Source organism: Drosophila miranda, chromosome XR (assembly GCF_003369915.1).
Source record: "Drosophila miranda strain MSH22 chromosome XR, D.miranda_PacBio2.1, whole genome shotgun sequence".
In the NCBI taxonomy this organism is placed as follows: domain Eukaryota; kingdom Metazoa; phylum Arthropoda; class Insecta; order Diptera; family Drosophilidae; genus Drosophila; species Drosophila miranda.
In genome coordinates, this window is record NC_046674.1 from 44,860,465 (window position 1) to 45,004,643 (window position 144,179).

General features: G+C 41.3%; 2 protein-coding genes across 7 annotated transcripts; one reads left to right on the top strand and one right to left on the bottom strand.

Moving 5' to 3' along the window:
• Positions 1-24,269: 24,269 nt before the first annotated feature.
• On the bottom strand, positions 24,270-24,878 carry LOC117186743. Its single transcript, XM_033387912.1, has 2 exons — positions 24,630-24,878; positions 24,270-24,563 (listed from the first exon to the last, which is right to left on the bottom strand). The coding sequence occupies exons 1-2, from the start codon at positions 24,860-24,862 to the stop codon at positions 24,488-24,490; spliced, it is 309 nt and encodes a 102-aa protein (XP_033243803.1). The 5' UTR covers positions 24,863-24,878; the 3' UTR covers positions 24,270-24,487.
• Positions 24,879-30,380: 5,502 nt separating this feature from the next.
• LOC117186475 (leucine-rich repeat flightless-interacting protein 2) lies at positions 30,381-112,938 on the top strand. 6 transcript variants are annotated; one of them, XM_033387348.1, is made up of 7 exons: positions 30,384-30,612; positions 35,709-35,879; positions 84,979-85,266; positions 85,324-85,687; positions 85,756-85,914; positions 85,971-86,155; positions 112,146-112,199. In XM_033387348.1, the coding sequence occupies exons 2-7, from the start codon at positions 35,793-35,795 to the stop codon at positions 112,182-112,184; spliced, it is 1,122 nt and encodes a 373-aa protein (XP_033243239.1). In that variant the 5' UTR covers positions 30,384-30,612; positions 35,709-35,792; the 3' UTR covers positions 112,185-112,199. The 6 variants fall into 6 exon arrangements, with proteins under 6 accessions (XP_033243241.1, XP_033243239.1, XP_033243238.1 ...); XM_033387347.1 differs by lacking the exon at positions 112,146-112,199 and adding an exon at positions 90,808-90,882; XM_033387346.1 differs by lacking the exon at positions 112,146-112,199 and adding an exon at positions 112,617-112,938 and having other exon boundaries at positions 30,385-30,612; positions 85,756-85,887.
• The last annotated feature ends 31,241 nt before the right edge of the window (positions 112,939-144,179 follow it).

Sequence of the window (144,179 nt, forward strand, 5' to 3'; positions counted from 1 at the left end):
TTCTTATCGCATGCGATATTATTCGTGTGGATCACATTATGGCTTCAGAATATCCACTTACTTTCGCTGCAACTACCAGCGCCACTACATCCATTAACCAATAGATTAAAGCGTTGAATTTTAAAATGATCAAAATTGAAGGGGTTCAATACCCGATTTCAAAAATATGATTTGTTTTTTACCATGCAAAAATAAACAGATTCGGCAGCTGTCCAATAACTGCATTGTCAATTGATAATGTATTATTTCCTGGGTATATTGTAAATGATTTTACTTGAACTTTGCTGTATGGATAAATGGCATTTCTAGTTTGTAAAACATGATGATGAGCCAATTAATGCTCGGATTAATAGTTATGTGGTTCATGACCGTTCGTTCTCTTTCGTAGTGACCAGACGTGTTTTTGTTCTGCACTCCGCTTCTTTTACATTAATTTTGCAAGTGCAGCCGGTGTTTTTCAAAATAAACCTTGATAAAAATCCCCACTTAACCTACAATACAAAATCTGTTCTTTAACGCGAGTGCATGCCTGCATGCCTATTGTTTTCATAAAAACTTAATTATTCCCGATACTCAAAATGAGTATTGGGGTATATTAGATTTGTTGTAAAAGTGGATGTGTGTGTGAAGGAATCGTTTCCGACCCCATAAAGTATATATATTCTTGATCAGCATCAATAGCCGAGTCGATTGAGCCATGTCTGGCTGTCCGTCCCTATGAGCGCCTAGTGCTCAGAGACTATAAGAGCTAGAGCAACAACATTTTGTATCCAGACTTCTGTGACATGTCACTGTTACAGGTATATTTTAAAACTTCGCCCCGCCCACTTCCGCCCCCAAAAAGGTCGATAATCTGTGGCATCCACAATTTTAAGGACACGAGAAAACCAAAAACGCAGAATCGTAGAGAATGACCATATCTTTTAGACTGCAGAATCTGAATTGGATCGTATTATTATTATAGCCAGCATCAAGAAAACAATTTAATTTTTTCTCGCCCTGTCTCCTTCTAACACACACGTAGCATAGCCGGCTTTGCTTAGAGTAAAACATTAGCGCCTAGATCTCAGAGACTATAAAAGCTAGAGCAACCAAATTTGGTTTCCACACTCCTAATACATCGGACCGAGACGAGTTTGTTTCGAAATTTCGCCACAACCCCTTCCGCCCCCGCAAAGGATGCAAATCTGGGGATATTCACAAATCTCAGAGACTGTAAACGATAGAGTAACCAAATTTGGTATCCGCACTTCTGTTAGATCTCACTATAAAACATTTATCTCCAAATCTGCCATATCGCCCCCTCCCCTTCCGCCCCCACTAAGGACGAAAATCTGTTGCATCCACAATATTGCAGATTCGAGAAAACTAAAAACGCAGAATCATAGATAACGACCATATCTATCAGATTGCTAAATCTGGATTAGATCAAATCATTTTTATAGCCAAAAGGAAAAAATCAATTTGCAGTGGCTAAGCAGCGCCCGACGTCACGCTCAGACTGATTTTCTGTCTCTCTCGCACGCACTCTTTATCGTGTCGTTTAATATTAGCGGCGTCTGCCGGAGGAGAGCCATACTGACTAAGTATCGGGTATAAATGTAGAGTTGCGGTCTCCGCAGCAACTCACAACGTTCCCCCTCGTTTTTTAAGTATGACAAACACTTGGAGAACCAAGGAAGCTTGGACGATACAGGTATCAGTGATATCTGGAACAAATGTATTAAGGGCGGAGTAAATAGAACTATAAAACGAGTTAACAGTTGCATCTATGTTCGGTAATGAATAAAGAAACGACCAATCAACCCGCGAAAGATGTAGATCTAAATCGATAAAGTTTGTTTTGCGAAAACACTTTATGTGGCAAGGAGCCATGGATCTGTCAGCACAACCAGATCGGGTAAACTTAAGGGATATCGACAAAGTTGGATGGTAAGGATCTTCAGGGAATGATATTGGGCTTTCTCTGGATACCGTAGCAAGAGAAGCATCGTTAACAAACATGAGGTCAAGAAGTCTGTCCCTAATGTTTTTAACGGCATTAATTTGGACAAGGGAAAGTCCCCCATGAGAAATCAGATTTGACTGCAATCAAAAGCCCACCTGCAAAAGATGGGTAGTCCATTCTATAAATAGTGTAATTGTCAATGAAAATTTCATGATCATTGATAGAAGAGTTAGGCCAGGTTTCGGTAAAAGCGATGGCATCGAAATCAAAAGACGCACTATTTGGATGAATTTGACGCAATTTGCCCAACAAACTGCGAACGTTCTGATAGTGCATAGAAAAATGGTACATCAGTTTTTTGGAGCAGCAGGTTCGGTAATTCTGGGACTCGAGTTCGAATCTTTGTGAAGGAACTCATGCATAATTGTATGCTCAGGCCATATTGACGATTCCAGAGAATTGGATAGTAAAGAATCAAGGAGAAGAATTTTAAAGGATGATATGTTGCGCTTATGTTTAAATGTAAATTTAGTCACAACTATATCATCAGGCGAAGCGTTAAGTTTAGAAGAAAGATGTTGTAGCCTCAGGAATAAGACGGGAAACAAATATTGCTTTCCGAGGGACCACTGCTCTATGTTGAAGTCCCGAGCGAGATCGAGATGGTGGAGCCACTTCTAAAAGAGATCTCGGTCCTGGGGCAGAAGAATTGGCAGCAACGGCTGGAGCAGGAATTGGCAAGACATCACCAGCAACCAACACACCCGCACTAGGAGCACTCACCACGTCAGAAGTGACGTTTTTGATATAAATTCTGTGCGTTTGTTAATCGTTTGTTGGTGTGTTGCTTTCTGTAAGTACGCTCACGCTGAGCTTAGCCTGCTCTTATCCCGTAGCCTTTGCTGTAGCTATCACTCTCTCCCTATTATCAAAACTCAAACAACTGTTCTTTCTCTCTCGCTCTTTAAATTTTCTGAGCAATAGCGCTCTCTGTTTAGTAGCTTTCGCTATAACCCATGTCCACCCTGCTCTCTTTTTTACTAATTCCGTTTTGAGCGTTGTCTGGCACATTGGTCTGATACCAATTTGTTGTTGCAAATTTTTAAATAAAAAAACAATATAAATGGCAAACGCTGTGGTCTGGGCCAAAAACACTTTTAAGAAGCAGATCAAACACGATCAGCCGAATGTCCCCTGCTGGCTCTGCGACAGCGTACTGCACGCAAAATGCGCTGGATTTTCTGGCCTCATGAGTGATGCTATAGCCAAACGTAATGGGTTGCATTACAGTTGCGAGGCATGCCGTGCGGTGGAGAATGATATGGTGGCTTTTATGAGGCAGACACGGAAGGGCTTTAAGGAGCTGACCGTTGGCTTTAAAAAGCAATAAGATCGGCTCCTAGCCATGGAATCCTAATTAGGCAGTCTGCAACTGCTGAATGAGTCTCCGTGGCGTAAAAGGGTCACTCCGCGGAATCTGCAAGTACCAGCCGTCACTCAGCCGTTTGCGGCCGAAAACTGACTCCGACCACTCCAAGTGTGCAGCAGTTGATCTCGTTTGCCACTCCAAGGGCAACGACAGCTGCTGGCGATGCAGATTCGGAAGCCGTCTCGGAGAACGAGCAGCCAAGTACGTATGCAGCGTCCGTGTCCGTGGTGTCCGCAAGTTCGCTAGCTGTCCCGTCTATTCCGATCCCACCACTGATCAGATGTTCCGGACCTCCGGATATTGCCACCACAGGTAGAGACTGTGGAGACTAAACCACTGGTGGGAGTCCTGCCAAAACGACAAGTTTTTGTTTGACGGCTGCCCCTGACCACACATCTAATGATGTAATTGCTTTTATTCAAAGCAAAAGAAAAGCCGTGGGCTTAAAGGCCCCCCCCCATAACTCTTACAAATCATTCCAGTGTGCCACCCTTAACCTCAACTTCCTCTTCCTCATCTTCCCGTCCTCCTTCCACCCTTCCAAAAAACTATTTTCTCTTTTAGTAGCTTATCAGAATGCTAGAGGCTTACGTAGTAAGCTCAGCATTCTTTTCCGGGATAGTGTTGCATTTTCTTCCCACGTTATTGTGTTTACTGAAACCTGGTTAAAGCCGGACAGTCTTACTTCCGAGGTTTTGGCAGGTCGGTACACAACTTTTAGAAAGGACCGTTCGTCTCGACGTGCAGGAGGGGTTCTGAATGTAGTGGACTCTAATTTCAAGTCGGAACACTTCACAGTCCAAGTTTAACAAGAACTGGAATTCCTGTGTGTAAAACTGATTCTTCCCGCTTTCGCTATATTCATTACTTGCTCGTATATTCCACCTTCTTCGGATATCTCCATTTATGAGCAGCACTTGTCCACTTTAACCGATGTTTCTTCCTCGCTATCAGATAAAGATCATATGATAGTTCTTGGTGACTTCAACTTGCCAAGAACTGTTTGGTCTTCGGTAAACGAGTCTAGTAACCTAGTGCCCATCCCTGTCTCAAGTCAACCATGTGAAAAGTTCCTTGGGTTGATTGCTTGGTCTGTGCTTTGTATCGGATCCGACCATAGTGTTCGACCATAGGACCACCTGAATTGGATCGGTCGAGCAGGCTATCTGAAGGTTTCCGCTGTTTTCGTAAAGCCGAGTTTGCGAAGCTTATTAACCTCATTAGGGATTTTGATTGGTCCGCTTTGTACTTGTGCACTGATGTCATAAAAGGCACAAACATTTTTTACAATGCTCTTGGCACATTTTTTGATTCTTGTGTCCCGCTTTCTTGTCCGATTAGATCTGGGAAACCCGCTTGGCTTACCAAAGAGTTATCCAGCCTTAAAAACTTAAAATCAAGACTTTATACAAAATTTCAAGAAGTTGCTTCTCCTACTTCTCACTCTTGCTATGTAATAGATAGCTCGGTCAAACTTTTCAGTTCTTAATGCACAATGCTATAAGAACTACCTATCTCGATGCAGGATACTTTTTTCTCAGGATCCTAAACAGTTTTAGTGCTTCGTAAGCAGTAAGCGTAGAAACGTAGTAACGTCGGCAAATAATGATCAGGCAATTGCCGATCTTTTTGCCCAATTTTTTCAAACCACCTTTTCTGAGGAAAGCTACTCTGGTCATCCCTACCCATACGGCTTACCGAGGTCGAACGGCATTTTCAGTCCCTTGTTAAATGAATGTTCTTTACTTCATGATCTTCGACTTGTTAAGCCGGTGTTTTCGCCGGGTCCAGACGGGGTTCCAGGTTGTGTACTCAGGAACTGCGCAGAGGCTCTGTGTGGACCCTTGCTTAAACACTTGCTTGTGGTCTACTTCTGCGCGGTGTGTTGTCCTCGTGGACGAGCACCAGACAGCCAGACAGACAGTCTGGCCCTTGGTGGCCCACTGGTGACGCTTCTGCAGGCTAACCAGGTAGTCCTTGGATCAGCTGACAGGTTTCCCATGATCTGTCCCTGTAGAACTGGCTTAAATCGAAAACAGTGCACAATTTCTTAGGATCCTTGTGCATGCTTCTCGAGCATTAATTAGCCAGATCTGCTGCCTTAGTAACGAAACCATGACTTTGTCGCCTGCATGATAGTGAGTCCGATGCAAATTGTGAAGATAGAGCGTCACGAACTGCGACTTTTGCGACAGCAGCAGAGAAAATTTGGCGTCATTCGGAATTTCTGCGTTGAGCAACCTGCCTCCCACTCGAATCAGTCGAAGCGTTACTCCATCGAATTCGCTCGTATGTATGAACGGGTTGAGACGCTGGAGATGCGGTGACAGGATTTCCGACCTCGCTAGCTTGCGGAATTCTGGTTCCAACTCGTGTCTTTGGACTACTTCTACCAGCCTTAGAAATTAGACCTTAAGTTCTTTAGCTGACAGAACGACCTCTCGACTTCCTTGTAGGAACCGATTTACATATGCCATAATCCGAAGCAATTTCTCAAAAGAAGAGCATCTTTCAATCAACTCGATGAACTCATTGGCCTGACACTTTGCCACTGAATGTGTTGCCAAACACATCTTGTTCCACTTATGGGGACAACTCAACCTGACGTATATATGGCCACTCCTCAGAATTCCTGAGCAGAAATTGTGGAACATCAGTCCACAATGAGCACGTTACAGCGTCAACGTCTGTTCCACGTGACACCAAATCGGCTGGGTTTTGCTCAGTAGGAACGAGACGCCAAATCCCACCACTTGAAGATTCCTGGATTTCAGTAACTCTATTGGCCACAAACGTTGATAGCGTGGCTGGATCCCTTTCCAGCCAGTACAACGTGACTTGGGAGTCCGACGAAGTTTACACCTTCGATCATGAATTTGTCCAGGGGCGGTTTTACTTGAGCCCATAAAATGGATAACAGGAGTGCTGCGCACAATTCGAGTTTTCGAATCGATTTCGTTTTGAGAGGAGATACTCGAGACTTTGCGGTAAGAAGCTTAGACACGACATTTTTACCATCACTGCTACGTATGTAAATGCAGCATCCGTTCGCTTCACCTGATGCGTCTGCGAATCCGTGAATCTGAACGCTTTTATGCGTGGGAAGGCCAATGTAGCGAGGTATGGTTATCTTGTCTAATTCAAACAAATTTAGCTTGAAGTGGTTCCAACTCGTGTGCAAACTCATGGGAACCGACTCGTCCCAATCCAACTTTTGCCGCCACAATTGCTGCAGAAATTTGTGCCCTAGTTATTAAGGTACATATAACCCTAATGTGTCGAACAATCGGGACGGAACTGACCAGATGTTTCGCTTTGTAGGGGTCAATGAATCAAATGAGTCATCTAAATGATAATGGAACAAATCATTTTGCGGATTCCATCTAATTCCGAGCGTTTTTTCTCCTGGCCACTATCGGACAGCAGCTGGGGATGATTTGATGCCCACTTGGCCAACTTAAAACCCCCGGTTTCTAAGACCTCACACACTTCCAGCCGAATACGTTCTAAATGTTCCAAACTGTTTGCTCCTGTAAGCATGTCATCAACGTAAAAGTCGCTTTTTATAACTTGTAATGCAATAGGATGGGACTCAGCATAAACGTCTGCCAATTCGACGAGACAGCGGATAGCCAGAAATGGAGAAATGGAACATCTACATTTGCCTTATCCCTCCACAGAATCAATTGGAAATTTCAGTCTTCTTCGGCGACCTGAACTTGCCTCATTTAATGAGATTAAATCGATGTTTTGCTCGATACATCGAAAACGCCGCGTAGCTTAGTGATTTTACTATCAGGTCTCAGGACACATTGATGTGGAATGTAGTAATGGCGTCCTGGAGGAGTGCCTGGAAGCAATGACATGTGGCCAAGGATAAGATACTCTTTCATAAACTCCATATACAGGTCATGCAAATACTGATCTCGTGCAAGTCTGCGTTCCAGGAATAGAAAGCGGCGTTTTGCCGTCTCGAACGAGAAACCGAACACTGGGATTTATTTTAAATGGCAGCCTCACTTCTAAACGACCCGACTCGAGCCGGTGTGAGGTCTGATTGAAGTTTTGTTCACAAGCCAATTGTTCAGCTGTATATACAGCCTTCTACTTCTCTGGGACCTGTTCCAATTCCCAAAAGCGCTCCACTAGAGAGTCGAGAGAACAATGATCGCTACCAACATTGCATACAGCATCCTGCGCTGATGCCTTATATTTTCCTGATACAATCCATCCCAGCAATGTCTTCTGGATTTCTACCCCTATCAATAAGTCACCCTTAGCTGGCTTGTAAAAATGCGGGTCTGCCAGCTGAAGGTTTGCTGGTACCTTCCATTGGGCGAAATTGACAACATGATCGGGTTGGTATGTGGAAATTTACCTTAATACCAAAAGGAATCAAAGTTGTGAGCGTTGATACGAGATTGGAAAGAAGTATGTATCTTGTGCTTTATGGCGGAAGAAGTATTTCCAACAGTTGTGATATAAGGCACAAATCATCACGGCGCAGTCGTAAGCGCTGGGCTAGATCCTCGGATATCAAATTAATTTGGGAGCCGGAATCTAGAAGTGCCCGTGCATACTGAAATTGTCCGGACCGATCTGGCACCTTTACAACAGCGGTAGCAAAAATAACCTGGTCAGCACCAGCAACGTGACTAGAATATGATGACTGAGGCTCAGACGATTACTAATGTTCTACTGGCACAGAACTAGGCCCATTTTGCTGTGGCTCAACCCCGTATCGATAAAGCAGAGTGTTATGGGGCTTAGAGCACACTCGACATTTTGCTTGGTGTTATTGAACCGTTGAAGAACAGGAAGAGCACTAAACGATTGACAATTGCTTATGGTATGATTGACAATAGCTACATTTCAAATCAGCTCGCCTATCCGTCTTTGCACATGAAAATGAAGATTTAGTGCGTCCTTTACTCGTCTCTTTTTTAGTTTTTTCCTTATTCCGTATTGACTCTTCGGCAGCCGATGCTGATAGCTCCGATTCAACTGGGCTGCGCACTCGGACCAAAACGGTAGTTTATCGTAATCCAGTTGCTCTTCGAACCGAGACTTCGTTGTGGGATCTAGTTTAGACAGCGCTATGTGAATTAGCATCGTGCTATTTATGTCTTTTTCACTTCCTAACGACGGCAGAGAGGAATAGATGACTGAAACCGTGTCAATGTTTGACCTAAGGCATGAAGCAGAAGGTTTTGTTGTGCTGGGAATGTCAAACAACTGCGAAACAGTATCAGAAAAGATCAAATTTTTTTTTTCGTAAGCCTCCTTCAAACTATCAAGAGCCTTCTCAAAATTTTCTGCAGAGATTTTAAACGCCTTTACTGTTCCCAATCCATCGTCAACGAGACACGACAATAAGTGTGTTCAGGCCAGCAGCAAATAATTACCAAGCACTGTGCCAACTCCGTGCGTTCCGGTCCTATATCGCTCTCGCGCGCTCGGAGGGGCACTCGGGATATTTTACGATCCACGATCCACTCGGCACTCAAGCCATCATAGAGCATAGATCATCAGGCTTAAGTTAGTTACGATTTCACCCCCGATTCAAACGGCCGATCTACAGAGCGACCCCCGAACCAAATATACAGCGAAATATATCTACCACGAAACACAACGATCCTTTACATTTCTTGCGATGGCTACTAGGAGGTTGACTGGATCATCAACTTCGCCGTTGGAGAATTGAGCAGCGATCCGCCCACTACAAACCAAGTGGTTACATTTTTCCACATTTGTTAATATTGGGTCGTTATGCACCAAAACCTCGAAAAGGCTTATAAAGTTTTTAAATTCATCATGTTTTCCACTAAACTTGGGGAGATTCATTTTAGGCAGATGTGATGAATTATGCTGGTTATTTGGAATGGAATTTTGACCCCCTCCTTCTTTCGAACCTCCTTCCCTGGTAACAATTTCCCTTTTTTTGTCACTCATTTTGGCGCTTTCTCTTAATTCAAGAGGGTCGAAAAGTAATGCACTGGGTTTAGACAATGGTTAACCGAAATACTGTAGGGTATGCATTGACTGTGCCGTCACAAAGCGTTCAACGTAATTGATTTACAAAAAGAGTGAAAGAACGCGAAATTTCCACAACAAATCTGTATCGGCTTCAATAGATAAATGATCAACGGCAACAACGGAAACAACAATCATGCCCATGTACACATCAAATGGTTTTCCAAAAACTGTATATCGGCAGCATACAGTTAACGCAGCAAAACAAACACAAATTATGCTGCCAATGCACACAACCAAACGTCGGCAAATTATGCGCAATTTGGAGCAACGATAGCGTTACCGAAGTAAAGGCAGCACCAATAAGCGGTACTTCGCAAAAGAGAATTTTAAACAGCGGCAATGACCGGTGCGTCTGATTAGCGAGTACTGTAAACCGTCATCAATTTGCACTTTTCTTCATTTCACCAATATTCCATATATAATAAATATTTTATATTTCTGGCTGTTCACTTTGGTTTATTTTATTGCTTTGTGTTTTATTTAATTGGTATTCCAATTCAACATGGTGCCAAAAACTGAGACCAGTGGCCAGATAGAGAAACACAGCGCACAACCTGTGAATTCGGCATAGATTTTCCGAAAACTTTCCTTTTTATGTTTAAAGATGAATCTAATTTGTCACACGAAACCAGCCAGTTAGAGCTCTATTCGCAACAGAACAAAAACCAATGACTTGTGCAGAAACAACAAAGATGCACGGTAGGTCACTGGTTTTCGTGCGAATTTCCACGAAAACGAAAATGAAATGAAAAATTCGGAAGACTTCTTCCAAGTTAAGTTATTTGTTGACTCCGGTCCAGCGGGCTCTGGCAGCAATTTTTTTGACTTCAAATTTTAATAGCAGAACAATAAAACAAGTGATCGACTTCAAAGTATTCATTCGACTGAACGCAGCTAGAGATAGCAATAACTCCCCAACGCAAACGCAGAGCCGATTTTGCATGCTCAGAGAGCAGTACAAGCGCCTGCGAGAACAAAAGCTCAGCTCACAACATCGCACACGCCAAGATGCTTATTAGTAGTGTAATTAAATTCTTCTGCTGCAACAATTACAGTAAACAACGTGTGTGAATCCGCTTTTGCGGGGATTCTTTTAAACAAACACTCAAAAGAATCCATTTTAAACAACTAGTTACTACAAGTGTTTAATACTAAATGAAATTCTAAACATATGAGTCACCATTGCAGTAGACAGAGTAGTTAGAATTTTCCAAAATAACAAATAGCTTAAATAAATTATTTAGAGCACATCTAAGAGGAATTTTTTTGTGGATTCTACAGCTTGTGAAAAAATTTGGATAAAATGTGAGACTTTTCATATATCGATATCAACAATATTATTTGTTAAATACTTAGATAACAACTTTTTTTAATTTCACCACAAACAATGACGGTACTAAATCTATTTAGTGGTGAAAGTATTTCACCTAAACTTAAATATTATATTTCACCATCTGACCATTCCAATCCATTTATGGTTCGACGATTAATTTTTTGTTGTTTAATCATTTCATTATCCAATTCATTCAGATGATATGGTAGTTTGAAAAAAAGAAGTTTGGTGTTACTCTTCCGGTTGGCATAAACGCCAATTCCTTAATAAAAAGTTGTTTATTATTTCCAAAGATATATTGAAAATAAACTATAACGCTTCAATTCCTGTCGATTGTGGTCATGTTGGTTTGAAATTTTGTAAGAAACTGAATAATCGGCGATGTCTATCTCCTTTATATACAGCCCAATTCAGTAAGAGTTCTTAGTTTAACAAAAGCATTCAACCCTAATGGACACGCTTCAATCAATAAGAATTAGGTCCACTAGAATGAAGCAGGATCACGAAGTCATTTTCGGTCTCGAATATTATGTAATACAAAATATAAAGCTCAAGAAGCTTCGGGATGGCGGAAAGCTTTGCGATACCACGATAGTTTTCAATATTTGATCTTGAACCTTTTTTGTGAAGCGGAATGATGTAGGACTCATTCCAAATTACTGGGAGACAAGACTGTTCCAAAGAGAGGTAGAAGAGAAAGGTCAAGGGTTTGCAAAGGGACTCGGTACCTTATCTGGACCCGCAGAAAACGATATGTCCATAGATGACAAACATTCCAGAACAACGCTTTCCTCGAAAATGGGCAGAAAAATGCTGTTAGCTTGAGGTAGCTTGTAAATATGAGACGAGTGCGTTGTTTGGAAAAAGGTAGCGAATAAATTTGCAATACCAACAGCAGAAGCTTCTGTTTTGTTCTGGTAATGAAGGGACGGAGGAAAAGCGTTTGACTTACGCTTAGAGTTAACGAAGAAATATAATCTTTTAGGATAACTACGAAAGTTTCTACTACATTGTGAAAGGTAATGATTATAACACTGACTATTAACGGCAAGGAACAGAGAGCGAGCGGAGGAGTATAGAGCTACGGCCGACGTGGAGCCTGACTTCTGTACTTTTATAGAGCCTGGATTTATTATTATACCCGATACACAATATGAGTATTGGGGTATATTAGATTTGTGGTGAAATGGATGTGTGTAACGTCCAGAAGGAATCGTTTCCGACCCCATAAAGTATATATATTCTTGATCAGCATCAATAGCCGAGCCGATTGAGCCCTGTCTGTCAGTCCGTCTGTCCGTCCGTCCGTCTGTCCATCTGTCCGTCTGTCGCCCCGCCCACTTCCCCCCCCACAAAGGACGAAAATCTGTGGCATCCACAATTTTAAAGGTACGAGAAAACCAAAAACGCAGAATCGTAGAGAATGACCATATCTTTTAGACTGCAGAATCTGAATTTATCGTATCATTATTATAGCCAGCATCAAGTTAACAATTTCATTTTTTCTCGCCCTGTCTCTCTCTAACACACACGTAGCATAGCCGGCTTTGCTTAGAGTAAAACATTAGCGCCTAGATCCCAGAGACTATAAAAGCTAGAGCCACCAAATTTGGTGTCCGCACTCCTGTTAGATCTCACTATAAAACGTATATCTCAAAATTTCGCCCCACCTCCTTCCGCCCCCACAAAGAACGAAAATCTGTTGCATCCACAAAATTAAGGATACGAGAAAACTAAAAAACAGAATCATAGATAATGACCATATCTATCAGATTGCTTAATCTGAATCAGATCAAATCATTTTTATAGCCAAAAGGAACAAATCAATTTGCAGTGGCTAAGCAGCGCCCGACGTCACGCTCAGACTGATTTTTGTCTCTCTCGCACGCACTCTTTGTCGTGTCGTTTAATATTAGCGGCGTCTGCCGGAGGAGAGCCATACTGACTAAGTATCGGGTATAAATGTTTTTTTTTTTTTTATTTTTTTTTTTTTTTTTAATTTTATTAGAAATCAGCTTTACTTAAACTATGATCTAATATTAGTGATATTTACATTGGCTTACTACATATTATAAGAGTTTAATGATTAGGTTTATATATACATTTTAATGATGTGTTATTCAGCAAATTTTTCTATTTTTTATGTTCAATGGGTGGAGACGTTTGAGTCTGCGTGGGATTTGGGGGTGCAGTAATCCTCTAGCTGTTTCATTTGGATGGTTAATGAGCCTATCGTTGTATCGACTGCTATGATGGTTTATTTGATCTCCAATTTTTGGGATGAGGAGATCTCTTTCCAGCATTGTGGTCCGAACAAACCACGGGGCACCTGTCATCGCCCTTAGAGCCTTCGCTTGCATGACTCTGATTTTATTCAGATGCGTCTTCGCTGCACATCCCCAGACTTGAATGGCATATGTCCATATAGGGATTATAGTTGCCTTGTACAATATGACTTTATTGCGTAGGGGAAGCTTACTTTTTGAGTTCATGAGCCAGTGCAACTTTTTGAGTTTGTTTTGACATTTGATGACTGTAGCTCTGATATGCGGTCCCCAAGTTAGGCTTTTATCGAAGTGGACACCGAGGTAGCAGTGACTGCTCTTGCGCGGAATTATATTTCCGTTGAAGGTTAGGTCTGGTGGGTGCTTGCTTCTTAGAGTAAAATTTACGTTAACTGACTTTGTTTCGTTAATTGTGATGTTCCATTTTTTTGCCCATTTTTCCACGGATTCGAGGTAGATTTGAAGTTGTTCAGCAACGGCTCTGTAGCAGGTGGATGACGAAAGAATAGCAGTATCGTCAGCGTAAGTGGCGACCAGGAAGTTGCTTGGGTTGACGTGCGGTAGCGGCATGTCGCGTGTAAACAATGTGTACAGGATTGGCCCAAGGACGCTGCCTTGTGGAACTCCAGCTCTGATAATTTGTATGTCTGAAATAGCGTCCTTGATTGTGACAATAAACGTTCTTTCTCCCAAAAATGACTTTATGACTGAATACTGGGGGGCGGGTAGTAGAATCTTTAATTTATATAAAAGTCCCTTGTGCCAGACTTTGTCGAAAGCTTGTTTCACGTCGAGAAACACCCCTGAGCAGTATTGCTTAATTTCATAAGCGTTGAGGATGTGTTGAGCCACTCTGTGTACTTGTTCCGGAGTCCCGTGCTGTCTTCTGAAACCGAATTGGTGCTGTGGAATAGCTTCCTTGACGCAGCTTTCAGCCACCATTCTGCTCAAGAATATTCTTTCGAATATCTTGGAGAAAACTGGCAGTAGGCTTATTGGTCTGTATGACTCTAGGGCTGACGTTGGTTTACCTGGCTTTAGTATCATCACAATCATTGCACACTTCCATTGGGTGGGGAAGTGGCCGATGCGAAGGATGGCGTTGTAGAGTGCAACTAGAAACATAACTCCCTTGCGTGGAAGCAGTTTTGCGATGCGGGCATCTATTAAATCGTGCCCAGGAGCTTTGTTGTTCACAAGAGCTTTTATTTCCGCTTGGACTTCAGAAGGTGAAACTGGCTTGGTTGGTATCGACATCTGTAGGGGCGCTTCTAAGTACCAGGAGAGTGCTCGCGTGTGATCTTGAGGTGCTACATCGGCTGGAGTGAATCTGGTCTCTAAATTTCTAGCGAACGCTTCTGCTTTTTCCAAGTCAGACTTCACCCAGGTACCGTTGTCGTTTCTTAATGGAAAGCTGCACAGTGGCTGCCTCTTGATGCCACGGGTGAGTTTCCAGAGATTGACCTGGCTACTTTCGGTTGTATCGGCTCTTTTTAGCATTTCGTCGAAGTGTTTGCTGCTTTTCTCAGCGAGGGCCTTTTTTAAGTTTCTGCCCGCTCTGTGCATCTGAGCTTTAGTGTCTGGGTCGTGAGTTCTTATGAAAGCTTTCCTTAGTCTTCTCTTGATACGCACAAGGTTTTCGATGTGAGGGTCAGGTGATGCAGCAGGTCGGGTCGAGCGCTCCTCGGACGTGGGTGGTTCTGCGGAGAGAGCTGCTTCCTGGATGAGGCTATTAAGCGAGCGTACAGCCGCGTCAATGTCTTCTGGAGACTCGAATCTCTCGTTAAGTCGGATGTGATCTTCCAAATGGGTTTGAAAAATCTCAATGTTTGCTCGACTGTGCAGGAGCTTCTGTTTAGTGGGGTAGTTGACAGGGGATAAGTGCATTTCTATGAGAAGCGGTAGGTGATCGGAGGGAAGGTCGAAGTTCGCTTGTATGTGCAGGAATCTATGGGGAACGCCTTTGTAGATAGCGAAATCCAAGGCACTAGGCGATCTGTTGGAGTCGTATGGGTAGTGGGTTGCAGAGCCAGTGGCAAGAATGTTGGCTCCACTTGAGACTATATAGTCGTGGATTTCGCGACCTCTAGGGCAGGAGCGAGGGTTTCCCCACCATTGGTGCTTCGCATTCCAGTCCCCAGCTGCAATGTATTTTGGCCCAAAACTAGATAATAAAGAGCGGAACTGAGAACTTGTCCATAAGGTAGCAGGAGGACAGTAGATAGCCGAGATAGTTGTTTCTCCTAGAGAGGTGCTTAGCACCATGTTAGCGGCTTGAATTTGGCCATCTGTAATGGGGTTGATTGGGAAGTGCTTGAGGCTGCTGCGGATGAGGATAGCAGATCCTCCTCTGAAACTATCGGAGGGATGATTTGCAGTGTAGAGTTCGTATCCTATTAGTTTGAATGTTGTTCTGCTGCAGAAGTGCGTTTCCGAGAGAAGCATTATGTCGATTTGATTCGATGCAATGAAGTTTTTGAGTTCTAGGCTTTTGTTGGCTATGCCCGACGCATTCCAAATACCTATACGGTAAGGCATTTTGAGAGGCTAGTGGCTGAGAGAATGTTGAGGATCTGCTCTTGCATTTTCATAAGCCTGTTTTGCATTAGCATGAATTGGTCTAGCTTATCTGCAAGATTCATTAGCTTGTTCTCAAGAGGCTTGTTGTGAGGTGATTCTGGTTGGGTACGAGTACGGGATGGGTTCCGGTTTCCTGGTTCTCTTGCTATACTCCTTGATCGGTGCTGGGCTCCTCTAGCGACTTCAGCATAGGATATATGTTTTTCCTGACTTTTTGGCTGGGAAATGGACATATCGTTGCGTGGCATGTCCCTCTGTCTGCTGCTTCTCGAGAGCGAGCGAGAGTTTTTCTGGGTGCGCCCGGAAGTATTCTTTCCCCTAGGTTGCGCCTGATGAGTGTTTTCCCAATTTACCTGTGGTGGTTGTGGGTACAATTTCAATAGAAGCTGTTGGTAGACCCTACAACCTCTATAATTGGCAGTGTGGGAGCCAAGACAGTTGGCACACTTGGGCTCGACGTCTTGTGGCTTTGAGCATTCTATGGTGGCATGCGGACCCCCGCATTTAACACAAACAAATTTTTTGTTGCAATATCTTTTGGTGTGTTCGTATTCTTGACAACGGTGACACTGTGATATCTCCTGTTTGCGTTGTGGCTGCTCAACAGTTATCTTTTGTCTGCACAGGTCTGATACTTTGAAAATCTCTTTATTATTTTCATTTGGCTCTAAGTCCACGAAAAATAAGCTGAGCTGCTTCTTGGTCGCTCTGTTAAGAGGATTGTGGATGAATCGGGCTAGATGCCCCTTGGCCATGAGATCTTGCTTAATATAATCAGTTGGGGTGGAGTGGTGAAGATTTTTGATTACTACTCTATATGACCGTTCTTCTTTCAACTGGTAGCTATGACAGAGAACGCCTTTAGCCATCAACGCGGAGGCGATTTTGCGGTAAGTGGTTGAGTCGTTGCATAGGAGTCTAATTTGTCCTCCAGTGCTTGTTTTTATACGGTAATTTTCGGGGCTTGCCAACGTATCCAGCATTGACCAGAACATTGCGATGTCGTTTACCCCGGGTATGATGATTGGAGGAGGCAAAGGGTTGCGTTTGGTTATAGGGGATTCATTACACTCCTTGTGAGGGCTGAGGTCCATATCTTCGGTACCGTCGGCAGTTGAGTCGTCAGTGTCCGCGAGTGGCGCATAGTAGTTTGCGAAAGAAGGGTTTCGACTACTTGGGAGACTGCGTTCAGTTGAGTGAAGTTTCCTTTTTGGAGGAGGGAGAGCTCCTCTGTCCTGCCAAGAAACATGAGGGTCGTCAGTTGGCTGTGGGGCATGGTAGTGGGGAATGTTATTGGGACCATCCGTAGCACGTTGGTCGTTAACTTGCTTTTGCGTAGAATTAAGTATTGTCAGTTCTGAAGTGAGCTGGGCTTTAAGAGCTGAGGCAGTAGCAGAACTCATTGGATCAGCAGTTGACGGTTTGTTAATGCTACGAGAGACTTTAGTAAGGGACTTAGATGAACGTAGTTCCATTTTTAAGTCAGGTAGATTTGGGCGTTTAACCCAGACGAAGTTGAGGTCTAGTCTGTAGGCGCGTGCACTGACCGTAGGTCGCGCCCGCTTTAGGGGCCCGCGAGCGACGGGGCCAAACACGAGTACCGCGCGCTAAGGAACCCGAGCGGCGCTTAGTCCCACTGGTACCGCGCGCTTAGATTCACGAGCGGCACTTAGTTTCACGAGTACCGCGCGCTTAAACGTTTTCGCACAAGTAAGTTGTTTGTTGTTGCCACTGTAGTGGGCTTGTCCGTTTTTATTGCTTTTGCAAAGTCTTTCACAGCGATGTTGGAACGCGTCCGTATTCAACGAGAGCATGATCGAGACTATCGGGTATAAATGTAGAGTTGCGGTCTCCGCAGCAACTCACAACGTTCCCCCTCGTTTTTTAAGTATGACAAACACTTGGAGAACCAAGGAAGCTTGGACGATACAGGTACAGTGATATCTGGAACAAATGTATTAAGGGCGGAGTAAATAGAGCTATAAAACGAGTTAACAGTTGCATTCGGAAATGAATAAAGAAACGACCAATCAACCCGCGAAAGATGTAGATCTAAATCGATAAAGTTTGTTTTGCGAAAACACTTTATGTGGCAAGGAGCCATGGTTCTGTCAGCACAACCAGATCGGGTACACTTAAGGGATATCGACAAAGTTGGATGGTAAGGATCTTCAGGGAATGATATTAGGCTTTCTCTGGATACCGTAGCAAGCGAAGCTTCGTGTACAAACATGAGGTCAAGAAGTCTGTCCCTAATGTTTTTAACGGCATTAATTTGGACAAGGGAAAGTCACCCATGAGAAATCAGATTTGACTGCAATCAAAAGCCCACCTGCAAAAGATGGGTAGTCCATTCTATAAATAGTGTAATTGTCAATGAAAATTGCATGATCATTGATAGAAGAGTTAAGCCAGGTTTCGGTAAAAGCGATGGCATCGAAATCAAAAGACGCACTATTTGGATGAATTTGACGCAATTTGCCCAACAAACTGCGAACGTGCTGATAGTGCATGGAAAAATGGTACATCAGTTTTTTGGAGCAGCAGGTTCGGTAATTCTGGGACTCGAGTTCGAATCTTTGTGAAGGAACTCATGCATAATTGTATGCTCAGGCCATATTGACGATTCTAGAGAATTGGATAGTAAAGAATCAAGGAGTAGAATTTTATGGGATGATATGTTGCGCTTATGTTTAAATGTAAATTTAGTCACAACTATATCATCAGGCGAAGCGTTAAGTTTAGAGGAAAGATGTTGTTTAACGTCCTCCGTTGTAGTCTCAGGAATAAGACGAGAAACAAATATTGCTTTCCGAGGGACCACTGCTCTAAGTTGAAGTCCCGAGCGAGATCGAGATGGTGGAGCCACTCCTAAAAGAAATCTCGGTCCTGGGGCAGAAGAATTGGCAGCAACGGCTGGAGCAGGAATTGGCAAGACGTCACCAGCAACCAACACACCCGCACTAGGAGCACTCACCACGTCAGAAGTGACGGCAGCAGAAACTGCAGGGATGGGATTGATGCTGTTGGGAACTTGGATGCTCGAAGGAAGCGCATTGCTCGGTGTAAAGAACATCGGAGCCACCGTTGGCGGATTTACAGATAACGGCGAGGCATGACCACACGGAGTAACAAATGCTTCCGATGGATGAAGGTGGGAGACAGGCGTACCAATCGGATTAGGTTGCAAGAGATTATGCGGAATTTTCCGTCTAGGCGATTCGCTCAAGAGTTTAAGCCCAAGAAACTGTGATTCAAGGGCAAGAAATTTCTCGTTGAGAGCCACGAATTGTTTCCGGACATCCAGAAACCCAGTTTGAGTCTGTCTCATGAATGTGCGCATTTCGGCCTCAATCTCCCGAAAAGCCAGACATGACCAAGACAGGCCCATACGTTTCGATATAAGATCGTTTAGCCGGCCATCGTTCCGCCACCAGCACATTTTATGTGGGCAAAATTGTCGCACAGCCAGCAGCTGAGGAATGAATCACCAATGATTACACCACCGAATTCACATTTCTTTGCACTGCAAACAATTGCCATTATGGACAGTAGTAGAATCACTGTGCACGAATAAAAAAAGTACAGAGTGAGAGCGCATGCAAAATGGGAGAGCAGACAGCAGAGCGAGCCCGACAATCAGCAGCAGCTGCAATAATTCAGAGATGATCCAACGAAGTGCAGAAAACGAGCAGTAAACTCATACAAGTTACATACAAGGAGTATATCCAATTGAATCTTGATCAGTATGATTTTTTGATGCCTGATACAATTATAGGCCATCCATTGTTGACCACTATTAAGTGTAATTTTATATTTCGAAAATCAGATAAGCAGTATGTTTTTTTATAATAAATCAGTTTGGAAATAATATTGATTCTTTAAATTGTTGCATGCGAAGATATCGATAGGTGATACCCCATAGAAGCGGTGAGGAGGAAAGAAGTTTGAACAGAGTGGCAAGGCCAAAATTGAAGGGGAAAAGGTTAGCGAAGAGTGGCGCCACCTGGTCCTGGAGAGTGAGAGTTCCGTGCGCTCTCCGGAGCCGTTATGAGAGAAGATTTCCGATCTCATCCCAGAACGGAGTCCCGAAGCCAACTCACCCATACTCCAGCAGCCCGAATCAGGCCATTCCCTTGAACCTAGTTCAAGGGCGATAGAAGAGAGAGCGATGGGGATGAGCGGCCCGGGAGCATTAAACAGAGCAGCTAAGCCAAGAGGGGGTTCAGAGAAAGAAATTCCCGCAACGGAGGATTTTTTTTGTTCTGAAAGAAAAAGTGAGTGGGATGAGGATGGAGTAGTGGCCATCACCCTGAAAAAAAAAAGATAAATAAATCTGTGATTCCAGGGGATCCAGATCAGTGAGAGACCAGGAACCAGGACTAGCGGGACGGGAAAGAGACCCAAGAAGCATACGAGTGAGTCCGTTCCAAAGGGGGGAGTAAAGAAACCCCAAATTTATTTTTTTTGTTGGCCAATCCGTAGGGAATAGGTCACAGCTCCGCCATCCTGGCTTGCTTTTTGCTGGGCTCGAAGACACAATCCTGGCCACGTAGAGCGGGTCCCTCGCCCATTTAGGGAGAGAAAAAAAAGCATCAATTAACTTATTTACTCCCATTATTTATTTTTGTTAGACGTCTCCATTTATATGTATATGCTAATCCCCTAATTTAAGTCCGCCCATATTATATCTATATGTAACTTATTTATATTTATTATATTAATTATTTCTATTTAGCTATTTATTTATTAACCGCCCGTAGTGATAAGATGAGGGGGGTATGAGAAGGCAGGCTTAGTGTAGCGATGATAGCGTGTAAAAGTAGGAAATGGAAGTGAAAGTGAAAATTATAACGAAAAAAATGAATTGCTAAGCGTTTCATATGGGGGGAAGAGGAGCCACAGCAAAGGGAGGGTAAGGCTGCTGCACATGGCAGGGAGATCCAGAACGTCGTGATTCGGATCTCAGGTAGGGTGGGTACGTCAGAGGTAAAACATCGACACCTCGACCTGGTCCTGTGTTGAAGGAAGTTACTGTAATATTGTTTGTCGAGTAGAGTCCGTTTGCATTTTTTTTGTCGGTTACTTTCGTTGTTTCAATTTGTTCGAGATGTCCAATTAGTTGGTATATTGTGCGACCTGAGGGCTTGGGAAGTACCCAGCCCTGGGATGACTGGCTAGCCGGCCTTGCCCCGAAGAAAACAAAAGGTTCGTAACAATAATGGCGCCCAATCTGAGACAGGGAAGTGGACTCGCAGTCCTGGCTCTACCATCAAAGAGGGAGAGTATATAAATATCCAGCAGAGAAGATAGATCTCGAGTGGTATTTTGCAATCTGGGGTCCATCGGTGTTCCGGTGGCCTGTGAGGGACTCGACGAGTTGGCTCAAAGAAGCACGGCGCTGAGGGATCTGAGGATGCAAAGAAAATCCACAAAGTAAAAAGTTTCTTTTTGGTGTTTGATGATTCGGCACTTATCTGACAACGGGAAGCAGGAAATCTCAAGAAGGGATTTGGTTTGGCACTGGCAGAGGAGAATCCACAAGCCAGTTAGCAACCGGCCCGGTGCCTGGTGTGCAAAATGAGAACCTGAAGAAGAAAAAAGAAATACCCGCAGTTAGGATATGGTCAGAAAGATTTCTGTTTTTCGCTTCCCCTGCTTACCGCTGGATGGAGTCGGGAGGGTAGATTCTCAATGAGATTTTTGTTCTGAGTGGCCCGTGGGGACAGAAGTCGGCCACGCGTTGCACTCGCAGCAGCTACAACATCCCGCAACGAACATTCAGTAGGGAAGTAGGCGGAAACAGCGACTGTAGGGAAGTGAGCGCCCTTGACTCTTAATATAAGATAAGATTAGTCAACAGCGCTCGCAAAGTTCTAGACGTTGGACAGGAAAAGACGTAGAACACCATGTGCGGAGTTGGCCCTAGTATTAGTTGTGGTTCCTTTCCCCCTTATTATTGTTTTGCCGTATTAAGTGTTTTTGTGCTGAAGATCAGTGAGTTAGCGTTATAGGTAGTGTTTATGCGATTGTTCTGAAAGAAGAATAGATAATTGTAGTGAATAAAAAGATAAATAGGATAGTTAGAGGTAGGGAAATATAGGGCGAAGTTGATGAGCGCGTACAACTTACGGTCTAAACAGAAAATGACCCGCAGGACTCCTCCACCAGGTAACCTCCAAGGACAGATGCAAGGCGGTGACACACAGGGCGCTGAGGGGCGTGGAGACGACAGCTGGAATTTGCCAGGCCAATCGAACGCACTGCCCTCCGAGATTCTCTCTGGAGTAAATGTCGCCATAGCGCAAGCACAGGAGACGTGGAGAGGCAGCATGGCAGATACCCTGAGTAAGACGCTGCAGGAGGAGATCCGTCGCGGCTTTATGGAGCTGATGGGGGCCATAACAGAGGTGATGGCGCCTCTGCGCCAGAACGTGGAATTGATCCAAGACCTGAGATTGGAAAGAGACCAGAATGAAATCAAGGATAATAATGGCGATGAGCAGCCTCTAGCTCACCTCAGGCAGAAGCCAAACACAGGGACCATTCCAAAAAGGTCCAAGGACGATGACGCATGGAATTCCCAGTCGCCTCCAAGGAAGCCGGCGAGGTTGAGCCAGAACTGGCACCGAGGAATAGGCGATGCGGACCTGGATTCAGGTGCTGGAAGGCAGAGACGGGAGACATCAGGAGACGGCGGAGGTCCAACAGATCTGCCACCATTTGAAAGGAGAGATGATTGGAGAGGAGCGATATGGGGGCGCGTCGACAAATGGGAAATCCACTTCGACGAAGATGGAGACCCAAATAAGATGACGGTGCAGGACTTCGTGTTCAGGGTCGAGTTCCTCCGTAGGCAGAACCGACGGTCGTGGGACGAGGTCCTTGACAACTTTCACCATCTCGTCAAAGGACAAGCGGCGGAGTGGCATTGGCAATTTGTCCGAGAACGGCCTCCGGAAGTATGGGAGGATTTGAAGGACGAGTTGGTGTCCCGGTTCAGAGCAGTGGGTGGCGAGTTCGAGCGGCTACGCACCTTGCATGAGCGACGACAACAATCTGGCGAATCTGTGGAAGAGTACTTTAGAGCGATGCGCAGGCTGGCAGCTAGACTCACCACACCTTTGGTTGAGTCCGAAATGGTGCGAGTCTTGAAAAAGGGACTCGATGACGAGATCGCCCGCTACGTTTACGCGATCCGAGTCCGAAACGTGGAGCAGCTGAGGGAAGAGTGCCTGGAAGTGGAGTACCACTTTCGCGGACGCGAGCAGAAGTCGACGTTCCGTCCTGCGCCGAAATTCCAATCAGCCGGGAAGCGAGTGGAGGAGCTAGAGCCGGAAACGGAGTTTCTGGATGAAGACGAAGCAAGGATAGTAGAAGAAACTCACCTGGCGAACAAACCCAGGCTGTGTTGCTGGAATTGCGGCCAGTTCGACCACGGGTTCCGAGACTGCGTGGCGAAGGAACGCAAAATATTCTGTTACCGCTGCGGAAAGCCAGAAATGTTTACTCCAACGTGTCCAAATTGCTCGATCGGGCATGATGAAAGCGGGAGATCAGCGCTCGGGACAGAAGCCCGCGAAGAAATGAACGATGGTCCACTAATCAATATAGAAATTAAGAATAATAGCCCGAATAAATTTAATAAAAATAGTTTGAAGTTCATACCGGCCGAAGAGAGGATGAGGAGATACATACAAATTCGAAACCAGATCTTTGATGACAGGCAGCTGGAGGGAATGCGCGGTGTCAGTCGTAGACTCCAAAAGGCCCGTTCCAGATTTAAGGAAAGGCGACAGACTCGCAAAGAGGTGGCCGAGGCAGTCAGACGAGAAGCAGGACGCGATCCCAGAGTGTTTGCCGAAGTGCAGATAAGAGGACATCGGATTGCTGGACTCCTAGATACTGGGGCATCCGTTAGTGTCTTAGGAAAGGGCAGCCGGGAACTCCTTGCCGACCTCGAGGTGGAAATGGACAATTATGTCTCGATCATCAAGACAGCCTCTGGAGAAGACAAGTCCATAATCGGCAAAACCAAACTCTGCGTAGGATATAACGGAATGAATAAAGAGATCTTGTTTTACGTATGACCGTACCTAGAGCAAGCCATGTACTTGGGTATTGATTTCTGGAGATCCTTCGCGCTGGCTCCCACAGTCCTCGGAGAAGAGCCCAGTAGATCCAGTGAGGCCCAAGTAGGCGAGATCCAAATGTCACAAATCAGCCAGTACGCCGAACATCGCCAGGAGGACGTGGATGTGGAAGCTTGGACCCTGGAAGACACGGAAACCGAAGAGCTGGAGAAGGTAAAGAAGGAGTTTCTGACCTATGAGGATGCCGGATTGGGAACAACGACGGTAGAGCAGCATCGGATCCAGTTGATCGAGGGCGCAGAACCATTTAAAGATCGGCATTACCCTCAATCCCAAGCGATGCAGGAGGTGATCTGGACCGAGGTGGATAAAATGCTGGAACTAGGAGTGAGGTGAGGAAGGTGAGTGAGGAACTATCGAGGTCAGCGATAGTCCATGAAGCAATCGGACGACGGTGGTGCGAAAGCCAAACAAAAATAGATTCTGTTTGGACGCGCGGAAACTGAATCAGCTCACCGTAAAAGATGCTTACCCTCTTCCTAGCATCGAGGGTATACTGTCCAGGATTGACCAGACATATTACATTTCCAGCGTCGACCTCAAATTCGCATTCTGGCAAATTAAATTGGACCCAGAAAGCCGGAAGTGCACCGCATTTACCGTTGCAGGCCGTCCGCTGTATCAATTCGTGATGATGCCCTTCGGTCTGTGTAACGCTGCCCAGAGATTATGCAGAGTGATGGATAAGGTGATCCCGACTCAGCTCAGATCAAACGTTTTCGTTTATTTGGACGATCTTTTGGTGATAGCTCCGGATTTCCAGACGCATCTGCGATATCTGCGATTGGTGGCCCAGTGCCTGAAAAGACCGAATTTGACGTTAGGTCTAAAAAAATCCAAATTCTGCTTTAAGTCGCTGAAATACCTGGGGTTTATCATCGGAGGCGGCACGCTGCAAATGGATCCCGATAGGGTTGTGGCTATACAAAAGATCCCGATCCCGAGTTCAGTGAAGGAGCTACGGAGCTTTATAGGAACCGCAGGGTGGTATAGGCGCTTCATCAAGGACTTCGCCACCATCGCGGTACCGTTAACAGATGCTCTGAAGAAGCATCCGAGCGGGAAGTTTTCCTTGCCAACGGAAGCGAGGGCGGCCATAGAATCCCTGAAAAAGGCGCTCACCACGGCTCCTGTATTAGTCCATGCCGACTTTAAACGCCATTTCTACATCCAGTGCGACGTCTCAAATTTTGGAGTGGGAGCAGTGCTTTTTCAGCTGGATGATGACAAAGCAGAGCGCCCAGTGGCATTCCAAGCTGAACAAACATCAAATAAATTATTCGGTAACGGAGAAAGAATGCTTAGCTGCGGTATCGGCGATTGAGAGATTCAGGCCATATGTGGAATTGATGCCGTTCACGGTAATCACTGACCACGCCAGCCTTAAATGGCTAATGCCACTCAAGGACCTGAATGGGCGTCTAGCGAGATGGTCATTGCGGCTGTAGAGGTTCGACTTTGAGATCGAAAACCGCAAGGGAGTCGAAAATATAGTGGCGGATACACTATCGCGCTGCATCGAGGAGGTGGTCCTAGACCCAACGGAAATCCTCGGATTCCAGACGACGGAATTCAAATCAACGGAATACCAGGAGTTGAAAGAAGAAATCTGCAGGAACAAAGAATTATTGCCTGACCTGCGAATAGACGGGGACCTGGTATTCAAGCGAATGGCCTTCGCGCAAATCGACGACCAAGTGGAAGGTTCCATGTGGAAATTATGGATTCCCGCGTCACTGACGAAAACCCTCATCGCGAAGGCCCACGAAGACCACACAGCTGGACATGGTGGAATGAAGAAGACCTTGCATAGGTTAAAAAGGCACTACTACTGGCCGGCGATGACGGCACAAGTGCGGGAATACGTCCGAAGCTGCACCGAATGCAAGGAATCCAAAGCCCCCAATTACCGTAGCCAAGACGGGATCGGTCAGGAAGTGGTCACGGCGAGGCCATTCCAAAAGATCTACATAGACTTCCTGGGAAAGTATCCCAGGTCAAAAAGGGGACAGGCCTGGATTTTCGTCGTCTTAGAACACTTTTCAAAATTTACCTTCTTGAAGGCGATGAGAGAGGCGACCGCTGTGAACGTCGTTCAATTCCTGGTGCAAGAGGTCTTCTACAAATTCGGCGTGCGAGAGGTGATCCACTCCGACAACGGAAAGCAGTTCCTGTCGAAGACGTTCATGGACATGGTCAGCGGCTTCGGGATCCGACACATGCGCACAGCAGTCTACTCGCCGCAAAGCAATGCAGCCGAGAGAGTAAATAGGACGATACTCGCTGCAATAAGGACGTATTTGGAAAAGGATCACAGAGACTGGGACACCTACCTACCGGAGATCGAAGTTTCAATCCGTGACTCGGTGCACGAAGCCACAGGCGTAACGCCGTTTTTCGCTGTATTTGGACAACAGATGTTTCTGAATGGGAACTGCTATAAGCTTGCGAGGAAGCTGCAGTCTTTGACGGAACATGAAGTGCACGCATTAGATCCCGCGGATAAACGACACCTCATTCGCGAGAAAATTAAACGCAGCCTGCACCAAGCGTATGAGCGGAGCAGCCAGCGATACAACAAACGGGCCCGAGTCTTTTTCGCCAGACCTGGCCAAGAAGTCTACAGGCGCAACTTCACCCTCAGCGACTTTGGCAAAAGCTACAATGCCAAGATCGCCCGGAAATTCCTAAAATGCAGAGTCGTACGTCCAGTAGGGGATAACGCCTATGAGCTGGAGGATCTGTCGGGGAGGCCGGTGGGGATTTTTCACGCCAAAAACCTAAAATTGTAGCGAAAACTTCAGACTGAGTCAGAAACAAGGGAAATGCACTCACGTAGGGAATACGCGATCAGTAGGTGTAAGCCTACGTTGGGCGCTGCAAGATCCTAGGCACCGTAGTGTCCGGGAAGGCCAGCAGTTTTAGGGAAACGTGTAACTCTTCGATGTTTGCGAATAATTCTCCGCGGCCATGGTCGCTCGAATTTTCGCTAGGTGTTGCATGCGAAGATATCGATAGGTGATACCCCATAGAATCGGTGAGGAGGAAAGAAGTTTGAACAGAGTGGCAAGGCAAAAATTGAAGGGGAAAAGGTTAGCGAAGAGTGGCGCCACCTGGTCCTGGAGAGTGAGAGTTCCGCGCGCTCTCCGGAGCCGTTATGAGAGAAGATTTCCGATCTCATCCCATAACGGAGTCCCGAAGCCAACTCACCCATACCCCAAAGAAAAGAGAGCCGCCAGCAGCCCGAATCAGGCCAGAAGAGAGAGCGATGGGGATCAGCGGCCCGGGAGCATTAAACAGAGCAGCTAAGCCAAGAGGGGGTTCAGAGAAAGAAATTCCCGCAACGGAGGAGCATGCGCGCCGGACATAGTGATCTAGTGATTTTTTTTGTTCTGAAAGAAAAAGTGAGTGGGATGAGGATGGAGTAGTGGCCATATCCCTGAAAAAAAAAAGATAAATAAATCTGTGATTCCAGGGGATCCAGATCAGTGAGAGACCAGGAGCCAGGACTAGCGGGACGGGAAAGAGACCCAAGAAGCATAAGAGTGAGTCCGCTCCAAAGGGGGGAGCAAAGAAACCCCAAATTTATTTTTTTTTGTTGGCCAATCCGTAGGGAATAGGTCACAGCTCCGCCATCCTGGCTTGCTTTTTGCTGGGCTCGAAGACACAATCCTGGCCACGTAGAGCGGGTCCCTCGCCCATTTAGGGAGAGAAAAAAAAAGCATCAATTAACTTATTTACTCCCATTATTTATTTTTGTTAGACGTCTCCATTTATATGTATATGCTAATCCCCTAATTTAAGTCCGCCCATATTATATCTATATGTAACTTATTTATATTTATTATATTAATTATTTCTATTTAGCTATTTATTTATTAACCGCCCGTAGTGATAAGATGAGGGGGGTATGAGAAGGCAGGCTTAGTGTAGCGATGATAACGTGTAAAAGTAGGAAATTGAAGTGAAAGTGAAAATTATAACGAAAAAAATGAATTGCTAAGCGTTTCATATGGGGGAAGAGGAGCCACAGCAAAGGGAGGGTAAGGCTGCTGCACATGGCAGGGAGATCCAGAACGTCGTGATTCGGATCTCAGGTAGGGTGGGTACGTCAGAGGTAAAACATCGACACCTCGACCTGGTCCTGTGTTGAAGGAAGTTACTGTAATATTGTTTGTCGAGTAGAGTCCGTTTGCATTTTTTTTTTCGGTTACTTTCGTTGTCTCAATTTGTTCGAGATGTCCAATTAGTTGGTACATTGTGCGACCTGAGGGCTTGGGAAGTACCCAGCCCTGGGATGACTGGCTAGCCGGCCTTGCCCCGAAGAAAACAAAAGGTTCGTAACAAGATGTTTTATCAGCTTTGAAGAAAATATTAAAAATATTTATACATAAACCTTAAAATATTCAATCTGATCAACGAAAGCAGTTTTTCAATGTAGCCTCCGGGGAGTTAAAGAAAAATAATAACATTAACTATTACCATACACATACATATACACACCTTAATAGGCTCTGCACACTGAGCCCATCCCGGGGGAATGGTGGGATTTTTTGACAGATGTGAAACTCCGATTCACCATCCACCATCCGTCAAAAACAGCTTATGCCAATAGCAAGTACATTAAATTAGAGCGGAAGATATATTAATTTTTGTTCTTATAATGGATGATGAAGATGTAGCAATTATTTCGGACGTGCTTCAACAGCAAAATATGCGAACAGCCTGATAGCAGCAACAGTTCTGGTGATATTAATCAGTCAGCAGAACAGATACGATCTGCCATAGCAAAATATTGTTTAGACCATAATGCAAATTATAAACTTATATATTTTTATTTCTCAGCACTTCCAATAAATAATCTGGAATTTTTTTTTGCGTGTTAATGAGGTCCTCGTCCATCTCTTCCTTCCTCATATCATGTTCTTCCTTCTTCATGTGAAGGTCCTTCTGCTCTTCGAGACGCTCTCTGGCATTCCTTGCCAACCAAGAAGTGTCTTCTTTTTTGGTTCGCTTTGCCGGGGACCCTTATCGCCAGAAAAGGTGCTGCAGCTACATGATCCGTCCAGATCCAACTCCATAATGTCCGAAAAAAATGCATTATTAATGAATAAATTATGCATAACATAAAGCATTTACAGAGCATAGAAATATTTGTTCTATGTTGTCAGTCGTCTGCCATTTATTCGCCACACACTTGCAACTTCACTCTGGGAGACTTGGCCATGCCGCATTCAATCCCATCTCCAGCCTTGAATGCATCCGAGGCATGATTGTTGTTGTTATACCCGATACTCAAAATGAGTTTTGGGGTATATTAGATTTGTGGTAAAAGTGGATGTGTGTAACGTCCAGAAGGAATCGTTTCCGACCCCATAAAGTATATATATTCTTGATCAGCATCAATAGCCGAGTCGATTGAGCCCTGTCTGTCTGTCCGTCCGTCCGTCTGTCCGTCTGTCCGTCCCCTTCAGCGCCTAGTGCTCAAAGACTATAAGAGCTAGAGCAACGACATTTTATATCCGGACTTCTGTGATATGTCACTGCTACAAGTATATTTCAAAACTTTGCCCCGCCCACTTCCGCTCCCACAAAGGGCGAAAATCTGTGGCATCCACAAATTCAAAGATACGAGAAAACTGAAGAATCGTAGAGGATGACTATATGTTCTAGAGTGTAAAATCTGAACCAGATCGTACAATTATTATAGCCAGAATCAAGAAAACAATTTCATTCTTTCTCGCTCTGTCTCTCTCTAACACACAGGTTTCATGGTCGGTTTTGCCAATTGCAAAATATGAGTTCAAGGATCTCAGAACCTATAAGAGCCAGAGCAACCAAATTTTGTATCCACACTCCTGTGATATCGGACCTAGACCGTTTTATGTCACAATTTCGCCACACCCCCTGCTGCCCTCGCAAAGGACGAAAATCTGGGGCATCCACAAATCTCTGAGACTATTAACGCTAGAGTAACCAAATTTAGTATCCACACTTCTGTTATATCTTAGAACAAATGTTTTTCAAAACTTCGCCCCACCCCCTTCCGCCCCACAAAGGACGAAAATCCGTTGCATCCACAATATTGAGGATACGAGAAAACAAATAAACAGATTCATAGATAATGAGCATATCTATCAGATTGCTAAATCTGGATCAGATCAGATTATTTTTATAGCCAAAAGGAACAAATCAATTTGCAGTGGCTAAGCAGCGCCCGACGTCACGCTCAGACTGATTTTCTGTCTCTCTCGCACGCACTCTTTGTCGTGTCGTTTAATATTAGCGGCGTCTGCCGGAGGAGAGCCATACTGACTAAGTATCGGGTATAAATGTAGAGTTGCGGTCTCCGCAGCAACTCACAACGTTCCCCCTCGTTTTTTGTTTATTTTGTCACCATCATTGTTTACGTTTTCGCAGTAAATTCAATTTTTTCGCTGTGAATGACAATTATTCAGAGTTGCATTTGAAAACCATCGGCTAACTATCGCATAGAAATGTGTGGTTTAGGAACATCCAAAATGGATGGTGCACTAACTGGGAAACTTTCGGAACGGCAAAACATTTCGGACCATCCCCGAAATAGACGGTGTGTGGTCGTCAGTGTGAATCGAAGTCTGACATTTGTGACGAAAAATCCACCATTCCTCCGGGAGGGTCTCAGTATGCAGAGCCTATTAGTGCTATATATATCGATAGTATCGGGAGGAGTTAACTTACCCAGCTCTACTTTGTCTTTGAGGCTCTCCATATTTTAGAGTATTTTACTTTAGTGGAGTACACTTATTATTTCTTTATAAATATAACTAAAAGTGGAATGTGAGAAAATCTTCTTGGATGCTATATATGTATGTAAATTTCTTTTACACATACGCATGTTTATGTATTTGGGTCGCCACACCCATGTAAATGGATGAAAGTGCCACCGAAAATTAGTTTTAAAGATGTGCAACTATGCAAAGGCAAAATCTCGGTTATCTATAGAAAATTCACAAACAAATTTTAGAAACTACTGCATTTAGCATAGGGCCAAAATTCAGACGATGGCCTCAAATCTCAAAAGTATCAACCGAGTTTTACCATGCACATATGTACATATGTATGTACGTACATACATAGTGCGGGCTTACGTGTTGGCACAGCAATAACTAGTTTACTGCTGTTTTGAGAGCTTTTTCATCGCGATTTTTTTTTTTTACAGAAAAACAGTTTTATCCGATAAAACAAAAAAAAAAAACAAAAGAAAATAATAAATTTTCTCCAAGAGTAGCTAATTTTATAATTTTTAAACGAAAAAAAGTCAAAAATAAAGTGAAGAAAAGTGTTGGTACATTTATCACTTTTTAATAAGCTATGAGCTATGTTTTTGTAAGTTGGCCTTGTAATGACCATATGGTCATTTAGTTTTGACAAGGACTCACAATAAGTTCTAGTTCTTTGAAACTGTCTTAAAAATTCAATGGGACTTTATACTTCTGAAGCTCTTTTGAACCGTTAAACGATTTGTAATTTCCACAATATCAGATTGCGATTGGCCTTGGTGGGCAAAATGCAGAATCTTTTTTTTTTTTAATTTTTAGATACTGTTCTTGATTCATTTACCTTCAATGAACACCTAATTTCCTACTCCTTTTGTCAAAATGCAGCCCCAAATCATAACGCTAACCCCGCCGTGTTTCACTGTTGGTCTTAAGTGATTCTTATGCAGATCAGTATTTGATTTCCAGCAACCCAAAGTCTTGCCGTCACGTCAAAAACGTTGAGCTGGCTTTCGTCTAAGAATATTACATCATCCCACCAGCTTTGGTCCCTTTTAGAGTGCTCCTGGGCAAACGTTTTTCTTAATTTTCGGTGGCGCTCAGAGAGCAAATGCTTTTTTCTTGCAACTTAGCCGTTGTACCCATATTTTTTTTATGGTACTTCGAATGGTCTTTGATATCCAGAAAATTTTAAAAGAAAATTCTAAGCAAGCAGAAGGCTGTTACGCGCGGATCCCAGTCAAAACGCAGCCCTCCTCCCGCCCAACCGTCCGAGGGGCGCTGCCGGAAGACGCGCGGCGCGTACCCGAAACGAACGCGAACGCGAACATGCAGAAAAGATAGCTGTTAGACTAATATGCAAGGAAAATTATAACTAAACTTACTAGGAGAACTAGGAATGCATTCAAAATACAAATACGAATACCACTACACTTACTAATTACTATAAAGGTGTGTGAGGATTAGTAATTCAATAAGAGGAAGAGAATAAGTGGTGGATATAATATGGTAAAGAGAATTATCCGAGCATAGGACCCTGAACGGTTCATGTAAGAAATAATTCGAATATAGTTGTTATTCGTTATAGTAAAAGTGGAAGGAACAACGGTAAAAAATTTCTAGTGAGTCTAATGGGAATCGTGTCTATGTCTATGTCACCCCTGATCAAGTTGTGCACAAAAATCACACCAAGCATTTTCCTACGGTTAACTAAGGATGGGAGGTTTACTATTAGCAGTCTACTAGAGTAAGATGGGAGTCTCACACCCGCATCCCAGTTAAGGTCTCGCAGAGCAAAGAGTAAAAAGTTTTTCTGTACTGATTATATACGGTCCTGGTGTACTTTGTACTGAGGGCACCATACTCAGGAGCCGTATTCTAGGATCGGACGAACTAGCGAGGTATAAAGAGTCTTTGTTATATAGGGGCGTCAAATTCCTTTGAACGCCTTATTTACCATGGTAGAAATGTGTTCAAAAAACTTCAGCTTGTCGTCTAATATAACACCAAGATCATCCACCAGAGTAATTCTCTCAAGAGAACCACCACATATGGTATATGGAGCCATGCAAGGGCTAGAACGATGAAATGGCATAACTTTGCACTTCGAGGCATTAAGGTGTAACAAGTTTGCACAACACCATGACTGGAAGTTATTGAGATCGGATTGCAAGCGAGAATGAAATGAAATGTCCTTATACTGGAAACAGAGTTTAACATCATCCGCATACATAGGTACTCGAGAGTATGTTAATACCGAAGGCAGGTCATTAATAAAGAGTTTGAAGAGTAAGGGGCCGAAGAAACCTTGACTGGTGGAGAGACGGAGTTTTTGAAGAGGACTAACAAGTGGTTGTTCGCCGCCTTATAAATCCATATTGAGTTGGAGATATGTGACTTGCAGAGATGTTGCAAGTGCGGAGTTAAAATCTTTTCAAAAATTTTGGGAATAGCGGATAGCTTTCGTATACCTCTATAATTTTTTGCTTCAGACTTGCTACCGTTTTTATGGATAGGAATTATAAACGATTACTTCCAGATCGGGGGGAAGCAAGAAGAATCAATGGACAAGGTAAATAGTTTAAGCAAGGGTCCACACATTGCCTCGGCGCAGTACCTGAGTACACAACCTGGAACCCCGTCTGGACCCGGTGAAAACACCGGCTTAACAAGTCGAAGATCATGAAGTAAAAAACATTCATTTAACAAGGGACTGAAAAAGCCGTTTGACCTCGGTAAATCTTATGGGTACGGATGACCAGAGTAGCTTTCCTCAGAATAGGTCGTTTGGAAAAATTGGGCAACAAGATCGGCATCCGATCATTATTTGCCGACGTATTAAAAAATGATAGCGAGGATGGGTGTGCGGACGTTCAACGCTTACTGTTTACGAAACAGTAAAACTTTTTAGGGTCCTGAGAAAAAAGTATCCTGCATCGAGACAGGTAGTTCTTATAGCATTGTGCATTAAGGACTGAACAGTTTGACCGAGCTATTACTTAGCGAGAGTGAGAAGTAGGAGAACCAACTTCCTGAAATTTTGTATGTCTTGATTTTAAGTTTTTTAGGCTGGATAACTCCTTTGGTAAACCAAGGGGGTTTTCCAGATCTAATCGGACAAGAAAGCAGGACACAAGAATACAAAAATGTGCCTAGAGCATTGTAAAAAATGTTTGTGCCTTTTATGACATCAGTGCACAAGTAACGAGGGGGAACGTTGTGAGTTGCTGCGTACACCGCAACTCTACATTTATACCCGATACTTAGTCAGTATGGCTCTCCTCCGGCAGACGCCGCTAATATTGAACGACACGACAAAGAGTGCGTGCGAGAGAGAAAATCAGTCTGAGCGTGACGTCGGAAGCTGCTTAGCCACTGCAAATTGATTTGTTCCTTTTGGCTATAAAAATAATCCGTTCTGATCCAGATTCAGCAACGGGATAGATATGGTCATTATCTATGATTCTGCGTTTTTAGTTTTCTCGTATCCTCAATATTGTGGATGCAACAGACTTTCGTCCTTTGTGGGGGCGGAAGGGGGTGGGCCGAAATTTTGAAATATACGTTTTATAGTGAGATCTAACAGGAGTGCGGATACCAAATTTGGTTACTCTAGCCTTATAGGTCTCTGAGATTTGTGAATATCCCCAGATTTTCATCCTTTGCGGGGGCGGAAGGGGGTGTGGCGAAATTTTGAAACACACTCGTCTCGGTCCGATATATTAGGAGTGTGGATACCAAATTTGGTTGCTCTAGCTTTTATAGTCTCTGAGATCTAGGCGCTAATGTTTTACTCTAAGCAAAGCCGGCTATGCTACGTGTGTGTTAGAGAGAGACAGGGCGAGAAAAAATGAAATTGTTTTCTTGATGCTGGCTATAATAATAATACGATCCAATTCAGATTCTGCAGTCTAAAAGATATGGTCATTCTCTACGATTCTGCGATTTTGTAGCAGTGACAGATCACAGAAGTCTGGATCCAAAACATCGTTGCTCTAGCTCTTATAGTCTTTGAGCACTAGGCACCAATTGGAGAACGTTCCACCAAGTGTAGAAGCCCTACACCGTCAGGCTTCCTCGTCCATGCTTTATTGTTTCCTTGAACTGATGATTTTTCAGCTTTCCACTTAAGCGGTATCAGTAGTATTCATTTCGATCAGACTTAAAACGGTTTGTTTTGGTATATCTGACCCAATTACCTTCTTACAATCTTCCGTGGTCCAGTTCCTATGCTCCTCGCTAAATATAAGATGCGCAGCCACTTTTTGTGGGAGAGGGCAGGTTTTTTCTGGCTAACTGCCGGTGTCAGGCCGATCGTACGCAGAGCATCCACTCATGGAACGTTCTCCAATTGGTTAAAATCGATGGAATAATGAAGAAAGAATATTATCTTTTTATTTAGGAACCCATTTTGTCAAATTTTATAGACAAATGTGTCTTCCCCATATCCGCGATCACTTTCCAGCCAGACGGTAGCCCGACGCACAAGGCTAAATTCATGAAAAATCGTCCCAATAACTCGAGTTTTCACTTAATCCAGTGGCCTGCTCAATGGCCTAGATCTAAATCCCATTAAAAATCAATAGGCTCTGCTTAAAAAACATTGGAAAATTACGAGTCTGCATCAAAGGGATTGGATGAGTCTTTGGGAGCGCGTGAGGTCGGAGTGGCGCATGATACCTTGCCAGCACCTACTAAATTTAGTCGAGAGTATGCCAATACTTATTCGGAATATGATAAAAGCTAAGGCCCTTTAGAACAAATATTTTTTAAAAATTATTAAAGTCAAAAAATTTGAAACGTGCAAAAGTGGATACATGCTCTTTTTTTGAAAAAATTAAAATCTCTTAAGGAAAAGGATCTCTTTGAATTGAAATTATTGTCTTTTTTCATTCTCACTAAATTAAAGAATCTTAAAAAAAAAAATCACAAGGATTGATTCGTTTTTAAAGATTTTACAGGCGCTTAAAGTGAAAAGTGATAAACATGTATCCACGTGTGCTCGCCACTGTATGTAGATATGATTTCGGCTTCATTTTTGGTTGATATTATTTTCCTCGCGTTGTTTGGCCTCATTGCTAGTTAAGTGGGAGCTGCTGCATAAAACTTAAAATAAAATCACATTTAACATTTAATTTGCATTTCCGATTCACATACTGTACTACCGGTGGTCTGCCGCTACGAAGAAAATTGGAATATCACTATACAAAGTTAATTGAATTTTTCCCTGTGGCTTTGTTAACACAATACAACACTCCAATTTTAATGAAATGGAAAGCACAAGCGCCACAGGTCGACGACGTAACAATACACGAGTGAATGCAGAGGACAACGCGCTAGATCAAATCACAAAAGAGGTACGTATTCCTGATGCACGCTTGTAAAACCAATTCCCACATGTCTTCATAAATAATTTATTTATAGTTTATGTAAAATTGAGATATTTTTTTAATTTGATACATAAAAGTGAAATATACTTCATATAATCAAAGATTTTAACTTTGAAATCATCTTGAAACATGCATATATCTATATGTACATTTATAAAACTCTTTTCGCACGTCTATTTTATATATAAAAGGAATTTTAAAAGGTGCAAAAGAAAGCAGCTATGTAGATAAAATATTAATGATGTATGCATAGGACTTGGTATTTTAACAAATCTATTCAAAAAACAATCAAGTTGTATACATTAAAGCCTTGCATTTTGTATCCACAGTATTCATAAAATCAAAGCTATACTCATGCCCCTTCGATGCGTTCGATCATTACAAATCCTTCCTTCAGTCAGATTCAAATCATTAAAAACCGAGCAGTAAGGATTAATATCAGCATGTTTCGTTCGCATGTCTCTAAAATTACTCTAAACATACTATGCAGTTCGTGTGCCTTAGTTTGTGCACATTCGGTTTTTGTTTACACTGTGTAACGATTACAATTTTTAACGAATATTTGTCTTTTATTTAACGCTAAAAATTCTTTCTATATCTGAAATAAATATTTTTCAGTGTAAAGCAACAAAGTTTCGCAAGCATATTGCAATAAGCTTTGTGCCTGTTGTCTAAAGTTTTATAAAGCGAAAAAACAGCAAATTTGGTTTTTGCCTTCTGGTTCTCTCTACCAGAAAATGAAGTGGAAATTAAGCGACAAAACGAACTTTTCGGACCAACAAATTAAGTGATTCATGAGAGAATGTAAATGTGATAAAGTAAGAAAGCACATGGACAAATCGTACTTTCGCAACCCGTACGTTCGCGACTGGTACTTAATTAAATTTAAAAAACACCCTTAGAGATAATTTATTGTTTAAATAAATGATAGAAAACTACGTTAATCCTCTTTTAAAATAAATAAATCAATTAAATTATTCTGTTCCGTTCCATGGAGAACATTTTTGTTTTGTACGAAGGTACGTTCGCGACACGCGGAAATGGCCATTAACATAATTTTATATCAAAGAATTTATACTATCTGTTCCTAAAAAAAAGTAACATTTTCTACTTTGTTATACTTATAAAAATGAACTAAAGAAAAAACGGAAACATTTCCAACTCCATATCATTTTTTCCAAAATATCCCAAACAGGCTCAATGGTACCTACGTGAGGTAACTGGAGTGGAGTCGTCACTCAAAATATCATTGTGCATGTCCTTGTCCATTTTTATACCCGATACTCAAAATGAGTATTGGGGTATATTAGATTTGTGGTAAAAGTGGATGTGTGTAACGTCCAGAAGGAATCGTTTCCGACCCCATAAAGTATATATATTCTTGATCAGCATCAATAGCCGAGTCGATTGAGCCCTGTCTGTCTGTCCGTCTGTCCGTCCGTCCGTCCGTCCGTCCGTCCGTCTGTCCGTCTGTCCGTCCCCTTCAGCGCCTAGTGCTCAAAGACTATAAGAGCTAGAGCAACGATGTTTTGGATCCAGACTTCGGTGATATGTCACTGCTACAAAAATATTTCAAAACTTCGCCCCGCCCACTTCCGCCACCACAAAGGACGAAAATCTGTGGCATCCACATTTTTAAAGATACGATAAAACCAAAAACGCAGAGTCGTAGAGGATGACTATATGTTCTAGAGTGTAAAATCTCAACCAGATCTCAACCAGCCAGAATCAAGAAAACAATTTCATTCTTTCTCGCTCTGTCTCTCTCTAACACACAGGTTTCATGTTCGGTTTTGCCAATTGCAAAATATGAGTTCAAGGATCTCAGAACCTATAAGAGCCAGAACAACCAAATTTGGTATCCACACTCCTGTGATATCGGACCTTGACCGTTTCGTGTCCAAATTTCGCCACACCCCCTTCCGCCCACGCAAAGGACGAAAATCTGGGGCATCCAAAAATCTCAGAGACTATTAAGGCTAGAGTAACCAAATTTGGTATCCGCACTTCTGTTAGATCTCACTATAAAACGTATATCTCAGAATTTCGCCCCACCCCCTTTCGCTCCCACAAAAGACGAAAATCTGTTGCATCCACAATATTGCACATTCGAGAAAACTAAAAACGCAGAATCATAGATAATGACCATATCTATCAGATTGCTGAATCTGGATCAGATCAGATCAGATCATTTTAATAGCCAATAGGAACAAATCAATTTTCAGTGGCTACGCAGCGCCCGACGTCACGCTCAGACTGATTTTCTGTCTCTCTCGCACGCACTCTTTGTCGTGTCGTTTAATATTAGCGGCGTCTGCCGGAGGAGAGCCATACTGACTTAGTATCGGGTATAACCGTAGAGTTGCGGTGTCCGCAGCAACTCACAACGTTCCCCCTCGTTATACCCGATACTCAAAATGAGTATTGGGGTATATTCGATTTGTGGTAAAAGTGGATGTGTGTAACGTCCAGAAGGAATCGTTTCCGACCCCATAAAGTATATATATTCTTGATCAGCATCAATAGCCGAGTCGATTGAGCCATGTCTGTCTGTCCGTCTGTCCGTCCGTCCGTCTGTCCGTCTGTCCGTCCCCTTCAGCGCCTAGTGCTCAAAGACTATAAAAGCTAGAGCAACGATGTTTTGGATCCAGATTTATGTGATATGTCACTGCTACAAAAATATTTCAAAACTTCGCCCCGCCCACTTCCGCCACCACAAAGGACGAAAATCTGTGGCATCCACATTTTTAAAGATACGATAAAACCAAAAACGCAGAGTCGTAGAGGATGACTATATGTTCTAGAGTGTAAAATCTCAACCAGATCTCAACCAGCCAGAATCAAGAAAACAATTTCATTCTTTCTCGCTCTGTCTCTCTCTAACACACAGGTTTCATGTTCGGTTTTGCCAATTGCAAAATATGAGTTCAAGGATCTCAGAACCTATAAGAGCCAGAACAACCAAATTTGGTATCCACACTCCTGTAATATCGGACCTTGACCGTTTCGTGTCCAAATTTCGCCACACCCCCTTCTGCCCACGCAAAGGACGAAAATCTGGGGCATCCACAAATCTCAGAGACTATTAAGGCTAGAGTAACCAAATTTGGTATCCGCACTTCTGTTAGATCTCACTATAAAACGTATATCTCAGAATTTCGCCCCACCCCCTTCCGCTCCCACAAAAGACGAAAATCTGTTGCATCCACAATATTGCACATTCGAGAAAACTAAAAACGCAGAATCATAGATAATGACCATATCTATCAGATTGCTGAATCTGGATCAGATCAGATCAGATCATTTTAATAGCCAATAGGAACAAATCAATTTTCAGTGGCTACGCAGCGCCCGACGTCACGCTCAGACTGATTTTCTGTCTCTCTCGCACGCACTCTTTGTCGTGTCGTTTAATATTAGCGGCGTCTGCCGGAGGAGAGCCATACTGACTTAGTATCGGGTATAACCGTAGAGTTGCGGTGTCCGCAGCAACTCACAACGTTCCCCCTCGTTATACCCGATACTCAAAATGAGTATTGGGGTATATTCGATTTGTGGTAAAAGTGGATGTGTGTAACGTCCAGAAGGAATCGTTTCCGACCCCATAAAGTATATATATTCTTGATCAGCATCAATAGCCGAGTCGATTGAGCCATGTCTGTCTGTCCGTCTGTCCGTCCGTCCGTCTGTCCGTCTGTCCGTCCCCTTCAGCGCCTAGTGCTCAAAGACTATAAAAGCTAGAGCAACGATGTTTTGGATCCAGATTTATGTGATATGTCACTGCTACAAAAATATTTCAAAACTTCGCCCCGCCCACTTCCGCCACCACAAAGGACGAAAATCTGTGGCATCCACATTTTTAAAGATACGATAAAACCAAAAACGCAGAGTCGTAGAGGATGACTATATGTTCTAGAGTGTAAAATCTCAACCAGATCTCAACCAGCCAGAATCAAGAAAACAATTTCATTCTTTCTCGCTCTGTCTCTCTCTAACACACAGGTTTCATGTTCGGTTTTGCCAATTGCAAAATATGAGTTCAAGGATCTCAGAACCTATAAGAGCCAGAACAACCAAATTTGGTATCCACACTCCTGTGATATCGGACCTTGACCGTTTCGTGTCCAAATTTCGCCACACCCCCTTCCGCCCACGCAAAGGACGAAAGTCTGGGGCATCCACAAATCTCAGAGACTATTAAGGCTAGAGTAACCAAATTTGGTATCCGCACTTCTGTTAGATCTCACTATAAAACGTATATCTCAGAATTTCGCCCCACCCCCTTCCGCTCCCACAAAAGACGAAAATCTGTTGCATCCACAATATTGCACATTCGAGAAAACTAAAAACGCAGAATCATAGATAATGACCATATCTATCAGATTGCTGAATCTGGATCAGATCGGATCATTTTTGTAGCCAAAAGGAACAAATCAATTTGCAGTGGCTACGCAGCCCCCGACGTCACGCTCAGACTGATTTTCTGTCTCTCTCGCACGCACTCTTTGTCGTGTCGTTCAATATTAGCGGCGTCTGCCGGAGGAGAGCCATACTGACTTAGTATCGGGTATAACTGTAGAGTTGCGGTGTCCGCAGCAACTCACAACGTTCCCCCTCGTTTCATTATTGACGACCATTCATCCAGCTCCAGATGCATCTATACATTCCCAAGGCTTTCAAAAATGGGAACTGAGAGAATTGGATTTTTAGTTTAGGAGATTGGTATGAGCATTAAATGTTGAATTTTTTCAATGATCAGCAATTTACTCAATTTGTATGCACATACTGCATCTTTAAGGTCGAATAATAAGTAAACTACGTCATGTATGAGTCTTGTTTTGGTCTCTAATGTAAGGTGTATTTGTTTTATATTTTTTTAAAACCCAATTACAAATTAAATATACAAATATTATATATTGTGAAATTAATTATAAATTTTTATTTTATTTTATTTTATTAATATTAACAATTATCTGTTAATAATGGTACTTAATGACAAAAGGAGTAAAAAAGAGAAGTTAAAAGTTAGTTAAATTTAGGTGATTATAAATATTACATGCTATTAGCTGAAGGGATAGTTCAGGGGATAAGGTATGACAGAGGGAGGGCCATAATTATAACATAAAACCCTAAAAGGTTCATGTTCGGCATAATTAGACCTACATATGGTAATCGGGTAGGTCTAGATTGGACGGCCAAGTCAATCTGACCCAAGAGAGTTTAGGAGTCAACAATCCCAAGAAGGAGCTTGTGCACGAACATTACGCCATTGCATATTCTGCGATGGTGCAACGACGGCAGGTCAATTAGATTTAGCCTAGACCGGTAGGGTGGCAAGATTCTACCCGAGTCCCAGTTAAAGTTACGAAGGGCAAAAATTAAAAATTGCTTTTGCACGGATTCAATAACAACCTGCTGCTCTTTATACTGCGGGCTCCACACACAAGAACAATACTCCAATATAGGACGTACTAACGAGATATACAGTTGTTTCGTAACGTAAGGGTCGTCAAACTCCTTGGACCAACGCTTGATGAACGCTAAAACACCCTTAGCTTTATTTACAGTTGCAGCTATATGGCTGTTAAAACACATCTTATGATCAAAAAGGACTCCGAGGTCATTTGAACTCGAAATTCGCTCGAGGACATGATTTTCTAGAACATATGAGACAAAATATGGAGCGCGACGGTAAAATGTCATAAGTTTGCATTTGGAAAGGTGTTCACTTAGATCCAGTTGAAGGCGTGTGTACAAATACCAATCAGAGTAAGGCAGACAGATTTTAACATCATCAGCATACATTAGTGTAGTAGAGTATGTTATAACTTGAGGAAGGTCATTCACAAATAAAATAAACAGAAGCGGGCCCTGATGACTTCCCTGTGGCACACCTGAAGTAACATTAACAGTATTTGACAACACGGTAGAAAACAAAATACGTTGAGTACGGTTAGAGAGATAGGACAAAAACCAATCTAGAAGATTCGTTGGGAACCCTAATAAAGAGAGCTTGTGAATAAGCAGAGCATGGTTCACAGAATCGAATGCCTTGCTGAAGTCCGTAAAAACTACATCCGTCTGCAAACCAATTTAAAATCCACGGTGGATTAGGTTAAAAACTCAAGAAGGTTACTCGCTGTTGAACGATGTCTGAAAAAACCGTGTTGCGACTGAGATATCAAGCGGCAACAAAGATGTTGCAGTTGTCGGGTTACCAGGAACTCAAGAAGCTTTGGGATGGCGGAAAGCTTTGCGATACCACGATAGTTTTTAATATTTTATCTTGAATCTTTTTTGTGAAGCGGAATGATGTAGGACTCATTCCAAATTACTGGGAGACAAGACTGTTCTAAAGAGAGGTTGAAGATAAATGTCAAGGGTTTGCAAAGGGACTGGGCACTGTGTTTTAAAATGCAACTTGGTACCTTATCTGGACCCGCAGAAAACGATATGTCCATAGATGACAAACCTTCCAGAACAACGCTTTCCTCGAAAATGGGCAGAAAAATGCTGTTAGCTTGAGGTAGCTGGTACGGATACGGAGTCGATGCGTTGTAAATATTAGACGAGTACGTTTTTTGGAAAAAGGTAGCGAATAAATTTGCAATACCAACAGCAGAAGCTTCTGTTTTGTTCTGGTAATGAAGGGACGGAGGAAAAGCGTTTGACTTACGCTTAGAGTTAACGCACGAATATAATCTTTTAGGATAATTACGAAAGTTTCTAATACATTGTGAAAGTTAATGATTATAACACTGACTATTAACGGCAAGGAACAGAGAGCGAGCGGAGGAGGAGCCGACGTGGAGCCCGACTTCTGTACTTTTTATATAGCCTGGATTTATTATTTTTTAAGTATGACAAATACTTGGAGAACCAGGGAGGCTTGGACGATACAAGTACAGTGATATCTGGAACAAATGTATTAAGGGCGGAGTAAATAGAGCTATAAAACGAGTTAACAGTTGCATCTAAGTTCGGTAATGAATAAAGAAACGACCAATCAACCCGCGAGAGATGTAGATCTAAATCGATAAATTTTGTTTTGCGAAAACACTTTATGTGGCAAGGAGCCATGGTTCTGTCAGCACAACCAGATCGGGTACACTTAAGGGATATCCACAAAGTTGGATGGTAAGGATCTTCAGGGAATGATATTGGGCTTGCTCTAGATACCGTAGCAAGCGAAGCATCGTTAACAAACATGAGGTCAAGAAGTCTGTCCCTAATTTTTTTAACGGCATTCATTTGGACAAGGGAAATATCCGTTAGCCCATTGATAAAGTCATTGTGGCAACTTGGAAACAACAGGTTAGCTTCATCGCAAGGCAAACAAGAAAGAAATGGGAGGTTAAAGTCCCCCATGACAATAATTCGATCATTGCACCCTAATGCAGATACGACAGTATTAATTGCTGAGAGGTGGTATAAGTAAAGCTCAGCATCAGACCTGGGAGGAATGTAGGAGCAGGTTAAATATAAAAATGACGAGCCAACACGAACTTTGACTGCAACAACATAAATAGTGTAACTATCAATTAAAATTTCAAGATCAATGATAGAAGAGTTAAGCCAGGTTTCGGTAAAAGCGATGGCATCGAAATCAAAAGACGCACTATTTGTATGAATTTGACGCAATTTGCCCAACAAACTGCGAACGTTCTGATAGTGCATAGAAAAATGGTACATCAGTTTTTTGGAGCAGCAGGTTCGGTAATTCTGGGACTCGAGTTCGAATCTTTGTGAAGGAACTCATGCATAATTGTATGCTCAGGCCATATTGACGATTCCAGAGAATTGGATAGTAAAGAATCAAGGAGAAGAATTTTAAAGGATGATATGTTGCGCTTATGTTTAAATGTAAATTTAGTCACAACTATATCATCAGGCGAAGCGTTAAGTTTAGAGGAAAGATGTTGTTTAACGTCCTCCGTTGTAGTCTCAGGAATAAGACTAGAAACAAATTTTGCTTTCCGAGGGACCACTGCTCTAAGTTGAAGTCCCGAGCGAGATCGATATGGTGGAGCCACTCCTAAAAGGGAGCTCGGTCGTGGGGCAGAAGAATTGGCAGCAACGGCTGGAGCAGGAATTGGCAAGACATCACATCAGCAACCAACACACCCGCACTAGGAGCACTCACCACGTCGGTAGTGATGACAGCAGAAACTGCAGGGATGGGATTGATGCTGATGGGAACTTGGATGCTCGAAGGAAGCACATTGCTCGGTGTAAAAAACACCGGAGCCGCCGTTGGCGGATTTACAGAAACGGCGGGGCATGACCACACGGAGTAACAAATGCTTCCGATGGATGAAGATGGGAGGCAGGCGTACCAATCGGATTAGGTTGCAAGAGATTGGTATCATTATGCGAAATTTTCCGTCTAGGCGATTCGCTCAAGAGTTTGAGCCCAAGAAACTGCGATTGAAGGGCTAGGAATTTCTCGTTGAGAGCCACGAATTGTTTCCGGACATCCAGAAACCCAGTTTGAGTCTGTCTCATGAATGTGCGCATTTCGGCCTCAATCTCCCGAAAAGCCAGACATGACCAAGACAGGCCCATACGTTTCGATATAAGATCGTTTAGCCGGCCATCGTTCCGCCACCAGCACATTTTATGTGGGCAAAATTGTCGCACAGCCAGCAGCTGAGGAATGAATCACCAATGATTACACCACCGAATTCACATTTCTTTGCACTGCAAACAATTGCCATTATGGACAGTAGTAGAATCACTGTGCACGAATAAAAAAAGTACAGAGTGAGAGCTCATGCAAAATGGGAGAGCAGACAGCAGAGCGAGCCCGACAATCAGCAGCACTTGCAATAATTCATAGCAAATGATCCAACGAAGTGCAGGAAGCGAGCAGTAAACTCACCAAAGCAGAGACACAAAAGAAAAGTCCACAAAGAGGGAGAGTATAGGCAATCCAGAGAGAGTGAGAGCAACAATGCGAGCAGCAGGCCCGCTTATGCTTTCGAGAGAGTGTGGGCGATGCAACCGCTGATGCGCGAGAACAGTGCACACCGAAGAAACGATAACGAAAAGCAGACGAAAAAATTGATTATTTTCCTTGGGCAAATATGCATGGACAACAAAGTTCAACGTTAACAATGTATTGTTAAGCTTCTAGACATCTTTTATTTGTATTTCATAAAAATTAAAATTTAATTTGTATTTCTGATTTACCTTCTGTACACTACCGTTACTCTACTGCTACGAAGAAAATTCTACGAAGTAAATTTATATATTTTATATTATATTTAATTATATATAGCTTAGACGCGAGCGAGAGAGTAGGATATCCGGAGAGCGTTAGAGCTGCTCGGGGCCCCTGCTAAGCCGAGTACGAGAGATTTAGATATAAGGAGACGAAAGAATTCTGCTGCATATGCATATGCGGTAACAAATGATCTTTACAGTGGGCGTTGGAAATGACAACAACAACAAAATGCATTTCTTTTGGGCCGCACCACTGGCAATAATTTACAATGTTTAAGCTGCTTGACCCGAAATATTATATTATATTAGTAACCTTACTGTTACTATTACCAGCATCTTTTACAGTGGGTTGCGAATAATTTCATTAAAAGGTTTACAAAAAATCAGCAGGAGCAGGATTGGCTCCATTTGGCTTCTTTGGATTTGGCTTCCTTGGCCAGGTCCAACGGATGTATTCTGGCCAGCTTTTTTCAAACTTCTTCAGATACCTTTGAAAGTTTTTGGTGGCGCCATAAACATAGTCAGCCTAGTTTGGTCAATTTTTGGCGGGATCCATATCGGGACCTTGTACCTCTTGGTAAAGAGGATGAGGTCCGTCTTGTCCGCATTGATACTGAGTCCTACTTGTTCCGCCCACTAACGGATATCCCTGAGGGCACGGTCCATTAAGGAGCTGAGGGTAGATGGAAATACACACGTAATAAGTATGCTTATGTCGTCTGCAAAAGCTGAGGTCGTCGACCACCAGATTCCACAAAAGAGGCGATAGGACGCCACCCTGAGGTGTGCCTATGTGTGACTCCTTTATCATGCAAGCGGTGCCCCATTCCGATTTCAACCGTCTACAACCTAGAAGGTTCTCTATCCACAGGTTGATTGCTGGGTGTGTGTTGGTCGCCTCCAGGCGATTTGTTATTGCGTTCGTAGACACGTTATTAAATGCTCCGGAGATTTCAACACATACTCCCAGTGCATACTTTTTATTGTGCAGGGCGTTCTCAATGGTTCGTTCTTCACCGACTTCCCTTTGGTTGACATCAGTCCTCTTACCTCATTCCTGATGTAATCCTGTCTGTAATCCTTGGGACTCACATGCACATGTACTTTCCTGCCTTTGGGAGGAAGACAACTCTCGAAATTCTATATTCGATAGTGAAATTTTAGAATAGTTTTTTAGTTTAAATAGTTAAGTAGTTTAAATATGAAATACCGAAAACTTTGGGTGGCTGCAAATTAATGTATTTTACGACGAAAAAAATAATAAGTGCGTGCGTTCGTTTTCAATAGATTTTGTCGACTCCTCTATATTAAAACAATTTCTTTTAAGCCTATCGTACCTACGGTGGCAAAGCGGGGCGAATTCGCCAAGAGCGAGAGAGTGAGCTTTTATTGCGCTCCCGCTTTGCCCTAGCCTAACTTACACTAGACTTCATCAAATTCGATCCTAATCTTATTCTAATACAAATACACGGCGCGTAGCCGAACCGAACGCGAAAATGCAAGAAAGATAGCTGTTAGACTAACATCCGAGGAAAATTAGCACTAAACTTACTAAGCAACTAAGCATGCAATCAAAATAAAAATACCACTACAATTACTCATTTCTAGAAAGGTGTGTAAGGATTAGTAATTTAATAAGAGGAAGAGAATTAGTGGTGGATATAATATGGTAGAGGGAATTATAATCCGAGCATAAGACCCTGAACGGTTCATGTAAGAAATAATTCGATCTACAAAGTGGAAAGAGCAACGGTATAAAATTTCTAGTGAGTCTAATGGGAATCGTAAAGTTTATGCGGCACAACAGATCAGGGCTGTCTATGTCACCCCTGATCAAGTTGTGCATAAAAACCACACCAAGCATTTTTCTACGGTTAACTAAGGATGGGAGGTTTACTAATAGCAGTCTACTAGAGTAAAATGGGAGTCTCACACCCGCATCCCAGTTAAGGCCCCACAGAGCAGAGTAAAAAGTTGTTCTGTACTGATTCTATACGGTCCTGATGTACTTTGCACTGAGGGCACCATACACAGGAGCCGTATTCTAAGATCGGACGAACTAGCGAGGTATAGAGAGTCTTTGTTATATACTTAGGGGTCGTCAAATTCTTTTGACCACCTCTTTATAAACCCAAGCACGCCCATGGCCTTATTTACCATGGTAAAAATGTGTTCAGAAAACTTTAGCTTGGGGTCTTATATAATACCAAGATCATCCACCAGGGTAATTCTCTTAAGAGAACCACAACATAGGGTATATGGAGCCAACAAGAGGCTAGAACGATGAAATCTCATAACATTGCATTTCGAGGCATTAAGGTGTAAAAAGTTTGACTGAAAGTTATTGAGATCGGATTGCAAGCGAGAATGAAATGAATTGTCCTTATACTGGACACAGAGTTTAACATCATACGCATACATAAGTACTCGAGAGTATGTTAATACCGAAGGCAAGTCATTAATAAAGAGTGTGAAGAGTAAGGGGCCGAAGAAACCTTGACTGGTGAAGAGACGGAGTTTGAGGTAAACTCTAACAAGTTCGTGGTGGTTGATCGCCGCCATATAAATCCATGCTGAGTTGGAGATATAAGTGACTTGCAGAGATGTTGCAAGTGCGAAGTTAAAACCTTCTCAAACATTTTTGGTCTCTTGCGTCATGCTGGGAATACCCCGTCTAGTCCTGGTGCTTTTGTGCCCGCAAAGGAGTCTATTGCCCAGTGGATTCTCTTAGTGGTTAACAGATCTGTTGGGGGGTGTTGTTCCTCGGTTGCTCGGTTCTGATGCATCAGTGACTTCGGTGCATTAGTGCTGTTAGGGCTTTATCACTGCGATCTGTCCACTGTCCGCCATCTAGCTTTAATTGACTCTGTATGATGGGCTGCTTGAAAAGCAGCTTCCGGAGTCCTGTGGCTTCAGGTACTTTCTCGATGTTGGAGCAGAAGGCCCTCCACGAGTTCCGTTGTGCCTTACATATTTCCTTCTTGTAGTAGGATTTTGTATTCCTCATTGACGATCTCTTCGTTCGCTTGTTTTGGCGGTCTTGAAAAATTCCGTGAGGTAGTTCCTATGGAGAAACAGATCTCGGTTCCATCAGAGTGGCTTGGACCGCTTATTTGTTCTCGAGGGTTTTGCACTATGCGTGGTAGGCGTCCAGTAACTCGTTGGATAGGGTCTTTAGGGACTTCTCTATGTCTTCCGCGGATTTCACTGAGCCTGGACTCGCAGTTTGTATTCCGGGGGTTTCTATAGACTGCTATCTTCGAACAATGGTTGAATTCACACTTAAACTGAATGTACTTATGATCTGAAAGGGATGGTCTTTCGAAGACGCTCCAGCCAGATACCAAGATCTAGCACGTTGGATGAGGTGGGACCTACGAAGGTGTGCTCTTCCCCAAAGTTTGCTATGTCTAAATAAGTTGATAATAAAAGTCTAAGAGTGACTCACTGTCATTGATGTCGGGGCTTCCCCACACGTTGTGAATGTCATTGGCGTCCGTACCAATGATGAGTTGGTGGGTCTTGGTGACGGCTGCTGTCACCAGCCTCCTGAGTTCGTCGGATGGTGCGGGTCTGCCATATGCCATATAGCAGGAAGCTACCAGAAGGCGCTTTTCCTCAATTTTCAGCATCACTTCTGACAAGTCTTCCTATTGTAATGAGACATAAGATAAGCATGGGAGGGCCATAATTATAACATAAAACCCTAAAAGGTTCATGTTCGGCATAATTAGACCTACATATGGTAATCGGGTAGGTCTAGATTGGACGGCCAAGTCAATCTGACCCAAGAGAGTTTAGGAGTCAACAATCCCAAGAAGGAGCTTGTGCACGAACATTACGCCATTGCATATTCTGCGATGGTGCAACGACGGCAGGTCAATTAGATTTAGCCTAGACCGGTAGGGTGGCAAGATTCTACCCGAGTCCCAGTTAAAGTTACGAAGGGCAAAAATTAAAAATTGCTTTTGCACGGATTCAATAACAACCTGCTGCTCTTTATACTGCGGGCTCCACACACAAGAACAATACTCCAATATAGGACGTACTAACGAGATATACAGTTGTTTCGTAACGTAAGGGTCGTCAAACTCCTTGGACCAACGCTTGATGAACGCTAAAACACCCTTAGCTTTATTTACAGTTGCAGCTATATGGCTGTTAAAACACATCTTATGATCAAAAAGGACTCCGAGGTCATTTGAACTCGAAATTCGCTCGAGGACATGATTTCCTAGAACATATGAGACAAAATATGGAGCGCGACGGTAAAATGTCATAAGTTTGCATTTGGAAAGGTGTTCACTTAGATCCAGTTGAAGGCGTGTGTACAAATACCAATCAGAGTAAGGCAGACAGATTTTAACATCATCAGCATACATTAGTGTAGTAGAGTATGTTATAACTTGAGGAAGGTCATTCACAAATAAAATAAACAGAAGCGGGCCCTGATGACTTCCCTGTGGCACACCTGAAGTAACATTAACAGTATTTGACAACACGGTAGAAAACAAAATACGTTGAGTACGGTTAGAGAGATAGGACAAAAACCAATCTAGAAGATTCGTTGGGAACCCTAATAAAGAGAGCTTGTGAATAAGCAGAGCATGGTTCACAGAATCGAATGCCTTGCTGAAGTCCGTAAAAACTACATCCGTCTGCAAACCAATTTAAAATCCACGGTGGATTAGGTTAAAAACTCAAGAAGGTTACTCGCTGTTGAACGATGTCTGAAAAAACCGTGTTGCGACTGAGATATCAAGCGGCAACAAAGATGTTGCAGTTGTCGGGTTACCAGGAACTCAAGAAGCTTTGGGATGGCGGAAAGCTTTGCGATACCACGATAGTTTTTAATATTTTATCTTGAATCTTTTTTGTGAAGCGGAATGATGTAGGACTCATTCCAAATTACTGGGAGACAAGACTGTTCTAAAGAGAGGTTGAAGATAAATGTCAAGGGTTTGCAAAGGGACTGGGCACTGTGTTTTAAAATGCAACTTGGTACCTTATATGGACCCGCAGAAAACGATATGTCCATAGATGACAAACCTTCCAGAACAACGCTTTCCTCGAAAATGGGCAGAAAAATGCTGTTAGCTTGAGGTAGCTGGTACGGATACGGAGTCGATGCGTTGTAAATATTAGACGAGTACGTTTTTTGGAAAAAGGTAGCGAATAAATTTGCAATACCAACAGCAGAAGCTTCTGTTTTGTTCTGGTAATGAAGGGACGGAGGAAAAGCGTTTGACTTACGCTTAGAGTTAACGCACGAATATAATCTTTTAGGATAATTACGAAAGTTTCTAATACATTGTGAAAGTTAATGATTATAACACTGACTATTAACGGCAAGGAACAGAGAGCGAGCGGAGGAGGAGCCGACGTGGAGCCCGACTTCTGTACTTTTTATATAGCCTGGATTTATTATTTTTTAAGTATGACAAATACTTGGAGAACCAGGGAGGCTTGGACGATACAAGTACAGTGATATCTGGAACAAATGTATTAAGGGCGGAGTAAATAGAGCTATAAAACGAGTTAACAGTTGCATCTAAGTTCGGTAATGAATAAAGAAACGACCAATCAACCCGCGAGAGATGTAGATCTAAATCGATAAAGTTTGTTTTGCGAAAACACTTTATGTGGCAAGGAGCCATGGTTCTGTCAGCACAACCAGATCGGGTACACTTAAGGGATATCCACAAAGTTGGATGGTAAGGATCTTCAGGGAATGATATTGGGCTTGCTCTAGATACCGTAGCAAGCGAAGCATCGTTAACAAACATGAGGTCAAGAAGTCTGTCCCTAATTTTTTTAACGGCATTCATTTGGACAAGGGAAATATCCGTTAGCCCATTGATAAAGTCATTGTGGCAACTTGGAAACAACAGGTTAGCTTCATCGCAAGGCAAACAAGAAAGAAATGGAAGGTTAAAGTCCCCCATGACAATAATTCGATCATTGCACCCTAATGCAGATACGACAGTATTAATTGCTGAGAGGTGGTATAAGTAAAGCTCAGCATCAGACCTGGGAGGAATGTAGGAGCAGGTTAAATATAAAAATGACGAGCCAACACGAACTTTGACTGCAACAACATAAATAGTGTAACTATCAATTAAAATTTCAAGATCAATGATAGAAGAGTTAAGCCAGGTTTCGGTAAAAGCGATTGCATCGAAATCAAAAGACGCACTATTTGTATGAATTTGACGCAATTTGCCCAACAAACTGCGAACGTTCTGATAGTGCATAGAAAAATGGTACATCAGTTTTTTGGAGCAGCAGGTTCGGTAATTCTGGGACTCGAGTTCGAATCTTTGTGAAGGAACGATTCCAGAGAATTGGATAGTAAAGAATTAAGGAGAAGAATTTTAAAGGATGATATGTTGCGCTTATGTTTAAATGTAAATTTAGTCACAACTATATCATCAGGCGAAGCGTTAAGTTTAGAGGAAAGATGTTGTTTAACGTCCTCCGTTGTAGTCTCAGGAATAAGACTAGAAACAAATTTTGCTTTCCGAGGGACCACTGCTCTAAGTTGAAGTCCCGAGCGAGATCGATATGGTGGAGCCACTCCTAAAAGGGAGCTCGGTCGTGGGGCAGAAGAATTGGCAGCAACGGCTGGAGCAGGAATTGGCAAGACATCACATCAGCAACCAACACACCCGCACTAGGAGCACTCACCACGTCGGTAGTGATGACAGCAGAAACTGCAGGGATGGGATTGATGCTGATGGGAACTTGGATGCTCGAAGGAAGCACATTGCTCGGTGTAAAAAACCCCGGAGCCGCCGTTGGCGGATTTACAGAAACGGCGAGGCATGACCACACGGAGTAACAAATGCTTCCGATGGATGAAGATGGGAGGCAGGCGTACCAATCGGATTAGGTTGCAAGAGATTGGTATCATTATGCGAAATTTTCCGTCTAGGCGATTCGCTCAAGAGTTTGAGCCCAAGAAACTGCGATTGAAGGGCTAGGAATTTCTCGTTGAGAGCCACGAATTGTTTCCGGACATCCAGAAACCCAGTTTGAGTCTGTCTCATGAATGTGCGCATTTCGGCCTCAATCTCCCGAAAAGCCAGACATGACCAAGACAGGCCCATATGTTTCGATATAAGATCGTTTAGCCGGCCATCGTTCCGCCACCAGCACATTTTATGTGGGCAAAATTGTCGCACAGCCAGCAGCTGAGGAATGAATCACCAATGATAACACCACCGAATTCACATTTCTTTGCACTGCAAACAATTGCCATTATGGACAGTAGTAGAATCACTGTGCACGAATAAAAAAAGTACAGAGTGAGAGCTCATGCAAAATGGGAGAGCAGACAGCAGAGCGAGCCCGACAATCAGCAGCACCTGCAATAATTCATAGCAAATGATCCAACGAAGTGCAGGAAGCGAGCAGTAAACTCACCAAAGCAGAGACACAAAAGAAAAGTCCACAAAGAGGGAGAGTATAGGCAATCCAGAGAGAGTGAGAGCAACAATGCGAGCAGCAGGCCCGTTTATGCTTTCGAGAGAGTGTGGGCGATGCAACCGCTGATGCGCGAGAACAGTGCACACCGAAGAAACGATAACGAAAAGCAGACGAAAAAATTGATTATTTTCCTTGGGCAAATATGCATGGACAACAAAGTTCAACGTTAACAATGTATTGTTAAGCTTCTAGACATCTTTTATTTGTATTTCATAAAAACTAAAATTTAATTTGTATTTCTGATTTACCTTCTGTACACTACCGTTACTCTACTGCTACGAAGAAAATTCTACGAAGTAAATTTATATATTTTATATTATATTTAATTATATATAGCTTAGACGCGAGCGAGAGAGTAAGATATCCGGAGAGCGTTAGAGCTGCTCGGGGCCCCTGCTAAGCCGAGTACGAGAGATTTAGATATAAGGAGACGAAAGAATTCTGCTGCATATGCATATGCGGTAACAAATGATCTTTACAGTGGGCGTTGGAAATGACAACAACAACAAAATGCATTTCTTTTGGGCCGCACCACTGGCAATAATTTACAATGTTTAAGCTGCTTGACCCGAAATATTATATTATATTAGTAACCTTACTGTTACTATTACCAGCATCTTTTACAGTGGGTTGCGAATAATTTCATTAAAAGGTTTACAAAAAATCAGCAGGAGCAGGATTGGCTCCATTTGGCTTCTTTGGATTTGGCTTCCTTGGCCAGGTCCAACGGATGTATTCTGGCCAGCTTTTTTCAAACTTCTTCAGATACCTTTGAAAGTTTTTGGTGGCGCCATAAACATAGTCAGCCTAGTTTGGTCAATTTTCGGCGGGATCCATATCGGGACCTTGTACCTCTTGGTAAAGAGGATGAGGTCCGTCTTGTCCGCATTGATACTGAGTCCTACTTGTTCCGCCCACTAACGGATATCCCTGAGGGCACGGTCCATTAAGGAGCTGAGGGTAGATGGAAATACACACGTAATAAGTATGCTTATGTCGTCTGCATAAGCTGAGGTCGTCGACCACCAGATTCCACAAAAGAGGCGATAGGACGCCACCCTGAGGTGTGCCTATGTGTGACTCCTTTATCATGCAAGCGGTGCCCCATTCCGATTTCAACCGTCTACAACCTAGAAGGTTCTCTATCCACAGGTTGATTGCTGGGTGTGTGTTAGTCGCCTCCAGGCGATTTGTTATTGCGTTCGTAGACACGTTATTAAATGCTCCGGAGATTTCAACACATACTCCCAGTGCATACTTTTTATTGTGCAGGGCGTTCTCAATGGTTCGTTCTTCACCGACTTCCCTTTGGTTGACATCAGTCCTCTTACCTCATTCCTGATGTAATCCTGTCTGTAATCCTTGGGACTCACATGCACATGTACTTTCCTGCCTTTGGGAGGAAGACAACTCTCGAAATTCTATATTCGATAGTGAAATTTTAGAATAGTTTTTTAGTTTAAATAGTTAAGTAGTTTAAATATGAAATACCGAAAACTTTGGGTGGCTGCAAATTAATGTATTTTACGACGAAAAAAATAATAAGTGCGTGCGTTCGTTTTCAATAGATTTTGTCGACTCCTCTATATTAAAACAATTTCTTTTAAGCCTATTGTACCTACGGTGGCAAAGCGGGGCGAATTCGCCAAGAGCGAGAGAGTGAGCTTTTATTGCGCTCCCGCTTTGCCCTAGCCTAACTTACACTAGACTTCATCAAATTCGATCCTAATCTTATTCTAATACAAATACACGGCGCGTAGCCGAACCGAACGCGAACATGTAAGAAAGATAGCTGTTAGACTAACATCCGAGGAAAATTAGCACTAAACTTACTAAGCAACTAAGCATGCAATCAAAATAAAAATACCACTACAATTACTCATTTCTAGAAAGGTGTGTAAGGATTAGTAATTTAATAAGAGGAAGAGAATTAGTGGTGGATATAATATGGTAGAGGGAATTATAATCCGAGCATAAGACCCTGAACGGTTCATGTAAGAAATAATTCGATCTACAAAGTGGAAAGAGCAACGGTATAAAATTTCTAGTGAGTCTAATGGGAATCGTAAAGTTTATGCGGCACAACAGATCAGGGCTGTCTATGTCACCCCTGATCAAGTTGTGCATAAAAACCACACCAAGCATTTTTCTACGGTTAACTAAGGATGGGAGGTTTACTAATAGCAGTCTACTAGAGTATAATGGGAGTCTCACACCCGCATCCCAGTTAAGGCCCCACAGAGCAGAGTAAAAAGTTGTTCTGTACTGATTCTATACGGTCCTGATGTACTTTGCACTGAGGGCACCATACACAGGAGCCGTATTCTAAGATCGGACGAACTAGCGAGGTATAGAGAGTCTTTGTTATATACTTAGGGGTCGTCAAATTCTTTTGACCACCTCTTTATAAACCCAAGCACGCCCATGGCCTTATTTACCATGGTAAAAATGTGTTCAGAAAACTTTAGCTTGGGGTCTTATATAATACCAAGATCATCCACCAGGGTAATTCTCTTAAGAGAACCACAACATAGGGTATATGGAGCCAACAAGAGGCTAGAACGATGAAATCTCATAACATTGCATTTCGAGGCATTAAGGTGTAATAAGTTTGACTGAAAGTTATTGAGATCGGATTGCAAGCGAGAATGAAATGAATTGTCCTTATACTGGACACAGAGTTTAACATCATACGCATACATAAGTACTCGAGAGTATGTTAATACCGAAGGCAAGTCATTAATAAAGAGTGTGAAGAGTAAGGGGCCGAAGAAACCTTGACTGGTGAAGAGACGGAGTTTGAGGTAAACTCTAACAAGTTCGTGGTGGTTGATCGCCGCCATATAAATCCATGCTGAGTTGGAGATATAAGTGACTTGCAGAGATGTTGCAAGTGCGGAGTTAAAACCTTCTCAAACATTTTTGGTCTCTTGCGTCATGCTGGGAATACCCCGTCTAGTCCTGGTGCTTTTGTGCCCGCAAAGGAGTCTATTGCCCAGTGGATTCTCTTAGTGGTTAACAGATCTGTTGGGGGGTGTTGTTCCTCGGTTGCTCGGTTCTGATGCATCAGTGACTTCGGTGCATTAGTGCTGTTAGGGCTTTATCACTGCGATCTGTCCACTGTCCGCCATCTAGCTTTAATTGACTCTGTATGATGGGCTGCTTTAAAAGCAGCTTCCGGAGTCCTGTGGCTTCAGGTACTTTCTCGATGTTGGAGCAGAAGGCCCTCCACGAGTTCCGTTGTGCCTTACATATTTCCTTCTTGTAGTAGGATTTTGTATTCCTCATTGACGATCTCTTCGTTCGCTTGTTTTGGCGGTCTTGAAAAATTCCGTTAGGTAGTTCCTATGGAGAAACAGATCTCGGTTCCATCAGAGTGGCTTAGACCGCTTCTTTGTTCTCGAGGGTTTTGCACTATGCGTGGTAGGCGTCCAGTAACTCGTTGGATAGGGTCTTTAGGGACTTCTCTATGTCTTCCGCGGATTGCACTGAGCCTGGACTCGCAGTTTGTATTCCGGGGGTTTCTATAGACTGCTATCTTCGAACAATGGTTGAATTCACACTTAAACTGAATGTACTTATGATCTGAAAGGGATGGTCTTTCGAAGACGCTCCAGCCAGATACCAAGATCTAGCACGTTGGATGAGGTGGGACCTACGAAGGTGTGCTCTTCCCCAAAGTTTGCTATGTCTAAATAAGTTGATAATAAAAGTCTAAGAGTGACTCACTGTCATTGATGTCGGGGCTTCCCCACACGTTGTGAATGTCATTGGCGTCCGTACCAATGATGAGTTGGTGGGTCTTGGTGACGGCTGCTGTCACCAGCCTCCTGAGTTCGTCGGATGGTGCGGGTCTGCCGTATGCCATATAGCAGGAAGCTACCAGAAGGCGCTTTTCCTCAATTTTCAGCATCACTTCTGACAAGTCTTCCTATTGTAATGAGACATAAGATAAGCATGGGAGGGCCATAATTATAACATAAAACCGTAAAAGGTTCATGTTCGGCATAATTAGACCTACATATGGTAATCGGGTAGGTCTAGATTGGACGGCCAAGTCAATCTGACCCAAGAGAGTTTAGGAGTCAACAATCCCAAGAAGGAGCTTGTGCACGAACATTACGCCATTGCATATTCTGCGATGGTGCAACGACGGCAGGTCAATTAGATTTAGCCTAGACCGGTAGGGTGGCAAGATTCTACCCGAGTCCCAGTTAAAGTTACGAAGGGCAAAAATTAAAAATTGCTTTTGCACGGATTCAATAACAACCTGCTGCTCTTTATACTGCGGGCTCCACACACAAGAACAATACTCCAATATAGGACGTACTAACGAGATATACAGTTGTTTCGTAACGTAAGGGTCGTCAAACTCCTTGGACCAACGCTTGATGAACGCTAAAACACCCTTAGCTTTATTTACAGTTGCAGCTATATGGCTGTTAAAACACATCTTATGATCAAAAAGGACTCCGAGGTCATTTGAACTCGAAATTCGCTCGAGGACATGATTTCCTAGAACATATGAGACAAAATATGGAGCGCGACGGTAAAATGTCATAAGTTTGCATTTGGAAAGGTGTTCACTTAGATCCAGTTGAAGGCGTGTGTACAAATACCAATCAGAGTAAGGCAGACAGATTTTAACATCATCAGCATACATTAGTGTAGTAGAGTATGTTATAACTTGAGGAAGGTCATTCACAAATAAAATAAACAGAAGCGGGCCCTGATGACTTCCCTGTGGCACACCTGAAGTAACATTAACAGTATTTGACAACACGGTAGAAAACAAAATACGTTGAGTACGGTTAGAGAGATAGGACAAAAACCAATCTAGAAGATTCGTTGGGAACCCTAATAAAGAGAGCTTGTGAATAAGCAGAGCATGGTTCACAGAATCGAATGCCTTGCTGAAGTCCGTAAAAACTACATCCGTCTGCAAACCAATTTAAAATCCACGGTGGATTAGGTTAAAAACTCAAGAAGGTTACTCGCTGTTGAACGATGTCTGAAAAAACCGTGTTGCGACTGAGATATCAAGCGGCAACAAAGATGTTGCAGTTGTCGGGTTACCAGGAACTCAAGAAGCTTTGGGATGGCGGAAAGCTTTGCGATACCACGATAGTTTTTAATATTTTATCTTGAATCTTTTTTGTGAAGCGGAATGATGTAGGACTCATTCCAAATTACTGGGAGACAAGACTGTTCTAAAGAGAGGTTGAAGATAAATGTCAAGGGTTTGCAAAGGGACTGGGCACTGTGTTTTAAAATGCAACTTGGTACCTTATCTGGACCCGCAGAAAACGATATGTCCATAGATGACAAACCTTCCAGAACAACGCTTTCCTCGAAAATGGGCAGAAAAATGCTGTTAGCTTGAGGTAGCTGGTACGGATACGGAGTCGATGCGTTGTAAATATTAGACGAGTACGTTTTTTGGAAAAAGGTAGCGAATAAATTTGCAATACCAACAGCAGAAGCTTCTGTTTTGTTCTGGTAATGAAGGGACGGAGGAAAAGCGTTTGACTTACGCTTAGAGTTAACGCACGAATATAATCTTTTAGGATAATTACGAAAGTTTCTAATACATTGTGAAAGTTAATGATTATAACACTGACTATTAACGGCAAGGAACAGAGAGCGAGCGGAGGAGGAGCCGACGTGGAGCCCGACTTCTGTACTTTTTATATAGCCTGGATTTATTATTTTTTAAGTATGACAAATACTTGGAGAACCAGGGAGGCTTGGACGATACAAGTACAGTGATATCTGGAACAAATGTATTAAGGGCGGAGTAAATAGAGCTATAAAACGAGTTAACAGTTGCATCTAAGTTCGGTAATGAATAAAGAAACGACCAATCAACCCGCGAGAGATGTAGATCTAAATCGATAAATTTTGTTTTGCGAAAACACTTTATGTGGCAAGGAGCCATGGTTCTGTCAGCACAACCAGATCGGGTACACTTAAGGGATATCCACAAAGTTGGATGGTAAGGATCTTCAGGGAATGATATTGGGCTTGCTCTAGATACCGTAGCAAGCGAAGCATCGTTAACAAACATGAGGTCAAGAAGTCTGTCCCTAATTTTTTTAACGGCATTCATTTGGACAAGGGAAATATCCGTTAGCCCATTGATAAAGTCATTGTGGCAACTTGGAAACAACAGGTTAGCTTCATCGCAAGGCAAACAAGAAAGAAATGGGAGGTTAAAGTCCCCCATGACAATAATTCGATCATTGCACCCTAATGCAGATACGACAGTATTAATTGCTGAGAGGTGGTATAAGTAAAGCTCAGCATCAGACCTGGGAGGAATGTAGGAGCAGGTTAAATATAAAAATGACGAGCCAACACGAACTTTGACTGCAACAACATAAATAGTGTAACTATCAATTAAAATTTCAAGATCAATGATAGAAGAGTTAAGCCAGGTTTCGGTAAAAGCGATGGCATCGAAATCAAAAGACGCACTATTTGTATGAATTTGACGCAATTTGCCCAACAAACTGCGAACGTTCTGATAGTGCATAGAAAAATGGTACATCAGTTTTTTGGAGCAGCAGGTTCGGTAATTCTGGGACTCGAGTTCGAATCTTTGTGAAGGAACTCATGCATAATTGTATGCTCAGGCCATATTGACGATTCCAGAGAATTGGATAGTAAAGAATCAAGGAGAAGAATTTTAAAGGATGATATGTTGCGCTTATGTTTAAATGTAAATTTAGTCACAACTATATCATCAGGCGAAGCGTTAAGTTTAGAGGAAAGATGTTGTTTAACGTCCTCCGTTGTAGTCTCAGGAATAAGACTAGAAACAAATTTTGCTTTCCGAGGGACCACTGCTCTAAGTTGAAGTCCCGAGCGAGATCGATATGGTGGAGCCACTCCTAAAAGGGAGCTCGGTCGTGGGGCAGAAGAATTGGCAGCAACGGCTGGAGCAGGAATTGGCAAGACATCACATCAGCAACCAACACACCCGCACTAGGAGCACTCACCACGTCGGTAGTGATGACAGCAGAAACTGCAGGGATGGGATTGATGCTGATGGGAACTTGGATGCTCGAAGGAAGCACATTGCTCGGTGTAAAAAACACCGGAGCCGCCGTTGGCGGATTTACAGAAACGGCGAGGCATGACCACACGGAGTAACAAATGCTTCCGATGGATGAAGATGGGAGGCAGGCGTACCAATCGGATTAGGTTGCAAGAGATTGGTATCATTATGCGAAATTTTCCGTCTAGGCGATTCGCTCAAGAGTTTGAGCCCAAGAAACTGCGATTGAAGGGCTAGGAATTTCTCGTTGAGAGCCACGAATTGTTTCCGGACATCCAGAAACCCAGTTTGAGTCTGTCTCATGAATGTGCGCATTTCGGCCTCAATCTCCCGAAAAGCCAGACATGACCAAGACAGGCCCATACGTTTCGATATAAGATCGTTTAGCCGGCCATCGTTCCGCCACCAGCACATTTTATGTGGGCAAAATTGTCGCACAGCCAGCAGCTGAGGAATGAATCACCAATGATAACACCACCGAATTCACATTTCTTTGCACTGCAAACAATTGCCATTATGGACAGTAGTAGAATCACTGTGCACGAATAAAAAAAGTACAGAGTGAGAGCTCATGCAAAATGGGAGAGCAGACAGCAGAGCGAGCCCGACAATCAGCAGCACCTGCAATAATTCATAGCAAATGATCCAACGAAGTGCAGGAAGCGAGCAGTAAACTCACCAAAGCAGAGACACAAAAGAAAAGTCCACAAAGAGGGAGAGTATAGGCAATCCAGAGAGAGTGAGAGCAACAATGCGAGCAGCAGGCCCGTTTATGCTTTCGAGAGAGTGTGGGCGATGCAACCGCTGATGCGCGAGAACAGTGCACACCGAAGAAACGATAACGAAAAGCAGACGAAAAAATTGATTATTTTCCTTGGGCAAATATGCATGGACAACAAAGTTCAACGTTAACAATGTATTGTTAAGCTTCTAGACATCTTTTATTTGTATTTCATAAAAATTAAAATTTAATTTGTATTTCTGATTTACCTACTGTACACTACCGTTACTCTACTGCTACGAAGAAAATTCTACGAAGTAAATTTATATATTTTATATTATATTTAATTATATATAGCTTAGACGCGAGCGAGAGAGTAGGATATCCGGAGAGCGTTAGAGCTGCTCGGGGCCCCTGCTAAGCCGAGTACGAGAGATTTAGATATAAGGAGATGAAAGAATTCTGCTGCATATGCATATGCGGTAACAAATGATCTTTACAGTGGGCGTTGGAAATGACAACAACAACAAAATGCATTTCTTTTGGGCCGCACCACTGGCAATAATTTACAATGTTTAAGCTGCTTGACCCGAAATATTATATTATATTAGTAACCTTACTGTTACTATTACCAGCATCTTTTACAGTGGGTTGCGAATAATTTCATTAAAAGGTTTACAAAAAATCAGCAGGAGCAGGATTGGCTCCATTTGGCTTCTTTGGATTTGGCTTCCTTGGCCAGGTCCAACGGATGTATTCTGGCCAGCTTTTTTCAAACTTCTTCAGATACCTTTGAAAGTTTTTGGTGGCGCCATAAACATAGTCAGCCTAGTTTGGTCAATTTTCGGCGGGATCCATATCGGGACCTTGTACCTCTTGGTAAAGAGGATGAGGTCCGTCTTGTCCGCATTGATACTGAGTCCTACTTGTTCCGCCCACTAACGGATATCCCTGAGGGCACGGTCCATTAAGGAGCTGAGGGTAGATGGAAATACACACGTAATAAGTATGCTTATGTCGTCTGCATAAGCTGAGGTCGTCGACCACCAGATTCCACAAAAGAGGCGATAGGACGCCACCCTGAGGTGTGCCTATGTGTGACTCCTTTATCATGCAAGCGGTGCCCCATTCCGATTTCAACCGTCTACAACCTAGAAGGTTCTCTATCCACAGGTTGATTGCTGGGTGTGTGTTGGTCGCCTCCAGGCGATTTGTTATTGCGTTCGTAGACACGTTATTAAATGCTCCGGAGATTTCAACACATACTCCCAGTGCATACTTTTTATTGTGCAGGGCGTTCTCAATGGTTCGTTCTTCACCGACTTCCCTTTGGTTGACATCAGTCCTCTTACCTCATTCCTGATGTAATCCTGTCTGTAATCCTTGGGACTCACATGCACATGTACTTTCCTGCCTTTGGGAGGAAGACAACTCTCGAAATTCTATATTCGATAGTGAAATTTTAGAATAGTTTTTTAGTTTAAATAGTTAAGTAGTTTAAATATGAAATACCGAAAACTTTGGGTGGCTGCAAATTAATGTATTTTACGACGAAAAAAATAATAAGTGCGTGCGTTCGTTTTCAATAGATTTTGTCGACTCCTCTATATTAAAACAATTTCTTTTAAGCCTATCGTACCTACGGTGGCAAAGCGGGGCGAATTCGCCAAGAGCGAGAGAGTGAGCTTTTATTGCGCTCCCGCTTTGCCCTAGCCTAACTTACACTAGACTTCATCAAATTCGATCCTAATCTTATTCTAATACAAATACACGGCGCGTAGCCGAACCGAACGCGAAAATGCAAGAAAGATAGCTGTTAGACTAACATCCGAGGAAAATTAGCACTAAACTTACTAAGCAACTAAGCATGCAATCAAAATAAAAATACCACTACAATTACTCATTTCTAGAAAGGTGTGTAAGGATTAGTAATTTAATAAGAGGAAGAGAATTAGTGGTGGATATAATATGGTAGAGGGAATTATAATCCGAGCATAAGACCCTGAACGGTTCATGTAAGAAATAATTCGATCTACAAAGTGGAAAGAGCAACGGTATAAAATTTCTAGTGAGTCTAATGGGAATCGTAAAGCTTATGCGGCACAACAGATCAGGGCTGTCTATGTCACCCCTGATCAAGTTGTGCATAAAAACCACACCAAGCATTTTTCTACGGTTAACTAAGGATGGGAGGTTTACTAATAGCAGTCTACTAGAGTAAAATGGGAGTCTCACACCCGCATCCCAGTTAAGGCCCCACAGAGCAGAGTAAAAAGTTGTTCTGTACTGATTCTATACGGTCCTGATGTACTTTGCACTGAGGGCACCATACACAGGAGCCGTATTCTAAGATCGGACGAACTAGCGAGGTATAGAGAGTCTTTGTTATATACTTAGGGGTCGTCAAATTCTTTTGACCACCTCTTTATAAACCCAAGCACGCCCATGGCCTTATTTACCATGGTAAAAATGTGTTCAGAAAACTTTAGCTTGGGGTCTTATATAATACCAAGATCATCCACCAGGGTAATTCTCTTAAGAGAACCACAACATAGGGTATATGGAGCCAACAAGAGGCTAGAACGATGAAATCTCATAACATTGCATTTCGAGGCATTAAGGTGTAACAAGTTTGACTGAAAGTTATTGAGATCGGATTGCAAGCGAGAATGAAATGAATTGTCCTTATACTGGACACAGAGTTTAACATCATACGCATACATAAGTACTCGAGAGTATGTTAATACCGAAGGCAAGTCATTAATAAAGAGTGTGAAGAGTAAGGGGCCGAAGAAACCTTGACTGGTGAAGAGACGGAGTTTGAGGTAAACTCTAACAAGTTCGTGGTGGTTGATCGCCGCCATATAAATCCATGCTGAGTTGGAGATATAAGTGACTTGCAGAGATGTTGCAAGTGCGGAGTTAAAACCTTCTCAAACATTTTTGGTCTCTTGCGTCATGCTGGGAATACCCCGTCTAGTCCTGGTGCTTTTGTGCCCGCAAAGGAGTCTATTGCCCAGTGGATTCTCTTAGTGGTTAACAGATCTGTTGGGGGGTGTTGTTCCTCGGTTGCTCGGTTCTGATGCATCAGTGACTTCGGTGCATTAGTGCTGTTAGGGCTTTATCACTGCGATCTGTCCACTGTCCGCCATCTAGCTTTAATTGACTCTGTATGATGGGCTGCTTTAAAAGCAGCTTCCGGAGTCCTGTGGCTTCAGGTACTTTCTCGATGTTGGAGCAGAAGGCCCTCCACGAGTTCCGTTGTGCCTTACATATTTCCTTCTTGTAGTAGGATTTTGTATTCCTCATTGACGATCTCTTCGTTCGCTTGTTTTGGCGGTCTTGAAAAATTCCGTTAGGTAGTTCCTATGGAGAAACAGATCTCGGTTCCATCAGAGTGGCTTAGACCGCTTCTTTGTTCTCAAGGGTTTTGCACTATGCGTGGTAGGCGTCCAGTAACTCGTTGGATAGGGTCTTTAGGGACTTCTCTATGTCTTCCGCGGATTTCACTGAGCCTGGACTCGCAGTTTGTATTCCGGGGGTTTCTATAGACTGCTATCTTCGAACAATGGTTGAATTCACACTTAAACTGAATGTACTTATGATCTGAAAGGGATGGTCTTTCGAAGACGCTCCAGCCAGATACCAAGATCTAGCACGTTGGATGAGGTGGGACCTACGAAGGTGTGCTCTTCCCCAAAGTTTGCTATGTCTAAATAAGTTGATAATAAAAGTCTAAGAGTGACTCACTGTCATTGATGTCGGGGCTTCCCCACACGTTGTGAATGTCATTGGCGTCCGTACCAATGATGAGTTGGTGGGTCTTGGTGACGGCTGCTGTCACCAGCCTCCTGAGTTCGTCGGATGGTGCGGGTCTGCCGTATGCCATATAGCAGGAAGCTACCAGAAGGCGCTTTTCCTCAATTTTCAGCATCACTTCTGACAAGTCTTCCTATTGTAATGAGACATAAGATAAGCATGGGAGGGCCATAATTATAACATAAAACCGTAAAAGGTTCATGTTCGGCATAATTAGACCTACATATGGTAATCGGGTAGGTCTAGATTGGACGGCCAAGTCAATCTGACCCAAGAGAGTTTAGGAGTCAACAATCCCAAGAAGGAGCTTGTGCACGAACATTACGCCATTGCATATTCTGCGATGGTGCAACGACGGCAGGTCAATTAGATTTAGCCTAGACCGGTAGGGTGGCAAGATTCTACCCGAGTCCCAGTTAAAGTTACGAAGGGCAAAAATTAAAAATTGCTTTTGCACGGATTCAATAACAACCTGCTGCTCTTTATACTGCGGGCTCCACACACAAGAACAATACTCCAATATAGGACGTACTAACGAGATATACAGTTGTTTCGTAACGTAAGGGTCGTCAAACTCCTTGGACCAACGCTTGATGAACGCTAAAACACCCTTAGCTTTATTTACAGTTGCAGCTATATGGCTGTTAAAACACATCTTATGATCAAAAAGGACTCCGAGGTCATTTGAACTCGAAATTCGCTCGAGGACATGATTTCCTAGAACATATGAGACAAAATATGGAGCGCGACGGTAAAATGTCATAAGTTTGCATTTGGAAAGGTGTTCACTTAGATCCAGTTGAAGGCGTGTGTACAAATACCAATCAGAGTAAGGCAGACAGATTTTAACATCATCAGCATACATTAGTGTAGTAGAGTATGTTATAACTTGAGGAAGGTCATTCACAAATAAAATAAACAGAAGCGGGCCCTGATGACTTCCCTGTGGCACACCTGAAGTAACATTAACAGTATTTGACAACACGGTAGAAAACAAAATACGTTGAGTACGGTTAGAGAGATAGGACAAAAACCAATCTAGAAGATTCGTTGGGAACCCTAATAAAGAGAGCTTGTGAATAAGCAGAGCATGGTTCACAGAATCGAATGCCTTGCTAAAGTCCGTAAAAACTACATCCGTCTGCAAACCAATTTAAAATCCACGGTGGATTAGGTTAAAAACTCAAGAAGGTTACTCGCTGTTGAACGATGTCTGAAAAAACCGTGTTGCGACTGAGATATCAAGCGGCAACAAAGATGTTGCAGTTGTCGGGTTACCAGGAACTCAAGAAGCTTTGGGATGGCGGAAAGCTTTGCGATACCACGATAGTTTTTAATATTTTATCTTGAATCTTTTTTGTGAAGCGGAATGATGTAGGACTCATTCCAAATTACTGGGAGACAAGACTGTTCTAAAGAGAGGTTGAAGATAAATGTCAAGGGTTTGCAAAGGGACTTGGCACTTTGTTTTAAAATGCAACTTGGTACCTTATCTGGACCCGCAGAAAACGATATGTCCATAGATGACAAACCTTCCAGAACAACGCTTTCCTCGAAAATGGGCAGAAAAATGCTGTTAGCTTGAGGTAGCTGGTACGGATACGGAGTCGATGCGTTGTAAATATTAGACGAGTACGTTTTTTGGAAAAAGGTAGCGAATAAATTTGCAATACCAACAGCAGAAGCTTCTGTTTTGTTCTGGTAATGAAGGGACGGAGGAAAAGCGTTTGACTTACGCTTAGAGTTAACGCACGAATATAATCTTTTAGGATAATTACTAAAGTTTCTAATACATTGTGAAAGTTAGTGATTATAACACTGACTATTAACGGCAAGGAACAGAGAGCGAGCGGAGGAGGAGCCGACGTGGAGCCCGACTTCTGTACTTTTTATAGAGCCTGGATTTATTATTTTTTAAGTATGACAAATACTTGGAGAACCAGGGAGGCTTGGACGATACAAGTACAGTGATATCTGGAACAAATGTATTAAGGGCGGAGTAAATAGAGCTATAAAACGAGTTAACAGTTGCATCTAAGTTCGGTAATGAATAAAGAAACGACCAATCAACCCGCGAGAGATGTAGATCTAAAACGATAAAGTTTGTTTTGCGAAAACACTTTATGTGGCAAGGAGCCATGGTTCTGTCAGCACAACCAGATCGGGTACACTTAAGGGATATCCACAAAGTTGGATGGTAAGGATCTTCAGGGAATGATATTGGGCTTGCTCTAGATACCGTAGCAAGCGAAGCATCGTTAACAAACATGAGGTCAAGAAGTCTGTCCCTAATTTTTTTAACGGCATTCATTTGGACAAGGGAAATATCCGTTAGCCCATTGATAAAGTCATTGTGGCAACTTGGAAACAACAGGTTAGCTTCATCGCAAGGCAAACAAGAAAAAAATGGGAGGTTAAAGTGACAATAATTCGATCATTGCACCCTAATGCAGATACGACAGTATTAATTGCTGAGAGGTGGTATAAGTAAAGCTCAGCATCAGACCTGGGAGGAATGTAGGAGCAGGTTAAATATAAAAATGACGAGCCAACACGAACTTTGACTGCAACAACATAAATAGTGTAACTATCAATTAAAATTTCAAGATCAATGATAGAAGAGTTAAGCCAGGTCTCGGTAAAAGCGATGGCATCGAAATCAAAAGACGCACTATTTGTATGAATTTGACGCAATTTGCCCAACAAACTGCGAACGTTCTGATAGTGCATAGAAAAATGGTACATCAGTTTTTTGGAGCAGCAGGTTCGGTAATTCTGGGACTCGAGTTCGAATCTTTGTGAAGGAACTCATGCATAATTGTATGCTCAGGCCATATTGACGATTCCAGAGAATTGGATAGTAAAGAATCAAGGAGAAGAATTTTAAAGGATGATATGTTGCGCTTATGTTTAAATGTAAATTTAGTCACAACTATATCATCAGGCGAAGCGTTAAGTTTAGAGGAAAGATGTTGTTTAACGTCCTCCGTTGTAGTCTCAGGAATACGACTAGAAACAAATTTTGCTTTCCGAGGGACCACTGCTCTAAGTTGAAGTCCCGAGCGAGATCGATATGGTGGAGCCACTCCTAAAAGGGAGCTCGGTCGTGGGGCAGAAGAATTGGCAGCAACGGCTGGAGCAGGAATTGGCAAGACATCACATCAGCAACCAACACACCCGCACTAGGAGCACTCACCACGTCGGTAGTGATGACAGCAGAAACTGCAGGGATGGGATTGATGCTGATGGGAACTTGGATGCTCGAAGGAAGCACATTGCTCGGTTTAAAAAAAACCGGAGCCGCCGTTGGCGGATTTACAGAAACGGCGAGGCATGACCACACGGAGTAACAAATGCTTCCGATGGATGAAGATGGGAGGCAGGCGTACCAATCGGATTAGGTTGCAAGAGATTGGTATCATTATGCGAAATTTTCCGTCTAGGCGATTCGCTCAAGAGTTTGAGCCCAAGAAACTGCGATTGAAGGGCTAGGAATTTCTCGTTGAGAGCCACGAATTGTTTCCGGACATCCAGAAACCCAGTTTGAGTCTGTCTCATGAATGTGCGCATTTCGGCCTCAATCTCCCGAAAAGCCAGACATGACCAAGACAGGCCCATATGTTTCGATATAAGATCGTTTAGCCGGCCATCGTTCCGCCACCAGCACATTTTATGTAGGCAAAATTGTCGCACAGCCAGCAGCTGAGGAATGAATCACCAATGATAACACCACCGAATTCACATTTCTTTGCACTGCAAACAATTGCCATTATGGACAGTAGTAGAATCACTGTGCACGAATAAAAAAAGTACAGAGTGAGAGCTCATGCAAAATGGGAGAGCAGACAGCAGAGCGAGCCCGACAATCAGCAGCACCTGCAATAATTCATAGCAAATGATCCAACGAAGTGCAGGAAGCGAGCAGTAAACTCACCAAAGCAGAGACACAAAAGAAAAGTCCACAAAGAGGGAGAGTATAGGCAATCCAGAGAGAGTGAGAGCAACAATGCGAGCAGCAGGCCCGTTTATGCTTTCGAGAGAGTGTGGGCGATGCAACCGCTGATGCGCGAGAACAGTGCACACCGAAGAAACGATAACGAAAAGCAGACGAAAAAATTGATTATTTTCCTTGGGCAAATATGCATGGACAACAAAGTTCAACGTTAACAATGTATTGTTAAGCTTCTAGACATCTTTTATTTGTATTTCATAAAAATTAAAATTTAATTTGTATTTCTGATTTACCTACTGTACACTACCGTTACTCTACTGCTACGAAGAAAATTCTACGAAGTAAATTTATATATTTTATATTATATTTAATTATATATAGCTTAGACGCGAGCGAGAGAGTAGGATATCCGGAGAGCGTTAGAGCTGCTCGGGGCCCCTGCTAAGCCGAGTACGAGAGATTTAGATATAAGGAGATGAAAGAATTCTGCTGCATATGCATATGCGGTAACAAATGATCTTTACAGTGGGCGTTGGAAATGACAACAACAACAAAATGCATTTCTTTTGGGCCGCACCACTGGCAATAATTTACAATGTTTAAGCTGCTTGACCCGAAATATTATATTATATTAGTAACCTTACTGTTACTATTACCAGCATCTTTTACAGTGGGTTGCGAATAATTTCATTAAAAGGTTTACAAAAAATCAGCAGGAGCAGGATTGGCTCCATTTGGCTTCTTTGGATTTGGCTTCCTTGGCCAGGTCCAACGGATGTATTCTGGCCAGCTTTTTTCAAACTTCTTCAGATACCTTTGAAAGTTTTTGGTGGCGCCATAAACATAGTCAGCCTAGTTTGGTCAATTTTCGGCGGGATCCATATCGGGACCTTGTACCTCTTGGTAAAGAGGATGAGGTTCGTCTTGTCCGCATTGATACTGAGTCCTACTTTTTCCGCCCACTAACGGATATCCCTGAGGGCACGGTCCATTAAGGAGCTGAGGGTAGATGGACATACACACGTAATAAGTATGCTTATGTCGTCTGCATAAGCTGAGGTCGTCGACCACCAGATTCCACAAAAGAGGCGATAGGACGCCACCCTGAGGTGTGCCTATGTGTGACTCCTTTATCATGCAAGCGGTGCCCCATTCCGATTTCAACCGTCTACAACCTAGAAGGTTCTCTATCCACAGGTTGATTGCTGGGTGTGTGTTGGTCGCCTCCAGGCGATTTGTTATTGCGTTCGTAGACACGTTATTAAATGCTCCGGAGATTTTAACACATACTCCCAGTGCATACTTTTTATTGTGCAGGGCGTTCTCAATGGTTCGTTCTTCACCGACTTCCCTTTGGTTGACATCAGTCCTCTTACCTCATTCCTGATGTAATCCTGTCTGTAATCCTTGGGACTCACATACACATGTACTTTCCTGCCTTTGGGAGGAAGACAACTCTCGAAATTCTATATTCGATAGTGAAATTTTAGAATAGTTTTTTAGTTTAAATAGTTAAGTAGTTTAAATATGAAATACCGAAAACTTTGGGTGGCTGCAAATTAATGTATTTTACGACGAAAAAAATAATAAGTGCGTGCGTTCGTTTTCAATAGATTTTGTCGACTCCTCTATATTAAAACAATTTCTTTTAAGCCTATTGTACCTACGGTGGCAAAGCGGGGCGAATTCGCCAAGAGCGAGAGAGTGAGCTTTTATTGCGCTCCCGCTTTGCCCTAGCCTAACTTACACTAGACTTCATCAAATTCGATCCTAATCTTATTCTAATACAAATACACGGCGCGTAGCCGAACCGAACGCGAACATGCAAGAAAGATAGCTGTTAGACTAACATCCGAGGAAAATTATCACTAAACTTACTAAGCAACTAAGCATGCAATCAAAATAAAAATACCACTACAATTACTCATTTCTAGAAAGGTGTGTAAGGATTAGTAATTTAATAAGAGGAAGAGAATTAGTGGTGGATATAATATGGTAGAGGGAATTATAATCCGAGCATAAGACCCTGAACGGTTCATGTAAGAAATAATTCGATCTACAAAGTGGAAAGAGCAACGGTATAAAATTTCTAGTGAGTCTAATGGGAATCGTAAAGTTTATGCGGCACAACAGATCAGGGCTGTCTATGTCACCCCTGATCAAGTTGTGCATAAAAACCACACCAAGCATTTTTCTACGGTTAACTAAGGATGGGAGGTTTACTAATAGCAGTCTACTAGAGTAAAATGGGAGTCTCACACCCGCATCCCAGTTAAGGCCCCACAGAGCAGAGTAAAAAGTTGTTCTGTACTGATTCTATACGGTCCTGATGTACTTTGCACTGAGGGCACCATACACAGGAGCCGTATTCTAAGATCGGACGAACTAGCGAGGTATAGAGAGTCTTTGTTATATACTTAGGGGTCGTCAAATTCTTTTGACCACCTCTTTATAAACCCAAGCACGCCCATGGCCTTATTTACCATGGTAAAAATGTGTTCAGAAAACTTTAACTTGGGGTCTAACATAACACCAAGATCATCCACCAAGGTAATTCTCTGAAGAGATCCACCACATAAGGTATATGGAGCCAACAAAGGGCTAGAACGATGAAATGTCATAACTTTGCATTTGCAACACCATGACTGAAAGTTATTCAGATCGAATTTCAAGCGAGAATTAAATGAAATGTCCTTATATTGGACACAGAGTTCAACATCATACGCATACATAAGTACTCGAGAGTATGTTAATACCGAAGGCAAGTCATTAATAAAGAGTGTGAAGAGTAAGGGGCCGAAGAAACCTTGACTGGTGAAGAGACGGAGTTTGAGGTAAACTCTAACAAGTTCGTGGTGGTTGATCGCCGCCATATAAATCCATGCTGAGTTGGAGATATAAGTGACTTGCAGAGATGTTGCAAGTGCGGAGTTAAAACCTTCTCAAACATTTTTGGTCTCTTGCGTCATGCTGGGAATACCCCGTCTAGTCCTGGTGCTTTTGTGCCCGCAAAGGAGTCTATTGCCCAGTGGATTCTCTTAGTGGTTAACAGATCTGTTGGGGGGTGTTGTTCCTCGGTTGCTCGGTTCTGATGCATCAGTGACTTCGGTGCATTAGTGCTGTTAGGGCTTTATCACTGCGATCTGTCCACTGTCCGCCATCTAGCTTTAATTGACTCTGTATGATGGGCTGCTTTAAAAGCAGCTTCCGGAGTCCTGTGGCTTCAGGTACTTTCTCGATGTTGGAGCAGAAGGCCCTCCACGAGTTCCGTTGTGCCTTACATATTTCCTTCTTGTAGTAGGATTTTGTATTCCTCATTGACGATCTCTTCGTTCGCTTGTTTTGGCGGTACTTTAGATTGGTACAGCGCTCGTACTCGGGGCCGGGTTTCTTCGTAAGTCCCCTTCTGGTTCCAGCTGGCGTCTATTTATACGCCTGCTATTGCTGTGTCAGCGAGACCGAAAGTGTGATTCCGCGCAGGGTTCGCATTTCACCATTTTAACGATCGTGGGTTGACCTGGTTTTGTTTCCTCGCGTTTTGGCGACTTGGCAGATTTGGCGTTGGCGGTTGTCGTGAGCTTTCTCGGTCATCTGAACCCGGAAAACTGAATCTGACCGCCTGGTCTGGAGTGGGGAAAGTCTGCGTGACCGGGTATGATTAGTCGGCGGTTCGTAGGGTCTGCGCCTGTCTTTGTAGCTCTGTGTGCAGAGGGTGTTCTTAGATTTAGGCGCATGGCGAATAATATATGTATTATTCAACGTTGGGAGAAGCGTTGTAACGAACCCTTTTAGGTTCGTTACACCCTCCCTTTTCTTCCCCGGCGAGAGTTACGAAGACTCGTTCATCGGGTGCGGTAGCTTTTTAGTGTACCTTTGATTTGGGCTGTTGGTCGGGCTCTGGTGGTTTCTATTCTTCTGGCGGGGGCGTACTGATTTATGACGGTCAGCGCTGGGGCTATTTGAGTCATCTAGCATCTATACTTGCGGAGCAAGCTTTTATTTTCCCTTCTTACCTTCCATGTTGCACCATGGTTGCGTTTTTGGTTCATCCGCGTGCCTTTTTCTTGTTTTGATTTGATATTCGCGACTTTCTGTTTCCGGCTTTCACAATGTTGTAACTTGGCGATATTCGGCGACGGACAACTTTTGACCCGGTAGGGGCCGTCGAACTTGGCGGCTAGCTTTGCCTCGAAGCCCTCTGCAGCGTTCGAGCGGTAGTGTTGGCGTAGTACCAATGACCCAACGGCGGGGCGCCATAGTCGCCGGCGGAGGTTATAGTGTCTCCCTTGCTCTGGGCTGGCTCTTTGGATTTTATTCCGTACGATGGCAAATACCTCTTTCAGCCTCGTCACTTTGTTGGTGGCCGTCTCTGGCGTGCTTCCCGTCCCGGTCGTGACTTCGACGTATAGGGTAGCGGTGAGCCGGGGTTCCCTTCCTTGCAAGAGGAACGCAATTCTAAATCTGGTCGTCTCGGAGACGCTTGAGTTGATCGCTAGTGTCATCTTCGTCCCATGAATTCTGGTAGTCGTCGAGGAACTGGGCGATCATAGACCGATTGGCCCTTTCCGTTGGGTTTTCTTGTGGGCACTACGGGGCCGTATGCTGTAGCTCCACGCCTGCGGTCCGTAGGAATATTTTAAATGATCGGCTGGTGAACTGGGTTCCGTTGTCGCAGACGAATAGTTTTGGCACGCCGAAGCTGCTTAGTATTCGTTCTCTGAAGGCTCGATCGAGGCTCGCAGTTGTTGCTTTTTTTAGTGGCACCAGTTCGACCCACTTTGAAAAAGTGTCGATGAAGACCAGTAGGATGGTGTTCCCGTGCTTGGACCTTGGTAATGGTCCGACGAAATTGGCGCCCAGGGTGGCGAAGTGTTCTTCGGCTTTGCGCGTGAGCATCCTGCCCACGGCCTTGCGTTGTGTAGCCTTGAATTTCTGACAGCTCACGTAGCCCTGCACGTATCGTCACACGTCTCGGTGCAGTCCTGGGCAAGTTCGCTGTGTTATCCTCAGCATGGTCTTCCGGATGTCGAGCTGACCCGCTGTTGGTTCATCGTGGCATTCGCGGAGGACTCTTGCTCGGCCGTTCTTAGGCAGGCATAGTTTCCACCGAATGTGGTCGTCGTCATCGGCTCCGTGTACTAGGTCGCGGTACAGTTGTCCATTTTCGTATGCGTAGTCTGGGTATTTCCGGGGATCATCATCTTGGATCTGTCGAATTCTTTGTTTAAGCCAGGCTGCTGTGTTGTCTTCCTCCTCGATGCGTGAGAGGATTATCAACGGTTGCCTCGATAGCGCGTCCGCGACTACGTTCTGGTTGCCGGACCGTCTGCAGGGAAATTTTGACGTTGAAGTCTGGGCAGGCGAGTACGGGGGCGGTGGTGAGCAGGGTTTTCAGCTCGTCGAAAGCGTCTTGTTGATCTTGACGTCCATGCTTTTCCTTTCTTCAGCAACAGTGACATCGGCTGGACCACGCTACGGTGGCGAAGTTTGGCACAAATCTGCGGTACCAACCGGCCATGCCTACGTATTGCATTGTCGTAGTTCCTTCAGGTTGGTCGGCGGCCTCAGATCTTTTACTGCAGCGATTTTGTCGCGGTCCGTGCGTTCCTAGCTGATCATGTGGCCCAGGTATTTTATCCGGCGTTGGAAGAAGGCGCACTTGTCCGTGTTGATCTGTAGGTTTGCCCTGCGTAGTCGTGCGAGAACTTCTTTCACATTTTTCAGGTTTTTCGCGAAGTCTTTCCCGACGATGACGATGTCATCGAGATATGCGAACGCGAACGGTTCCATGTCTGCGCCGATAACGATATCAAGGCTCCGTTGAAACGTGGCTCTCGCGGAGTGTTGTCCGAAAGGCATAACTTTCCATTGGTACAGCCCCCTTCCGGGTGTCGTGAATTCCGTGGCTTCCCGGCTAACGCGGGCCATCGGTATCTGCCAATCCCCTTTTTTCACGTCCAGGGTCGTGATGTAGCGTGCGTTTCGGAGTCTTTCCAGTATGTAGTTGATCTTGGGCAGCGGGTATGCGTCCGGGATAGAACGATAGACGGCTACTTTGGGCGACGAAGGTTTCCGACATGGCTCCAGGCGTGGTGCTGGGCCGCATGCCGGCGCTGTGCGAGGGGTTGCCTGGGAGGCGTTCCATGATGCCTGTGACGATCGATGGCGTGTTGGCTCCAGGTGGTCGCCTTTCCCGGTTCCTGCCTAAGAAAACGCGGGTGTAGCTGGTCGGTCTCTGTCGTAGAGGTCGTAATTGTGTCGATGGCGCTGTCGTTGCAGTCCTAGGCCAGGGTGTCGGTCGGAGGTGGTACATCGAGCGCTTGGCTGCTGCGTGGCGGTTGTCGCCGGTGGGGCCGGGTTGTATTCCGGAGAGGCGTCCTGGGTTCCTTTCCGTTCGTTGGTGGAACCGCGTCGGTGCCTTCGGGAGACCGGCTCGCTTTCTTCGTTGCTTTGCTTGGTCTTGGGTTTCTTGGAGTGGGCCTGGGGCTTGTGTGACTCGTTGTGGCCATGGATTCTGTGTTCCTTGTTCCTTGTGCTCGTATCTCATGTCGTGTCGGGGGATTCGTTGTTGGCGGGGGTCTCGAGTTTGTGGGTCCTGACCGAAGCTTCGGGACGCCCCGGTGTCGATCGTGGCTTCGGTGCGCTGCCCTCCGATGGTCACTCTCGCCACTATCCGGCCGTCGTGTAATTGTAGCGGGTTCTTTAGTTGCGTGTCTGAAGAAGCGTCGTGACCGGCTGTTCCCGTGTCAGCTGGGGACGCGAGTCGTTTCCCGACGGGTGTCGGCGGCAACAATTTACGATCCGTATTCCGCGCTTACCGCATTTCCAACAGAAGAGGATGGGCAGGCTAGCGCAGTCGCGAGAAACATGCCCAGCTTTCGCTCAGGTTCGCGATGGGAGTGGTGATCATTCGATGCGGTGTTCCAGTGGGGTTTGGGACGGGGCTCCGATTTGGCCCGCCTTCGTTTTTCACTGGTTGCGCCGCTGGCCGTCTGTAACTTGGCGGTTGTCGAGGGGGGATGGGCGTCGCTGGGACGTTTCGCTCCTGTATACTTTCGTACTCTGTGGCATCGGATCATCGTGAGTTCCGACAGGTTTCGTAGTTCGTGGACTCGCACGAATAGCTGGTACGCCGGGAGGATGTTGTCATAGATCCGGCTAAGTTCCTTGGCGTCTTTGTACCCGACGTGGTGTAGTTCGTGGATTCGCACGTATAGCTGGTACGCCAGGAGGATGTTGTAATAGATCCGCCTAAGTTCCTTGGCGGCTTTGTACCCGGCGTGGTGCATGAGCAGCCGGAGCTCGATGACGAAATCCTTGAACGATTCGCCCACCGCTTGTTTGCGGTCTCTGATCTGGTCTTTTAATTGCTCGAAGTACCGGGGAGGCAGGAAAAAGGCTGGATTCCCCATTTACGGACCCGTTCTGCCATCTGTGCGTCGTGACTGCAATAATGGCTGTCTGTGGGGTCGTTTCCTCCTGCCGTTGGCAAGATCCTTCTCATGGGCGTAGGCCGTGGTTCCGGGGGCGGGGGCTTCGGTAGATCTGCGGCTGTTATCGTGATTGGTGCGGCGCTGATTTTGCCCTCCGTGATTCCCGGGATTCGTAGGGTGAGCTCGGGGTCTGTTTTCCTCTTCTCCGTTTGTTCCGAGGTGACGGGCTGTGGCGCTCTGGATCGTCCCGGTGATTTGGCGTACTGTCAACTTCTGCCAACCTTATCCAGGCATCGTGTTCGAGTGGCCCGTTGACTAGTTCGGCGAAGTTCCTCCGCAAATCTTCCATGTTACCCTCGCGGCTGAATCCGAATTCTTCCGCGAACGACTCTAGCTTCTCTCGGCGGCATTTGTGTATCCAGCCGTTACTCACCCCTGGGTTGGCGATAAATTCTCCAGGGTAGTACTCACCGGGCTGTTCCTCTGTATGAGATTCCATTGCTCCGCTTATTGTTATTTGTTATTTCGTTTGGCTCGCGTATTCCCGTCACTGGGGCACTGTGTCGAGCTTCGCGGCTGGCGCTTCGAATTTCCTTGCCTGATGCTATTTTACTTTGATGAAGGTTGAGCTGCAGCACCCTCATTTCCATAAGGGGCTAACTCCACCTCACACGAAGGGTTGACTATAATTGTCAGGTCGCCGTCCTCCTTTTCCTCCGAGTCGCCCAAGACCTTGGGCGACCTCCACTATGATCTCCAGACCTAGGTCTTTCTCGACCTCGACCGGCTGCAGGGTGTGCGTTTTCTTGTCTGCCTCCTTGCTGATCTGGAGGATCACATGCTGGCCCGCCTCGTTGTGTAATGGATTACCAGCATGCAGAACTCTCCAGTCTGGATTCTGCCTCTGCAGCAGCTTCAGCGCTCGCTCTCCCTGGACACATTCGCTTTTGGAGTAAACGGGATCAGCTCCCTGTCTACCACCTCTAGCTTGGCCCACTCCTACAAAGCTTCTAGTTGGGGCACCTTCTTAACCAGCTACAACCGCGTTGGGTCGTCCTCCATTCGCGAGAAGAGGCTGTAGGCTATATACTTAGAAACTGTACATACGTATGGAGTAAAGTTTTTTCGGTAATATTGACATAATATGAAAAAAAAATCAATTAAAATAGAAACACGACTTTTTACAACAAAAACTAAGTTGTTTCCAGCAAGTTCATTTGTTTCCTGTAAAAAAATAAATTCAATATAATTCAGAATTTATGTTTTAATTAGTAATCAATTATTTTGTGGTACCAATATTGGCTATGGGGTAAGAAAATATCGTGTTATTATAAAACAAGCCTCAGCAACGGTTTAAAAATAATATTCAGATAGCATCAACGTTTTGCAAATGATATTCAGGCTCAAACTATTCAATTGAACTATTTAATATTAACTGCTACATACTGCCAAAAAGCCACTTTTGAATGAAAACGAGGCGGAATGTTGTAAGTCGCTGCTACGACCGATCCTACATTTATACCGGATACTTAGTCAGTATGGCGCTCCTCCACCATCAGTACGAATTGCACTTCGAGAGAGACAGAAAATGAGTGAGCGCGTGGATGGCGCACATTGGCGATTTAGACGAAAAGAGATGGCAAAGTCGATGATTTTTTTTAGCGCTTCGGACACAATAGATACACGCATCTAATAGAGAAACGGATAGTGGTATAGCAAACCTTTTTGCTTCTTTTTTTAGCTCGTTTTTCGAGCAGGGCTGTAGCAGATAAATCGGTATAGAAGCTAAACGGCTTCGAAGCGCAGAAAGGGCTTTTAGACTAAGGTAATAAATAGTTCAAGGAACATACACAATAAAAATCTCTGGAAAACTTAGGTAAATATTTTTTAAGTCCAGTCAAAGTTGAAAAACTGCTCAGGTACACTTAATATTAGAATAATTTTATATTTCGCGCTACCTCAATTATGTGCTGTCTTTTGTTACTGAAAGTGGACTGCCCCAAAAAAGGATTTTGAAACACAAACGATGGAAACTCATCACCGAAATTCTATGAGAAAAACGAAATTACTGCAGAAATAACTGGTTTGGATATTGACATTGTCAAAAGATTGGGTGTCATTTTGAATATTTTAAACTGCAAAGAAAAAATAATTACCCGCAAGTTTGGTGAATATGCCTCGAAGACTACAGAGCTGTTACTGGAAAAATATCCTGAAAAGAAGCTAAGTTAGGTTAGGTTAAGGCGGTAGCCGGGAAGGGGAGATAGGAACTCCCGCCCCACCAAGGCTCACTTGGACCTACAGGAGGTCCATTGTGTTGCCGCATGGGCATGTGCCCCTTCTCGTTGCCTGAACCGTGAGAGCAGACTGCTGCAGGTTAAGGGCAGTCCCATCCGGAGGCTTGGATGAAATTGGAAAAGGTCGCTGGTTTGATATCAGACAGGTCCAAAATGTCCGTGAGGATATCGGCCCCGAGAATCCGAAGTCGACGATGTGGGAGACTGATTCCTCCTCTTCCTCGTCGCGACAACTCCTGCAGAAGTCGTTATGAGGGATTGAAAATCTAGAGGCGTGAGTGCCGAACTGCCAGTGTCCCGAGATGGCTCGAGTGAATGTAGAGCATTGTACTCTACTGAGTCTATATAGCTCCGCCGAGCGCTTTTTCGACCGATGAGGCCATATCGATCTCGAGACTTTATTGGAGATGGTTTGAAGCTTACACGTAGCCAAAGGCATCGCTACCTGCTCCCTCTCTGATAAGAGAGGAATTGTAGTGCCCTGCCTGGCTAGCTCGTCGGCGGCGTCGTTCCCCTCGATGTCCCTGTGGCCGGAGATCTAACTGCTCTGCGATCTCGTGCAGATACCTGCGGAAGTCATTTACAGTCGCTGAGTTTGACGATATTGAGCCTAGAGCTTTAATAGCTGCTTGGCTGTCCGAGAAGACGCACACTAAGTGCGTGTCTAGAAGTAGTTTGGAGACGATAGAAATGGCCTCCTTGATGGCTACAACCTCCGCTGTGCACACTACAGTGATCCGGGAGCCTGAAGCATTGACTGATGTTCAGCTCGCTGCAGTAGACTCTTCCTCCCAACCGGCCGTCTAACTTTGAGCCATCAGTGTAGAAGTGAACCGCATTTGCAGGTCCTGGTTCGCCCATCTTCCAGTCCTCCCTAGGTGGGAAAGATACCTGGAAAGGCGTCGAGAGGTGATCACTAGGGATACAGTAATCTGTCCTCTCGGACGCTTTCCACAGTTAGGCTTCTCCCATTCTAAAGGCAGAAAGTGTTGCCACCTTCTTACCCATGAGATCTACAGGGAGGAGGTTCAGCACGGTATCCAGGGCTTCCCCTAAGGTAGTGCGTAGCCCGCGGGTTATGCATAGTTATGTTAAGACAAGTTCTTTTGTCTTGGGCTGGCCACCATACTACCACTCCATAGATCATGATTGGTCGTATGATGGCGGTAAATAGCCACCGAACTATAAACGGGGTCATTCCCCATTTTAGTCCGATTGCTTTCCGGAGAATGCTATAGCAAAATCGTCCGCATACGCCACCACGCGGTAGCCACCCCCCCTCTTTCTCCCGCAGCAGTGCGTTCACTGCCACGTTCCATAGGAGGGTCGAGAGGACTCCGCCCTGCGGTGTGCCTCTGCTGACAAATCTGGTGCACGTTGACGTCCCCAGTGATGGCTCAACCGTCTTGCATTGTAGCATCTGATCGATCAGGCTCACCGTCCGATTGGGGAAAGATTCCCTCGTAAATTATTTTAAGCCAGTTAGTGGCTTTATGTCCCGCGTGAATCAGTTGGGCAGGGAAAATGCCGTCTGGGCCCGCGGATTTGTAAGGTTTCAAGATTCTGATCGCCCAGGAAATTTTCTCCTGGCTTAGCAGGCTCAGTATTGCATTTGGGACGACAGAAGGAGGCGCGAAGTAGTTGGGTCTGTTTTCATCGCAGCCGGGGAAGTGAGTATTTAGGAGAAGATTTAGCGACTCATCGCTGGACGTAGTCCACGACTGGTTAGCGTTCTTCAAGTAGCCCAGGGTGGGTGTTGTCTTCGAGAGAACTCTGCGCAAGCGCGAAGCTTCTGAGTTGCTCTCGATTTCGCTGCAGAACTTACGCCAGAAGGCACGTTTGGCTTTCCTAAGTTGTTTGTTGTAGGTTGACAGACTGACCTTGTACTCGGCCCAGTTTTGCTCAACGTTTACAGACTTAGCTTTATTGAAGGAGGCTTTCCGGAGTTCCCCCAGCTTCGAACTTCACCATTCAATTTTCCTCCGGCCTCTGTTCTTGCCAGAGGGGCAGGCTTTATTGAGCGCCTTATTGCAGGCGTCGGTGAAAGTCTTAAGAAAACGAGTCGTGGCCTCCCTGCAAAACTCCTCCTCAAGTGAAGGCTCAGGGAGAATACGATAGAGGTAATCAGAGTACCGAGTCTAGTTTGTCCGCCTGATGTTCCAGAATCGAACTGGCTTCGGTACTGAGAAAGAGAAAACAGTTTCCACGGTCCGAGAAGGAGTGTTCTTCTAGGACCCTCCAGGATACAATGTTACTCTGTATCTCATGAGAGGCAAGCGTGAGGTCCAGGACCTCCTTGCGGGTTTTAATGATGAAGGTGGGGTCACTACCCCAGTTTAATAAGACCATCTGAGTGGTTAGTAATTAACTGAAAAGGTACTCACACCTTTCGTTTGTGTCAGTGCTTCCCCACTGACAGTGATGTGCGTTAGCGTCGCATCCCAAAATTAGGACGATGTCCATGGCCGAACAGTCTGCGATTAGAGCCCGGAGAGGTGCGTGTGGAGGGGGCTGATCATGCCCCATGTATGCGGAGCAGGTCCTCAGTGAGCGCTCCTGGCCTTCGAGGCTCACTGCGGTATGGTCTTCATTGCTGAAATTTGGGAGCAAAAATAAATGCAACTCTCTTTTTGCAAGAATGTAGGTACGAATTTTACCTACGGTTTCAGCTTTTTTTTCGGTTTTTTTTCCGTAAACCAAGCCTTCACCACCTTTGAGGTGTGCTTTGGGTAATTTTCCGGTAGAAATATCCATCTCAAGGGCATGTTTTCCTCAGCATACGGTTGTATAATGTCTGTCAATATGTTTTTATACCCGAATTGGATCAGTTATGCTATGTAGCGGCCCAACGCCATGTCAAGAAAAATAGCCTCAGATACCTATACATCGGCCTCCGTTCTTAACCATTTTCTTTTTGTACCGGAAGTCGAATTCTTTGCCTTTGGGTCGTTGTTTACATCTTCTGGAGTCATTATCAAAAAGATTTATTTTTGTTTCGTCTCTCAATAATATATTATTCCACTTTTAAGACCCATCTGACCCAGACCATGCCAAATGATTTTCAACGACTTTTTGCCTCATCTTCAAAATTTTTACTCGGAGTAAGGGAACTTTTCGGACTATACGTCCTGTTAGGTCTGTATATCGAAGTTTCCGACGAACCATCAGACCTGATTTTTCTTTGCCAATTTGAGCGGATATGGCCTTGGAAGACATGAAGTGATCCTTTTTTGCAAGACTGATGATGCGGATGTCCGTTGTTTGTAAAGATTTCTTCTTCCATCCTCGATTTTCAATAAGCACTTTAGATATGAAAGCATTCTGAACAAAAAATGCCGATCGTCCAAGACTTTTCGCAATTTCCCGGAGAATTTTCATTTGAAATTTTAGAATAGTTTTTCTAAATATAAAAGACCGAAAACTTGGGTGGCTGCAAATTATTGTTTTATTTTATTATTATTATTATTATTTTACGACGAAAGAAAGAAGTGCGTGCGTTCGTTTCAAATAGATTTTTTCGACTCCCCAATGTATTCAAAACAATTTCTTCTTAGCCTGTCTTACCTACGGTGGCAAAGCGGGGCGAATTTTCCAAGAGCGAGAGAGTGAGCTTTTATTGCGCTCCCGCTTTGCCCTAGCCTAACTTACACCAGACTTCATAAGATTCGATCCTAATAACCATTATAATATAGATCATACGCCAAATGGCGCTACACCGGCCCCGTTGAAGGCCTGGAAGGCTTCAAGCCAGTGGCAGAAGCGCCAACTTGTGAATTGGCCTCCTGAACGTGGCTCCGCTGATCGTCCTTAGGTCGACCACCCTGACCCTTCCGTGCTGCCCGGCGGTTGTTCCGACAACCCTTCCGAGGAGGGGGCAGGTTGTCCTCGGCGACGATTACGAGGTCGCCTTCCTTGACATTTGGTTCCTCCTGGTGCCACTTGCATCTTATTTGCCAGCCCAGCACACAATACTCCCGGGACCATCGCTGCCAGAACATTTGCCTGGCTTGCGAGACAAGCCGCCATCGCTTTAAGCAGCTTAGACCCTCCTGGTCCGGGGTGCTGGGGGTCCGATGAGCGGCCCGCCTGTCAGCAGGTGCCCGGGAGTCATCGCGTCTCCGTCGCTTGGGTCTGGGCTTAGGGGTACTAGCGGGCGCGAGTTGAGTACCGCCTCGATCCCGACCAGCACGGTCTCCAGCTCCTCTGCGGTGAGGAGAGCGCTTCCGACTGCCCGTAGGAGTAGGCCCTTGCAGACTTCACACCGGCCTCCCAAGGCAAACTCGCACCCGCTTCTTGACGCGAATTCGCGTATCGCGTCCGCTTCCGCCTCTATCTTCCACCGCAGTTCGCTGAAGTGGCGACTTGCTCCGACGAAATTTGTCGCGTTGTCGCAGTTCACGCGTTGCGGACATCCTCGACGACCGACGAGCCAACAAGAAGGAATAAGTCGTCAAATCGGAGACAATTTCTAAATAACCCGCCTTGGATGCAAAACAGACAAATAACGCTATGTAGGACTTATAAGGGGGATTTCCACGAATTTTCAGAGTCGTATAGACTGGGCCACAAAAATCAACGCCACATACTGAAAATGGGCGGAGAGCACGGAGCCGGTCTGCGGGTAAGTTTTCCATCATTTGGGTCTGGAGTAGCGGCTAACGAACACTCTTAGCAGTTTGAGGTGTGACGAGTATCCCTCGATTACATCAACTAAATAATTTGGCTTGGCCGCGACGGTCAGTCCGACCGATTTCTTCCGACTTTCCATCTGCAGCTCTTCTTCGGAAAGCTCGAAGTGTGGATTTCTGGGCCAGCTCTCTTCTTCAAACTTTAAGAATGCTGGTCCACCAAACCAGATCGACTCCACGATTTCCTCTACGTCACAACCTCTCGAAACTATGTCTGCTGGGTTCTGTTTTGTTGGCACATGCCGCCACGTAGCGTCACTTGACCACTCTTGATACTCCGCTACTCGGTTCGCAACGAATGTTGACAACGACGAAGGGTGGGATCGGATCCAATGAAGAGTAACTTCTGTATCTGACCAGTATATTATTTTCTCAATTGGAACCTTGAGCAGCGATTTGCTTCGGTGACAAAGGTCTGCGAGAAGGTGAGCGGCACATAACTCAAGCCTTGGGAGCGAAAGGGAACGAAAAATTCACCGCTGTAGTTCTGAAGAATGGATGTTGTGTATACGTATGCACCGACGACGATCGACGCTTAATTGATTTGCGAAGCACGACTTTGTCTTAATTGATTGTTGGATCCTACTGACACCAAACAAATATACCCGACGACAACAGGGTAGCGCGTCACTTGGTGTTTGGTTTGGATCAAGCACACCAAACAAAAAGAACAGCGATAAGCAACGGTGATGAGCGAAACGAAAAATTCACCGCTGCAGCTGCGTATTAGTATGCGTGCTTGGCCAATGACCCAACTATATATTTGACGCAACGAAAACGAGAAAGGGGAAGGGGTGACAGCGATTGCAGTTAAATGAGTTATATGTGTTGCGTCCAAGATGGTTATATATATATATGTATATATATATGTATTAATATATATGCTCAACTCTAACTATAGCATGCAAATCTAGCTCTACTATGTCATACGTATGTGCCAAGAATTGAAAGCGAGGTGCAATTATTTCAGCACAAGACAATAATTTCGAGTTTTTTAATCTTTGCGTCTTCACTCGAGCTTTCAATTTTTTGCACAGATACCTCTTTATAAGATCAGAAATTCCAGGTGCTGTACTCTCCTCTTCTGGCGCTGGATGCTCCCACTTGGCTCTGCTTTGGTATATGTAGCTGCAGACAGGGTATTGCACGACCGACGCGGTGATTTTCAGTTTCTTTGCTGTTTTCTAGTCTTTCTGGCTGACTAGCGGGATCCTCCGCTGAGCGTTGCCGCTTGTTGGGGGGCCTTGGCTGCGCCCTTTCCGGCTTTGGCTGGCTGGAAGTCTGGCAGGATTGAGGCGGCCCACAGCCTCTGCTCAATTCCTTCCCCTGACGCCCTGCAGCTAGGGCCTTCGTTGGCCAGGATGAAAGCAGCTCATCTCCTGTCCTGGTACGACGGCTAACTCCCACGCTTCATACAATTCTGGCACATGTTCAAATTTTAATTGAAGATTAGAGCCTACCAATTAGAGAGATGTCAGAGGAAGCCCAGGAAACGAGAAACAAAGATTAGAAAAAATACAGGAATATGAATACGTGCAATACATCACGAATTAAGCAAAACCAAGACCTTTTCAACATGTTGGCAGCCTTTTCAGATCCATATATTTCATCCATTACATATGTATGTGAGATCACAAAATAAATCGTAAAGCAGTTATTCTTTAGAAATTATAAGTTTATTAGATATTCCTCCCACTAAACAGGAAATGGGGTAAAACTTAAAATTACTTTACAGAAAAAAAAATTTTTTAATTAGATTAAGTTGAAAATTAAATCAAAAATAATAATAATATAGATACAAAATTTCGCTGCTCTAGCTCTTATAGTCTCTGAGAACTATGCGCTCATAGGGACGGACGGATATAGCCATGTCTTACTGTCCATCTGTCCGTCTTCTTAGAACCTGTAAGAGCTAAAACAACCAAATTTTTTGTGTGGGCTCCAGATATCACACTTGATCAAGTTTGTTTCAAAACTTTGCCACACCCCCTTCCACCCTCACAAAGAATGAAAATCTGTGGTAACCACAAAAACGACAAAAACCAAAAACAGAATCATAGAAAATGACCATATCTACCAGATTGCCAATTTATTGGTTTATATCATATCATTATTATAGCCATAAGAAACAATTAAACTTGCAGTGGCTACGAAACGCGATTACTTATTTCCCCTTTCTCACTCACTCTTTCTGAAGCAGTTTGTGCTCTCTGGCAGAAGGAAGCGAGATAGCAACACACATACTGACTGAGTATCGGGTAAACATGTAGAGCCGCGGCCTTAGCCGTGTCTCATCACGTTCCCGCTCGTTTTTAGATAGTTTACATCGCAAAATATTTACTGTCATACTGTTCTTATAATATTCTATTTAATTTCATTATAGGCCGAAGCGCGCCTTGCCGCACGCCGCCAAGCCCGTGCTGAAGCTCGCGAGATACGTATGAGAGAGCTTGAACGCCAACAAAAAGAACAGGAGCAAAATGCTGATCGTGTATTTGATATGCAAAACTCGAGTACCAGTTTCGGCAGTGACTCAATCTCAGCAAATCCTGCACGTCTCATTCTTGGCGGACTATTAAATATTACTCGAGCCACGGCATCCCGACGCAGTAGTGAAGATTCTTTGGAGGATGAAGGTAGAAGCTTACGTGACTTCAAATATGAGCTTAAAGTAGGTAGCCAAATTCTGTTTTTCGACTAAATACTCTGATTATGACTTTTTTTGTAGGATGTCGAAGAACGTTTTCGGAAAGCTATGATAACGAATGCACAGCTTGACAATGATCGTGCATCACAAACGTACGAAGTAAAATTGCTTAAGGACAAATGTGAAACTATGCAAGAGGCATTCGCACAGCTGCAGCGCGAGTTTAAAGAGAAGACGCGTGACTGCAACGCTATTAAGCGAAACTTAGACCGTACCACTCTTGAGCTTAAATTAGTTCAAGGTCAGCTTAGCGAGCGAGATTCATTGATTGCAGAACAGGGCCTTCTGATTGTTGCAATTGAAAATGCTGATGGCAGTGATGCCAAGCGAGCTCTAGTCAGTGTTGAAAATGCTAATGTGTTGGCATCCGTTCAGGGTTCTTTAGGTGATTGTCTTTTCATCATGAAAATCAAATGCCTTAAGCACCAATTCATCTACTGTGTTGTATTTCAGATGTAAGAATACAAAAATTTTGCGATGAAAAACAACTATTACTATCTGAAGTGCAGAAGCTGCAAAAAATGATTAAAGAGTATAAAAGCGAAGGAATTGTAAGGCGTGGCAGTTCGTCACCGTGTCCCTTTGGTAAAGACAACGATTATGAGGCTCAAAGTATGCACACAATTAATTAATATTCTCTAAGTTGAATTCACTGTTTTATTCCGCAGGGGAAGCAAACAAAATCATATCAGACTATAAGTATAAGTTACAAAAGGCTGAACAAGAAATGGCTAATCTACAATCGAGCTTAGCACGTTCAGAGACGCAAGTTATTCGATATAAAAGCACCGCAGAAGCCGCTGAGAAGTCGGAATCAGAATTAAAAGTGGAACGCCGTAAGCTACAACGTGAGGTAAGCTATTTTCAAAGTAGCTGATAGCAATAAAAAATTTCAAAATATTTGAATGATTGCGGATTTGATAAGGGAGAGAGATTTTACAGAGGGTGAGAGGGATTTCGAAAAGAGAAAGAGGGGGAGAGAGATTTTAGAGAGAAAAAGAGGTGGAGAGACATTTCGGAGAGAGAAAGGAGGGGAGAGAGAAAGACGGGAAGAAAGAGAGAGAAATTTATCAAAAATGAATTACTACAGATAATAATTAGGCGCTTTTGTAATGAATTTTGATATTTGTATAACCGATACTAAATATGAGTATAGGGGGTATATTAGATTTGCGGTGAAACTGGATGTGTGTAACGTCCACAAGGAAGCGTTTCCGACCCTATAAATTGTACATATTCTTGTTCAGGATCAATAGCCCAGTCGATTGAGCCATGTCTGTCTGTCCGTTCCTATGAGCGCCTATTGCTCAGAGACTATAAGAGCTAGAACAAACACATTTTGTATCCAGACTTCTGTAATATGTCACAGTGTATTTCAAAACTTTGCCTCGTCCCCTTCTGCCCCCACAAAGCACAATTTTGAAGGTACGAGATCCAGACTCCTGTGATATCACATTGAATCATGTTTGTTTCAAAATTTTGCGATGCCCCTTTCCGCCCCCCACAGTTTTAAGGATAGGATAAAACCAACAACGCACAATCATAGAGAATGACCATATCTACCAGATTGCCGAATCTGCATTATATCGGATCATTATTATAACCAAAAGAAACAAATCAATTTGCAGTGGCTACGGAGGAGAATTTCAACATTTTATTGGGAATATTTTATTTTTTTAAAGCCTCCTTTTTTCAATCCGGGTACATTTTGCTATGCTCCTAAACATAACGTAACAAAAATTGTTTTTGTTCCTCATCTACTATTAGACGGCCGTGAAAGTCTTGCATCAATTTCTCAGCTCTTTCTGCTGAATCAGTTACTGCCTTAAGTAATGAAATACTCTTCTTTTCTAAGTAAGATGGGTTATTGTTCCACGATGAAGGGCACAGAGTCAAAAAACTATCACCAATTTTAAGGCGATCCAATGATGTAAGATATATAAAATCGTCTATGTAATACTAAAAGGTTTTAACATTACTTATCAAAAAGTGCACCGTTAAGATCTTCCATCGTTGGTACAGATCGTTTATCTAAACCATAGCTCGCAAATAACTGTTGACACTTTCGGCGTGTCTGATAAAAACCTCTCATTGACGGACACATTGAGAAAATGGACTGAAAAGACCCGATCAAATCTGTTTTTGCTCAACTCGCTCTTCGCTCAAGCAAAGACCGATTTCTTCACTTCTCTTTTGTTCCTGTTTTTCACTGAGCATCTTGTCGCGAGCGAACGAAACAAAGTGCGTATGTATGCGTGCTTGTAGGTGTGATGCTAATGGCAACTATCAATTTTTGTGAATTCTATACGGTTTGACTATTGGAGCTTAAAATGAATCGTGAAAAGCAAAACGAAAATGTTCGTTTGCCAATTTTGCAAATAAATATACATATTACAATACAATAGCCCAAAAGATGCGGAAAACATGAATAAATAAACATATACACGAAAAAAACTAAAAAACAATCAGACACTTTTTTGGTTCTGCTCATCTAAAGACACTTTTGCTGTGAGCGCTTGACCAAAGTGTCTCTCTAAGTTGTTATTGTGAGACACGATCGTGTGTCGGGCTCAACCGAAAACCCGAAACACATAACACAAGCGAAGAGACAAAAAGTGGTCTGCTCAGTGAGAGACCGTTTCTGCGTGGTCTTTTTCGGTTTTGTCGGTTTTTGTAGCTCGTTTGCGAGCTATGATCTAAACTGGATCTATTGTTTTTAGTCAATTTTCATCAAAGCTGCTTTTGATATATACCTGATTCTGTCTTTACACGGTATTTTTTTACACGGTTTTTAAATAACATGATTTGAAAAACATTTTTTAATTTTTGCACACGATTTTATTCCATTTAGCAAGGTTGAATAACAACAAAAATAGATAAAAACACACACAGCTCACAAACATCTAGAAACCAAACGTAATCAAGAGCATAAAGAAAATACACCTAATTCTGTTTTTACACTGTAGATTGGTTCCTGAAAAAACCGTGTAAAAAGAACCGTCTATAAAAAGATCCTATGCAAAAATAGGTGATTGGTTTCTTATCTTTAAAACTTATTAGAAGTAGGGAAAAAATTAGGAAACATTGGAAAAACAAATTTGCGTATACAAAATGTGGCCCCGGATTTTCCGTAGTTATACTTTAGTCCAGGACGCCAGGTTTTATTATAATTAGTCTTTATTTATGAATATTATTTAAGATTAGTTATGATTACAATGGTCGCTGTGCTTTAAGTATATTTAGATTAATACAAATAATTGCGCTCGTAATTTGCGTGTGGTTGAGTGAGACTTTGGCACCGAATTGAATGGCGTCGATAGTTGAGGCTGTGTTCTCTCCTCTCTTTGTTCGACGGCCGCTTCTAGTCTCTCTCTCTGTTACTTGCTCTGTTATCTCTACAGACTCTGTTGCTCTCTGTGGCTTCCCACCAAATCCCACATTCGGCCCTCCTGACATAGAGTTCGCCCCGAACTCCTTCATAAATTCGGCCACCGTAGATGTTTTAAAAGGGCCTTCTCCCACTCTTTCTACATCATACCGGCCGTGCTTGTGAATCTTGACCACCATATAGGGCCCTAGAAACTTTCCCCTCAACTTCAATCCAACACCATATTGGGTCCGCCTGATTGCAAGTAAGTCATTGAGCTTGTACTGCTTTTCATCCTTTTTCTTTTTATCAAAGGATCGCTTATTTTCTTCCTGCAACGACTGAATATTGTCCCTAGCCTCTTTCCTTAACTGCTCACGCTCTTCGTCTAGCTCACCTATGAGAGACTGCTGTACCAATTCTCTCAATTCAGCTATGTCAGTTATACGCATGTCTACTCCTGTTAGGAGTTTAAATGGGGCGACTTTGGTACTCCTAGGTTCGACCTTGTTAATTATCTGTTGCACTCTACCCACGTGCCTATACCAATTTCCTGGATTTTCTAAGCTCATCTTTGACAGCATCGGTACTACTATTTTGTGCATTCTCTCGACCTGTCCATTGCCTCTAGGTACGCCTGTAGCTATTAACAAATGTTGTATCTTCTGCTTGTCACAGTACTCTTTGAATAAGTGCGATGTGAAAGCTGCGCCACGATCAGTGACAATTCTGAATGGGTTACCAAATGATACTGCTTGCCTTTCTAAACAGTTCAGCACCTCCTCTACTCCGGTACTACGTGTGGGGTACAACCAAACGAATTTTGAAAATGCATCAACAACTACCAAAATGTGATTATATCTTTTCTTTGTAATCTCCATCGGCCCGACGTGGTCTAAGTGATAGGTAAATAATGGTTTATCACCCTTGTCAATGGGAGTTAGGTATCCTTCTTGCCTGCCCGCTTTTGTATTAACTAAGATACACTGCACGCAACTGCCTACCACTCTTTCTACTTTATTTCTTAGTTTAGGGATAAAGTAAGATTTCTCTACCAGATCCTGTGTTTTCTTCACCGAAAAATGTCCCTGCCTGTGGGCGATCTGTATTATTTCGGTTTCCATTTGAGATGGAATAACTATTAACTCTCGGTTTAGATCTTTGAATAAGATTTGATTTGCTTTATAATAATCCTAGTATCCCTGCTTTTCCAACAGATTCCTGACCACCCTTGCCCATTCATCTGCACACTGCGCATCCTTAAGCCTGTGCATAACACTCTCTGTCAATACGTAACAAGCAACTCTACTGAGAGCGTCTACGTGTCGCATCTTCGATCCTGAACGATGTTCTATTTCGTAGTCGTGGTCTTGCAGATACATTGCCCACCTAGCTTCTCTTAATGGAACATCTTTTTTTTTTCATTGTCATGGCAAACGCGTTACAGTCCGTAATGATTTTAAATTTCAGTCCGAGAATATACACACGCCATTTAGTCAATGCTCCTATTACTGCTAGAACTTCAAGTTCGTATTAATGATAGTTTTCCTCACATGGCTTTGTTTTCTTACTCATATACATCATTGGGTGCAGCTGACCATCTTCTGGATCCTTTTGTAACAAGACAGCCCCAAAACCTAACTTAGAAGCATCCGTGTGTATCTCCGTAGATAATTTAGGATTGTACAATCGTAAAACTGGTTTCCTAGTGAGAGCGGCTTCAATTGCTCGAATGCTAATCGCTGCAACTCCTTGAACTCGAACTTAGAATCCTTTCTCAACCAATCTGACAATAGCCTGGCTATAACTGCGTATCCTTCAATGAATTTCCTGAAATAAGAAGTCAGCCCAATGAATCGTTGTATAGCCTTTTTATCCTTTGGGATCGGAAAGTTTGCTACACACTGTGTTTTCTCCTTACCGGGTGTTATGGTACCATTTTGTAGAACATACCCCAAGAAATCTACCTTACTTTGCAAAATTTGACCTTTACTCCAGTTTATCTTCAAACCATTCTTTCCTGCCACTTCTAGCACTCTTTTCAACTTCTGTAAACCTTCCTTAACATCCCTACTTGGAATAATGATATCATCCATATGTACTACAGCGTCACCCTTCTGAACCAATTCTCTCATTAGCGCGACTATGAAACGTGTGAAGATTGCTGGCGAATTCGAAATCCCAAACGGTACAAATAGGAACTCATATTGTCCTTTCTGCGTTACAAATGATGTATACTTTTGTGACTGAACTTCAACTGGTACGTGGAAATAACAGTTAGTTAAATCTAATGTAGTAAAAATCAAAGCTCCTTGCAATTTCTCAATAACATCCTGCATCTGTACCATCGGAAAGTTATCTCGCACTATTTTCTCATTTAACTTGCGATAATCGCAGCATAGACGTTTCTGTCCACTTTTCTTTGGTACTAATACAACTGCATTTGTTACGTTTTATTGCCAAACGACAAAAAATTTTCTTGCTGTTGTCTTCAAAAGCTTTATTCATTTAATCTGATATGTCATTCATTCTAATGTTTTACCCTTTTCTGAATTCCATACGGCAAACAACTCTGCATTTTTTAATTTGAGGTTATGATCTATTAATGCAAATTCCAAGAATTTTAATGAAAAGTGGATTTTTTTACTATATACATTTCAACAAGAATTTATTACTGTACGACACACAAAATGTTTCAAGGTGGGACTTGGTAGGACTCATTTTGTATACCTTTGCAAAAATTAGTTTTCATTACATGTTGGCACATGCTGAACGACTCACATTAACCTACAATTACGAAGACTTCACAACTACTAGATACAGTTCACAACTCAAAGCACGCAGTAAAAACCCGACTGATTAAAATCCATCACAAAAATTTAATCAGGTTTTGGCGTTTATCAATTTTTGAGAGATTTAAAAATGTTTATTAATATTGCACTTTTTCACTGCACGTGCTTTTCGATAACAACAGTTGGGTTGAACAGCTGATTTTGTGAGTTTTGGCGCCATCTATGGAAGTTACTGGTACGCAGCTTTGATGATCACTCTTTTTCTAATGCAGAGTGATCAAAACCAGGCTTTAGTTTTGACTTTTAAAAATTATGTTTTGTCCAACAAAAGTTTTTGTTGGGACCATAGTGCACTGGTGGGGGTCCCACCAAAACGACAAGTCCTCACATCTAATGATGTAACTGCTTTTATACAAAGCAAAATAAATGTCGTCGGTTTAAAGGTGGAGAAGTTTAATTTCTCTTATGCCAGGGAGATAGCTTCATTCAAGATAAGTGTGTCCCCAACTCATTTTGACACCATTTGCTCTGCAAAATTTTGGCCAGAGCAATCTGTGGTGAAGGAGTTCAAGGCTAAGAAGAAGAATAGGCCCCCCACAACCCTTACCAATCATCCCAATGTGCCATCTTCAACCCCAACTTCCTCTTCCTCATCTTCCCGTCCTGCTTCCACCTTTCCGAAAAACTGACTTCTCTTTTAGTAACCTATCAGAATGTTAGAGGCTTGCTTGCTCAGCATTCTTTTCCGGGATAGTATTGCATTTGCTTCCCACGTTATTGTGTTTACTGAAACCTGGTTAAAGCCGGACATTCTTAGTTCCGAGGTTTTGGCAGGTCGGTACACAACTTTTAGAAAGGACCGTTCGTCTCGACGTCGTCGACGTCTCGACGGGGGTTCTAATTGCAGTGGAATCTTACTTCACGTCGGAACACTGCACAGTCCAAGTTCAACAGGAACTGGAATTCCTGTGTGTAAAACTGATTCTTCCCGCTTTCGCTATATTCATTACTTGCTCGTATATTCCACCTTATTCGGATATCCCTATTTATGAGCAGCACTTGTGCGCTTAAATCGCTGTTTCTTCCTCGCTATCAGATAAAGTTCTAAGGTATATGATAGTTCTTGGTGACTTTAGACGCCTACCATCCCACTTTCGAAGTGTCGCTAGATATAGGACCAACTGTATTGGATCGGTCGAGAAGGCCACCTGAACGTGTCCGTTGCTTTCGTAAAGCCGAGTTTGCGAAGCTTAATAACCTCATTAGGGATTTTGATTGGTCCGCTTTGTACTTGTGCACTCATGTTATAAAACGCACAAACATTTTTTACAATGCTCTTGGCACATTTTTTGATTCTTGTGTCCCGCTTTCTTGTCCGATTAGATCTGGAAAACCCCCTTGGTTTACCAAAGAGTTATCCAGCCTAAAAAACTTAAAATCAAGACATTATAAAAAATTTCAGGAAGTTGGTTCTCCTACTTCTCACTCTCGCTATGTAATAACTCGGTCAAGCTGTTCAGTTCTTAATGCACAATGCTATAAGAACTACCTGTCTCGATGCAGGATACGTTTTTCTCAGGACCCTAAAAAGTTTTACTGTTTCGTAAACAGTAAGCGTAGAACGTCCGCACACCCATCCTCGCTATCATTTTTTAATACGTCGGCAAATAATGATCGGATGCCGATCTTTTTGCCCAATTTTTCCAAACGACCTATTCTGAGGAAAGCTACTCTGGTCATCCGTACCCATACGATTTACCGAGGTCGAACGGCATTTTCAGTCCTTGTTTTGTTTTTTACTTCATGATCTTCGACTAGTTAAGCCGGTGTTTTCACCGGGTCCAGACGGGGTTCCAGGTTGTGTACTCAGGTACTGCGCCGAGGCAATGTTCTTAAACTATTTACCCTGTCCATTGATTCTTCTTGCTTCCCCCCGATCTGGAAGTAATCGTTTATAATTCCTCTCCATAAAAAATTATAGAGGTATAGCAAAGTTATCCGCTATTCCCAAAATGTTTGAGAAGGTCTTAACTCCGCACTTGCAACATCGCTGCAAGTCACTTATATCTCCAACTCAGCATGGATTTATAAGGCGGCGATCAACCTCCACGAACTTGTTAGAGTTTACCTCTTTTATTATTAAAGGCTTTCAAGGTAACTTACAAACGGATGTTATTTACACCGAGTTCAGTAAAGCATTCGACTCTGTAAACCATTCCCATTTAGCGCATAAACTTGACCTTTAAGGGTTTCCGCCCAACCTCCTGAGATGGATTTCTAGCTATCTTTGTTCCAGGTTTCAAAGAGTCCTCTTCAAAAACTCCGTCTCTTCACCAGTCAAGGTTTCTTCGGCCCCTTACTCTTCACACTCTTTATTAATGACTTGCCTTCGGTATTAACATACTCTCGAGTACTTATGTATGCGTATGATGTTGAACTCTGTGTCCAATATAAGGACATTTCATTTAATTCTCGCTTGAAATTCGATCTGAATAACTTTCAGTCATGGTGTTGCAAATGCAAAGTTATGACATTTCATCGTTCTAGCCCTTTGTTGGCTCCATATACCTTATGTGGTGGATCTCTTCAGAGAATTACCTTGGTGGATGATCTTGGTGTTATGTTAGACCCCAAGTTAAAGTTTTCTGAACAAATTTTTACCATGGTAAATAAGGCCATGGGCGTGCTTGGGTTTATAAAGAGGTGGTCAAAAGAATTTGACGACCCCTAAGTATATAACAAAGACTCTCTATACCTCGCTAGTTCGTCCGATCTTAGAATACGGCTCCTGTGTATGGTGCCCTCAGTGCAAAGTACATCAGGACCGTATAGAATCAGTACAGAACAACTTTTTACTCTGCTCTGTGGGGCCTTAACTGGGATGCGGGTGTGAGACTCCCATTTTACTCTAGTAGACTGCTATTAGTAAACCTCCCATCCTTAGTTAACCGTAGAAGGGGGGGTATGAACCGTCGCGGCCGTGTTTAGTGGGTTTTGAAGTCCTCGAGGTATTTTTCGCATAGGCCAGTAGTTGCTGTGGCGTCCTCTTGGAGGCATCTTCCAGTGATGCCAGCACTGGGGCGCCCAGGTATCTCCTCCTTGCCCTTAAGAGAGCAGGACAGTTGCAGATGAGATGTTCTAGGGTTTCGGTTGCCCCAGGTTTGTCACATTTCCTACAACTGTCTCTGTTTGTGATTCCTAGCTTTGTCGCATGCGCCGCCGCAGGCGAAGTTTTGAAATATTTTTGTAGCAGTGACATATCACAGAAGTCTGGATCCAAAACATCGTTGCTCTAGCTCTTATAGTCTTTGAGCACTAGGCGCTGAAGGGGACGGACAGACGGACAGACGGACGGACGGACAGACAGACAGGGCTCATCGACTCGGCTATTGATGGTGATCAAGAATATATGTACTTTATGGGGTCGGAAACGATTCCTTCTGGACGTTACACACATCCACTTTTACCACAAATCTAATATACCTTAATACTCATTTTGAGTATCGGGTATAAAAAAACGAGGGGGAACGTTGTGAGTTGCTGCGGACACCGCAACTCTACGGTTATACCCGATACTAAGTCAGTATGGCTCTCCTCCGGCAGACGCCGCTAATATTAAACGACACGACAAAGAGTGCGTGCGAGAGAGACAGAAAATCAGTCTGAGCGTGACGTCAGGTGCTGCGTAGCCAGTGCAAATTGATTTGTTCCTATTGGCTATAAAAATGATCTGATCTGATCCAGATTCAGCAATCTGATAGATATGGTCATTATCTATGATTCTGCGTTTTTAGTTTTCTCGAATGTGCAATATTGTGGATGCAACAGATTTTCGTCCTTTGTGTGGGCGGAAGGGGGTGGGGCGAAATTTTGAGATACACGTTTTATAGTAAGATCTAACAGGAGTGCGGATACCAAATTTGGTTACTCTAGCCTTAATAGTCTCTGAGATTTGTGGATGCCCCAGATTTTCAACCTTTGTGGGGGCGGAAGGGGGTGTGGCGAAATTTTGAAACAAACTCGTCTCGGTCCGATATATTAAGAGTGTGGATACCAAATTTGGTTGCTCTAGCTTTTGTAGTCTCTGAGATCTAGGCGCTAATGTTTTACTCCAAGCAAAGCCGCCTATGCTACGTGTGTGTCAGAGAGAGACAGGGCGAGAAAAAATGAAATTGTTTTCTTGATGCTGGCTATAATAATGATACGATCCAATTCAGATTCCGCAGTCTTAAAGATATGGTCATTCTCTACAATTCTACGTTTTTGGTTTTCTCATATCTTTAAAATTGTGGATGCCACAGATTTTCGTCCTTTGTGGGGGCGGAAGTGGGCGGGGCGAAGTTTTGAAATATTTTTGTAGCAGTGACATATCACAGAAGTCTGGATCCAAAACATCGTTGCTCTAGCTCTTATAGTCTTTGAGCACTAGGCGCTGAAGGGGACGGACAGACGGACAGACGGACGGACGGACAGACAGACAGGGCTCATCGACTCGGCTATTGATGGTGATCAAGAATATATATACTTTATGGGGTCGGAAACGATTCCTTCTGGACGTTACACACATCCACTTTTACCACAAATCTAATATACCCCAATACTCATTTTGAGTATCGGGTATAAAAACAGAAGGGGACCCAGATGACTTCCGTCTGGGAAGTCACGCCTAAAGTAACATTAACGATATCTGACAACACATTAGAAAACAAAACTAGGTTAGGTTAGGTTAGGTTGACCCGGACGGCCCTCAGAGGGGGCCCCACATAGGCCAGTATGGCCCTTAGTTGTCTGGATAGGGGGGGGGGGGGGGGGGGGGGGGGGGGGGGGGGGGGGGGGGGGTATGAACCGTCGCGGCAGTGTTTAGTGGGTTTTGAAGTCCTCGAGGATCGAGGTATTTTTCGCATAGGCCAGTAGTTGCTGTGGCGTCCTCTTGGAGGCATCTTCCAGTGATGCCAGCACTGGGGCGCCCAGGTATCTCCTCCTTGCCCTTAAGAGAGCAGGACAGTTGCAGATGAGATGTTCTAGGGTTTCGGTTGCCCCAGGTTCGTCACATTTCCTACAACTGTCTCTGTTTGTGATTCCTAGCTTTGTCGCATGCGCCGCAGCCAGGCAGTGTCCCGTTAATATTCCCACTAATAATCTGCAGTCCTTCCGTGGTAGGTGCAGCAGGTAGTGGCTGAGTTTGTCATTGCGTTCCTTGCACATGATTTTCGAGGTTCTGCAGGTGGTGGTACTCCTCCACCTACATTCGGTTTGTGATCCGGCCTGCTTTTCTAGATCGCTTTGCAGCGTTCTGAGGGAGACAGGCACGTTCTCGGTTCTCGTATTCGCCAGTCCGACGCCTTCCTTAGCTAGTACGTCCGCCGTCTCGTTCCCTTCGATGCCCTGGTGGCTGGGAATCCAGTAGATCCGCACTGACTTTGTCGTGCTTAGGGTATTTAGTGCCTCCCTGCTCGCCAAGACATTTCTGGAACTGACTGCGGACGACTGCATGGATCTTATCGCCGCTTGGCTGTCGACGAATAGGTTGACCGCATCGTGTGCTCTTTCAGTGAGAAGAGCGACTTCTGCTGCTTTCCTGATGGCAAAAACCTCTGCCTGGAATATGCTACAATGGTCCGGTAGCTTATATGACAGCCTTATCTCAGGGTCTGTACAGTATAGGCCCGCTCCTACTCCTCCGTCCATCTTGGAGCCGTCCGTATATATATTGAGGTGCTCCGTTTGGTCTCTTCCGATTTTCCAGTCTTCAGGTCCCAAGGATGCAGTTGTTTTTACGTCGAGGCATGTTTGGGGGGTCATGTAATCAGTTGATCTGTTCATTTCCCTTCCAATTGAACTATGCCCGTATTCTTGTGGCGACATATTTCCTGAAGCGATGAGGCGTTGTGCTGCCTTTCCTGCAGTCAGACGGGCGTGGATGTCTAGGGGTTCGATTCCAAGTAGGGTTTCGAGTGCTTTTGTTGGGGTTGACCTCAGCGCCCCTGTAATACAGAGCAAAGCCTGTCGCTGAGTCCTTTCCATAAGCTTATGATACGTTTTCTTTCCAGTAGCTTGCCACCACACTAAGACTCCATACAGCAGAGTTGGTCGCACCACCGAGATGTAAATCCAATGCATCAGAGCCGGAGATAGGCCCCATGTGCTGCTGAGCATCTTCTTGGATGCATAAAGCGCAATGGTGGCCTTCTTCACCCTTTCCAATACATTGGGTTTCCATGCCAGTTTACTATCCAGTACTGTGCCCAGGTATTTGACTTGTGTTTTTGGGGTTAGCCTAGTTTGATTGATCTTCGGGGGGGTCCATATCGGTACCTTGTACCTCTTGGTAAAGAGGATGAGGTCCGTCTTGTCCGCGTTGATACTGAGTCCTACTTCTTCCGCCCACTCGCGTATCTCCCTGAGTGTTCGTTGCATTAGTGAGCTGAGGGTCGATGGGCAAACACCCGTAATAAGTATGCTTATGTCGTCGGCATAAGCTGTTATTATTGGGGCCTTCCTTTCGTATCTCTTGATGAGGTCGTCGACCACCAGATTCCACAGGAGGGGCGACAGGACTCCACCCTGGGGTGTGCCTCTGTGTGCCTCTTTCACCATGGAAGCGGTGCCCCACTCTGATTGCACCCGTCTGCAACCTAGGAGGTTCCTTATCCACAGGTTGATTGCTGGGTGTGTATTAGTTGCTACCAGGCAATTTGTTATTGCTTCCGTAGCCACGTTGTTGAATGCTCCGGAGATGTCCACGAATACTCCCAGTGCATACTTTTTATTGTGAAGGGCTTTCTCAATGGTAGCTACTACCGAATGTAGTGCGGTCTCCACCGATTTCCCTTTAGTATAGGCATGCTGGTTGGTTGACATCAGTCCCCCTACCTCATTCCTGATGTGTAAGTCCAGCAGCTTTTCTAGCGTTTTTAATATAAAGGAGGTAAGGCTTATCGGTCTATAGTCCTTGGGACTCGCATGGCTGCACTTTCCTGCCTTTGGGAGGAAGACAACTCTCGAGGTTCTCCATTGGATAGGGATATAGCCAGTACTTATACAAGCTGTGAATATTGCGGAGAGCCATGGGGTAATCGCCTCTTTGGTCACCTGCATCATGGCTGGGAATATCCCGTCAAGTCCTGGTGCTTTTGTGCCCGCAAAGGAGTCTATTGCCCAGTGGATTCGCTTGGTGGTTAACAGATCTGTTGGGGGGTGTTGTTCCTCGGTTGCTAGGTCCTGGTGCTCTTTGGCATCAGCGACCTCGGTGCAACCAGGGAAATGTTCCTCCATTAGTGCTGTTAGGGCTTCGTCACTGCCCTCTGTCCACTGTCCGTCATCTAGCTTTAATTGGCTTTGTATGGTAGGCTGCTTAGAGAGCAGCTTCCGTAGCCGTGCGGTTTCTGGTACTTTCTCGATGTTGGAGCAGAAGGTCCTCCACGAGTTCCGTTGTGCTTTACGTATTTCCTTCTTGTAGCTCCTGAGTAGGAGTCTGTATTCCTCATAGACGATCCCTTCGTTCGCTTGTTTGGCGATCTTAAAGAATTCCTTGAGGTTGTCCCTTTGAAGAGAGAGATCCCGGCTCCACCAGAGTGGCTTGGACCTCTTCTTCGTCCTCGAGGGTTTGCACGATGTGTGGTAGGCGTCCAGCAACGCGTTGGATAGGGTCTCTAGAGACTTCTCTATGTCCTCCGCGGATTTCACTGTGCCCGGACTCGCGAGCTTCGTAGTAACTGTCTTTTTAAACTTTTCCCAGTTTGTATTCCGGGGGTTTCTATAGACTATTACCTTCGAAGAATGTTTGAAGTCGCACTTAAACTGAATGTACTTGTGATCTGAGAAGGAGGGTCTTTCAAGGACCCTCCAGCTAGATACCGTAGTACTGTTTCCCGTTGCTAGTGTTAGGTCTAGCACGTTGGATGAAGTCGGACCCACGAAGGTGTGCTCCTCCCCGACGTTTGCTATATATAGATTAGTATAAAGTATAAAGTCTAAGAGTGACTCACCTCTATCATTTATGTCGGTGCTTCCCCACACATTGTGGTGGGCATTGGCATCCGTCCCGATGACGAGTTGATAGTTTTTGATGCCGGCTTCTGTCACCAGGCTCCTGAGTTCGTCGGGTGGTGCGGGTCTGTCGTGAGCCATGTAGCAGGAAGCCACCAGAAGGCGCTTTTCCTCGCTTTCCAGCATCACAACCGTCAGGTCATCCGTGCTGTAATGAGACATAAGGTAAGCATGGATTCCCTTTCGTACGAGTACGACGGTTCTGTTCCTGCTTACCGATGTTGCGTAGAACAGGTTGTGATTTGAGGACTTTAGTCCGGCCACTGAATTGCCTGTCGCAATCCAGGGCTCCTGGACTAGAGCTATGTCGGCGAGCCCTTGCTCCATGGCGATGAGGAGCTCCGCCGACGCTACCTTGCTTTTATGCAAGTTTAGCTGCAGCACACTCAGCATGGGTGGCTGGCTCACTTGCATCCGACGGGTTGACTACTAACGTCAGGTCACCGTCTTCCTCGTCTTCGTCCTCAAGCGCAAGACCCTGGGCGGCCTCCACGATGGACTCGAGACCTAAGTCCTTTTCCACCTCGCCTACCTGCAGGGTATGCGCGTCCTTGTCCTCAGGGTGGCGCTTTTTGAGGCGCAGGTAGACGCTACCCATGCCCCACGCCATCTTCCCGAACTTGGGATACAGCAGATCCTCTGCCTCCTTGTTTATTTGGAGGATCACACATTGGCCCCCCTCGTTGGGTAGTGGGCTACCAATGTGTAGGATCCTCCAATCGGTCGTTGGCACGTCCGCGTTTTGCCGCTGAAGGAGCTTCAGCGCTCGGTCTCCCTGGATTGTGATGGGGAAGAGTACCTTCGCCTTAGGCTTGGACGGGATAAGCTCCCGGTCCACAACCTCCAGCTTGGCCCCCTCCCACATCGCCTCCAGTTGGCAGACCGTACGCGTCAGCCACCTTAGGGTTGGATCGTCGTTGCACTTTAGGATCTTAACCCCATTTAGCCACCCAGCACCATCGAACGTGGGCATAGGGACCGCGGGGTCTTCTTCCATGTGTGCAAACAGTGCGTCGACGAGACGCGCGTGCACAAGCTTCCACTGTGCCGCTGACATCTTGCCGTTTTCCTCGCTCCGGTCGATGAGTGCCACGATCAAATGTCGTTTGGTCACATCGCTGACCTTCGCGTTCGATTTCGATGGCTTCTTGGCCACTTTCGGTGGAGGGGCTGCACTCTTGGGCCCGCGTTGCCGCTTGCTCGCCGGAGTGTCTTTAATGGCACTCTCAGTCGAGCGTTGCCTCTTGGTGGCCATCATCTCTTCCACCTTATTGGCATATTCGCCATTCGACGCCCTCATCTGTGGCATCTGGGCGTAATGTAGTCGGCCCTCCTCTACTCGCTGCTCGGCCCAGGCTAGCTTGACCTTCTCCTCCTGGGAGATGTCTACTTTACCTTGCAGCCGGCTTTTGATATTGAGGGCCGCTTTGTATTGTGCTTTGGCCTTCATCCCCTCCTTGGAACGCTTCGGCCCTTTCCTACGCAGGGAGCTGGTGCCTGGTTCCGGTGAGCGGAGAAGGCTCTCTTCCTCCGTCCTGCTCATAGAGAGCACGCTCTCCAGATCCGTGTATGTGTCGACTACGGCATCTGTGCGGCTCAACTTGCAGGCTGCGGAGTGAGTTGTTTTTGTTGTTGTTGTTGTGGCAGTAGCTTTACAACTGACTTGGCCTGCTCCCGCCAAGTCTGAGGTGTGACCGCTGGCGACACGCAGAGAGGATTGCTCCTCCCCGTGCCCGCCGGTGGTAGCAGTCACGCTTCCCACCGACGTTTGGGTTGACATCCCAACCCGTGCTTTATCCTTCTTCGCCTCCATATTTGGCCCGAGGGTCCATACTGGTTAATATTTTTCGGGGGGACCACCCCCTAGCGTTTTAGGCCTGACCGCCAGGCACCTCTAGCCATGGCCCTGGTTCGGTTCCCCCGACTTTGAATCGGGAAGACGCCGGACCATAGCCTTAGCTAGACACTGCATTACCCCGGACAGAGCAAGCGACAGTGCATTACCCTTGTCCCGGGTAATGCAGTGTCCATTGCCCAGCCGGCACCCTCGTGGAGGGTTCAGCTAGAGGATTTTCGCCAGCCCAAGCTTTATAAAATTCTATGCTTAAATTTTTCTTGGATGGACATTTTTGGTCTGGCCAAAATAATAAGTACAATGGTGTTATTTATAAATTTTAAAGGGTTTGATAAGGATTTGGTCAACGGCTTGTTGGTTTTTATTGAGTTATTTCTTATTTAAGTACATGAGAGTTATAAAAAATTCTTTAGATAGGCCGTACTGCCGAAGAAAAGAATTTTTTCATAAATCTTCAAAAAGAAAGGAAAATTCTCCGGGAAATTGCGAAAAGTCTTGGACGCTCGGTATTTTTGGTTCGCAATGCTTTTAAATCTAAAGTCATTATTGAAAATCCAGGATGGAAGAACAAATCTTTGCAAACAACGGACACCCGCATCATCAGTCTTGCAAAAAAGGATCCGTTTATGTTCTTCAAGGCTACATACGCTCAAATTGGCAAAGAAAAATCAGCTCTGATGTTTCGTCGGGGACTTCAATATACAGACCTAACAGGACGTATAGTCCGAAAAGTTCTCTTACTCCGAGTAGAAAATTTGAAGATGAGGCAAAAAGTCGTCGAAAATCATTTGGCATGGTCTGGGTCAGTGCACTATGGTCCAGACGTCGTTTTTTTTTTGGCATAAAGTCTAGTTTTAAAGCTAGAGCCTTGAAACTTTGCACAATTATTTTGAGTATTCTTATAAAATTTCGGTTTTTTTTTTTTAGATTCGACCACGCCATCACCCCCCTTCCCCAGCATGATATAGCCAGCACCTCAGATTTGTTTAACACAGAGCTCGAAATTAAAGCTAGAGCTTTTAAATTTTGTACATATACTTGTATACTTGTACTTGTTCTTGCAACACACCACCCCTCACCACCCTCAAGGACCACCCACCACCCTCCACCGCTATAGTCCAGAAATTGTTTTTTTTTTGCATAAAATCGGAAATTTAAATTACATACTTCAAATTTATTACATTTTGTTGTTAAGTCATTATATTTAATATCTTATTTAAAATTATCTATATTTATATTTAAACTATGGAAATGTATTACACACTAATTTTTTTCTTAAATGACCTCATCTTCTTCTTCTAGTTCTATGTCGTATATATAATCAGAATCAGAATCAGATTGCGAGTCGTTTTCGTATTCACATGAATCTTTGTTTTCGGTAGACGACAATTCCAGAAGACTTAATAGTACTTCTTTGAAAAGAGGTTTTTTCTTGTTTTTCCTTTCCCTCTCCTTTAAACAGACACTCGATAGTAATGGATCCGAGGAATCTATCGCTCTATAAAAATTGTCAGTCATAGTATTTACCCGACTATTTTTCCTTGCATGTGATAATCTGTCTTTTTTGTACATTTTATTCCGTGCCTCTGAAGCATTTTCTCCTAAACATCCAAGTGGAACCAACGTCGAATTGTTTATTTGAAAACCGTGGACTAATACTTTATGAATCGTTGGGGACATTCGGTACCACCGATATGTTTGCATATATAAGCAAAAAGTACTCTCACAAAAAGAACGAAATTTTTCCGAATTTATATAATAGTTATACGAAATTGCGATTAAGATTATGTGAAAATTATTTAAAAGGGCTTCGCTAAAGTTGGTTATGGATGATAGTAGCTTAGTGTTCGCAAAAGCTCTTCTTGCCGTATTCCCATCATTGCTATTTCCGTTGCCATTCTGTTTTGGCATGCTTATACGTAGACCCATATCTTTCCAATTATTTTCCTGAATATATTTTTTCCGAGTGCTCATTTTAATCTTATTATCACCTTTTATATGCCATTTTTGTATCTCTATTCTGTATGATATGTTCAAGACAAATTCTAGAAACCGGATCCAAGCATGTAAAGAACTTACTCCAAATTTCAAAGCTCCAAGCTTTGGGGTAAAGGTTTCTGAACTAAAATATGTCATTTCCAATACTTTTGTCGGGGTGACTCCACGTATTGGATAACATTGAGTAGATTTAGTTCCAGTTAATACGTTCAGCACTTTTCCATCTATAAGTGTCATATGCATTTCATAGGTAACGACTATGTCAACATTCTCAACTAATTTATAAACAAAGGGTTTAAGAGTGTTAATTTGAAAATCTAAATTTTTTTTTTCTATAATTATGTGTGCAGTAGTTTCTTTTACTAGATCAATTTTTAGCGGTCTGCAAAATCTAATAGACTGCGGTGTTCTATTTGTCCAGATGTTCCGATGAAAGGTGTCTGTAATTTGTATGGGTATAACAGAAGTTACAAATAAAGAATGATCTGAAAGCTGACTGCCAGGTATTTCAGTTAAAAATTTCTGCTTGTATATACTATGACCCGTTGAGCCATCAAATCCGTAGCTGCAGATTAATTTGATTTCAGATGCATCCGGGAACTGCTTGAAAACATCGGACTGCAATTTAATTATTCGATGTGCTGTATGATCCAAAAGATTTTATAATGGCACTCGAGCAGTAGTTTCCATTACTTCTATGCACTCTGGTCGGCACTGTAATTTAGCTTCCATTACTTGATTATAGCTAGGATAAATGTCGCAGTTATGACTTTTATTTAAAAGCCTAGTGTTTGTATACTGCTGTTTGTTGAGTGAATTTTCCAGGAGATAAGCTAAAGCTTCATCTGGTGAAAGTGGAATGGGCTTTTGGAATTGAAGAAGCTTTTTCGATTCAGTCGGGTATTCAAATGTTCTAATTGTTTTTGTTAGGACAAAAGCCGCGTCGGTCTTGCGTTCTTTCTTAGCAGAAACTGCCGCAGCATGCATAAGAAGATTCGTTTTATTATTATTATCATTTGCAAGATCAGACGGCAGTTTCCATTTTAATCTTGTCCCTGCATTTGTATAATGTAATGTTGGACGTCCCATTTTCTTTGGTGTCTTACAATTTTCATCAACAATAATTGCTATTTTAGAAGCCATCCATTTAGCATGGGTGGTCATAAACCGTTCCATCATTTTGTTGCACTCCAGAAGGTTTCTTTTAATGTAGGATTCAAAATTACTGATTTTTATACCCGATACTCAAAATGAGTATTGGGGTATATTAGATTTGTGGTAAAAGTGGATGTGTGTAACGTCCACAAGGAATCGTTTCCGACCCCATAAAGTATATATATTCTTGATCAGCATCAATAGCCAAGTCGATTGAGCCATGTCTGTCTGTCCGTCCGTCCGTCCGTCCGTCTGTCCGTCTGTCCGTCTGTCTGTCCCCTTCAGCGCCTAGTGCTCAAAGACTATAAGAGCGAGAGCAACGATGTTTTGGATCCAGACTTCTGTGATATGTCACTGCTACAAGAATATTTCAAAACTTTGCCCCGCCCACTTCCGCCCCCACAAAGGGCGAAAATCTGTCGCATCCACAATTTCGACGATACGAGAAAACTAAAAACGCAGAATCGTAGAAGATGACTATATCTTTCAGAGTGCAAAATTTGAACCAGATCGTATAATTATTATAGCCAGAATCAAGAAAACAATTTCATTCTTTCTCGCTCTGTCTCTCTCTAACACACAGGTTTCATGGTCGGTTTTGCCAATTGCAAAATATGAGTTCAAGGATCTCAGAACCTATAAGAGCCAGAGCAACCAAATTTGGTATCCACACTCTTGTGATATCGGACCTTGACCATTTTGTGTCAAAATTTCGCCACACCCCCTTCCGCCCCCGCAAAGGACGAAAATCTGAGGCATCCACAAATCTCAGAGACTATTAAGGCTAGAGTAACCAAATTTGGTACACACACTCCTTTAATATGTCACTATCTGTTGCATCCACAATATTGCAGATTCGAGAAAACTAAAAACGCAGAATCATAGATAATGACCATATCTATCAGATTGCTGAATCTGGATCAGATCAGATCATTTTTATAGCCAAAAGGAACAAATCAATTTGCAGTGGCTACGCAGCGCCCGACGTCACGCGCAGACTGATTTTCTGTCTCTCTCGCACGCACTCTTTGTCGTGTCGTTTAATATTAGCGGCGTCTGCCGGAGGAGAGCCATACTGACTTAGTATCGGGTATAACTGTAGAGTTGCGGTGTCCGCAGCAACTCACAACGTTCCCCCTCGTTTTATCTATTTCTCTTTTTTTTCATTTTCCAAATGGTTGTTATTGATTTTACTGTAAATCCAATGTGAGACAGATTTTTTTTGTCGATTGTTGTTGCGCCAAATATCGATGAGATCGCTATGCAAAAACTCGAACTTTCCTGAATGTTAACAAATTTAAAGAAAAGGGGGCAAAACGGGCCAAAGTTGTTACTTTCCAGTCAATTACAACAAACTCACATAGTTAGTTTTTCTCATTTGTTATATTCTACGAAACACACATAAATTGGACATTGCACAACACTTAAATCTTGAGACTGCACATAAAATAACTAAATACATTAGATACTACATACCTTTATCTTCATTTTCCATTTTTAGCCGAATTTATATGAGCAAATTTACTCGATCGCCACGTAAAAATGTAAACAAGTAATTTGGCGCAAATTTTTTTTTCACACAATCAGCTGATCGATTGTTCACTTTTAAAAGCTCGCAAAAAGCTTCAGGGAAGCTAAATAATTTTTTTTTTTTCATTTTTAATATGTATGATGAATTTACTTTGAGAATTTGTAAGAAAAAACGTAATCCATTCACATAAAAATTTCGACCTTATGACAAAAAAAAAAACGAATTCTGGACCATAGTGCAGTGGAATAATATTTTATTTAGAGATGAAACAAAAATAAATCTTTTTGATAATGACTGATGATAATGTATATATCTTTACAACGACTCAAAAATATAAACCTTATGGCTAAGTCAGTCTACTGACTAAAACCCAATTGAAAACCTTTGTGGTGACTTGAATCATCGAATTAGTAAAAATACTTTTCGAAAAGGAAAAGAATTGTGGAAAATTTGTGCAAAAAACATGGTATGAGATTCCAGTGGAGACTTGCCGCAAACTTATTGCTAGTATGCCAAGAAGAATGGCCGAAGTCATCCAAAATAAGAGTGGCTATACAAGATACTAGTAAAAGATTATAAGTTATAGGAAAAAAGTGGAAGGATGTTGATACGCTTTTAGTTTTTCGCTTTGTTAAATTGCTGTACTTATTATTTTGGCCAACCTTTCTTTATGTTTTTAACATAGCTCGCAAACGACGGTCAACACTTTTTCCCGTTGCTGTCTCGTCACTGACAAAACCGAAAAAGACCACGAAGACACGGTCTCTCACTGAGCAGAACACTTTTTGTCTCTTCGCTTGTGTTATGTGTTTCGGGTTTTCGGGTGAGCCCGACACACGATCGTGTCTCACAATAACAACTTAGAGAGACACTTTGGTCAAGCGCTCACAGCAAAAGTGTCTTTAGATGAGCAGAACCAAAAAAGTGTCTGAGTAAAGTGTTTTTAGTTTTTTTCGTGTATATGTTTATTTATTCATGTTTTCCGCATCTTTTGGGCTATTGTATTGTAATATGTATATTTATTTGCAAAATTGGCAAACGAACATTTTCGTTTTGCTTTTCACGATTCATTTTAAGCTCCAATAGTCAAACCGTATAGAATTCACAAAAATTGATAGTTGCCATAAGCATCACACGTACAAGCACGCATACATACGCAAAAGACACTTTGTTCGTTCGCTCGCGACAAGATGCTCAGTGAAAAGCAGGAACAAAAGAGAAGTGAAAAAATCGGTCTTTGCTTGAGCGAAGAGCGAGTTGAGCAAAAACAGATTTGATCGAGTCTTTTCAGTCCATTTTCTCAATGTGTCCGTCAATGAGAGGTTTTTATCATACACGCCGAAAGTGTTATCACAGTTATCTTCGAGCTATGGTTTTTAAGGTTTAATCGATCATAAAATATATATGTGAAATGAAAAATGATAAATGTTTTTACAGTCTACTGTAAGTTAGAAAACTAGAAGTAAATTTTATTTTTTTAATTATTTTTATTAAAAAAGTTTTATCAGACGAGAAAGAAAGCTTATAAGAGTGTACTTATTATTTTGGCCAGAAGTGTACCTCATTATCGCACAACACCTATAACCAAACACAGCAAAAAAGACCAGTTAAAGACCCCAAACATATATCCAATCAATCCTAAGCCAACTTAATTACAACAACACCCCCCCCAGCTCCCAAGCAGAAATTGGTATAGACACCGACACTACAGAAACCGCAAAAACTCGAAAACTATCCCAGATTCTGACCGTAAACTCAGAAACCAGGCTAAGGACGAAGACAAACCTAACCTGATCACCAAACACCTCAAAGCTAAAGATGAGACTGGAAAAACTAAGACCCCAAACGCAAACCTAATAATAATAATACATTAACAAACCAAATTTACAGCGAAGACGATCTTTAAATATCAACCCAAACTATTACAAATCGCTAAGACCTAACACTAAGCAAACCCACATATAATGCTCAAAATAATCCAATGGAACATCCGGGGATACAAGAATAACTATAAAGAACTATAAACACTCATGAAAACTCACAACCCTCAAATTATAGCCCTACAGGAAACCCACATAACTAAGCTCTCCTTATACACAACTCCATCTCCCATACCCAAATTCAACGCAACACGGACTTTGACGCAGTTGGCGTAAATGCCTAAATTAAACCTTAAAAGAGACAAAGAGACATAAACAAACGCTAGTTTCAAAAGAGCAATTAGAGCAGCAAAACGCAAATCTCTCCACGAATTTACATCACCAATACATCCTAACTCAGATCAATCCACAACATGGACCAACATCACACGTCTCTGCGGTCTATACCTCTCTAAAAATATCCATGCCATCACACATAATCTACGAATCAGAAATAGCCAACTCCTTCGCCCAGTCATGGTCAGAAGAAGCAGACGGCCTTAACTTCTCCCCAACATTCCTGTACATACCATACCATTCCAACATATCCCAATACCATCAGAACTAGAAATCGAGAACGATATAACACTCATTGAATACACATCAGCATTGTCCTCCTTGAAAGGAAACACCCCTGGACTTGACGGCATATCTTACTCTATGCTAAAAAACTCAAACACTACCCCTCCAATAGTCTTCCACCAACTTCACTACTTCATTATTACAAACGAGTCACATAGGCATAAAAGGCAACGAATTCGCCGACTCCACAGCCAAGATTACCGCAAAATGTTTTCCCATTTCCACCCCAAACCACAACTCTACCGATATTGCACAACTCCTAAAATAAATCGTCCAATCTAGACAAACCGACCTCCTCACTAATACCTCTACATGGTACCAACAAATCAGCAATCTCGCTTCCAATAACACTCCCCTCAAAAACAATATCCTACATAGTGGCACCAGGTCATAATTAATAGAATGAGTCTTGGCCACACCAAGCTGACCAACGGCCACTACATTGACAAAATATTACTCAACACATGTCCATTGTGCCGCAACTCGAGCATAGACATACGACACATACTATACACCTGCCCCTCCTATCATTTAATAAAAACGATCCCATGCAGTTTATCGCAAACCCCACTAACGCCACATTACCAGTCTATCTTATGTAATTATAAATTTATTTAAATTCAAATATCTGAACTATCGGAACATTAAAAGTCTTTTCAAAGTTGAAATCTAATAGCACATCTTTAACTTCTTAATCCAACTCTATATTTTTTTTGAAAGCCTTGACGACGATTTTGATAACTTTGAAATTAAAGGATCAGATGTAAAGAGAAGAGCATGCATTAAATCTTCCATCGTATTTTTACGTAAAAACTTTCGGTTGTGAGCACTTTACTTTTACGTTTCTCAATGAATCGTAGCTAGGAAAAATATTTGCGTAGTAAGATTTAGTTTTCGTTTTCACTAGCTTTTATGCATTTTTCGTGAAGCGCCCATCTACGTTAATCGCCAAAGCTTCCTCAGGACTGAATTTAATAGGAAGTTTGGGATCACTGTTAGCACATTTTATTAAATTGAGCAATGATATAACGTTAAAAGCATTTCTCTCCCCACCTTTGCACAAGCTTACGTGTGCCACCAACATGAGCTCTTTCATCGATTTGGGTTTTAATGAACAATCTGCCAACTCTTTTGACGGTCTTCCCACTGGATATACATCTTCCTCCGGTTGCACCCTTAATATACAGTCGCCATCTAACCACTGCTTGTTATACTTTTCGAAATGTGACAATGTTCTATTACATTTTTTTCCATTTTTGCAGCAATGCGCTTACAAATGTTCTTATTCTTCTTTGGACTTCTTTGTGTTGTTCTTGGGAATAATCATTATTATTAAACACATTTGAAAATATGTAATTTTCAACCGCAAAAGACTTTTTGGTAGCAACCTTCTCGTTGCACCGAACTGAAAAAATGGTTCGTCTTGGGATGGACATTTTCTAAAAATAAAATTACTCATAAATCACCCATAAATTGGGGCTCCCGTTTTCACATTCCGTAAGATTTATTCGTTTTCAAAACGAAAACATTTTCGTTTCGTACAACGAAACGACCCTTAATTGAAAAAGGAAAAAAATAGATGACTTATTGATGCATTAACATAAACTTGACACCTATATCAGGGTAATTTAACTTTTGCTTTCCTTATAAATAATTGTATTTTAACCAAACCTCAAATTTGGGTCGGAAAAAATTGGCCAGGACAACACAAATTTTCGTTATGGTGCAAACAGCAAAAATATGTGAAAACTGGAGAGCCTTAAAACGAAAACGAAACATTTTGGCTTAAAACTTAATCCGCAAAAGTAAATGAAAAACGGAGCCTGCCTGACTTTTAATTTCGGCAGCCATATGCAGATCATTTTGACCATCCAAATTCACAATACCTTTAAGAAAACAATTGAAACCAGATCGCACACGTCTCACAAGATGCACTCCACCAAACAGAGCAATATGTTTTTTAAGCAAAACTTTTCCAAAGGTCAACTTCCACAGTTATTTTAAACTATTACATGTAATTAAACGTCATATACACCTTTGACCAAATATCTACAAGTTTATAGTTTAGAATACATTTTAAATACGCTTTGATTTTTTACTTTTTAAACAAATTTTTGCCAGCTTAACAAAAAAATCGCCAAAAAGAAGTTGTATAAGCGTTGTAACGGATATTGTCGAAGATATTCGACAGCAACTCGATAAGAACTGGGTTACGTTTTTAACCACAGTAAGGCGTTCGACTCAGTCAACCATAATATTCTTTGCAGAAAACTGACCAACTTATTAAACTTCTCAGGGACTGCGGTCAATTTTGTTAAATCGTACCTAACAAATAGATTGCAGGCAGTAGTATCCGGTACACATGCTTTCACTTTTAGGGTTCTTACACGGGGAGTCCCTCAGGGATCAGTACTAGGCTCCTTACTGTTTTCCATATATGTTAATGATCTACCCAGTGTCTTGTCTAATTGTAGAGTACATTTATATGCTGATGACGTCCAAATTTATGTTAGTAGTCCCGTTAATGAAATTAATCTTTGTGTCAATATTTCTAACAAAATGCTCTCCCTAATTGAGAAATGGGCAAAAGAGAATGGCCTGGGAATAAATCCTAAAAAATCAAAATGTATTGTAATTGCCAAAAAACGGATTGATACAAAAATATCGAGAATTTATACATAGGCAATACACCTATTTCCTATCCATTCCTATTTGCAGTTAATCTGGGGAAAACATTCAGTAGTACTCTATCATGGAGTAAACATATATCAAAGGCAACTGGACGTACATATGCTCTGCTGCGTCAGCTCTCAGCATCTAAAACTTTTTTGCCAGAAGAAATAAGACTATTAATTGCTAAAGTCATTCTCATCACCACTCTCTTTTAAGGTATAGAAATTTTTCGTCAATGTGACTGTTCGTGACGGCTCGTGACTTGCGCACATTAGTAGTAGGCTTTAATTCAATTGTCCATCATGCTTTTAATTTAAGTCGTTTTGACCATGTTTCACACCTGTCTCGTAAAATACTTGACCTCAACTTCTCCGAAATGGCTCGACCGATTTTCGTGAAATTGCAAATTTTAAATGATCTATTTAATGCAATAGATTTTACATAAAAAACATTTGATCATCAAATCTCGAATTTTTTTCAATACAACGTCACGCAACATTTTTTTTGTCTAATCTACTCGAAAATATTAAACTACACGACAAAGAGTGCGTGCGAGAGAGACAGAAAACGTGTCTAAACATATCGTCGGGCGCTGCGTAGCCACTGCAAATTGATTTGTTCCTTTTTGCTATAAAAATGATCCGATATGATCCAGATTCGATGCCACAGATTTTCGTCCTTTGTGGGAACGGAAGGGGAAGGGGCGAAGTTTTGAAATACATTTTTTATAGTGAGATCTAACAGAAGTGTGGATACCAAATTTGGATACTCTAGCTTTAATAATCTCTGAGATGTGTGGATGCCATCCATTTTCACCACAAATACACATATACTCATTTTGAGTATCGGGTATATTTATAAAAAAAACCGCTAAATGTTAAAAAAAAAATTTTCGTTTTTTTTCGATTTTGACCAAATGCAGCTAACATTTGTGGAACGATTCTTCTTTAAAAGGCAGTAACAGTAGCAACTCACTATCATACTCTTACTGCTGGGAGCACTTATGTACATATAAATTTCCACTGATTCTGCAAAAGACATTTAGAGGCAGTGCCGCGCGAGTCCATCATCGAAAGTCGATTCTAAGTAAGAAACTTCTCTTAGTATAGCGGTTGTGTCATTTGAGCTGAGTATGACATACATATTAAAACATTGTTTGGCTGTAATTATATTGGTGTAATGTTATGGCTTATGCGGGCCGAAACCGGCCTAAGTGTGACGGGCTCCGAGCGAGCTTATACATACGAATCTTTTTAATGGAACGTTAAAGATATTAAAATTGGATATAAAACATCATACATATATATATATAAAAATACAAATAAAATTTTACATACATATACAAACATACATATTTTTTTATTGAATATACATATTTCTCAAAATCTGACAGCACCGTGAAGTTTTGGAAAAACTGGAAGAAGCCGAGACGGCTAATAACCATTTATTGAAACGACTTGACAAACTAAAAAATGCGAAAAGTGCCATTCTTAAGGACCTATGACCGAAGATAGTAAATCGCATAGATATCATCAACCCCAGAAATGACGGAGACGCAATCGAGGATATCTAAAACAACACTTTATCAATATAACATAAATACTGCAAGTAAATTGGACGATAGCGCTGTTTAAATAATCATAATTGTAACATAATTGTAATTATTTTTAGAGAGACATTACAAATTTGTAATTAAATAACATCTTAAAACCATATAAAAGTAAGCTTTTTATACCGGGTAGCTGTTAAAAATATTGATATGCCAAGCACGAAAAATAAGTAAGATGGGAATGATGTGCTCATATTGCTTTTGTTATTATAGTCCATAGCCGAGGAAAGGGTTATTGAGAATTTCGTAAAATGCTACAAATTAAATTCATGCGTGCACAAGATAAGATATCCATCTTCGACAATTAGATAAAGAAATATTTATCATTCTAAAAAATTCTGTTACGTTTAAGAAGAACAGTTTAAGAACAGACCTCTTACGGAGATTCGATATTAATCTTTAACAATTGGACTGACATCGTCATACTATTAAATGGAGCTTATGTTATCCAAAATTGATGACAATCTATTAAAACGTACTTACACTGGGCGTCATCAGATTAGCGTCCCATTGAACTTATTCTCATTGATTTCTTGATTTCCCATGTTATCTGAACCATTTAAAGTTAATTTAAGTTCTCCTTAAAAAAGAAGATCAATAACTACTTATAATTGAAGAAGATATTTTAATTAGTGTTTAAGTAACGTATGGATACAAAATGTAAAGTTAATTTGGGAAACAGTATAGCGCCCAAAAATGCAAGTTAAGCTATCCCGCTTAATTTGGTAAGCTTGATCACCAAATTTGTTATGTTTATTGATTAGTTTGCTTAAAACTCACTTAAAATGTAAGAGAAAAGGAAAAATAAAAAAAAAATGTCGCTTTTTCTAGACGGTACTTGAGAGTTTAGGAATATATTACTTTTGTGGTGGAAGCGGATGTGTCGGGGAATAAATAATTTGGGCTAATCTATTTGAATTGTGCGCGCATAGTGTGACCAGAATGTGAGTTGGTCAACTCAATCAACCCTGATTGAGCGTACACCTCAAATTCAGAGAAGACGCGATCCAAAATCCGAACTTCTAGCGTTTGCGTTGGTGAAGAGGCGAAAGAACTATCCAAGCGGTGAAACAGAAGCGGTGCGGTCTGAATTAATCGAGTGTTATTGTTGTGGAAAACTGTACTACAAACAGTTGGAATGCAAAATAACACCAATGTCTAAAGCTAAAATGGGAGATCTCGTAATGCTGGACAAACAAATCGTCTAAAAAATTCTCTCCGTTGCCAAGACAGATGTGAAACCCCGATTCAAACTGGAACCATCCATCATCTACCATCCGTCAAAAAGCAGCTGATGAGCATAAAATTAAAAATTTTTGGTCTGAATTGTAAATTAGTAAATTGGCTATTTTATTGACTATAATAAAACAATCCAAATATGTACAATAAACGTTATTCTGTTATTATTATTATTATTATTCTTTCTTTATAAATAATTGTATTTTAACCAAACCTCAAATTTGGGTCGGAAAAAATTGGCCAGGACAACACAAATTTTCGTTATGGTGCAAACAGCAAAAATATGTGAAAACTGGAGAGCCTTAAAACGAAAACGAAACATTTTGGCTTAAAACTTAATCCGCAAAAGTAAATGAAAAACGGAGCCTGCCTGACTTTTAATTTCGGCAGCCATATGCAGATCATTTTGACCATCCAAATTCACAATACCTTTGAGAAAACAATTGAAACCAGATCGCACACGTCTCACAAGATGCACTCCACCAAACAGAGCAATATGTTTTTTAAGCAAAACTTTTCCAAAGGTCAACTTCCACAGTTATTTTAAACTATTACATGTAATTAAACGTCATATACACCTTTGACCAAATATCTACAAGTTTATAGTTTAGAATACATTTTAAATACGCTTTGATTTTTTACTTTTTAAACAAATTTTTGCCAGCTTAACAAAAAAATCGCCAAAAAGAAGTTGTATAAGCGTTGTAACGGATATTGTCGAAGATATTCGACAGCAACTCGATAAGAACTGGGTTACGTTTTTAACACTTCTCGACCACAGTAAGGCGTTCGACTCAGTCAACCATAATATTCTTTGCAGAAAACTGACCAACTTATTAAACTTCTCAGGGACTGCGGTCAATTTTGTTAAATCGTACCTAACAAATAGATTGCAGGCAGTAGTATCCGGTACACATGCTTTCACTTTTAGGGTTCTTACACGGGGAGTCCCTCAGGGATCAGTACTAGGCTCCTTACTGTTTTCCATATATGTTAATGATCTACCCAGTGTCTTTTCTAATTGTAGAGTACATTTATATGCTGATGACGTCCAAATTTATGTTAGTAGTCCCGTTAATGAAATTAATCTTTGTGTCAATATTTCTAACAAAATGCTCTCCCTAATTGAGAAATGGGCAAAAGAGAATGGCCTGGGAATAAATCCTAAAAAATCAAAATGTATTGTAATTGCCAAAAAACGGATTGATACAAAAATATCGAGAATTTATACATAGGCAATACACCTATTTCCTATCCATTCCTATTTGCAGTTAATCTGGGGATAACATTCAGTAGTACTCTATCATGGAGTAAACATATATCAAAGGCAACTGGACGTACATATGCTCTGCTGCGTCAGCTCTCAGCATCTAAAACTTTTTTGCCAGAAGAAATAAGACTATTAATTGCTAAAGTCATTCTCATCCCCACTCTCTTTTAAGGTATAGAAATTTTTCGTCAATGTGACTGTTCGTGACGGCTCGTGACTTGCGCACATTAGTAGTAGGCTTTAATTCAATTGTCCATCATGCTTTTAATTTAAGTCGTTTTGACCATGTTTCACACCTGTCTCGTAAAATACTTGACCTCAACTTCTCCGAAATGGCTCGACCGATTTTCGTGAAATTGCAAATTTTAAATGATCTATTTAATGCAATAGATTTTACATAAAAAACATTTGATCATCAAATCTCGAATTTTTTTCAATACAACGTCACGCAACATTTTTTTTGTCTAATCTACTCGAAAATATTAAACTACACGACAAAGAGTGCGTGCGAGAGAGACAGAAAACGTGTCTAAACATATCGTCGGGCGCTGCGTAGCCACTGCAAATTGATTTGTTCCTTTTTGCTATAAAAATGATCCGATATGATCCAGATTCGATGCCACAGATTTTCGTCCTTTGTGGGAACGGAAGGGGAAGGGGCGAAGTTTTGAAATACATTTTTTATAGTGAGATCTAACAGAAGTGTGGATACCAAATTTGGATACTCTAGCTTTAATAATCTCTGAGATGTGTGGATGCCATCCATTTTCACCACAAATACACATATACTCATTTTGAGTATCGGGTATATTTATAAAAAAAACCGCTAAATGTTAAAAAAAAAATTTTCGTTTTTTTTCGATTTTGACCAAATGCAGCTAACATTTGTGGAACGATTCTTCTTTAAAAGGCAGTAACAGTAGCAACTCACTATCATACTCTTACTGCTGGGAGCACTTATGTACATATAAATTTCCACTGATTCTGCAAAAGACATTTAGAGGCAGTGCCGCGCGAGTCCATCATCGAAAGTCGATTCTAAGTAAGAAACTTCTCTTAGTATAGCGGTTGTGTCATTTGAGCTGAGTATGACATACATATTAAAACATTGTTTGGCTGTAATTATATTGGTGTAATGTTATGGCTTATGCGGGCCGAAACCGGCCTAAGTGTGACGGGCTCCGAGCGAGCTTATACATACGAATCTTTTTAATGGAACGTTAAAGATATTAAAATTGGATATAAAACATCATACATATATATATATAAAAATACAAATAAAATTTTACATACATATACAAACATACATATTTTTTTATTGAATATACATATTTCTCAAAATCTGACAGCACCGTGAAGTTTTGGAAAAACTGGAAGAAGCCGAGACGGCTAATAACCATTTATTGAAACGACTTGACAAACTAAAAAATGCGAAAAGTGCCATTCTTAAGGACCTATGACCGAAGATAGTAAATCGCATAGATATCATCAACCCCAGAAATGACGGAGACGCAATCGAGGATATCTAAAACAACACTTTATCAATATAACATAAATACTGCAAGTAAATTGGACGATAGCGCTGTTTAAATAATCATAATTGTAACATAATTGTAATTATTTTTAGAGAGACATTACAAATTTGTAATTAAATAACATCTTAAAACCATATAAAAGTAAGCTTTTTATACCGGGTAGCTGTTAAAAATATTGATATGCCAAGCACGAAAAATAAGTAAGATGGGAATGATGTGCTCATATTGCTTTTGTTATTATAGTCCATAGCCGAGGAAAGGGTTATTGAGAATTTCGTAAAATGCTACAAATTAAATTCATGCGTGCACAAGATAAGATATCCATCTTCGACAATTAGATAAAGAAATATTTATCATTCTAAAAAATTCTGTTACGTTTAAGAAGAACAGTTTAAGAACAGACCTCTTACGGAGATTCGATATTAATCTTTAACAATTGGACTGACATCGTCATACTATTAAATGGAGCTTATGTTATCCAAAATTGATGACAATCTATTAAAACGTACTTACACTGGGCGTCATCAGATTAGCGTCCCATTGAACTTATTCTCATTGATTTCTTGATTTCCCATGTTATCTGAACCATTTAAAGTTAATTTAAGTTCTCCTTAAAAAAGAAGATCAATAACTACTTATAATTGAAGAAGATATTTTAATTAGTGTTTAAGTAACGTATGGATACAAAATGTAAAGTTAATTTGGGAAACAGTATAGCGCCCAAAAATGCAAGTTAAGCTATCCCGCTTAATTTGGTAAGCTTGATCACCAAATTTGTTATGTTTATTGATTAGTTTGCTTAAAACTCACTTAAAATGTAAGAGAAAAGGAAAAATAAAAAAAAAATGTCGCTTTTTCTAGACGGTACTTGAGAGTTTAGGAATATATTACTTTTGTGGTGGAAGCGGATGTGTCGGGGAATAAATAATTTGGGCTAATCTATTTGAATTGTGCGCGCATAGTGTGACCAGAATGTGAGTTGGTCAACTCAATCAACCCTGATTGAGCGTACACCTCAAATTCAGAGAAGACGCGATCCAAAATCCGAACTTCTAGCGTTTGCGTTGGTGAAGAGGCGAAAGAACTATCCAAGCGGTGAAACAGAAGCGGTGCGGTCTGAATTAATCGAGTGTTATTGTTGTGGAAAACTGTACTACAAACAGTTGGAATGCAAAATAACACCAATGTCTAAAGCTAAAATGGGAGATCTCGTAATGCTGGACAAACAAATCGTCTAAAAAATTCTCTCCGTTGCCAAGACAGATGTGAAACCCCGATTCAAACTGGAACCATCCATCATCTACCATCCGTCAAAAAGCAGCTGATGAGCATAAAATTAAAAATTTTTGGTCTGAATTGTAAATTAGTAAATTGGCTATTTTATTGACTATAATAAAACAATCCAAATATGTACAATAAACGTTATTCTGTTATTATTATTATTATTATTCTTTCTTTATAAATAATTGTATTTTAACCAAACCTCAAATTTGGGTCGGAAAAAATTGGCCAGGACAACACAAATTTTCGTTATGGTGCAAACAGCAAAAATATGTGAAAACTGGAGAGCCTTAAAACGAAAACGAAACATTTTGGCTTAAAACTTAATCCGCAAAAGTAAATGAAAAACGGAGCCTGCCTGACTTTTAATTTCGGCAGCCATATGCAGATCATTTTGACCATCCAAATTCACAATACCTTTGAGAAAACAATTGAAACCAGATCGCACACGTCTCACAAGATGCACTCCACCAAACAGAGCAATATGTTTTTTAAGCAAAACTTTTCCAAAGGTCAACTTCCACAGTTATTTTAAACTATTACATGTAATTAAACGTCATATACACCTTTGACCAAATATCTACAAGTTTATAGTTTAGAATACATTTTAAATACGCTTTGATTTTTTACTTTTTAAACAAATTTTTGCCAGCTTAACAAAAAAATCGCCAAAAAGAAGTTGTATAAGCGTTGTAACGGATATTGTCGAAGATATTCGACAGCAACTCGATAAGAACTGGGTTACGTTTTTAACCACAGTAAGGCGTTCGACTCAGTCAACCATAATATTCTTTGCAGAAAACTGACCAACTTATTAAACTTCTCAGGGACTGCGGTCAATTTTGTTAAATCGTACCTAACAAATAGATTGCAGGCAGTAGTATCCGGTACACATGCTTTCACTTTTAGGGTTCTTACACGGGGAGTCCCTCAGGGATCAGTACTAGGCTCCTTACTGTTTTCCATATATGTTAATGATCTACCCAGTGTCTTGTCTAATTGTAGAGTACATTTATATGCTGATGACGTCCAAATTTATGTTAGTAGTCCCGTTAATGAAATTAATCTTTGTGTCAATATTTCTAACAAAATGCTCTCCCTAATTGAGAAATGGGCAAAAGAGAATGGCCTGGGAATAAATCCTAAAAAATCAAAATGTATTGTAATTGCCAAAAAACGGATTGATACAAAAATATCGAGAATTTATACATAGGCAATACACCTATTTCCTATCCATTCCTATTTGCAGTTAATCTGGGGAAAACATTCAGTAGTACTCTATCATGGAGTAAACATATATCAAAGGCAACTGGACGTACATATGCTCTGCTGCGTCAGCTCTCAGCATCTAAAACTTTTTTGCCAGAAGAAATAAGACTATTAATTGCTAAAGTCATTCTCATCACCACTCTCTTTTAAGGTATAGAAATTTTTCGTCAATGTGACTGTTCGTGACGGCTCGTGACTTGCGCACATTAGTAGTAGGCTTTAATTCAATTGTCCATCATGCTTTTAATTTAAGTCGTTTTGACCATGTTTCACACCTGTCTCGTAAAATACTTGACCTCAACTTCTCCGAAATGGCTCGACCGATTTTCGTGAAATTGCAAATTTTAAATGATCTATTTAATGCAATAGATTTTACATAAAAAACATTTGATCATCAAATCTCGAATTTTTTTCAATACAACGTCACGCAACATTTTTTTTGTCTAATCTACTCGAAAATATTAAACTACACGACAAAGAGTGCGTGCGAGAGAGACAGAAAACGTGTCTAAACATATCGTCGGGCGCTGCGTAGCCACTGCAAATTGATTTGTTCCTTTTTGCTATAAAAATGATCCGATATGATCCAGATTCGATGCCACAGATTTTCGTCCTTTGTGGGAACGGAAGGGGAAGGGGCGAAGTTTTGAAATACATTTTTTATAGTGAGATCTAACAGAAGTGTGGATACCAAATTTGGATACTCTAGCTTTAATAATCTCTGAGATGTGTGGATGCCATCCATTTTCACCACAAATACACATATACTCATTTTGAGTATCGGGTATATTTATAAAAAAAACCGCTAAATGTTAAAAAAAAAATTTTCGTTTTTTTTCGATTTTGACCAAATGCAGCTAACATTTGTGGAACGATTCTTCTTTAAAAGGCAGTAACAGTAGCAACTCACTATCATACTCTTACTGCTGGGAGCACTTATGTACATATAAATTTCCACTGATTCTGCAAAAGACATTTAGAGGCAGTGCCGCGCGAGTCCATCATCGAAAGTCGATTCTAAGTAAGAAACTTCTCTTAGTATAGCGGTTGTGTCATTTGAGCTGAGTATGACATACATATTAAAACATTGTTTGGCTGTAATTATATTGGTGTAATGTTATGGCTTATGCGGGCCGAAACCGGCCTAAGTGTGACGGGCTCCGAGCGAGCTTATACATACGAATCTTTTTAATGGAACGTTAAAGATATTAAAATTGGATATAAAACATCATACATATATATATATAAAAATACAAATAAAATTTTACATACATATACAAACATACATATTTTTTTATTGAATATACATATTTCTCAAAATCTGACAGCACCGTGAAGTTTTGGAAAAACTGGAAGAAGCCGAGACGGCTAATAACCATTTATTGAAACGACTTGACAAACTAAAAAATGCGAAAAGTGCCATTCTTAAGGACCTATGACCGAAGATAGTAAATCGCATAGATATCATCAACCCCAGAAATGACGGAGACGCAATCGAGGATATCTAAAACAACACTTTATCAATATAACATAAATACTGCAAGTAAATTGGACGATAGCGCTGTTTAAATAATCATAATTGTAACATAATTGTAATTATTTTTAGAGAGACATTACAAATTTGTAATTAAATAACATCTTAAAACCATATAAAAGTAAGCTTTTTATACCGGGTAGCTGTTAAAAATATTGATATGCCAAGCACGAAAAATAAGTAAGATGGGAATGATGTGCTCATATTGCTTTTGTTATTATAGTCCATAGCCGAGGAAAGGGTTATTGAGAATTTCGTAAAATGCTACAAATTAAATTCATGCGTGCACAAGATAAGATATCCATCTTCGACAATTAGATAAAGAAATATTTATCATTCTAAAAAATTCTGTTACGTTTAAGAAGAACAGTTTAAGAACAGACCTCTTACGGAGATTCGATATTAATCTTTAACAATTGGACTGACATCGTCATACTATTAAATGGAGCTTATGTTATCCAAAATTGATGACAATCTATTAAAACGTACTTACACTGGGCGTCATCAGATTAGCGTCCCATTGAACTTATTCTCATTGATTTCTTGATTTCCCATGTTATCTGAACCATTTAAAGTTAATTTAAGTTCTCCTTAAAAAAGAAGATCAATAACTACTTATAATTGAAGAAGATATTTTAATTAGTGTTTAAGTAACGTATGGATACAAAATGTAAAGTTAATTTGGGAAACAGTATAGCGCCCAAAAATGCAAGTTAAGCTATCCCGCTTAATTTGGTAAGCTTGATCACCAAATTTGTTATGTTTATTGATTAGTTTGCTTAAAACTCACTTAAAATGTAAGAGAAAAGGAAAAATAAAAAAAAAATGTCGCTTTTTCTAGACGGTACTTGAGAGTTTAGGAATATATTACTTTTGTGGTGGATGCGGATGTGTCGGGGAATAAATAATTTGGGCTAATCTATTTGAATTGTGCGCGCATAGTGTGACCAGAATGTGAGTTGGTCAACTCAATCAACCCTGATTGAGCGTACACCTCAAATTCAGAGAAGACGCGATCCAAAATCCGAACTTCTAGCGTTTGCGTTGGTGAAGAGGCGAAAGAACTATCCAAGCGGTGAAACAGAAGCGGTGCGGTCTGAATTAATCGAGTGTTATTGTTGTGGAAAACTGTACTACAAACAGTTGGAATGCAAAATAACACCAATGTCTAAAGCTAAAATGGGAGATCTCGTAATGCTGGACAAACAAATCGTCTAAAAAATTCTCTCCGTTGCCAAGACAGATGTGAAACCCCGATTCAAACTGGAACCATCCATCATCTACCATCCGTCAAAAAGCAGCTGATGAGCATAAAATTAAAAATTTTTGGTCTGAATTGTAAATTAGTAAATTGGCTATTTTATTGACTATAATAAAACAATCCAAATATGTACAATAAACGTTATTCTGTTATTATTATTATTATTATTCTTTCTTTATAAATAATTGTATTTTAACCAAACCTCAAATTTGGGTCGGAAAAAATTGGCCAGGACAACACAAATTTTCGTTATGGTGCAAACAGCAAAAATATGTGAAAACTGGAGAGCCTTAAAACGAAAACGAAACATTTTGGCTTAAAACTTAATCCGCAAAAGTAAATGAAAAACGGAGCCTGCCTGACTTTTAATTTCGGCAGCCATATGCAGATCATTTTGACCATCCAAATTCACAATACCTTTGAGAAAACAATTGAAACCAGATCGCACACGTCTCACAAGATGCACTCCACCAAACAGAGCAATATGTTTTTTAAGCAAAACTTTTCCAAAGGTCAACTTCCACAGTTATTTTAAACTATTACATGTAATTAAACGTCATATACACCTTTGACCAAATATCTACAAGTTTATAGTTTAGAATACATTTTAAATACGCTTTGATTTTTTACTTTTTAAACAAATTTTTGCCAGCTTAACAAAAAAATCGCCAAAAAGAAGTTGTATAAGCGTTGTAACGGATATTGTCGAAGATATTCGACAGCAACTCGATAAGAACTGGGTTACGTTTTTAACCACAGTAAGGCGTTCGACTCAGTCAACCATAATATTCTTTGCAGAAAACTGACCAACTTATTAAACTTCTCAGGGACTGCGGTCAATTTTGTTAAATCGTACCTAACAAATAGATTGCAGGCAGTAGTATCCGGTACACATGCTTTCACTTTTAGGGTTCTTACACGGGGAGTCCCTCAGGGATCAGTACTAGGCTCCTTACTGTTTTCCATATATGTTAATGATCTACCCAGTGTCTTGTCTAATTGTAGAGTACATTTATATGCTGATGACGTCCAAATTTATGTTAGTAGTCCCGTTAATGAAATTAATCTTTGTGTCAATATTTCTAACAAAATGCTCTCCCTAATTGAGAAATGGGCAAAAGAGAATGGCCTGGGAATAAATCCTAAAAAATCAAAATGTATTGTAATTGCCAAAAAACGGATTGATACAAAAATATCGAGAATTTATACATAGGCAATACACCTATTTCCTATCCATTCCTATTTGCAGTTAATCTGGGGAAAACATTCAGTAGTACTCTATCATGGAGTAAACATATATCAAAGGCAACTGGACGTACATATGCTCTGCTGCGTCAGCTCTCAGCATCTAAAACTTTTTTGCCAGAAGAAATAAGACTATTAATTGCTAAAGTCATTCTCATCACCACTCTCTTTTAAGGTATAGAAATTTTTCGTCAATGTGACTGTTCGTGACGGCTCGTGACTTGCGCACATTAGTAGTAGGCTTTAATTCAATTGTCCATCATGCTTTTAATTTAAGTCGTTTTGACCATGTTTCACACCTGTCTCGTAAAATACTTGACCTCAACTTCTCCGAAATGGCTCGACCGATTTTCGTGAAATTGCAAATTTTAAATGATCTATTTAATGCAATAGATTTTACATAAAAAACATTTGATCATCAAATCTCGAATTTTTTTCAATACAACGTCACGCAACATTTTTTTTGTCTAATCTACTCGAAAATATTAAACTACACGACAAAGAGTGCGTGCGAGAGAGACAGAAAACGTGTCTAAACATATCGTCGGGCGCTGCGTAGCCACTGCAAATTGATTTGTTCCTTTTTGCTATAAAAATGATCCGATATGATCCAGATTCGATGCCACAGATTTTCGTCCTTTGTGGGAACGGAAGGGGAAGGGGCGAAGTTTTGAAATACATTTTTTATAGTGAGATCTAACAGAAGTGTGGATACCAAATTTGGATACTCTAGCTTTAATAATCTCTGAGATGTGTGGATGCCATCCATTTTCACCACAAATACACATATACTCATTTTGAGTATCGGGTATATTTATAAAAAAAACCGCTAAATGTTAAAAAAAAAATTTTCGTTTTTTTTCGATTTTGACCAAATGCAGCTAACATTTGTGGAACGATTCTTCTTTAAAAGGCAGTAACAGTAGCAACTCACTATCATACTCTTACTGCTGGGAGCACTTATGTACATATAAATTTCCACTGATTCTGCAAAAGACATTTAGAGGCAGTGCCGCGCGAGTCCATCATCGAAAGTCGATTCTAAGTAAGAAACTTCTCTTAGTATAGCGGTTGTGTCATTTGAGCTGAGTATGACATACATATTAAAACATTGTTTGGCTGTAATTATATTGGTGTAATGTTATGGCTTATGCGGGCCGAAACCGGCCTAAGTGTGACGGGCTCCGAGCGAGCTTATACATACGAATCTTTTTAATGGAACGTTAAAGATATTAAAATTGGATATAAAACATCATACATATATATATATAAAAATACAAATAAAATTTTACATACATATACAAACATACATATTTTTTTATTGAATATACATATTTCTCAAAATCTGACAGCACCGTGAAGTTTTGGAAAAACTGGAAGAAGCCGAGACGGCTAATAACCATTTATTGAAACGACTTGACAAACTAAAAAATGCGAAAAGTGCCATTCTTAAGGACCTATGACCGAAGATAGTAAATCGCATAGATATCATCAACCCCAGAAATGACGGAGACGCAATCGAGGATATCTAAAACAACACTTTATCAATATAACATAAATACTGCAAGTAAATTGGACGATAGCGCTGTTTAAATAATCATAATTGTAACATAATTGTAATTATTTTTAGAGAGACATTACAAATTTGTAATTAAATAACATCTTAAAACCATATAAAAGTAAGCTTTTTATACCGGGTAGCTGTTAAAAATATTGATATGCCAAGCACGAAAAATAAGTAAGATGGGAATGATGTGCTCATATTGCTTTTGTTATTATAGTCCATAGCCGAGGAAAGGGTTATTGAGAATTTCGTAAAATGCTACAAATTAAATTCATGCGTGCACAAGATAAGATATCCATCTTCGACAATTAGATAAAGAAATATTTATCATTCTAAAAAATTCTGTTACGTTTAAGAAGAACAGTTTAAGAACAGACCTCTTACGGAGATTCGATATTAATCTTTAACAATTGGACTGACATCGTCATACTATTAAATGGAGCTTATGTTATCCAAAATTGATGACAATCTATTAAAACGTACTTACACTGGGCGTCATCAGATTAGCGTCCCATTGAACTTATTCTCATTGATTTCTTGATTTCCCATGTTATCTGAACCATTTAAAGTTAATTTAAGTTCTCCTTAAAAAAGAAGATCAATAACTACTTATAATTGAAGAAGATATTTTAATTAGTGTTTAAGTAACGTATGGATACAAAATGTAAAGTTAATTTGGGAAACAGTATAGCGCCCAAAAATGCAAGTTAAGCTATCCCGCTTAATTTGGTAAGCTTGATCACCAAATTTGTTATGTTTATTGATTAGTTTGCTTAAAACTCACTTAAAATGTAAGAGAAAAGGAAAAATAAAAAAAAAATGTCGCTTTTTCTAGACGGTACTTGAGAGTTTAGGAATATATTACTTTTGTGGTGGATGCGGATGTGTCGGGGAATAAATAATTTGGGCTAATCTATTTGAATTGTGCGCGCATAGTGTGACCAGAATGTGAGTTGGTCAACTCAATCAACCCTGATTGAGCGTACACCTCAAATTCAGAGAAGACGCGATCCAAAATCCGAACTTCTAGCGTTTGCGTTGGTGAAGAGGCGAAAGAACTATCCAAGCGGTGAAACAGAAGCGGTGCGGTCTGAATTAATCGAGTGTTATTGTTGTGGAAAACTGTACTACAAACAGTTGGAATGCAAAATAACACCAATGTCTAAAGCTAAAATGGGAGATCTCGTAATGCTGGACAAACAAATCGTCTAAAAAATTCTCTCCGTTGCCAAGACAGATGTGAAACCCCGATTCAAACTGGAACCATCCATCATCTACCATCCGTCAAAAAGCAGCTGATGAGCATAAAATTAAAAATTTTTGGTCTGAATTGTAAATTAGTAAATTGGCTATTTTATTGACTATAATAAAACAATCCAAATATGTACAATAAACGTTATTCTGTGGACTCCCGTAAAAATTGCAGCAGCTCTGTTTGGAAGTTGTTTTGGCCTTGGCTGCTCGCAATTTGCTGGAGTATCTCTCGCTTTGTTTCCTGGTGCTCATCCTGTAATATCTGCTGCTCCTTCTGGACTTCAAACATTTTCCGAACAATCTCCAGAATATTTTCCAGTTTAATCCGCATTGGTGCAGCCCCTTGGTAGCAGAAAGAATACTAGAGCTACAGTTAGATCTGCCTGGTCGACATTAACGGAATTATTTCGGGACCCCCGCAAATCCTCAGTACTATCATGAGCGTAATTTAAGAGATATCCTAATGAATTTTTTACTTTAACATGATTGTTAATAGCTGGATGAGTGTACAACATTTCAGTCATCTATCGGTCAATTATATCGAATAGATACGATAGTTCCGATCCGTCAAAATATTTAAAGATTTTAAAATACCATTCCAAAGATAGTTTACCAGTCTATCGTCTATCTTATGTAATTATAAATTTATTTAAATTCAAATATCTGAACTATCGGAACATTAAAATTCTTTTTCAAAGTTGAAATCTAACTTATCTAACTCTATATTTTTTTTGAAAGCCTTGACGACGATTTTGATAACTTTGAAATTAAAGGATCAGATGTAACGAGAAGAGCATGCCTTAAATCTTCCGTCGTATTTTTACGTGAAAACTTTCGGTTGTGAGCACTTTACATTTACGTTTCTCAATGAATCGTAGCTTGGACAAATATTTGCGTAGTAAGATTTAGCTTTTATGCATTTTTCGTGAAGCGCCCATCTACATTAATCGCCAAAGCTTCCTCAGGACTGAATTTAATAGGAAGTTTGGGATCACTGTTAGCACATTTTATTAAATTGAGCAATGATATAACTTTAGAAGCATTTCTCTCCCCACCTTTGTACAAGCTTACGTGTGCCACCAACATGAGCTCTTTCATCGATGATTTGTTTGCAAGAGATTTAGCTTTGTTTAATTTGGGTTTTAATGAACAATCTGCCAACTCTTTTGACGGTCTTCCCACTGGATATACATCTTCCTCCGGTTGCACCCTTAATATACAGTCGCCATCTAACCACTGCTTGTTATACTTTTCGAAATGTGACAATGTTCTATTACATTTTTTTCCATTTTTGCAGCAATGCGCTTACAAATGTTCTTATTCTTCTTTGGATTTCTTTGTGTTGTTCTTGGGAATAATCATTATTATTAAACACATTTGAAAATATGTAATTTTCAACCGCAATAGACTTTTTGGTAGCGACCTTCTCGTTGCACCGAACTGAAAAAATGGTTCGTCTTGGGATGGACATTTTCTAAAAATTAAATTACTCAGCCAGGCTCCGTTTTTTACATTCACAAAAGTTTTCCGATTTACTTTTGAATACACATAAATTGGGGCTACCGTTTTCACATTCCGCAAGATTTATTCGTTTTCAAAACGAAAACATTTCGTTTCGGACAACGAAACGACCCTTAATTGAAAAAGGAAAAAAATAGATGACTTATTGATGCATTAACATAAACTTGACACCTATATCAGGGTAATTTAACTTTTGCTTTCTTTATAAATAATTGTATTTTAACCAAACCTCAAATTTGGGTCGGAAAAAATTGGCCAGGACAACACAAATTTTCGTTATGGTGCAAACAGCAAAAATATGTGAAAACTGGAGAGCCTTAAAACGAAAACGAAACATTTTGGCTTAAAGCTTAATCCGCAAAAGTAAATGAAAAACGGAGCCTGCCTGACTTTTAATTTCGCAGCCATATGCAGATCATTTTGACCATCCAAATTCACAATACCTTTGAGAAAACAATTGAAACCAGATCGCACACGTCTCACAAGATGCACTCCACCAAACAGAGCAATATGTTTTTTAAGCAAAACTTTTCCAAAGGTCAACTTCCACAGTTATTTTAAACTAGTACATGTAATTAAACGTCATATACACCTTTGACCAAATATCTACAAGTTTATAGTTTAGAATACATTTTAACTACGCTTTGATTTTTTACTTTTTAAACAAATTTTTGCCAGCTTAACAAAAAAATCGCCAAAAAGAAGTTGTATAAGCGCTGTAACGGATATTGTCGAAGATATTCGACAGCAACTCGATAAGAACTGGGTTACGTTTTTAACACTTCTCGACCACAGTAAGGCGTTCGACTCAGTCAACCATAATATTCTTTGCAGAAAACTGACCAACTTATTAAACTTCTCAGGGACTGCGGTCAATTTTGTTAAATCGTACCTAACAAATAGATTGCAGGCAGTAGTATCCGGTACACATGCTTTCACTTTTAGGGTTCTTACACGGGGAGTCCCTCAGGGATCAGTACTAGGCTCCTTCCTGTTTTCCATATATGTTAATGATCTACCCAGTGTCTTGTCTAATTGTAGAGTACATTTATATGCTGATGACGTCCAAATTTATGTTAGTAGTCCCGTTAATGAAATTAATCTTTGTGTCAATATTTCTAACAAAATGCTCTCCCTAATTGAGAAATGGGCAAAAGAGAATGGCCTGGGAATAAATCCTAAAAAATCAAAATGTATTGTAATTGCCAAAAAACGGATTGATACAAAAATATCGAGAATTTATACATAGGCAATACACCTATTTCCTATCCATTCCTATTTGCAGTTAATCTGGGGATAACATTCAGTAGTACTCTATCATGGAGTAAACATATATCAAAGGCAACTGGACGTACATATGCTCTGCTGCGTCAGCTCTCAGCATCTAAAACTTTTTTGCCAGAAGAAATAAGACTATTAATTGCTAAAGTCATTCTCATCCCCACTCTCTTTTAAGGTATAGAAATTTTTCGTCAATGTGACTGTTCGTGACGGCTCGTGACTTGCGCACATTAGTAGTAGGCTTTAATTCAATTGTCCATCATGCTTTTAATTTAAGTCGTTTTGACCATGTTTCACACCTGTCTCGTAAAATACTTGACCTCAACTTCTCCGAAATGGCTCGACCGATTTTCGTGAAATTGCAAATTTTAAATGATCTATTTAATGCAATAGATTTTACATAAAAAACATTTGATCATCAAATCTCGAATTTTTTTCAATACAACGTCACGCAACATTTTTTTTGTCTAATCTACTCGAAAATATTAAACTACACGACAAAGAGTGCGTGCGAGAGAGAGACAGAAAACGTGTCTAAACATATCGTCGGGCGCTGCGTAGCCACTGCAAATTGATTTGTTCCTTTTTGCTATAAAAATGATCCGATATGATCCAGATTCGATGCCACAGATTTTCGTCCTTTGTGGGAACGGAAGGGGAAGGGGCGAAGTTTTGAAATACATTTTTTATAGTGAGATCTAACAGAAGTGTGGATACCAAATTTGGATACTCTAGCTTTAATAATCTCTGAGATGTGTGGATGCCATCCATTTTCACCACAAATACACATATACTCATTTTGAGTATCGGGTATATTTATAAAAAAAACCGCTAAATGTTAAAAAAAAAATTTTCGTTTTTTTTCGATTTTGACCAAATGCAGCTAACATTTGTGGAACGATTCTTCTTTAAAAGGCAGTAACAGTAGCAACTCACTATCATACTCTTACTGCTGGGAGCACTTATGTACATATAAATTTCCACTGATTCTGCAAAAGACATTTAGAGGCAGTGCCGCGCGAGTCCATCATCGAAAGTCGATTCTAAGTAAGAAACTTCTCTTAGTATAGCGGTTGTGTCATTTGAGCTGAGTATGACATACATATTAAAACATTGTTTGGCTGTAATTATATTGGTGTAATGTTATGGCTTATGCGGGCCGAAACCGGCCTAAGTGTGACGGGCTCCGAGCGAGCTTATACATACGAATCTTTTTAATGGAACGTTAAAGATATTAAAATTGGATATAAAACATCATACATATATATATATAAAAATACAAATAAAATTTTACATACATATACAAACATACATATTTTTTTATTGAATATACATATTTCTCAAAATCTGACAGCACCGTGAAGTTTTGGAAAAACTGGAAGAAGCCGAGACGGCTAATAACCATTTATTGAAACGACTTGACAAACTAAAAAATGCGAAAAGTGCCATTCTTAAGGACCTATGACCGAAGATAGTAAATCGCATAGATATCATCAACCCCAGAAATGACGGAGACGCAATCGAGGATATCTAAAACAACACTTTATCAATATAAAATAAATACTGCAAGTAAATTGGACGATAGCGCTGTTTAAATAATCATAATTGTAACATAATTGTAATTATTTTTAGAGAGACATTACAAATTTGTAATTAAATAACATCTTAAAACCATATAAAAGTAAGCTTTTTATACCGGGTAGCTGTTAAAAATATTGATATGCCAAGCACGAAAAATAAGTAAGATGGGAATGATGTGCTCATATTGCTTTTGTTATTATAGTCCATAGCCGAGGAAAGGGTTATTGAGAATTTCGTAAAATGCTACAAATTAAATTCATGCGTGCACAAGATAAGATATCCATCTTCGACAATTAGATAAAGAAATATTTATCATTCTAAAAAATTCTGTTACGTTTAAGAAGAACAGTTTAAGAACAGACCTCTTACGGAGATTCGATATTAATCTTTAACAATTGGACTGACATCGTCATACTATTAAATGGAGCTTATGTTATCCAAAATTGATGACAATCTATTAAAACGTACTTACACTGGGCGTCATCAGATTAGCGTCCCATTGAACTTATTCTCATTGATTTCTTGATTTCCCATGTTATCTGAACCATTTAAAGTTAATTTAAGTTCTCCTTAAAAAAGAAGATCAATAACTACTTATAATTGAAGAAGATATTTTAATTAGTGTTTAAGTAACGTATGGATACAAAATGTAAAGTTAATTTGGGAAACAGTATAGCGCCCAAAAATGCAAGTTAAGCTATCCCGCTTAATTCGGTAAGCTTGATCACCAAATTTGTTATGTTTATTGATTAGTTTGCTTAAAACTCACTTAAAATGTAAGAGAAAAGGAAAAATAAAAAAAAATGTCGCTTTTTCTAGACGGTACTTGAGAGTTTAGGAATATATTACTTTTGTGGTGGATGCGGATGTGTCGGGGAATAAATAATTTGGGCTAATCTATTTGAATTGTGCGCGCATAGTGTGACCAGAATGTGAGTTGATCAACTCAATCAACCCTGATTGAGCGTACACCTCAAATTCAGAGAAGACGCGATCCAAAATCCGAACTTCTAGCGTTTGCGTTGGTGAAGAGGCGAAAGAACTATCCAAGCGGTGAAACAGAAGCGGTGCGGTCTGAATTAATCGAGTGTTATTGTTGTGGAAAACTGTACTACAAACAGTTGGAATGCAAAATAACACCAATGTCTAAAGCTAAAATGGGAGATCTCGTAATGCTGGACAAACAAATCGTCTAAAAAATTCTCTCCGTTGCCAAGACAGATGTGAAACCCCGATTCAAACTGGAACCATCCATCATCTACCATCCGTCAAAAAGCAGCTGATGAGCATAAAATTAAAAATTTTTGGTCTGAATTGTAAATTAGTAAATTGGCTATTTTATTGACTATAATAAAACAATCCAAATATGTACAATAAACGTTATTCTGTGGACTCCCGTAAAAATAGCAGCAGCTCTGTTTGGAAGTTGTTTTGGCCTTGGCTGCTCGCAATTTGCTGGAGTATCTCTCGCTTTGTTTCCTGGTGCTCATCCTGTAATATCTGCTGCTCCTTCTAGACTTCAAACATTTTCCGAACAATCTCCAGAATATTTTCCAGTTTAATCCGCATTGGTGCAGCCCCTTGGTAGCAGAAAGAATACTAGAGCTACAGTTAGATCTGCCTGGTCGACATTAACGGAATTATTTCGGGACCCCCGCAAATCCTCAGTACTATCATGAGCGTAATTTAAGAGATATCCTAATGCATTTTTTACTTTAACATGATTGTTAATAGCTGGATGAGTGTACAAAATTTCAGTCATCTGTCGGTCAATTATATCGAATAGATACGATAGTTCCGATCCGTGAAAATATTTAAAGATTTTAAAATACCATTCCAAAGATAGTTTACCAGTCTATCGTCTATCTTATGTAATTATAAATTTATTTAAATTCAAATATCTGAACTATCGGAACATTAAAACTCTTTTTCAAAGTTGAAATCTAACTTATCTAACTCTATATTTTTTTTGAAAGCCTTGACGACGATTTTGATAACTTTGAAATTAAAGGATCAGATGCAACGAGAAGAGCATGCCTTAAATCTTCCGTCGTATTTTTACGTGAAAACTTTCGGTTGTGAGCACTTTACATTTACGTTTCTCAATGAATCGTAGCTTGGACAAATATTTGCGTAGTAAGATTTAGCTTTTATGCATTTTTCGTGAAGCGCCCATCTACATTAATCGCCAAAGCTTCCTCAGGACTGAATTTAATAGGAAGTTTGGGATCACTGTTAGCACATTTTATTAAATTGAGCAATGATATAACTTTAGAAGCATTTCTCTCCCCACCTTTGTACAAGCTTACGTGTGCCACCAACATGAGCTCTTTCATCGATGATTTGTTTGCAAGAGATTTAGCTTTGTTTAATTTGGGCTTTAATGAACAATCTGCCAACTCTTTTGACGGTCTTCCCACTGGATATACATCTTCCTCCGGTTGCACCCTTAATATACAGTCGCCATCTAACCACTGCTTGTTATACTTTTCGAAATGTGACAATGTTCTATTACATTTTTTTCCATTTTTGCAGCAATGCGCTTACAAATGTTCTTATTCTTCTTTGGATTTCTTTGTGTTGTTCTTGGGAATAATCATTATTATTAAATACATTTGAAAATATGTAATTTTCAACCGCAATAGACTTTTTGGTAGCGACCTTCTCGTTGCACCGAACTGAAAAAATGGTTCGTCTTGGGATGGACATTTTCTAAAAATTAAATTACTCAGCCAGGCTCCGTTTTTTACATTCACAAAAGTTTTCCGATTTACTTTTGAATACACATAAATTGGGGCTCCCGTTTTCACATTCCGTAAGATTTATTCGTTTTCAAAACGAAAACATTTTCGTTTCGTACAACGAAACGACCCTTAATTGAAAAAGGAAAAAAATAGATGACTTATTGATGCATTAACATAAACTTGACACCTATATCAGGGTAATTTAACTTTTGCTTTCTTTATAAATAATTGTATTTTAACCAAACCTCAAATTTGGGTCGGAAAAAATTGGCCAGGACAACACAAATTTTCGTTATGGTGCAAACAGCAAAAATATGTGAAAACTGGAGAGCCTTAAAACGAAAACGAAACATTTTGGCTTAAAACTTAATCCGCAAAAGTAAATGAAAAACGGAGCCTGCCTGACTTTTAATTTCGGCAGCCATATGCAGATCATTTTGACCATCCAAATTCACAATACCTTTGAGAAAACAATTGAAACCAGATCGCACACGTCTCACAAGATGCACTCCACCAAACAGAGCAATATGTTTTTTAAGCAAAACTTTTCCAAAGGTCAACTTCCACAGTTATTTTAAACTAGTACATGTAATTAAACGTCATATACACCTTTGACCAAATATCTACAAGTTTATAGTTTAGAATACATTTTAACTACGCTTTGATTTTTTACTTTTTAAACAAATTTTTGCCAGCTTAACAAAAAAATCGCCAAAAAGAAGTTGTATAAGCGCTGTAACGGATATTGTCGAAGATATTCGACAGCAACTCGATAAGAACTGGGTTACGTTTTTAACACTTCTCGACCACAGTAAGGCGTTCGACTCAGTCAACCATAATATTCTTTGCAGAAAACTGACCAACTTATTAAACTTCTCAGGGACTGCGGTCAATTTTGTTAAATCGTACCTAACAAATAGATTGCAGGCAGTAGTATCCGGTACACATGCTTTCACTTTTAGGGTTCTTACACGGGGAGTCCCTCAGGGATCAGTACTAGGCTCCTTACTGTTTTCCATATATGTTAATGATCTACCCAGTGTCTTTTCTAATTGTAGAGTACATTTATATGCTGATGACGTCCAAATTTATGTTAGTAGTCCCGTTAATGAAATTAATCTTTGTGTCAATATTTCTAACAAAATGCTCTCCCTAATTGAGAAATGGGCAAAAGAGAATGGCCTGGGAATAAATCCTAAAAAATCAAAATGTATTGTAATTGCCAAAAAACGGATTGATACAAAAATATCGAGAATTTATACATAGGCAATACACCTATTTCCTATCCATTCCTATTTGCAGTTAATCTGGGGATAACATTCAGTAGTACTCTATCATGGAGTAAACATATATCAAAGGCAACTGGACGTACATATGCTCTGCTGCGTCAGCTCTCAGCATCTAAAACTTTTTTGCCAGAAGAAATAAGACTATTAATTGCTAAAGTCATTCTCATCCCCACTCTCTTTTAAGGTATAGAAATTTTTCGTCAATGTGACTGTTCGTGACGGCTCGTGACTTGCGCACATTAGTAGTAGGCTTTAATTCAATTGTCCATCATGCTTTTAATTTAAGTCGTTTTGACCATGTTTCACACCTGTCTCGTAAAATACTTGACCTCAACTTCTCCGAAATGGCTCGACCGATTTTCGTGAAATTGCAAATTTTAAATGATCTATTTAATGCAATAGATTTTACATAAAAAACATTTGATCATCAAATCTCGAATTTTTTTCAATACAACGTCACGCAACATTTTTTTTGTCTAATCTACTCGAAAATATTAAACTACACGACAAAGAGTGCGTGCGAGAGAGACAGAAAACGTGTCTAAACATATCGTCGGGCGCTGCGTAGCCACTGCAAATTGATTTGTTCCTTTTTGTTATAAAAATGATCCGATATGATCCAGATTCGATGCCACAGATTTTCGTCCTTTGTGGGAACGGAAGGGGAAGGGGCGAAGTTTTGAAATACATTTTTTATAGTGAGATCTAACAGAAGTGTGGATACCAAATTTGGATACTCTAGCTTTAATAATCTCTGAGATGTGTGGATGCCATCCATTTTCACCACAAATACACATATACTCATTTTGAGTATCGGGTATATTTATAAAAAAAACCGCTAAATGTTAAAAAAAAAATTTTCGATTTTGACCAAATGCAGCTAACATTTGTGGAACGATTCTTCTTTAAAAGGCAGTAACATCTCAGTAGCAACTCACTATCATACTCTTACTTCTGGGAGCACTTATGTACATATAAATTTCCACTGATTCTGCAAAAGACATTTAGAGGCAGTGCCGCGCGAGTCCATCATCGAAAGTCGATTCTAAGTAAGAAACTTCTCTTAGTATAGCGGTTGTGTCATTTGAGCTGAGTATGACATATTAAAACATTGTTTGGCTGTAATTATATTGGTGTAATGTTATGGCTTATGCGGGCCGAAACCGGCCTAAGTGTTACGGGCTCCGAGCGAGTCCGGCAGCCGCCTCAACCTAACCTATGGCCTATACATACGAATCTTTTTAATGGAACGTTAAAGATATTAAAATTGGATATAAAACATCATACATATATATATATAAAAATACAAATAAAATTTTACATACATATACAAACATACATATTTTTTTATTGAATATACATATTTCTCAAAATCTGACAGCACCGTGAAGTTTTGGAAAAACTGGAAGAAGCCGAGACGGCTAATAACCATTTATTGAAACGACTTGACAAACTAAAAAATGCGAAAAGTGCCATTCTTAAGGACCTATGACCGAAGATAGTAAATCGCATAGATATCATCAACCCCAGAAATGACGGAGACGCAATCGAGGATATCTAAAACAACACTTTATCAATATAACATAAATACTGCAAGTAAATTGGACGATAGCGCTGTTTAAATAATCATAATTGTAACATAATTGTAATTATTTTTAGAGAGACATTACAAATTTGTAATTAAATAACATCTTAAACCATATAAAAGTAAGCTTTTTATACCGGGTAGCTGTTAAAAATATTGATATGCCAAGCACGAAAAATAAGTAAGATGGGAATGATGTGCTCATATTGCTTTTGTTATTATAGTCCATAGCCGAGGAAAGGGTTATTGAGAATTTCGTAAAATGCTACAAATTAAATTCATGCGTGCACAAGATAAGATATCCATCTTCGACAATTAGATAAAGAAATATTTATCATTCTAAAAAATTCTGTTACGTTTAAGAAGAACAGTTTAAGAACAGACCTCTTACGGAGATTCGATATTAATCTTTAACAATTGGACTGACATCGTCATACTATTAAATGGAGCTTATGTTATCCAAAATTAATGACAATCTATTAAAACGTACTTACACTGGGCGTCATCAGATTAGCGTCCCATTGAACTTATTCTCATTGATTTCTTGATTTCCCATGTTATCTGAACCATTTAAAGTTAATTTAAGTTCTCCTTAAAAAAGAAGATCAATAACTAGTGTTAGTGTTTAAGTAACGTATGGATACAAAATGTAAAGTTAATTTGGGAAACAGTATAGCGCCCAAAAATGCAAGTTAAGCTATCCCGCTTAATTCGGTAAGCTTGATCACCAAATTTGTTGTGTTTATTGATTAGTTTGCTTAAAACTCACTTAAAATGTAAGAGAAAAGGAAAAATAAAAAAAAAATGTCGCTTTTTCTAGACGGTACTTGAGAGTTTAGGAATATATTACTTTTGTGGTGGATGCGGATGTGTCGGGGAATAAATAATTTGGGCTAATCTATTTGAATTGTGCGCGCATAGTGTGACCAGAATGTGAGTTGATCAACTCAATCAACACTGATTGAGCGTACACCTCAAATTCAGAGAAGACGCGATCCAAAATCCGAACTTCTAGCGTTTGCGTTGGTGAAGAGGCGAAAGAACTATCCAAGCGGTGAAGCAGAAGCGGTGCTGTCTGAATTAATCGAGTGTTATTGTTGTGGAAAACTGTACTACAAACAGTTGGAATGCAAAATAACACCAATGTCTAAAGCTAAAATGGGAGATCTCGTAATGCTGGACAAACAAATCGTCTAAAAAATTCTCTCCGTTGCCAAGACAGATGTGAAACCCCGATTCAAACTGGAACCATCCATCATCTACCATCCGTCAAAAAGCAGCTGATGAGCATAAAATTAAAAATTTTTGGTCTGAATTGTAAATTAGTAAATTGGCTATTTTATTGACTATAATAAAACAATCCAAATATGTACAATAAACGTTATTCTGTGGACTCCCGTAAAAATAGCAGCAGCTCTGTTTGGAAGTTGTTTTGGCCTTGGCTGCTCGCAATTTGCTGGAGTATCTCTCGCTTTGTTTCCTGGTGCTCATCCTGTAATATCTGCTGCTCCTTCTAGACTTCAAACATTTTCCGAACAATCTCCAGAATATTTTCCAGTTTAATCCGCATTGGTGCAGCCCCTTGGTAGCAGAAAGAATACTAGAGCTACAGTTAGATCTGCCTGGTCGACATTAACGGAATTATTTCGGGACCCCCGCAAATCCTCAGTACTATCATGAGCGTAATTTAAGAGATATCCTAATGCATTTTTTACTTTAACATGATTGTTAATAGCTGGATGAGTGTACAAAATTTCAGTCATCTGTCGGTCAATTATATCGAATAGATACGATAGTTCCGATCCGTGAAAATATTTAAAGATTTTAAAATACCATTCCAAAGATAGTTTACCAGTCTATCGTCTATCTTATGTAATTATAAATTTATTTAAATTCAAATATCTGAACTATCGGAACATTAAAACTCTTTTTCAAAGTTGAAATCTAACTTATCTAACTCTATATTTTTTTTGAAAGCCTTGACGACGATTTTGATAACTTTGAAATTAAAGGATCAGATGCAACGAGAAGAGCATGCCTTAAATCTTCCGTCGTATTTTTACGTGAAAACTTTCGGTTGTGAGCACTTTACATTTACGTTTCTCAATGAATCGTAGCTTGGACAAATATTTGCGTAGTAAGATTTAGCTTTTATGCATTTTTCGTGAAGCGCCCATCTACATTAATCGCCAAAGCTTCCTCAGGACTGAATTTAATAGGAAGTTTGGGATCACTGTTAGCACATTTTATTAAATTGAGCAATGATATAACTTTAGAAGCATTTCTCTCCCCACCTTTGTACAAGCTTACGTGTGCCACCAACATGAGCTCTTTCATCGATGATTTGTTTGCAAGAGATTTAGCTTTGTTTAATTTGGGCTTTAATGAACAATCTGCCAACTCTTTTGACGGTCTTCCCACTGGATATACATCTTCCTCCGGTTGCACCCTTAATATACAGTCGCCATCTAACCACTGCTTGTTATACTTTTCGAAATGTGACAATGTTCTATTACATTTTTTTCCATTTTTGCAGCAATGCGCTTACAAATGTTCTTATTCTTCTTTGGATTTCTTTGTGTTGTTCTTGGGAATAATCATTATTATTAAACACATTTGAAAATATGTAATTTTCAACCGCAATAGACTTTTTGGTAGCGACCTTCTCGTTGCACCGAACTGAAAAAATGGTTCGTCTTGGGATGGACATTTTCTAAAAATTAAATTACTCAGCCAGGCTCCGTTTTTTACATTCACAAAAGTTTTCCGATTTACTTTTGAATACACATAAATTGGGGCTCCCGTTTTCACATTCCGCAAGATTTATTCGTTTTCAAAACGAAGACATTTCGTTTCGGACAACGAAACGACCCTTAATTGAAAAAGGAAAAAAATAGATGACTTATTGATGCATTAACATAAACTTGACACCTATATCAGGGTAATTTAACTTTTGCTTTCTTTATAAATAATTGTATTTTAACCAAACCTCAAATTTGGGTCGGAAAAAATTGGCCAGGACAACACAAATTTTCGTTATGGTGCAAACAGCAAAAATATGTGAAAACTGGAGAGCCTTAAAACGAAAACGAAACCTTTTGGCTGAAAACTTAATCCGCAAAAGTAAATGAAAAACGGAGCCTGCCTGACTTTTAATTTCGGCAGCCATATGCAGATCATTTTGACCATCCAAATTCACAATACCTTTGAGAAAACAATTGAAACCAGATCGCACACGTCTCACAAGATGCACTCCACCAAACAGAGCAATATGTTTTTTAAGCAAAACTTTTCCAAAGGTCAACTTCCACAGTTATTTTAAACTAGTACATGTAATTAAACGTCATATACACCTTTGACCAAATATCTACAAGTTTATAGTTTAGAATACATTTTAACTACGCTTTGATTTTTTACTTTTTAAACAAATTTTTGCCAGCTTAACAAAAAAGTCGCCAAGAAGAAGTTGTATAAGCGCTGTAGCGGATATTGTCGAAGATATTCGACAGCAACTCGATAAGAACTGGGTTACGTTTTTAACACTTCTCGACCACAGTAAGGCGTTCGACTCAGTCAACCATAATATTCTTTGCAGAAAACTGACCAACTTATTAAACTTCTCAGGGACTGCGGTCAATTTTGTTAAATCGTACCTAACAAATAGATTGCAGGCAGTAGTATCCGGTACACATGCTTTCACTTTTAGGGTTCTTACACGGGGAGTCCCTCAGGGATCAGTACTAGGCTCCTTACTGTTTTCCATATATGTTAATGATCTACCCAGTGTCTTGTCTAATTGTAGAGTACATTTATATGCTGATGACGTCCAAATTTATGTTAGTAGTCCCGTTAATGAAATTAATCTTTGTGTCAATATTTCTAACAAAATGCTCTCCCTAATTGAGAAATGGGCAAAAGAGAATGGCCTGGGAATAAATCCTAAAAAATCAAAATGTATTGTAATTGCCAAAAAACGGATTGATACAAAAATATCGAGAATTTATACATAGGCAATACACCTATTTCCTATCCATTCCTATTTGCAGTTAATCTGGGGATAACATTCAGTAGTACTCTATCATGGAGTAAACATATATCAAAGGCAACTGGACGTACATATGCTCTGCTGCGTCAGCTCTCAGCATCTAAAACTTTTTTGCCAGAAGAAATAAGACTATTAATTGTCATTCTCATCCCCACTCTCTTTTAAGGTATAGAAATTTTTCGTCAATGTGACTGTTCGTGACGGCTCGTGACTTGCGCACATTAGTAGTAGGCTTTAATTCAATTGTCCATCATGCTTTTAATTTAAGTCGTTTTGACCATGTTTCACACCTGTCTCGTAAAATACTTGACCTCAACTTCTCCGAAATGGCTCGACCGATTTTCGTGAAATTGCAAATTTTAAATGATCTATTTAATGCAATAGATTTTACATAAAAAACATTTGATCATCAAATCTCGAATTTTTTTCAATACAACGTCACGCAACATTTTTTTTGTCTAATCTACTCGAAAATATTAAACTACACGACAAAGAGTGCGTGCGAGAGAGACAGAAAACGTGTCTAAACATATCGTCGGGCGCTGCGTAGCCACTGCAAATTGATTTGTTCCTTTTTGCTATAAAAATGATCCGATATGATCCAGATTCGATGCCACAGATTTTCGTCCTTTGTGGGAACGGAAGGGGAAGGGGCGAAGTTTTGAAATACATTTTTTATAGTGAGATCTAACAGAAGTGTGGATACCAAATTTGGATACTCTAGCTTTAATAATCTCTGAGATGTGTGGATGCCATCCATTTTCACCACAAATACACATATACTCATTTTGAGTATCGGGTATATTTATAAAAAAAACCGCTAAATGTTAAAAAAAAAATTTTCGATTTTGACCAAATGCAGCTAACATTTGTGGAACGATTCTTCTTTAAAAGGCAGTAACATCTCAGTAGCAACTCACTATCATACTCTTACTTCTGGGAGCACTTATGTACATATAAATTTCCACTGATTCTGCAAAAGACATTTAGAGGCAGTGCCGCGCGAGTCCATCATCGAAAGTCGATTCTAAGTAAGAAACTTCTCTTAGTATAGCGGTTGTGTCATTTGAGCTGAGTATGACATATTAAAACATTGTTTGGCTGTAATTATATTGGTGTAATGTTATGGCTTATGCGGGCCGAAACCGGCCTAAGTGTTACGGGCTCCGAGCGAGTCCGGCAGCCGCCTCAACCTAACCTATGGCCTATACATACGAATCTTTTTAATGGAACGTTAAAGATATTAAAATTGGATATAAAACATCATACATATATATATATAAAAATACAAATAAAATTTTACATACATATACAAACATACATATTTTTTTATTGAATATACATATTTCTCAAAATCTGACAGCACCGTGAAGTTTTGGAAAAACTGGAAGAAGCCGAGACGGCTAATAACCATTTATTGAAACGACTTGACAAACTAAAAAATGCGAAAAGTGCCATTCTTAAGGACCTATGACCGAAGATAGTAAATCGCATAGATATCATCAACCCCAGAAATGACGGAGACGCAATCGAGGATATCTAAAACAACACTTTATCAATATAACATAAATACTGCAAGTAAATTGGACGATAGCGCTGTTTAAATAATCATAATTGTAACATAATTGTAATTATTTTTAGAGAGACATTACAAATTTGTAATTAAATAACATCTTAAACCATATAAAAGTAAGCTTTTTATACCGGGTAGCTGTTAAAAATATTGATATGCCAAGCACGAAAAATAAGTAAGATGGGAATGATGTGCTCATATTGCTTTTGTTATTATAGTCCATAGCCGAGGAAAGGGTTATTGAGAATTTCGTAAAATGCTACAAATTAAATTCATGCGTGCACAAGATAAGATATCCATCTTCGACAATTAGATAAAGAAATATTTATCATTCTAAAAAATTCTGTTACGTTTAAGAAGAACAGTTTAAGAACAGACCTCTTACGGAGATTCGATATTAATCTTTAACAATTGGACTGACATCGTCATACTATTAAATGGAGCTTATGTTATCCAAAATTGATGACAATCTATTAAAACGTACTTACACTGGGCGTCATCAGATTAGCGTCCCATTGAACTTATTCTCATTGATTTCTTGATTTCCCATGTTATCTGAACCATTTAAAGTTAATTTAAGTTCTCCTTAAAAAAGAAGATCAATAACTACTTATAATTGAAGAAGATATTTTAATTAGTGTTTAAGTAACGTATGGATACAAAATGTAAAGTTAATTTGGGAAACAGTATAGCGCCCAAAAATGCAAGTTAAGCTATCCCGCTTAATTCGGTAAGCTTGATCACCAAATTTGTTGTGTTTATTGATTAGTTTGCTTAAAACTCACTTAAAATGTAAGAGAAAAGGAAAAATAAAAAAAAAATGTCGCTTTTTCTAGACGGTACTTGAGAGTTTAGGAATATATTACTTTTGTGGTGGATGCGGATGTGTCGGGGAATAAATAATTTGGGCTAATCTATTTGAATTGTGCGCGCATAGTGTGACCAGAATGTGAGTTGATCAACTCAATCAACCCTGATTGAGCGTACACCTCAAATTCAGAGAAGACGCGATCCAAAATCCGAACTTCTAGCGTTTGCGTTGGTGAAGAGGCGAAAGAACTATCCAAGCGGTGAAGCAGAAGCGGTGCTGTCTGAATTAATCGAGTGTTATTGTTGTGGAAAACTGTACTACAAACAGTTGGAATGCAAAATAACACCAATGTCTAAAGCTAAAATGGGAGATCTCGTAATGCTGGACAAACAAATCGTCTAAAAAATTCTCTCCGTTGCCAAGACAGATGTGAAACCCCGATTCAAACTGGAACCATCCATCATCTACCATCCGTCAAAAAGCAGCTGATGAGCATAAAATTAAAAATTTTTGGTCTGAATTGTAAATTAGTAAATTGGCTATTTTATTGACTATAATAAAACAATCCAAATATGTACAATAAACGTTATTCTGTGGACTCCCGTAAAAATTGCAGCAGCTCTGTTTGGAAGTTGTTTTGGCCTTGGCTGCTCGCAATTTGCTGGAGTATCTCTCGCTTTGTTTCCTGGTGCTCATCCTGTAATATCTGCTGCTCCTTCTGGACTTCAAACATTTTCCGAACAGTCTCCAGAATATTTTCCAGTTTAATCCGCATTGGTGCAGCCCCTTGGTAGCAGAAAGAATACTAGAGCTACAGTTAGATCTGCCTGGTCGACATTAACGGAATTATTTCGGGACCCCCGCAAATCCTCAGTACTATCATGAGCGTAATTTAAGAGATATCCTAATGAATTTTTTACTTTAACATGATTGTTAATAGCTGGATGAGTGTACAAAATTTCAGTCATCTGTCGGTCAATTATATCGAATAGATACGATAGTTCCGATCCGTCAAAATATTTAAAGATTTTAAAATACCATTCCAAAGATAGTTTACCAGTCTATCGTCTATCTTATGTAATTATAAATTTATTTAAATTCAAATATCTGAACTATCGGAACATTAAAACTCTTTTTCAAAGTTGAAATCTAACTTATCTAACTCTATATATTTTGTTTGAAAGCCTTGACGACGATTTTGATAACTTTGAAATTAAAGGATCAGATGTAACGAGAAGAGCATGCCGTAAATCTTCCGTCGTATTTTTACGTGAAAACTTTCGGTTGTGAGCACTTTACATTTACGTTTCTCAATGAATCGTAGCTTGGACAAATATTTGCGTAGTAAGATTTAGCTTTTATGCATTTTTCGTGAAGCGCCCATCTACATTAATCGCCAAAGCTTCCTCAGGACTGAATTTAATAGGAAGTTTGGGATCACTGTTAGCACATTTTATTAAATTGA

What these genes read in the sequence shown, in the direction of transcription:
- LOC117186743 (XM_033387912.1), bottom strand. Translation starts at nt 24,862, where the DNA reads ATGGCCGCCCTCGCTTCCGTTGGCAAGGAAAACTTCCCGCTCGGATGC. An exon ending in CCTCCGATGATAAACCCCAG is followed by an intron (nt 24,564 to 24,629) that starts GTATTTCAGCGA and finishes CGGTCTTTTCAG; the next exon opens with GCACTGGGCCACCAATCGCA.
- LOC117186475 (XM_033387345.1), top strand. Translation starts at nt 35,793, where the DNA reads ATGGAAAGCACAAGCGCCACAGGTCGACGACGTAACAATACACGAGTG. An exon ending in ACTTCAAATATGAGCTTAAA is followed by an intron (nt 85,267 to 85,323) that starts GTAGGTAGCCAA and finishes CTTTTTTTGTAG; the next exon opens with GATGTCGAAGAACGTTTTCG. An exon ending in GCCGTAAGCTACAACGTGAG is followed by an intron (nt 86,156 to 112,616) that starts GTAAGCTATTTT and finishes AAAATCTGACAG; the next exon opens with CACCGTGAAGTTTTGGAAAA.